Raw genomic sequence first — 144,179 nt, 5'->3', positions numbered from 1 at the left:
CTAGTTAATCATTTATTTCAAAGCATGTAAAATTAAGCATTTAGGAACAAATGACGTTGATTTTTTTTTTTTTTTTGAAAGAAAGACATGTAAACTAAATTTTTTAAACAATGTGCGGTGTGTTGAGCTATCCGCACAGTCAAAGCTTTGCACAAGCAAAGCTATGCACAAGTCTAGTAAATATTTTTAAGGTTTATTTCTTAGTATGGGTTAAGGAGCTAAGTAAGAGACTACTATTACTTTTACAAATTCCCACAATGGTAGTAACATTATTGAAACTATAACTTTAACGTTTTATTAATCTCATCAAATTAATAATATTTTTACTAGTTAATCATTTATTTCAAAGCATGTTTATTTGGATTATTTCTTAATGTGGGTTAGGGAGCTAAGTAAGAGACTACTATTACTTTTACAAATTTCCACAATGGTAGTAACATTATTGAAACTATAACTTTAACGTTTTATTAATCTCATTAAATTAATAATATTTTTACCAGTAATCATTTATTTCAAAGCATGTTTATTTGGATTGGTAGTTGATGTTGTGTTACCTATTTTTACTATTAAATTAGATTTTTGATTAAAGCTCTACACAAACAAAGCTCCGCACAAGTCTAGTAAATGTTTTTAAGGTTAATTTCTTGGCATGGGCTGCAGAGCTAAGTAAGAGACGACTATTACTTTTACAGATTTCCACATTGATAATGGCATTATTGAAATTATAGCTTTAACGTTTTATTAAATTCATGAAATTATATTTTTACTAGTTAGTCATTTATTTCAAAGCATATAAAATTAAGCATTTAGGAACACGTGACGTTGATTTTTTGTTGTTGTTGAAAGGAAGGCATGTAAACTAAAGTTTTTAAACAATATGTGGACCTTTGTATGTAAAGCAGTGTCATGCACAACTCTAGTAAATATTTTTAAGGTTTATTTCTTAGAGAGCTAAGTAAGATACGACTATTACCTTTACAAATTTCCACGTTGGTAATTGCATTATTGAAACCTTAGGTTTAACTTTTTATTAAATTCATGAAATTAATCATGGTTTTATCAATTAATCATTTATTTCAATGCATGTAAAAGTAATACAAATTTCCACATTAGTAATTGCATTATTGAAACCTTAGCTTTAATATTTTATTAAATTCATGAAATTAATCATATTTTTATGAGTTAATCATTTATTTCAATGCATATAAAAGAAAACATTTAGGAACACGTGGTGTTGATTTTTTTTTTTTTTAAGGAAGACAGGAAGACATGCAAACTTAAACATTTGTTAACACCTAATGTTTAGAGTTTTTAAACAATATGCCGAACTTTGCATGTAAAACAATATTTAGAGCTTTGTTTGCGAGAAGTTTTTTGCACAGTGAAAGCTCCACACAAGCAAAGCTCCGCACAAGTCTAGTAAATGTTTTTAAGCTCTATGTCTTAGCGTGAGCTGGGGAACTAAGTAAGAGATGCCACACAATGAAAGCACTTTCCTTCGCACTTCCGCACAATTAATTTTATAGACCAATTTCACGTATTCTAGTTGTTGTTTTATTCAATTGTAATGGTAAGTGTGTCATTTAAACTACTTGTTGAAGTTTATGCGGAAGCTTTCACTGTGCATAGAGATTTTTGCAGAGATATTTTATTGTGGAGAGAGCTTTGCTCGAAGAGATTTTGGCTTTTATTGTACGTAATTTTCTCTACACTTTGTACAATATTTAATCAATTAATTAGCGATAGCTGAAGAGGTAGGGACTATGTTGTGTTGCAGATATTAATCTTGTTAATATAAATGATTAATTAATTGAAGAAATAATATGAATGTTGTTACCTATTAATATAAATGTTAATTAGTTGAAGAGTTACTTAGTGGTTCCTTTTTTATAGGAATGATATTAATGCATAATTGTTGAAAATGACAAGTGAATGTGATTTTTTTATTAATATAAATAATTAATTAATTGAGTTTTTTTTTAATTAAAAAATTGGATTTGTTTAAGTAAAATACATTTCAATTATTTTTTATCTCAGACTTTTGTAATCCATAGTGATTTATAAGACGAATTTTCGGATTAATCACATAGAATGCTTTGTTGACATTTCAAATCTACTAATGAAGTTCATCTTCAAGACCAAGGTTCATTTCAATTAATCAATTGATTTCTTTTGTGTTTTTGTTTTTGTTTTTCTCTACTTTTCTAGGCTTATCACAATGAGCCAATATACCCATTTACAATAATTGAATTCTGGTGAAAGGGAGAACAAACTATGCTCCCAACCATATTAATTACAAAGTTAATATAAATATTGTCTTTTAAAAAAAAACCTTTAAATGCTTCCACTAATTTAGAAAATGACATTCATAGTAAATTCTATATTATTTAAAGTATAACTAGTGAATAATAAAGTTTAAAGCCATTAGGAAAATATATTTACTTGTTTTTAGTTTCACTTTATGAGACTCTCATTTATTTTATTTTAATATTAATTATTTTGAAGATGTTATTTATAAAAAATAATATATTGTTTTTTTTGTAAGTTTATAAGAGTTTGTGTAGCTCAATCCAGAATCATTTTCATCTGCAAGCTTCATTTTCCGTCGGAGGAAACCTTTGTAACAAATTGGTATCAGAGCTAGTAACTTCTCGTTCTCCGGGTAATTCTATGACTTCTTCTCAGTTAAAAATGGAAGCTAGAAGCAAATCTATTTATTTTTGTGAAGTTCAAGAGAATGGACAAAAAACAAAAAAATCTTGATATGCAAAGTCTGTTTCATAATGCATCGCCATCTATAATAAATTTAGCCGAGCTAGAGATTGTAGAAATCCACCCTTCATCATGCTGGAAGCTTCCTAATATCAACCCCTCGTAAGTGTACTCTAATCTCTTTGTATTTCATATCAAAGTTGTAACAAGAGTCTCTATTAAAGAATGTGTTAGTCAAATCCAGGAAAACCCAAAAGCCATCCAAACCATTCCCCTATTAGATCCCAAAGAACTTTAACGGGAAGCCCGCAAGCATAATACTTCATGTGTCCATCTTGGTTATATAAGAGTCGGGATCTCTGCTTTAACTCACAGAGGATTAAACACATTCGTCTTAGGAACTATAAGAGATCTCACTCATAACAAGTACACTGACTCCTTGCTTGGTGGGATTGTTGCTCCCCTGTCCAATGGGCTAGTATGGCTTGATTGTTATCCAAATTTTTAGGTCTATGTCTTTTATGAATGTATTAAAGACATTCTACAACTACAGATCAAAACCTTTGGATTTGATATGAAGAAAAAGAGAACAAATATTTCAATCCATACAAGGGGTCGTTTTCGGCATACAAATACCTTGTATCCTGTTGTGTTACATTCTCCTACCAAGATTCAAATTCAAGTGTTGTAGTCATTACAGATGCTCAAAATCAGAAGATTGAACACTAGGTCATAAAATGGGAAGAATTAAGTTTTCCAGAAAGTTGGGTAGTGGACATGCCCAGATCTCCAAAAATACAAAACATCACCTTTGCACAAATTCAAGAGAATCCCTCCTCTGCCATTCTGTCATTTCCAAGGAGATCCACCATCCCAACTCAAAAAATTGAAAGAGAATGCCAAGGATATAAATCTTCCCATCTTATTGCTTCTGAAGCATTTGCGTCACATCATCTATCCGCCTGTACAGACTGTTCCCACATTGAGTTATTTGAGCATGCACAAATTTTAAAATTTTCAGATTTAGTAATCAAGTGTTTTGCCTATTAGATTGTTGGGTCTAAAAAGCGGATGCAAATTAGAGTTTCATTTACTGTCAACCCGGGTAAGTAAAACTTCGAGGATCATCTAATATATGGACTCAGAGACAAACTAAACTAAGCTAGGTGAAGAAATATTAAAGCTCCCTTACACGAGACTGTCCATTAATATTTCTAATCAACTATTTAAACTAATGAAATTGAAGCTCTTAAACATAATTCTAATTGATTGCATGAAATATTAAAGCTCTCTTACAAGAGACTATTCGTTTATATCTCAAGCATATAAATCAAAAACTTAAACTAATGAAATCAAACATTAAATAACAAATTAGATTCATTGAAGGAAACATTAATACTTTCTTACGAAAGGTCATTTATTAATATTTCAAACATATGAACCTAATAATTTAATCTAATGAAATTCACAAACAAACATAAAATAAAAGCTTACCAAAACAAAAGTGTACTTGCTAGGCAATGGGGATCCTTCCAAGGATTCACAAGCACACCAAAAGAGAAGTCAAATGTAGAGGATCAAAGAAGCTCCATTTTATTCATCATAATTTTCAAAGTACAATGGCTATAAGCTCATATGATCCAAACCAAAACTATTCTAAATTCTATCTAGATTAACATTACTAGGTTACAATGAAGGACTAGGTTCTAAGATTCTAAAAATTAATATTACAAATGAAGATTAAGATCAAGATTAAGATTAAGATTACAAATGAAGGAGATAACGCTCCTATTTATACAAAAGCTATGATAACAAACTCATAAATATAGATCCACTATTTCCTCCTTTGATCCACATATTTCTCAACCAATGGTGACACATAACCCTATCCTCCATGATCTCCTCCATGAGGTCCATGATCTCCTCAAATTCGAATTTGAACATAGAGTGCCACATAAAGATGCCTTGGAAGCTTCCTTTGTACCTACACATGTCAACAAACTCATTCTAATTGTTAAACATAACTCTATGGATATTATTTTCTAAAGTTTAACCACAAATTCACTTAAAAATACTAAGAATTAACAATGTTTTGGAAAACAAAATGGTAACCCATTTAATGATGAAAGTGCAGCTGATGTGGTACATGGTGGTGGAATAGAGGTGACACATAACCCTATCCTCCATGATATCCTCCATGAGGTCCATGATCTTCTCCATGAGGTCCATGATCTCTTCAAATTCGAATTTGAACATAGGGTGCCACATAAAGATGCCTTGGAAGCTTCCTTTGTACCTACACATGTCAAATTTCTCATTCCAATTGTTAGGTATAAGTATAAGGATATTATTTTCTAAAGTTTAACCACAAATTCATTTAAAAATACTAAGAATTAATAATGTTTTGGAAAACACAAGGGTAACCCATATAATGATGAAAGTGAAGCTTGATGTGATGACATGGTGGTGAAATAGAGGTGAGAAAATGTGTGAATGGAGTGAAAGTGGATGTATTTTAAGGATAATTCTTAGGCCCAACACAGACATTAGTAAATATAAAGGCTCTTGTGCATATTACCTCCCATAGAAATCATAATCTCGGGATAGGAGAAGCTCCATATGCTCTGTTAAACAATTCTTATCCAAATCCAAAATTCAGTGACATCTCATTTCCACATGATACTGCCATGATGATACATGAACTTCCATCCCTCAAAACTGAAGATCCAATGCTAACAAAAGTGTTTAGCAAAATGAGGCTACCAGGTATGCCCATATATGGATTAGGGTATTTGGAACAAATGGACCATCTCATCCCATCAAGCTGATTTCATAACACTGTCCCAAGTGACTGCAAAAGGCCATCTAAGCCTGAGATGTTTAAGTTCTTCTCTCTCATGGAAGGTTGTCCTAAGTATAAAGTAAATTCAGACTGGATGAAAAGAATGATAAATTGGGATTTATTTACTCATCCAGATGCCAAGGAATTCAATTTGACTACATCCCTAGCAGAAAAAAACAAATCTTTCATTAAGATGGAAGGAATATATGGATTATACAGATTCATGGATTTCTTTTTATGAATGGAAGAAGCAAGAAGAAAACATGGATTTACAGATGTTATCAGTAGAATCTTCTTCTAAACACCATTGGACAACTTGTGATGGTAGTAAGATAGAATCCACCTCTACTTTTCCTCCATATAAAGGAATCGTCCTTGAAGAAACAAGAAAAGTGGTTAAAGCAATACCTTTAGTCCTCAAAGATGACTCAACCATAGGAATAGAGGGAAGAATACAAAGAGTCAGTGAACAAGTAAATTGGACCAATACTGCTTTGAAAGGTTTAGATATGCATGCATCAGCATCAAATGCACAAAAGAACAAGTAGAGTCTCTGCAAGTCTCTGTAAATAGTATAAATAAAAGTTTGAATGATTTCTAGTTTTCGGTTTCCACAACAGAAAGATTTGTACGAGAAGGTCATAGTGAAGCAAGAACATTGTCTACAAAAATAGATGGACATTTGAGGAAATTGAAAATGAAATCCATAAAGCCTTTGTGTTGACCCATACAGAGATTGAAGATCTTTCCTCACAATTGGGAAAACTGTCTTCTACGTCCAAACATAAAGACATTCCTTCTTCACTATTGTTTAGCCATCCCGTCCCTGTACATTCTATCTAGAAATCAGTAGGTAAATTTCCCAGTTTTTTTCCTAAAGAAAAATCAGAAACCTCATTTGACTCTCATCTACTGCTAGTTTATGATCCATTGCCCAACCCGTACTCAAGACATCCTGCTCCTGATTTGAGTGGTAAGAGTAAGCTTCCAGAATCTCAAACATTTTTCAATGATGCACATAAAGAATGGAACATTGACAATCTAAGTTCTGGTCAGACAAGGCAAATGACTGATCAAATTTTCACTGAATATAAGCTAATGTGCATGAGGGCTAAAACTAAAGTAGAAGCATATAAGGCACTAATCCAATGTTTTACTGGTACACTCAGAAGATGGCGGGAAACAAAATCCTCTCTAGCATTGGTAGATAAAATGGCATAAGAAATAGTTAAAGATGAAGCAAGGAATGTTGTACATAATGAAAACGGGGATCCCCAAAATAACATGATTGGAGCTTTGACATCATTCATCCTTGAACACTGGTGTGGTGCGGGATAAAAAATATCAGATAAACACTCTCTAATATTAATGAATCACAAATGTAAAAAAATGTCCCAGTGTGAAGACTTCCATAGGAATTGGATTCAAAGAATCTATGAAGTAAAAGATAGAAATAATATCTTATGGAAACAAGTGTATCTTGCAACTCTGCCTTCTAAATTTGTAGATTATTTGTAAATTCAAGAAGTATTCCAAAACCCCTATGAATCTTATACTTGGGGGGGAATATATAGTACCGTAATAGAAGCCTTGGTTGGACTATGCACAAATATGAAGGTGAATAAATCGATACAGAAATTGTCCAGGCTACAAGACAGTAGATCTATCTGCAACAAATATGGTATATCTATAGATGATCCCGTTGTACAAAAGAAAAGGGTGAAGAAGGCCCTCAAGAAATCTCAAAAAGAAAAATGAACCATTTTGCAAAACCCCGAAGAATAAGAAAAGCAAAAGGCTACTACAAAAGAATTCCAAATTCCCACTATTATGGTCCTCAAGATATTCATCTTAATACTCACAAACAAGAAGCCTGGAACAGGCTCACCTGTTGGTTATGTGGGAAAACAGGACATACTTCAAATAATTGTCCACAGGGGGAAGAATCAAAACTACACAGAGGGAAAAGGTCCCAAGAAAATGTTAGAAAATACCAACAGGATAGGCAAAAAAGAGAAGAAAGAAAACATTTAGTCCACATCCAGTGCTATAAATGTGGTTCCAAACTACATAAAACTGAAAATTGTCCCAATATTCATATCAAAGGAGAAATACATATTATGGGACAAAATTGTTGTGATTCTATAGAAACTTCCAGTTTCAGTGATTCTGACACAGAATATGAAGATGATCATGAAGCAATCTTTCTTGCTGACTGTTGTGACTGTAAAGATTCAGAAGAATGTCATTACAAAGGCTCAGAGTCAGAATCAGAATATAGCACTGAAGATGAATCTACCATACAACAAAAATTAAAAATATGCATGGCACATATTTCAGACGATGAAGAAGCTAAAGTCCTGGCAGGCATTAAGAAGCTTCCTGAAGGATAAATGAAAGAAAAGTTGATGGATACGTTTCTGCAGACTATGATAACAAATCAAGGGTCTACTTCAACTCCTTCAAGCAAAGGTACTATCACAAAGACCCTCTTTGTTGATGCTTCATATGAGAAAAACACTAAATCATTCCAAAGAAACCATCAACAAGATAAGCAGAGAATACTCAAATTAAATGAAGTTCGCCATGAATAAAAAATTTGAAGAAAAAGATTAGTAAACTTAGAACTCAGGTTTCCAAAATAAAAAAGGGGAAAGAGACGCAGGAAGATTGTATCTTAGAACAACAACCTCTTTTCAAAAAGAACACCAATGTGGAAATTTATGAGGTCAAGGCAGACGATTTCTCAAGATTAAGCAATATGAAAATCATGGCAGTACAACACCAACCATACCATGTCATGCTCAAATTCAAAATACAAGGGGAAGTCTTTATTCTAAAGGCTTTGTTAGACACATGAGCTAACCTAAATGTGTTAAATAAAACTTCAATTCCTGCAAAATACTGGGTTAAGGCAAAAAGATAAGTCATATGATTGGGAAAACAAGAATACAACTTCCAATATGAAGTCCCTAAAGCCACCCTCTACCTAGAAAATTACTACATAAACATCAAATTTGCAGTAGGGGGTATTCCAGTAGACTGCATCCTAGGAAACCCATTCCTTGCAGTTGTAGAACCCCATGGATCAACAAGACTAGATGATGGCAGATTTGGATATTTTATTTATGTTCCAGATCAACAAGGATATTTGCAAGCTATCACATTGCCTTGTGTATCAACACCAAGAATCTCAACCATGGTCCAAGCTATGCAGGAATTAGGACAAACAGAAAAATGTCTAGAAGAGCTCAAGGATCTAAAGTCCTACCTGAAGATTGAAGAAGGATTGAAGCAAGGTGTAGTCATCAGAAAAATAGAAGGATTAAAGGGACAGTTAGAGAAAGAATGTTGTGCAGAAGAACCAAATGCTTTATGGCACAGGAAACAATACTTTGTGGAACTACCCTACAAGGAAGATTATAAAGGAAAACCCTGTAAAAGTAGAGCCATCCCCATGAATGAAGAATATAGAAAGCTCTGCCAGAAAGAGATACAGGACCTTTTGAAGAGAAAATTGATAAGAGAATCAAACAATCCCTGGAATTGTTATGGCTTCTATGTAAATAAACTTTCTAAATAGATTAGAGGAGTACCTAGATTGGTGATAAATTATAGGCTGTTAAATAATGTTTTGGCTGATGATACTTATCCAATCCCCCATAAGGGAAATCTTATATAAAAAATTGCAAGGGCAAAAATATTTTCAAAATTTGATATGAAATCAGGCTTTTGGCAAGTATCAACCAAAGAAGAAGATCGGTTCAAGACAACATTCAGTGTCCCCTCTGGACATTATGAATGGAATGTTAAGTCATTCGGCCTCAAGCACGCCCCTTCCAAATTCCAAAAATTTATGGATTTGGTATTCGTGCCATATTTTGATTGGCTAATTCTATATATTGATGATGTTTTAGTATTTTCCAAATCATTAGATGAACACTTCGAGCATGTAAATAAATTAAAGCAGATAGTCAAAAGCAGTGGGTTAGTTTTGAGCAAGAAAAAGATGGAAGTCTTTCATACGAAGGTCAGATTCTTTGGACATACAATAGAAAATGGCCAAATTTCTCTCCAGCAACATGCAGTAGCATTTGTAGACAAATTCCCGGATGAGATTAAAGACAAAACCCAACTTCAACGATTCTTGGGTTGTCTCAACTATGTTTGCAATTTCTACAAAGATTGTGCACAAGATAGAAAGATGCTAAATTAGAGACTTCAAAAGAATCTAGAACCATGGACTGCAACACATACAACTGTTGTTAAAAAGATTAAAGAAAAGGTAAAAATGCTTCCCATTATGTACATCTTTGATGAAAGTTTCTATAAAATTTTTGAAACTAGTGCCAGTGACATAGGATGAGGAGGAGTCCTCAAGCTGATGAGCCCCGAATTGGGTAACTTATTGGGCTCATTTTGCCTAATTGTTCTTGATCAATCCACCATTTTTCATAGTTTATGCATGTTTTGAGTATGTTTATGTTAATTGAACGAATAAGGTTGGTCACTTTACCAAGATGGCTAATACGTGGTTGTTTCAGGTCTTTTGGACAAATTTTGGAACAAAGCCGAGCAATTATGAGCCAGGTGATAGCCAAGCATGAAGGAACAGGGGTGAGGATTCGTAGGGAGGTTGTCTCTTGCATTAAATAGCCCTTCCTCGAAATCTCCACCCTCAACTCGGAGCTCAGCAGGCCACCTAAACGAATCTTATAGGCAGCCGAGCAGCTTTATGGAGAGTGACTGTTTACTAGCAGTTGGAACAGCCGAGTCCCTTGAGTCAAGGAGGGCTGTTGAGGACCCTCGTAGGCATAAATAGGAAGGCCTTTAGCCTTCGTACTTTACTTTTTGAACTGTTGTTTTTGCACTATAGTGCTGTCATCTTCTTAACTCGTTTTTGTAGCTCCTGCTGTATAACTTTCTTGTGACATGATTATTTTTGGGTAATGAAAAGCAGTTCTATTTGGCATCAACTTTGAGTTCTTTATAGGAGCCTGTAGCTCTTGGGGTTGGGCCCAACCTAAGAGCCAAGGCCTCCTTATGTACTGTTATTTGCTTTTTATGTCTTTGCAAAATCATTTCTGCTAAATAGATTAAAGTCTTGCTGATTATATAGGTCACTGTTGATGATTAGAAAGACTTTTGATGATTCATATTGAGTTGATAGGTTATTAACAGGGAAAAGCTTCAGAAAAAGGCCAACAAGCACCTCTGATTTCACCTCTCCCTCAGTGGGATCAGGAGCTAGGATCAAGAGGACCTTGCTGCCCCAAAAACACTATCTTTGCTTTGCCATGCAATCATTAGTGTTCGATTTTTATCTGCAGAAGTTGGTTACATGTTCAGATTCTTGATTGCTTCATTGCATAGTTAGTATGCATGGTTTCATTACAAATAAACTTCAGATTCATTCTCTTTACTGTTAGCTAGATCAGATTAGGTTAACGTAACTAAGTTTCTGATTTTCCAAGTCTTCGTTGGTTCAGTTGGAGAAACAACTTGCAGAGCACCTGTGCCACTTCTCTATCCGCCCATAATCCATCAATCCCATCTGCTCCATCATCCACTTGGATTCCTGCCTCACTTTTTCCATTTTCACACTCTGTCCTAATTCCTATACTCTCACACAACATTGCTTCTCTTATCCTTGAACCAACCCACCTTAGCCACTCTTCAGCCTCATTCACCAAGTCCTGGACATCCTCACACCCCTATCTCACCTCCATACCTACTCAGTCATCTTTCTTCCTCCATCCATCCTCCAAAATCCCATTTCTGAACATCCTGTAGAACCCTTGCAGACTTCCTGTAGAAGCTCACGAATGAGGTTTCTTGATAGCCAAACTCTGTGAAATTCTATGGAAGGGTGTTAGGGACCTCTTAGGCCCTCTCTAAACCTTCCCGACCTCCTTCAAGGATTTCCTCACCATTTCCTGCCATCAATCAATCTCCGCACAATCAAACGAGTTAGGCACATGCATAATAATTTTCCAAAATTAATAAAAAATACAAAAAGATGGTTCTCCCAGATTCTACTGTAGAAATAGCTTGGACACATGCATCTCACATTCTTAGAAGTCAATGCCATTGCTTTCAATAGCTTTTGTCCTCTTTCTTGCATCAGTAGGACTAGCTGGTAACATTAGGGTTTACTAGGGTTTACATTTCCTCTCAGCTCTTCAGTTTCTTTCTGCAAGCAAGTTAGCCTCCTTTGAGTTAGCTTCCATCCATCAGTTAAAAAGCTTCTTCTCAAAGCTCATAGAAGATGGCTTAAGCTCCTAGCGGACTTGTGCTAGCTGACCAAGTGACAGCTGCGGCAAGAGCTAGTACTTGTGCATACAACACTGTCGCTTCCAAGTTTGCTACGAACTACCGGGTTGATAAGAGTAAAGAAGGGAGTCCCAGGAGTTGCAACATTATTGCTGCAATATTGGAACCCACCACAAGCAAATCAAAGAAGATCGAGGACCCAAATTATCCAATTTGCCTCAGGTGTGTGGAATCCTTCGGAGAAAAAGTACTCAACTATTGAGAAAGAAGTAAAAGCTGCCTGGAATTGCATTGATAAATTTGATATACACCTAAAAAACAAAAGATTTATTCTCAGAACTGATGCTTCAACCATGAAAAAGGTGCTAACCAAAGATATCAAGAAACCAGGAGAGTCAAAGTTTGCACGATGGAAAGCTCTCTTGGCAAACTTTGATTTTGAAATTGAACACATAAAGGGAAGTAAAAATTGTATTCTTGATTTTCTCAGCAGAGAAAATCTCCAAGAACAAGCCCATCTAATGGTTATAGTAAATGAATGGGATCCTGTTCTTAGTCATGAAACTCTTAGAGAAATTCCAAACTCTATGAAGTGGGAAGATTATATAAATTCTTGGAAACCAACTTGGCAGCTTTGAAACACTCCGGTCTTAGATGCAAATCTCCAACCTCATGGAGATTTACAACCTTTGGTCCCATAACGAAAGGTTTATCCAAATTCCAATAAATGGATCCATGATATGGTTTTTGACCATTATAGACATCAGGAAAATCTGGTAGAAGATGCCTTAAACCTTCATTTCAAATACCTGAGCATAATTTGGGGAGAGGAAAATAACAGATTGAATATTTCCACAAATATTATGTGATAAATAGAGCTAGAGATCTCGATTTCCATAGACTCCTGTGGCCTCAACACAATCCAAAACTTATTTTTCCTGATTCTATTTATGATTTCTCTGGATATAAAAAGTTATGGTGGAACCTACTTTGCAGAGACAAACCAGATGGTACCTAATATACTCTCTGAAAATTTGGATCACTATTGGTCACTCAGCTACTACTGTTGGAAATAATACTGAGAGGGGGGGGTGAATCAGTATTATCAGATCAATCAAACTTTTAAATTTCATACTCAGAAACATATACGCTACTTCAATTAAGTGAACCCGCGTGTACACGCTACTGTGTCTAATGAAACTCGCGTATATCCAGAGATCTTATAATTCAGTTAGCTTAATCTTCAGTAAATGCATCAGATCATTATTAAGCATATTAACAGTAAACAGGTGCAGAATAACAGAACAGAACATCACACAAGAGCCACACACATGAACACAAAGATATAAGGTGGAAACCCAATGTGGGTGAAAACCACCTGCTGCAAGTCATCTCAATCTTCTTCTTAATAAGAAAATCCTTTTACAATATTTGTACTGGTGCAGTCTTATACCAGTACGGGAGCTACAACCCCCTTTGCTCTTGTACTAGCCGATCCATTTACTAGTACGCAGGCTGCTACCTGCTACAATGCTCCAAAGATCTCCTTTAGCTTTTGTACTAGCTTAGATACTAGTACGTAGGTGCTTGCCTACAATCTTCTCACCTCCAGGTACCATGTTTCATCAATTTTCAGACTGGATACACTGAAGCACAACACATAATCTGCAAGGCCACTTTTCATCCAATTTTCATACTGGACCCATAACTATCATTGAAGCTCAAAACAATCATCAAACTCTGAATCACTGAAACCCTGTTAACAACAGTCACCAGAACACAGAGCAGACACAGAACTCTGTAATAACCATCAGATCCATCTGCAACTTCAAATATTAAGATTTACAATGTATACGCTACTTCGATGAATCAAACCCGCGTGTATACGCTCTTTTATCAAAGCCAACCCGCGTACAGATCTAAAAATAATTTCTCATAACTTGCAGCTGTATCAGACATCAGTCATACTCATAACACTTATAGAACAATACATGCGTCAGTATGTAGATCTAGAATAAGCATCATAAAGATAGTTCATTTCAAACCATTTGATCCCGATCTCTCCTTAGATCTAGTTCTCCATCAACCGGTGAGATCTCTCCTTAGCTCAGATCAAGCAATGCATCATCAACCCATAACCCTGCATACTGGATCTAATACTTCATCAGATATTCAAGACATTTCAGATGCACTTGCCTAATGATTTCCTTCTCCTTATATAGCCTTAGGCCTTGTTCAATACCAAGAGCCAAAACCATAGAAATCCAATGCCATCAACTTCAAAACTAGGGATCGACACGCCCGTCGAGACACAATGGTCCGAAACCATAGGCACAACTTCCAAGGACTAACCGCCATGGACCAAAATGAGTTTTCCACATACACGCGCTTTTAATGAAGCCAACCTGCGTGTACACGCGACTTGGGCTTAACGAACCTGCGTGTATGAACTTTCTCTTCTTCTTATAGTCTGATCATCAATTCCTTGCTGCTGACCTTCTGTACTATGATTTGTCATCAGTGAGGTTTGCCATCAAGGACAACACTTATCTCATAATGCCAACAATCTCCCCCTTTGGACTTGATGGCAAAGCTAACTTGTCACACTTAGAACTGTCATCTGATTCCTTTGAGCTGTCCTCCATCAGTCACATCTGATATCTCTTCTGAAGATTCATCATCTGATTCCTTTGAGCTATCCTCCATCAGTCACATCTGATATCTCGTCTGAAGATTCATCCAGTTATACATAAGTGAGATATTCTTCTATGAGAGGGTTGCCATCAAGTACAACACATGCATCATAATGCCAACAATCTCCCCCTTTGGACTTGATGGCAACAACACCAAATCACTCTCCCCCTTTGACATCAAGGGCAAAGGGTGGATCAAGATATTCTCTTCCTTTGCTGAATCATTCCACTGTCCATACTCCCCCTGAGTACCTGCTGAAATCTCTGAATAATCTCCCCCTTTGTATATGCCAAGGTGTACCAATCTGTCCATGCTCCCTCTGAGTACATGCTGAATCTCTGTTCTTGCTGAAGTGTGCTGATCATGCTCTCCCTCACTGTAAGCAAGGTCTACAAAAGATGTTCTTCAAGAAGAACATGACTCTATACATCATAAAGGACCTTCCTATCACTTAGGACTCATACATACATCCATCTCTCAACTAAGTGAGGATATACAAAAATTGACTCATCCACCCAACCAAGTCGGAATACATCAAAATTTTACATATGACAACCAATCACATTGCATCAATCATCCCAGGCATAGTGGGGAAACCAAAATAGGCCGTTACATGACCTTGACACCATAAAAGAGATATCACAAATGACATAGCGACAATAGATCTAGACCAAGGCTTATGAAAGTCACAAATAACTGATATCGCCAGCATCTTGTCAATCAGCATTCAGATCAGCAACCAAGAGATCCTTTTGTTCTTCCTCTAACTTTGATTCACCTGAAATCAACAACAACTTAGATCCAAAGGCTTCTAAGATAATGCCAACAATGCATCATTGGAAGATTATCTGCTCCCCCTGAACCTGTGCCAAATGATCTCTGTCAGACCTATATCAGACTTTCTGCAACCAACATCTGTCCCTGCTGATTTCCTTCAAATCTCCATATACGCGTCTGTATACACATAAACAAGCGTATATACGCAGATATCCCTTACGCAATACGCGTACACCATATACGCGACTATCCCTTGTAAAACGCGTATGCACGCGGATATCCTTTAAACAACACGCGTACACAAATTTCCATATCAGCAACCTGTAAATGTCCTGTAGAGAATAGGTCATCAACCTATAACAAGGTATGTCTGCATCAATTCATCCCTTTGAACAGAATTCAGAGTCATTCACATTGTATCATGTGTGAAACCACCATAGCCATTTCATCAAGCTCTACATGATCCAAGTATCATTACTTGGGAACATCTGCATCAATTAACATATGTAAGGATCAACCTATCATCATATAGATAAGAACTCATCAACATGTCTTCAATAAAGCAACTTTGAGTAGTCATCCATGTATCAGCACTATGTATCTTGAGCTCAAATTCTTTTGACAAAGATTCTTGATATCATCATCAGCAACAATCCTTATCCGCATGAGTGCCTGCATCATAACTGTATGATATTTATGCATATGACAACAGCAGTATATGAGTGACCCATCATCAAGTGAGGAAGATGTATATTCAAGCTTTGTACTTCTCCTTGTCCTTATGAAGATCACCATGTAAGCACCATATATGCATCATCAAAGAATCATCCATAAATCTGATCTGAACATCAACTATGTAACCCCAAGAATCATATGAGATTTTATCATAGACAACTCACATCCACATCATAGCAAGATATATCATTTAGCCATATAAGAATCATCACCAAGGATTATTAACCATAATGCCAACAATGAATTACTAAAGGCATATGCTCCCCCTCAACCAGTGCCATCTGTTAGATCTGATCATGTATATATCAGCAATAAGCATCAAAACATCATCATCCTCAAGTTAGGATCAAAAACACTTCTAGACATCATACAAGTAACAAAACATTTCCACACATCCTCAGCAGACTGTAACCAATAGAGCAAATAATAGACTGAATCATATCAGATCCTTTTTCTGATCCTGTCCCCACTGCTTTTCCTCAGACTGACATATACGCGACTTTGCAGTGTCTAACTCGCGTATACACGCGACTTCCATTTAAGGAACTTGCGTATGAGATTCAGAACACTGAAGTTTTACACCTTCAGCTCCCCCTGAGTCTGATATGTCTGTGCTGTGCTGTGTCTCAGTACATTGTGCTGACTGTACTTCCTTCTTCCTCCATATCTTCAAGTGTGATGAGGTTTTCTCCTTTTGGTGTGATGTCCATCCTTTGTTCCTGCATTCCTTTGCTATATGTCCAAGCTTGTTACATGTATAACATCTTACATGTTTCATATTCCTCCTGTAGCAATCAGCAGCTTTGTGACCATACATATTGCAAGCAAAGCAATATCCATTAAAGTACCTTGATTGAGATGACCTGTCCGCATAATGGTCTTGAACTCTTCTTCTTCTACATCTAGCTGCAACATGTCCAAGATTATGACATACATAACATTCAACATTATTCATAGGAGGAGTAAAAGATTTTCTTTGAGGAGTCTCTTTCCTTGATTGTTGATGGGGTTGACCTTTCATCTCCTTGTTGATCATCTTAGATTTCTCTTTAGAGTTCCTTGCCTCACCTTGTGAACTAGATTCACCTTCAACAGATTCATGAAAACCAAGACCAGTCTTGATAGCAGGAGACCTTTGACTACTAAGAATATCATCCAAGACTTTAGAACTATCTTGAAATCGTAAAAGCTTATCCTTTTCTTCTATTTTACCTTTCAAGATATTTACCTCAACTTGAAGTTGTTCCTCCTTTTCTAGACATTGCTTCTTCATGTCTTCTCCATCTTTCCTTCCTTCTTCCAACTGATGCCTTAGTTTGAGAATCTCCTTTTCTTGTTCTTCATTCAGATCCTGCTGCATTTGACGAACTCGGAAGGCACATTCTAGTTGAGATTTTAAGCTGGTGACTTCGTTTTCTTGTTTTGCAATAGCTTGGAGTAGATCTGTATTCTGCTTCTTTGATTCTTCAAGATCTCCTTTTAGTGAGGGGATTGTAGCTTCAAGATTTTCATAGTAGCTGGATCTATCTTTGAGTTTCTTGATGGTTGTGCTTCTTTCGTTGACTTCTTTTCTTAATGATGTCACTTCATGCTGCAATTTTTGACATTGGTCTTCCTTGTCCTTGAGTAGCTTTCTTACCTTGTTTCCTTCTTCTATTTGGGCCTTTAGTTTGGTAACTTCTTCTTTGAAAGCACATTCCCTTTTGTTCAATAGATCTTGTTGATCTTTAACTTTGTCTGCAAGCCTTCTAAACATTGCCTCTATTTGACACTTTTCTTGCTCACCCATAAAAGCATGTTCAGTAGTTTCACTATCACTTCCATCACTTTCACAAGGAAATATAGCAGGAACATCAGAGGATAACACATTCATACCTGATAATGATTCTGAATCTGAATCTGATTCTGAATCTGAAGAATTTCTTATACCTAATCCCCAATCGACTCTCCCACTGTCATAGTCCTTCTGAGATGTCTTCTTCTTCTTATGAGCTTTCTTCTTAAGCTTCTTTCCCATTGTTCCACGGATCTCCTTCAAGCGATCAAGCTTCTATCAAAGGACCTGCTCTGATACCAATTGTTGGAAATAATACTGAGAGGGGGGGGGTGAATCAGTATTATCAGATCAATCAAACTTTTAAATTTCATACTCAGAAACATATACGCTACTTCAATTAAGTGAACCCGCGTGTACACGCTACTGTGTCTAATGAAACTCGCGTATATCCAGAGATCTTATAATTCAGTTAGCTTAATCTTCAGTAAATGCATCAGATCATTATTAAGCATATTAACAGTAAACAGGTGCAGAATAACAGAACAGAACATCACACAAGAGCCACACACATGAACACAAAGATATAAGGTGGAAACCCAATGTGGGTGAAAACCACCTGCTGCAAGTCATCTCAATCTTCTTCTTAATAAGAAAATCCTTTTACAATATTTGTACTGGTGCAGTCTTATACCAGTACGGGAGCTACAACCCCCTTTGCTCTTGTACTAGCCGATCCATTTACTAGTACGCAGGCTGCTACCTGCTACAATGCTCCAAAGATCTCCTTTAGCTTTTGTACTAGCTTAGATACTAGTACGTAGGTGCTTGCCTACAATCTTCTCACCTCCAGGTACCACGTTTCATCAATTTTCAGACTGGATACACTGAAGCACAACACATAATCTGTAAGGCCACTTTTCATCCAATTTTCATACTGGACCCATAACTATCATTGAAGCTCAAAACAATCATCAAACTCTGAATCACTGAAACCCTGTTAACAACAGTCACCAGAACACAGAGCAGACACAGAACTCTGTAATAACCATCAGATCCATCTGCAACTTCAAATATTAAGATTTACAATGTATACGCTACTTCGATGAATCAAACCCGCGTGTATACGCGCTTTTATCAAAGCCAACCCGCGTACAGATCTAAAAATAATTTCTCATAACTTGCAGCTGTACCAGACATCAGTCATACTCATAACACTTATAGAACAATACATGCGTCAGTATGTAGATCTAGAATAAGCATCATAAAGATAGTTCATTTCAAACCATTTGATCCCGATCTCTCCTTAGATCTAGTTCTCCATCAACCGGTGAGATCTCTCCTTAGCTCAGATCAAGCAATGCATCATCAACCCATAACCCTGCATACTGGATCTAATGCTTCATCAGATATTCAAGACATTTCAGATGCACTTGCCTAATGATTTCCTTCTCCTTATATAGCCTTAGGCCTTGTTCAATACCAAGAGCCAAAACCATAGAAATCCAATACCATCAACTTCAAAACTAGGGATCGACACGCCCGTCGAGACACAATGGTCCGAAACCATAGGCACAACTTCCAAGGACTAACCGCCATGGACCAAAGGAGTTTTCCACATACACGCGCTTTTGCTGAAGCCAACCTGCGTGTACACGCGACTTGGGCTTAACGAACCTGCGTGTATGAACTTTCTCTTCTTCTTATAGTCTGATCATCAATTCCTTGCTGCTGACCTTCTGTACTATGATTTGTCATCAGTGAGGTTTGCCATCAAGGACAACACTTATCTCATAATGCCAACAATCTCCCCCTTTGGACTTGATGGCAAAGCTAACTTGTCACACTTAGAACTATCATCTGATTCCTTTGAGCTGTCCTCCATCAGTCACATCTGATATCTCTTCTGAAGATTCATCATCTGATTCCTTTGAGCTATCCTCCATCAGTCACATCTGATATCTCTTCTGAAGATTCATCCAGTTATACATAAGTGAGATATTCTTCTATGAGAGGGTTGCCATCAAGTACAACACATGCATCATAATGCCAACAATCTCCCCCTTTGGACTTGATGGCAACAACACCAAATCACTCTCCCCCTTTGACATCAAGGGCAAAGGGTGGACCAAGATATTCTCTTCCTTTGCTGAATCATTCCACTGTCCATACTCCCCCTGAGTACCTGCTGAAATCTCTGAATAATCTCCCCCTTTGTATATGCCAAGGTGTACCAATCTGTCCATGCTCCCTCTGAGTACATGCTGAATCTCTGTTCTTGCTGAAGTGTGCTGATCATGCTCTTCCTGACTGTAGGCAAGATCTGCAAAAGATGTTCTTCAAGAAGAACATGACTCTATACATCATAAAGGACCTTCCTATCACTTAGGACTCATACATACATCCATCTCTCAACTAAGTGAGGATATACAAAAATTGACTCATCCACCCAACCAAGTGGGAATACATCAAAATTTTACATATGACAACCAATCATATTGCATCAATCATCCCAGGCATAGTGGGGAAACCAAAATAGGCCGTTACATGACCTTGACACCATAAAAGAGATATCACAAATGACATAGCGACAATAGATCTAGACCAAGACTTATGAAAGTCACAAATAACTGATATCGCCAGCATCTTGTCAATCAGCATTCAGATCAGCAACCAAGAGATCCTTTTGTTCTTCCTCTAACTTTGTTCACCTGAAATCAACAACAACTTAGAACCAAAGGCTTTAAGATAATGCCAACAATGCATCATTGGAAGATTATCTGCTCCCCCTGAACCTGTGCCAGATGATCTCTGTCAGACCTATATCAGACTTTCTGCAACCAACATCTGTCCCTGCTGATTTCCTTCAAATCTCCATATACGCGTCTGTATACACATAAACAAGCGTATATACGCAGATATCCCTTACGCAATACGCGTACACCATATACGCGACTATCCCGTTGTAAAACGACGTATGCACGCGGATATCCTTTAAACAACACGCGTACACAAATTTCCATATCAGCAACCTGTAAATGTCCTGTAGAGAATAGGTCATCAACCTATAACAAGGTATGTCTGCATCAATTCATCCCTTTGAACAGAATTCAGAGTCATTCACATTGTATCATGTGTGAAACCACCATAGCCATTTCATCAAGCTCTACATGATCCAAGTATCATTACTTGGGAACATCTGCATCAATTAACATATGTAAGTATCAACCTATCATCATATAGATAAGAACTCATCACCATGTCTCCAATAAAGCAACTTTGAGTAGTCATCCATGTATCAGCACTATGTATCTTGAGCTCAAATTCTTTTGACAAAGATTCTTGATATCATCATCAGCAACAATCCTTATCCACAAGAGTGCCTGCATCATAACTGTATGATTTATATGACAACAGCAGTATATGAGTGACCCATCATCAAGTGAGGAAGATGTATATTCAAGCTTTGTACTTCTTCTTGTCCTTATGAAGATCACCATGTAAGCACCATATATGCATCATCAAAGAATCAACCATAAATCTGATCTGAACATCAACTATGTAACCCCAAGAATCATATGAGATTTTATCATAGACAACTCACAACCACATCATAGCAAGATATATCATTTAGCCATATAAGAATCATCACCAAGGATTATTAACCATAATGCCAACAATGAATTACTAAAGGCATATGCTCCCCCTCAACCAGTGCCATCTGTTAGATCTGATCATGCATATATCAGCAATAAGCATCAAAACATCATCATCCTCAAGTTAGGATCAAAAACACTTCTAGACATCATACAAGTAACAAAACATTTCCACACATCCTCAGCAGACTGTAACCAATAGAGCAAATAATAGACTGAATCATATCAGATCCTTTTTCTGATCCTGTCCCCACTGCTTTTCCTCAGACTGACATATACGCGACTTTGCAGTGTCTAACTCGCGTATATACGCGACTTCCCTTTAAGGAACTTGCGTATGAGATTCAGAACACTGAAGTTTTACACTTTCAGCTCCCCCTGAGTCTGATATGTCTGTGCTGTGCTGTGTCTCAGTACATTGTGCTGACTGTACTTCCTTCTTCCTCCATATCTTCAAGTGTGATGAGGTTTTCTCCTTTTGGTGTGATGTCCATCCTTTGTTCCTGCATTCCTTTGCTATATGTCCAAGCTTGTTACATGCATAACATCTTACATGTTTCATATTCCTCCTGTAGCAATCAGCAGCTTTGTGACCATACATATTGCAAGCAAAGCAATATCCATTAAAGTACCTTGATTGAGATGACCTGTCCGCATAATGGTCTTGAACTCTTCTTCTTCTACATCTAGCTGCAACATGTCCAAGATTATGACATACATAACATTCAACATTATTCATAGGAGGAGTAAAAGATTTTCTTTGAGGAGTCTCTTTCCTTGATTGTTGATGGGGTTGACCTTTCATCTCCTTGTTGATCATTTTAGATTTCTCTTTAGAGTTCCTTGCCTCACCTTGTGAACTAGATTCACCTTCAACAGATTCATGAAAACCAAGACCAGTCTTGATAGCAGGAGACCTTTGACTACTAAGAATATCATCCAAGACTTTAGAACTATCTTGAAATCGTAAAAGCTTATCCTTTTCTTCTATTTTACCTTTCAAGATATTTACCTCAACTTGAAGTTGTTCCTCCTTTTCTAGACATTGCTTCTTCATGTCTTCTCCATCTTTCCTTCCTTCTTCCAACTGATGCCTTAGTTTGAGAATCTCCTTTTCTTGTTCTTCATTCAGATCCTGCTGCATTTGACGAACTCGGAAGGCACATTCTAGTTGAGATTTTAAGCTGGTGACTTCGTTTTCTTGTTTTGCAATAGCTTGGAGTAGATCTGTATTCTGCTTCTTTGATTCTTCAAGATCTCCTTTTAGTGAGGGGATTGTAGCTTCAAGATTTTCATAGTAGCTGGATCTATCTTTGAGTTTCTTGATGGTTGTGCTTCTTTCGTTGACTTCTTTTCTTAATGATGTCACTTCATGCTGCAATTTTTGACATTGGTCTTCCTTGTCCTTGAGTAGCTTTCTTACCTTGTTTCCTTCTTCTAGTTGGGCCTTTAGTTTGGTAACTTCTTCTTTGAAAGCACATTCCCTTTTGTTCAATAGATCTTGTTGATCTTTAACTTTGTCTGCAAGCCTTCTAAACATTGCCTCTATTTGACACTTTTCTTGCTCACCCATAAAAGCATGTTCAGTAGTTTCACTATCACTTCCATCACTTTCACAAGGAAATATAGCAGGAACATCAGAGGATAACACATTCATACCTGATAATGATTCTGAATCTGAATCTGATTCTGAATCTGAAGAATTTCTTATACCTAATCCCCAATCGACTCTCCCACTGTCATAGTCCTTCTGAGATGTCTTCTTCTTCTTATGAGCTTTCTTCTTAAGCTTCTTTCCCATTGTTCCACGGATCTCCTTCAAGCGATCAAGCTTCTATCAAAGGACCTGCTCTGATACCAATTGTTGGAAATAATACTGAGAGGGGGGGGTGAATCAGTATTATCAGATCAATCAAACTTTTCAATTTCATACTCAGAAACATATACGCTACTTCAATTAAGTGAACCCGCGTGTACACGCTACTGTGTCTAATGAAACTCGCGTATATCCAGAGATCTTATAATTCAGTTAGCTTAATCTTCAGTAAATGCATCAGATCATTATTAAGCATATTAACAGTAAACAGGTGCAGAATAACAGAACAGAACATCACACAAGAGCCACACACATGAACACAAAGATATAAGGTGGAAACCCAATGTGGGTGAAAACCACCTGCTGCAAGTCATCTCAATCTTCTTCTTAATAAGAAAATCCTTTTACAATATTTGTACTGGTGCAGTCTTATACCAGTACGGGAGCTACAACCCCCTTTGCTCTTGTACTAGCCGATCCATTTACTAGTACGCAGGCTGCTACCTGCTACAATGCTCCAAAGATCTCCTTTAGCTTTTGTACTAGCTTAGATACTAGTACGTAGGTGCTTGCCTACAATCTTCTCACCTCCAGGTACCACGTTTCATCAATTTTCAGACTGGATACACTGAAGCACAACACATAATCTGTAAGGCCACTTTTCATCCAATTTTCATACTGGACCCATAACTATCATTGAAGCTCAAAACAATCATCAAACTCTGAATCACTGAAACCCTGTTAACAACAGTCACCAGAACACAGAGCAGACACAGAACTCTGTAATAACCATCAGATCCATCTGCAACTTCAAATATCAAGCTTTACAATGTATACGCTACTTCGATGAATCAAACCCGCGTGTATACGCGCTTTTATCAAAGCCAACCCGCGTACAGATCTAAAAATAATTTCTCATAACTTGCAGCTGTACCAGACATCAGTCATACTCATAACACTTATAGAACAATACATGCGTCAGTATGTAGATCTAGAATAAGCATCATAAAGATAGTTCATTTCAAACCATTTGATCCCGATCTCTCCTTAGATCTAGTTCTCCATCAACCGGTGAGATCTCTCCTTAGCTCAGATCAAGCAATGCATCATCAACCCATAACCCTGCATACTGGATCTAATGCTTCATCAGATATTCAAGACATTTCAGATGCACTTGCCTAATGATTTCCTTCTCCTTATATAGCCTTAGGCCTTGTTCAATACCAAGAGCCAAAACCATAGAAATCCAATACCATCAACTTCAAAACTAGGGATCGACACGCCCGTCGAGACACAATGGTCCGAAACCATAGGCACAACTTCCAAGGACTAACCGCCATGGACCAAAGGAGTTTTCCACATACACGCGCTTTTGCTGAAGCCAACCTGCGTGTACACGCGACTTGGGCTTAACGAACCTGCGTGTATGAACTTTCTCTTCTTCTTATAGTCTGATCATCAATTCCTTGCTGCTGACCTTCTGTACTATGATTTGTCATCAGTGAGGTTTGCCATCAAGGACAACACTTATCTCATAATGCCAACAATCTCCCCCTTTGGACTTGATGGCAAAGCTAACTTGTCACACTTAGAACTATCATCTGATTCCTTTGAGCTGTCCTCCATCAGTCACATCTGATATCTCTTCTGAAGATTCATCATCTGATTCCTTTGAGCTATCCTCCATCAGTCACATCTGATATCTCTTCTGAAGATTCATCCAGTTATACATAAGTGAGATATTCTTCTATGAGAGGGTTGCCATCAAGTACAACACATGCATCATAATGCCAACAATCTCCCCCTTTGGACTTGATGGCAACAACACCAAATCACTCTCCCCCTTTGACATCAAGGGCAAAGGGTGGACCAAGATATTCTCTTCCTTTGCTGAATCATTCCACTGTCCATACTCCCCCTGAGTACCTGCTGAAATCTCTGAATAATCTCCCCCTTTGTATATGCCAAGGTGTACCAATCTGTCCATGCTCCCTCTGAGTACATGCTGAATCTCTGTCTGCTGAAGTGTGCTGATCATGCTCTCCCTGACTGTAAGCAAGATCTACAAAAGATGTTCTTCAAGAAGAACATGACTCTATACATCATAAAAGACCTTCCTATCACCAAGGACTCATACATACATCCATCTCTCAACTAAGTGAGGATATACAAAAATTGACTCATCCACCCAACCAAGTGGGAATACATCAAAATTTTACATATGACAACCAATCACATTGCATCAATCATCCCAGGCATAGTGGGGAAACCAAAATAGGCCGTTACATGACCTTGACACCATGAAAGAGATACCACAAATGACATAGCGACAATAGATCTAGACCAAGACTTATGAAAGTCACAAATAACTGATATCGCCAGCATCTGTAATCACCATTCAGATCAGCAACCAAGAGATCCTTTTGTTCTCCTCGCTTTGTTCACCTGAAATCAACAACAACTTAGAACCAAAGGCTTTAAGATAATGCCAACAATGCATCATTGGAAGATTATCTGCTCCCCCTGAACCTGTGCCAGATGATCTCTGTCAGACCTATATCAGACTTTCTGCAACCAACATCTGTCCCTGCTGATTTCCTTCAAATCTCCATATACGCGTCTGTATACACATAAACAAGCGTATATACGCAGATATCCCTTACGCAACACGCGTACACCATATACGCGACTATCCCCTTGTAAAACGGCGTATGCACGCGGATATCCTTTAAACAACACGCGTACACAAATTTCCATATCAGCAACCTGTAAATGTCCTGTAGAGAATAGGTCATCAACCTATAACAAGGTATGTCTGCATCAATTCATCCCTTTGAACAGAATTCAGAGTCATTCACATTGTATCATGTGTGAAACCACCATAGCCATTTCATCAAGCTCTACATGATCCAAGTATCATTACTTGGGAACATCTGCATCAATTAACATATGTAAGTATCAACCTATCATCATATAGATAAGAACTCATCACCATGTCTTCAATAAAGCAACTTTGAGTAGTCATCCATGTATCAGCACTATGTATCTTGAGCTCAAACTCTTTTGACAAAGATTCTTGATATCATCATCAGCAACAATCCTTATCCACATGAGTGCCTGCATCATAACTGTATGATATTTATGCATATGACAACAGCAGTATATAAGTGACTCATCATCAAGTGAGGAAGATGTGTATTCAAGCTTTGTACTTCTTCTTGTCCTTATGAAGATCACCATGTAAGCACCATATATGCATCATCAAAGAATCATCCATAAATCTGATCTGAACATCAACTATGTAACCCCAAGAATCATATGAGATTTTATCATAGACAACTCACAACCACATCATAGCAAGATATATCATTTAGCCATATAAGAATCATCACCAAGGATTATTAACCATAATGCCAACAATGAATTACTAAAGGCATATGCTCCCCCTCAACCAGTGCCATCTGTTAGATCTGATCATGTATATATCAGCAATAAGCATCAAAACATCATCATCCTCAAGTTAGGATCAAAAACACTTCTAGACATCATACAAGTAACAAAACATTTCCACACATCCTCAGCAGACTGTAACCAATAGAGCAAATAATAGACTGAATCATATCAGATCCTTTTTCTGATCCTGTCCCCACTGCTTTTCCTCAGACTGACATATACGCGACTTTGCAGTGTCTAACTCGCGTATACACGCGACTTCCATTTAAGGAACTTGCGTATGAGATTCAGAACACTGAAGTTTTACACCTTCAGCTCCCCCTGAGTCTGATATGTCTGTGCTGTGCTGTGTCTCAGTACATTGTGCTGACTGTACTTCCTTCTTCCTCCATATCTTCAAGTGTGATGAGGTTTTCTCCTTTTGGTGTGATGTCCATCCTTTGTTCCTGCATTCCTTTGCTATATGTCCAGGCTTGTTACATGTATAACATCTTACATGTTTCATATTCCTCCTGTAGCAATCAGCAGCTTTGTGACCATACATATTGCAAGCAAAGCAATATCCATTAAAGTACCTTGATTGAGATGACCTGTCCGCATAATGGTCTTGAACTCTTCTTCTTCTACATCTAGCTGCAACATGTCCAAGATTATGACATACATAACATTCAACATTATTCATAGGAGGAGTAAAAGATTTTCTTTGAGGAGTCTCTTTCCTTGATTGTTGATGGGGTTGACCTTTCATCTCCTTGTTGATCATTTTAGATTTCTCTTTAGAGTTCCTTGCCTCACCTTGTGAACTAGATTCACCTTCAACAGATTCATGAAAACCAAGACCAGTCTTGATAGCAGGAGACCTTTGACTACTAAGAATATCATCCAAGACTTTAGAACTATCTTGAAATCGTAAAAGCTTATCCTTTTCTTCTATTTTACCTTTCAAGATATTTACCTCAACTTGAAGTTGTTCCTCCTTTTCTAGACATTGCTTCTTCATGTCTTCTCCATCTTTCCTTCCTTCTTCCAACTGATGCCTTAGTTTGAGAATCTCCTTTTCTTGTTCTTCATTCAGATCCTGCTGCATTTGACGAACTCGGAAGGCACATTCTAGTTGAGATTTTAAGCTGGTGACTTCGTTTTCTTGTTTTGCAATAGCTTGGAGTAGATCTGTATTCTGCTTCTTTGATTCTTCAAGATCTCCTTTTAGTGAGGGGATTGTAGCTTCAAGATTTTCATAGTAGCTGGATCTATCTTTGAGTTTCTTGATGGTTGTGCTTCTTTCGTTGACTTCTTTTCTTAATGATGTCACTTCATGCTGCAATTTTTGACATTGGTCTTCCTTGTCCTTGAGTAGCTTTCTTACCTTGTTTCCTTCTTCTATTTGGGCCTTTAGTTTGGTAACTTCTTCTTTGAAAGCACATTCCCTTTTGTTCAATAGATCTTGTTGATCTTTAACTTTGTCTGCAAGCCTTCTAAACATTGCCTCTATTTGACACTTTTCTTGCTCACCCATAAAAGCATGTTCAGTAGTTTCACTATCACTTCCATCACTTTCACAAGGAAATATAGCAGGAACATCAGAGGATAACACATTCATACCTGATAATGATTCTGAATCTGAATCTGATTCTGAATCTGAAGAATTTCTTATACCTAATCCCCAATCGACTCTCCCACTGTCATAGTCCTTCTGAGATGTCTTCTTCTTCTTATGAGCTTTCTTTTTAAGCTTCTTTCCCATTGTTCCACGGATCTCCTTCAAGCGATCAAGCTTCTATCAAAGGACCTGCTCTGATACCAATTGTTGGAAATAATACTGAGAGGGGGGGGTGAATCAGTATTATCAGATCAATCAAACTTTTAAATTTCATACTCAGAAACATATACGCTACTTCAATTAAGTGAACCCGCGTGTACACGCTACTGTGTCTAATGAAACTCGCGTATATCCAGAGATCTTATAATTCAGTTAGCTTAATCTTCAGTAAATGCATCAGATCATTATTAAGCATATTAACAGTAAACAGGTGCAGAATAACAGAACAGAACATCACACAAGAGCCACACACATGAACACAAAGATATAAGGTGGAAACCCAATGTGGGTGAAAACCACCTGCTGCAAGTCATCTCAATCTTCTTCTTAATAAGAAAATCCTTTTACAATATTTGTACTGGTGCAGTCTTATACCAGTACGGGAGCTACAACCCCCTTTGCTCTTGTACTAGCCGATCCATTTACTAGTACGCAGGCTGCTACCTGCTACAATGCTCCAAAGATCTCCTTTAGCTTTTGTACTAGCTTAGATACTAGTACGTAGGTGCTTGCCTACAATCTTCTCACCTCCAGGTACCATGTTTCATCAATTTTCAGACTGGATACACTGAAGCACAACACATAATCTGCAAGGCCACTTTTCATCCAATTTTCATACTGGACCCATAACTATCATTGAAGCTCAAAACAATCATCAAACTCTGAATCACTGAAACCCTGTTAACAACAGTCACCAGAACACAGAGCAGACACAGAACTCTGTAATAACCATCAGATCCATCTGCAACTTCAAATATTAAGATTTACAATGTATACGCTACTTCGATGAATCAAACCCGCGTGTATACGCTCTTTTATCAAAGCCAACCCGCGTACAGATCTAAAAATAATTTCTCATAACTTGCAGCTGTATCAGACATCAGTCATACTCATAACACTTATAGAACAATACATGCGTCAGTATGTAGATCTAGAATAAGCATCATAAAGATAGTTCATTTCAAACCATTTGATCCCGATCTCTCCTTAGATCTAGTTCTCCATCAACCGGTGAGATCTCTCCTTAGCTCAGATCAAGCAATGCATCATCAACCCATAACCCTGCATACTGGATCTAATACTTCATCAGATATTCAAGACATTTCAGATGCACTTGCCTAATGATTTCCTTCTCCTTATATAGCCTTAGGCCTTGTTCAATACCAAGAGCCAAAACCATAGAAATCCAATACCATCAACTTCAAAACTAGGGATCGACACGCCCGTCGAGACACAATGGTCCGAAACCATAGGCACAACTTCCAAGGACTAACCGCCATGGACCAAAATGAGTTTTCCACATACACGCGCTTTTAATGAAGCCAAACTGCGTGTACACGCGACTTGGGCTTAACGAACCTGCGTGTATGAACTTTCTCTTCTTCTTATAGTCTGATCATCAATTCCTTGCTGCTGACCTTCTGTACTATGATTTGTCATCAGTGAGGTTTGCCATCAAGGACAACACTTATCTCATAATGCCAACAATCTCCCCCTTTGGACTTGATGGCAAAGCTAACTTGTCACACTTAGAACTGTCATCTGATTCCTTTGAGCTGTCCTCCATCAGTCACATCTGATATCTCTTCTGAAGATTCATCATCTGATTCCTTTGAGCTATCCTCCATCAGTCACATCTGATATCTCGTCTGAAGATTCATCCAGTTATACATAAGTGAGATATTCTTCTATGAGAGGGTTGCCATCAAGTACAACACATGCATCATAATGCCAACAACTACATCGGCTCGACTGGTTAAAAGTATGGTGGACATGGTTCGACATCAACAAAACTGCTATGGACCCCATTTATTTCCAATCAGATTACAGACAAGCATGCGAAGAATGTATGGACTGCTTTCACCAGCCTTGTAAAACTGTAGCAGATTTAAACAGATTCACCGATGATGGGATTCTTTTGGATTTTATGGTTAAACATCACCAATGGGTAGTCATGACAAAAATAAAGCATCAAATAGTACTTGGGAAGCCCATGATAGTTCGACACATCTTTTCTAAAGCATGGGACACCAGTGGAAGATATTCCAAACAAAGATTCCCTAGCACAAATATGTTGGGAACATAACTATTGTACATATATTCATTTCTCGTGGGCTTTGCACGATAAAAACATCCACTGTGTGAAATAATGTAAAAGTCTAGCCACCTAACGACGAGTGTGACCGGTATCGTGGGATTCCGATAATATCTTCAATATGTAAATAAAGGTATCGATGGAGGCCTTACATCTCCACTTTGTATACTCCACAGGACGATTCCCCGTCCCAAAAAGTTATTATTACAAGACTTTATTGGATGATTATCTGAGACTTGGAGCACTTCTCTAATGATTGGTGCGGTTCGACCCATATCTCAGAGCATCTACGGAAAAGACACTAGTCAGTATCAATAGTCCCATAGGATTCCTTTTGTCCCCTCCCAAATTCTTATAAATAAGGGGGAAGAGAACCATTTGGGGCATCGGGGGTTTTGAGAGAGATTGAGAGAGCTCAGTGTGTAAGAGTCAAGGAGTCGAATGTTTGAAAAGCCTGTGCATCAGGACTTGTGAGCTTGATGAGAACCTAAAGTTGCTGAACTTTCATAGGTGAAGAGTCCTTTGGTTTAGACTACTCTGGTTCATAGACAGAGTCTGCAATAGGTTAGGAAGCCTTTAGTTCCTAGCTTATAATGAGCTAGTATAACTGGTAAATGCCTTTGCAGTCAATCTCTGGTTTGGCCTGAGATAGTTTTGTGTCTTGTTGATCTTTGGATCTACTTGTAATACTCATCAGCTGTAACATCCAGTTTCTTTAATAAAAAGAAGTTCTATTATGTACTATATCTCTGAGCATAAACTTCCTGTGATTGAGTGAAGTTCGTCTGAGGTTCATCTGAGGTTCGCTTAGGATCCTTGAGTGCAGTTTGCTTGTATAGGCAAGAGGCCGTTGAAAAAATACGTTTGCATTGGATCTGTCTGAAAGTTCGTGTAGCTCAATCCAAAATCATTTTCATCTACAAGCTGCATTTTCTATTAGAAGAAGCCTTTTTAACAAATTTTAGTTTAATATATTATTTATAGGAAGCCTTTTTAACAAATTTTAGTTTAATATATTATTTATAGGAAGCCTTTTTAACAAATTTTAGTTTAATATATTATTTATGAAAATTAAATTTAAATAGAGAAAATAATAATTATTTCCCTAAATATTCAAATCATCCCAAGTAACATGAACAATATTTTCTATTAACCTAACTAATTAATTAAAAATTAATATATTCCCTTGTTTGTGATCCCACGTATTGTCTTACAAATGTATTTTGCTTGAACAAATTTGTGATCCTCTTTTGTAAGATGACCCTTTTGTTTGCTTTAAGGTGGTTTTTGGTAAACTAGTGTAAAGGAGATACATTTGGAGCTTGGAATCAACTCGGCCGCATATTGGAATTAAATCTACCATCATTAATTATATTGCATACGTTTATATTCTTGCTGTCTCTTAACTACGCACAATGTGTATTTGGCGATAGCCGGATCTGTTTGTAGGGTTTAAAGTCCGCCTTGAAGCTGGATCCCGTAATGAGAACGGCAGAAGAAGTTTGGTGATAACCAGAAGCCAGCATGACAATTTTGTCCAAGCGGACGACTAGCCGGCCGTCGATCTAAACCCTCTTGTTCGGATCCAACCGGTTTTTCAATTGGCCAATTACCAGTGTTTGTTCACAGCATCGACATCGCATCACATCCCAAAAAATGGGCAGAGGCAGAAGAAACCCCCCACCAGCATGCGTGAAGCACTACGGTTTCCCCTTGTTCTGCGTATCGATATTCAAAGAAGGAGAAAGAGAGGAGGAACATAAGCAGCAGAAGAAGACAAGGCGGTATTTAATATTTGGAGGCGGGGGTGGAGAGGGTCGAACAGGCGTAAGTAGTGGTCTTGGATTGGCTCATCATGATTTCGACACAGACATTCTCTCTGAATCGGTAAGTGTTTTCATCTTCTCATTCGTTTTGATTTGAGCAATCAGATTGGCAAATCAACGGATCTGGGGAGCTAGGTAGATCGCTGGATCAAGTTGCGCAGGGTCACAGTCATCGTTATGGAGAATATAGTTTGAGAACCCCATGTCATGTCATCATTTCCTGCTTGCTATGGTTACCAGCTATTAGGTTGCTTATTTTTCGAATAAGGGCACTGAAACAATTTCGGTAATAGTTACCAGCTATGAGGTTACATGCTATAGTTACCAACTCTTCTTTTTGTTGGGCGTTTATTTACACTGGTTGTGAGGGCATTGAAACAATTTCGACTTCGATTTTATGGAAATATTTCCGAACAGAATATGAATTCCGTTCTAAATGTGTCTGTCAGACAATACTCATTGTAGGATAGAATTCGGTGCAAAAGCATGGATTTCAACTTATAGTAAGTGTTTGGGTTCTTTACCGAGGTCCGGGCAATCTCCACTTGCCATTTACGTGTTCAACAAGTTAAGTGGACCACTTTGGCTTTGTTCTTAGTTTAAAAGTGGGTTGGGTTGCCTGTGTGTGTGTTTGTGTTTGAGAGACAGAGAGAGCTTGGATCTATGGAGACCACGTATTGTCATGCCATTGGATTGTTGTGGTAATTTCTGTTCATTGTGATTTCAGATTCAGAGTTTTTGATTGCTTCTCCACAATACATAGTTTGAATCATGGGTGATAATCAAAAGTACATTTTGCAGGTACATTTTTATGATACCGATGATGATGCACCATACAGGATGGCTATACACCCACTCGACGATAGCATTATCTGCTCATTTTCAAATGGCTGCAGGTATTTTTTGAAATGCAGCTATGCAGATACACATATATAAAATTTTGGACCGCAAATAGTATTCTTAATAACCTTTCACATGTATGGTTTTTTGTAGGGAGGTTAATTCTAAACCCGAAAGACACGGCCTACAATGTGACATTTATCTTTTCCCACCCTCTTGATTGCTAAAATATACCTTTCTTGTGGAAAGCGATGACTTTCTTCATTTTTGTCAATCCTGCGAGACCAACCATCATAATCAAAGTACCAGTATAACTAGTCATGCAGTTGATCCAAGCTGGGAAAATAAGCTCTTTTGCTAATTTTTGTGGCTGATTTCAGAGATATGAGAAATTTGCATATCAAACCCAAAACCATTGCTGAGAGTAGTCAACCAATCAGGTTCTAAGCTTTGCTCTTTTTCTCCATAATTGTCAACAACAATCTCATTGAATATATGAACGTTGAGATGCATGTCATGAAAACCACAAGTTTCATGATCATCCTCTTCCTTTTCAGACATGAGTCAAAAGTTAAAACAGGAGGAATGTCCCTCACAACTTCCTCTTCGTCCTTATCATTGTCATTAGGGTCCGCCAAATAGTCTATGGAATCTTCATGGAAATCCCATAATGAATCAATACTACCTATACTACCTGCACAGGTAAATCCTTACACCCCAAGTTAGGGACATCATAAGAAACTGCATCAACACATCTTCATGTGCAACATTAAAATGGCCAACATATCTATCAAAAGCTCTATGGCATTGGCTAATTGAAATACCATTAAAACCTTGAAACTTTGGAAGGTAATCATGTCAGAGACTTCACTAGGGAGTGGATTTGGATAACTAGGTATCCTATGATGTCCAATGGCAAAACGCAATGCCACCATCCTACTTGATTGTGTTATTGGTCCAGGTGATCAGATCGCTCAAATTGCAGTCACTAGATGAGACTTAGAATCATATTTATCTGTGTGCCCTTTGCTGTCAAATGTCTCTCACCATACACCACATGCAGCAGGAACTGTTGTACTCAAAAGACAAGTCTTCTTTTCCAGGCAACGGCGATAAAAATTTTAACACTCATAATGTTCCATTGGAGAAATCAGTCCCAGGGGGGTTCTGAGAACATCTAGGGAAGGTGCAGCTGTCACCGAAATTGCTGCTGAGTTCATGCTTTTCTAACTCAAGGGGGTGTCTATATCAGATTCTTGAAATCTGTGAATAAGAATAGTAATATCTGCTTTGAAAGTCAAAATTCAAAGATAATAGATTCAAAATTTTATCTTGACCAGTGCCATTGTTATCTTGGGAGTTGTGGAGGAAGAAGGAAATTGTGAAAATATGAAGATATCAGTGGGGCAAGCCATATTTTGGATCCGACTAATTAAATAATCCCCGCTGAATCTAAAAACAAATGAGAGATTTCATAAGAATGAATTCTCAATCATCCAAACATTTATCATAAATCAAAGGAATGGGATAGTTACTGTCTTTCACTAAGTCAGAGCTGCTTGCTTTCATTAAATCAGAGCTGCTTAGTCAAGTACGTGGTTTGAAGAGCTTCATACTCCCATTATGCCCAACGGAAGGCCTAAAGGATGTTGGTGGAAGAGGAAGAAGACTAAAGAACAAATGATGCATTTCTAGCTTTGCTTGGAGCTCCTTTTATGATAAAAAGTTCTCCTTCCTGTAGGCTAAATCTGGAATCTTGCATGAATAAGAAAAACAACCTCTTCTCTCCAATCCAAACACTAAATAAGGCACACATGTTATATTGAGATTTGTAGTGATAACAAGAGAATAGAGTTGCACCAATACGAAGTCTGCAATGTGGAATGCTAGTGTTTCCTTCTAGCGCCATAAATGTTGACGGTGCTGGAGTTGCCAACATTCAGGGGATCTCTCTGATAAGAAGTCCCAACTAGACCTCAAACTGTTTGGAGTAGGAGTCCCAACAGTGGGTGGTAGTGTAATGCCTTGACCACGGTAGTGCGCAGAGGTAAGTAAGATAACTTTGGGTGAGAGCAAGTGTGTGACCATGCGGAGAGTCAAGTGCGATGCATGAAACTTCTGACACATGGAGGGGAAAAGGAAGTGTGCTCCTTAGAAGCCTATAATAGTACGTAGCTTGAAAGGAACACACAAGCAGAATGACATCACAAGCTAAAACGAGGAATAGTCCACAAATTAAAGTGATGGGTTAATCCAACGATACACATCCAATAAGATTCGTACAATTGCATACAAAGTAGTTCATAAGCAAATGCGTAAGTTAAATAACATACATTGCTAAAGTAACCCGAATAGTCCAATTACAATAACAACATATGCATGAAAGCATGCTGGCTTTGATATTATTATTATAAGTGAAAGTTCCATCTATTCATACACCATTGACGACCACTAGCCCCAATAGTGGAACATTATAGTCAAAAACACCTGCTCCTCCAAAGAAGTATACTCACTCTACGCTATGAAAAAGCAAAGGCTCGTCACAATACTCCTAAGCCTTTTCTAAGCTTAAGCCTAGACAAAAGCTTGGCTCCCCAAAAAGCTCGTTCTATGAGTTATGAGGTTCTATTTATAACAAAGGGTGGGGTGACCCTTGAAATTCCCCTTTGTGACTCTTTGACTTCCTCATGACTCTTCAACTTCTTTACATGTAACTCATTACACAACATAATGACTTTTCACGTTCCACTAATGACACTTGGAATTTCACTTACAACATATTTACAAGTAATATTACATTTTCCACATGTAATAGGCTAGAGACAGCCTAACAAGACAAAAAACACTGTCTCTGAAGTATGGGGAAAGACCAACTCGGCAACCTCCACTTGGTGCTTCTCTGTCACATATTGATGCCAAACTTGGTACTGCAATGTGGTGTCCCCAAACTGCTTGATGGTGTCTTTCTGAAAGTGGACTTTTGCCTCCATGGCATCCAGGTAGATGGTCTTGGAACCTTTATCCAACTCGTTTTGAAGCATGTGCAACATGGTGTTAACCTTGACAGGACCACCAATGTACTTCTGCATGTTGTGTGCGTTCAACTCCAAGTCTTCCCTGGTGGCCTCTCGTCTTAGTTGCTCCATGTACTCATCGATCTCAAGCCAGGCTTGGTTCTTGGGTTTAGCCTGAGTGGGGAAACTGCTTGATGGCATCTTGTGCTTTCTCACCATGACATCCAAACTGTTGTACAACCACACATATGAGGCCTGTATGCTGCTGATGAATGGGGCAAGCTGCTCATAGTTCTGGATCAACATTCAGACCTTTGCTTTCTCCATCTCTGCCTATGGCCTCATCTTCTTAACTAAGTCAAGCAGGGCCCCTTTGTACCACATTGTCCACTCTTGTACATGGGCGATGGCAGCTGTAGGTCATGTACACGAACAACTGCTTTATGCATGGTGACAAATCCGTCATAGAGCTTCCGCATGTTGTCTTCAAGTGTTGATTCTTCAGCGAGGATCACTTTCTCATCTCCCCCATTGCGAAAATTTCATTATGCGTTGATGCTCGGAGGTGCTCTGCCTCTTGCCTTGCAGCTTGCAAGTTCTTTGCTAGTTGTTCGTTCTCGGCTGTCAGGTACTTAACATTTGAGCTTGTCACTCCTGCATAGGCCAAGCTGGCTTTGGCAAGGGCAATTGGATGCTTCCTGGTGTCTGACACTATCACCCTTTCCTTGATGAATGCAGGTGATGTGTGATCATTCGGAAAGTGCTTCCTCCGCGCCTGTACAATCCTCCTCTGCGGCTCGTCAAATGATAGATTGTACACATTCATGACCAGATCATCATCAAGGAGAACAATATCTCCTTACTTGCTCGGAACAGGTTCTGACACTGGAGGTGGTGGAGACTTAGAGATGACCTCTGGTGCTCTTGGCATAATGTCAGTGTCTTCATTCTGTGGCTCTTGTTCCAACTCCATGTCTGTCACTTCGATCAGCTGCTCAATCTACTAAGCAAGTTTCCGATCCTGCATCTGTTCACTCTCCTCCTCTGCGACTGGCTGTTCCAACTCTTCGACCTGTATGGGATCTGTTTCCTCCGTCATCGAGCCTTGCCTTTGTTCTTCTTCTTGTTTCTGCTTCTCTTCCCGTTCTTTCCTCCTCAACTCCCGTTCTTCCTTTGGTTCTTATTCTGCTTGATGTGCTCTTAGTTTTGCTATTTTCAAGCTCTGTTTTTCTCTCTTCCTCTGCTTCCTTTTGCTTCTGCTGCCAAAGCTGCCTGCATGAAGATTGAATCTGCTTTCACTTTGCAGCTTTGTTCTCCTTGTATTATGTCGACCACTTCTTCTTTCCCTGATCTTGAACTGGATTGTTGCCTTCTGCTACTGCTGCTGGACTTGTTGCCATGTTAGTGTTGACTCCTTTTCTATGAATAGTAGAGTGTCCGCATATATTGGAAAGTTAACTGACGCTTGCTCAACTCCTTTCTTAGTACTTCTTTCCATGGTTTCTCTTGAAGCAACTCTCTTTGATGCCATGGTACAATGACGATTGGAGAGAAGTGCTTCACGAGTGTGGTACTTGTGGGACAAAAAGGACACTAATGGCAAACAAACATTAACTCTTGCAAATCTAACTTCATAGCATGATTAAGCAGCAATCAGGGCATCTGATGAGAGGGATTGCGCAATTTTGACTGACCTGGGGTGACTGATTGACTGTGGGAACTGTGCACTGCGCAGTCCTAGCAGTCAGTGTGGAAGCTTGATGACCGGAACTACGCAGTGCATAGTTCAGTCTGGGCCAGGGCCTGGAAGAGATTGCGCATTGCGCAGTCTCAGTGGCTAGGATGGGAGATTGGCTCCTGGAACTGCACAGTGCGTAGTTGGAGCCAGGCCAGGACAGGCTCTGCGCAATTCTAGAAGCTAAGGCAGAGGCCTTGAGTTCCCAGATTGCGCAGTGCATGCAGTGAAGTGTGAGATTAGGGCAAGGGGCGCCCAGATCTACCCATGGGGATGTGAAAATTCCTAAACTCAGAATCCTTATTGCAGCAACTGATATTACTTCTCCTACTTGTTAAACCATACAAGTTATTTACTGTGTTCTATGGTAAATATCAAAGTAAATACAATTGCAACATTCACTATTTAAAATTAATATGCCGAAAAAAGAAACTGAACAAGAAAAAGATACAACACAATGATACAATTATTTTTGGACAAATGTCCCCTGAAAAACCCAATGCGGGAAAACTGGTGCAGCAGATGAGTGTTTCTTTATTATTCTTCAGCAAAAATCTCATGTACAAGATACAACCAGCAGAATAGAAAAGGATTCTTTGTGAGAGTTTTTACAGACACTTCTCGATGAGTTTCTGATCCAGGAGAGGGCTTACTGCCCCCTCTACGTCTCATTACGTCAGCCCCTGCGTGATAACTGCACTATCCCAGCATCACACTGCCTCTACGCTGTCCTCTGCGTCACAGCCTCCGCGTTATCCTCCTTCTGCTCCTGACCTTCAGATTGATGCTGATACCCGCTCTCTCTCCTTCTCACCTGCAACTCTCCCTCAGATTCGATTTTCTCTTGTCGAACTTCGACTAGTGAGAAAATCGAATTTACTCGCGTAACTGAGTATCTGCCTCTGCTGTGTTTCCAAATGCCCCTCAATGTCCTTATAATCTTCCAGTTGAGAACCAACAACCCAGATTAGATTCTAATCAATGGCTCAGATCATTTAGACTCGATTTTCGTCTTCTTCTAGAAGTGACACCCACAATTTGGATTAATATCCATTAATTATTTTAATTTCCTAAGTTTAGACTTAGGGTCCCATTAAAAATAATTAATTATTTTAATAAAACTATCTTCGGGTGGAATTTCCCAAAACGATTTCTGGGTATTGTGGAATACATATGTCTAAGCCTCCCTGCAAAATTTGAGACTTAGAGCACATCCAATGCTACTAGAAATCAACACTCCCTCTTACCGAGGAATGTGCTCTTGCAATCCGACCTGCTGAAGCATCACCCTGTTCTGTAACATCTCCCTCTGCGCTGCTGATGTCTGACATCACTGCGCACCAACTATCGCATCTGTACTGTTGTTGACCCTTCCACTGCCAACACTGCATCTGTACAACAACTCTCTCTCATTCCCTGCCATTGTAACTGAGAAATTACCTATTTACTGAAACGAATTCTCTACCATATCCATTTGCTCTCTGAACTGAATGAACTTAGCTCTTCCTAGAGCCTTTGTGAGTACGTCTGCTACCTGATCTCCTGTGGGAACATACTGCAATTGTACTGTCCCACGCTGAACACAGTCTCTGATAAAGTGACATCTGATATCAATGTGTTTCGACTGACCATGAAATACTGGATTCTCAGAGAGTTTGATACAACTTTGATTATCACAGTAAATCCTGGTCGCTTTCATCCTTTTTTTTGAATAAACTCACAAGCAATTTTCTAAGCCATATAGCTTCGCACGTAGCTGTGCTGGTTGCCATATATTCAACTTCTGCTGAGCTCAGAGCTACCATATTTTGCTTTTTTTTGCACCAAGAGATCATTCCTGATCCAACACTGAAGCAGTACCCAGAGGTACTTTGTCGGTCTATTGAACAACTTGCCTAATCTGCATCTGTGAATCCATTCAATCTGACGTCATCCCCTTGGCAGTATTTCAACCCATATCTGACTGTTCCACGCACATACCTCAGAATGTGCATAGCTGTTGCACAATGCACCCTTTTCGGTTCCACCATGAACTGACTAAGGGTGTTGACAGCGTAACAAATGTCTGGCCTAGTGTTGACTAGATACATGAGCAACCCAATGAGCTATCTGAACAAGGTGGGGTCCACCTCCTTGTCTCCTAATGCATCATTTTCTTCCAGTTGGTGATCATGGGAGTAGCCATGAGCCGACAATCCTGCATTCTGAATCTCTTCGAAATTTCTGTAGCATATCTTTCTTGCCCAAGGAAGATCTCCCCATTCTTCTGCCAAACTTCCAACCTTAGAAAATAATGCATCAACCACATATCCTACATGTCAAATTCTGCTTCAAGATTCTTCTTGCAGTCCTGTATGAGCCTAGATGACCTTGTTAAAAACAAGTCATCCACATATAATACCATAATAAGTGGCTCATTCTCTACCATTAAATAATAGAGATTGCGATCAACATCACGCTTGACGAATCCCAACTGCTCCAAGTAACTATCAACCCGACCATACCATGCTCTGGGTGCCTGCTTGAGCCCATACATGGCTTTCTTTAATCTGCACACATGAGTTCTCTTTACATGCGTTTCAAAGCCTTCAGGTTGTTCTATATACACCTCTTCTTCTATCACCTTGTTCAGAAATGCTATCTTGACATCCATCTAGTGAATCTCCCAACCCATTTGAGCTGCTAGGGATATAATGGATCTGATAGAGGTATATTGGGCTACTGGGGTGAAGGACTCTTCATAGGGTGAAGGTCTCTTCATAGTCTATTCCTTCTTTATGTGCGTAGTCTTTTGCCACAAACCTAGCCTTGTACTTCTCTATGCTGCCATCTGCAACATACTTGATCTTGTAGATCCACCTTGATCCTACAACTGATCTATCCTCTGGTCTAGGTATTACTTCCCAGACATCATTTGTCACGATAGAACTATACTCTTCTACCATGGCATCCACCCACACTTGGTGTTGAACGACTCCCTGAAAGCTAGATGGTTCTTCAACCTGTGCTACCAAGGCTTGGTATCTGTCAGGCTGTCTACGCTGCCTCTTCTCGGTTCTAGGAGCTCCAACAAACTCCTTTGCGTCCCTTAGCATCTGCCATACTTCCCTGCTGGTTCTACCACTGGTGGTGGGAGGCTCAATCAACTCCTCCTCCTGGTCCTGTCGTTCCATCTGCTGAGAACTATCTGGATTTCCTTCTTCTGAGGAAATGCTGGTACTGGTCACTGTACTTGATCCAGGTGTCTGTCCTCCTGCCTGTCCTCCTTGCTACCCCTGCTACTGCTGGACTAATGGAACATCTACCAACTGACCTTCTGCTGGCATCTCTTGAGATTTCCTGAAAGCTCTATCCTCCATGAACTTCGCATCCCGTCTCACTACAATCTTCATGCTATTAGGAATGTATTTGTATGCCTTTGAGGTCTCACTATATCCTACGAGGTACCCCTTTTCTGCAGTTTGATTCATTTTATTGCGCTTTTCGTCTTGACTGTGACAATATGCCACGCTTCTGAATATCCTGAGATGACTTACTTGCGACTTCTTCTCAGTGAAGACACCTTCGGTCGTTCTCTTCCCCAACGCTTTGTGAGGAGTTCTATTCTGGATATATATGCTATGTTGCAAGCCTCTGCCCATAAGAATCTATCTAGGCAAGTCCTGATCATACAACATAGCTTTTGTTGCCCCAACAATAGTTCTATTTTTCCCCTCTGCTACTCCATTTTGCTCTGGATTATATGGAGTTGTCCATTCTCTTTTGATGCTCTCCTTTGTGCAAAAATCTGTCAAGTCTTTGTCCGCATATTCTCCACCATTATCTGAACGCAATGCCTTTATCTTCTTCCCTGTCATGTTTTCAACGAGAGCCTTAAACTCTCTGAATCGATCAAACACCTCATCCTTGGTCTTTAAGAAATAGATCCAAGTTGTTCTAAAGTGATCATCAATAAAGGTGACGAAGTATTCACCACCACTAAGAGCTCTTGTGGACATTGGACCATAAATATCTGAGTGTATCAATCCCAATGCACATTCTGCTCTATTGTTGCTTCTGGAAAAAGATGCTTTAGTGTACTTCCCTAGTACGCATCCTCTACATAAATCATCATGCTCAGTACTAAGGACTGGAACTCTTGTAACAGTCTCTCTGAGCATCCTTAGTGCTCCATGGTGTAAGTGTCCCATTCGCCCGTGCCATAATTCATTCAGTTCATTTTCACCATTATGAGTGCTGCCTATCAGTGCCATTGGAGACTCGAGCTACAACCTATATAGTCTGTTGCTTTGAGCTCCAATTTGGCTCTTACTTTCTTTCCAATGAAGTATACATCGCATCCCTTGTCCCGTAACTGGGACACTGAAATCAGATTCATTCCTAACCCAGGCACATGCAGAACATTGGTGGCTTGGATGCTGGTTCCTGCTTCCGTCTGAAATGCTATGGTGCCTCTCCCTACTAGAGTACACTTTGTTCTGTTTCCCATAGTAATTTGGAAGTCCATTTGTTCTTCTTGATAGCTCGAGAAATATTCTTGCACTCTAGTCATATGGGATGAAGCCCCGCTGTCAATGTACCAAACATATGCTGACGCTGAACTTGCTAAGCATGCAAATTCTTCTTCTAATCTGGAAGATAATTTAGAGACATCTAGAGTTTCCATCTTTGTGCTATTTTTCTAACGATCTCTGACGCTATCCTGCCCTAGCACTGCCTGTAGAAAACTGCATCCCACCAGACAACCCTCTTTACTGAAGCTTCTGCTGCGTTGCTGTTGTTGACAAACCTTGATCTGGCTATCTTACCTCTCTGTCGGCTCACTCAGAGAGAGATTTCCCTCGAAAATCTAGCCCTTCGGCCTGAACTGCGCAAACCCTCTAGGGATTTGAATTGTTGCCTCTGTAGGAATTTCGAATTCCCTTCTTCCTAGAGCGCTGGGTCTTCTGGCTTTGTTCTTCTTGCTTCACCTGTTGCTTTGATACCATGTGAAAATTCCTAAACCTAGAATCCTTACTGCAACAACTGATATTACTTCTCCTACTTGTTAAACCATACAAGTTATTTACTGTGTTCTACGGTAAATATCAAAGTAAATACAACTGCAACATTCACTATTTAAAATTAATATGCCGAAACAAGAAACTGAACAAGAAAAAGATACAACACAATGATAGTTATTTTTGGACAAATGTCCCCGGAAAAACTCAATGCGGGAAAACCAGTGCAGTAGATGAGGGTTTCTTTATTATTCTTCAACAAAAATCTCATGTACAAGATACAACCAACAGAATAGAAGAAGATTCTCTGTGAGAATTTTTACAGACACTTCTCGACGAGTTTCTAATCCAGGAGAGGACCTGCTGCCCCCTCTGCGTCTCACTGCGTCAGCCCCTGCATGAGAACTACACTATCCCAGCGTCACACTGCCTTTGTGCTGTCCTCCTTCTGCTCTGCGTCTTCTGCTCCTGACCTTCAGACTGATGCTGATAACCCCTCTCTCTCCTTCTCACTTGCAACTCTCCCTTTGATTCAATTTTCTCTTGCCGAACTTTGACCAGTGAGAAAATTGAATTTACTCGGGTAACTGAGTATCTGCCTCTGGTGTGTTTCCAAATGCCTCTCAATGTCCTTATAATCTTCCAGTTGAGAACCTACGACCCAGATTAGATTCTAATCAATGGCTCAGATCATTTGGACTCGATCTTCGTCTTCTTCCAGAAGTTACACCCACAGTTTAGATTAATACCCATTAATTATTTTAATTTCCTAAGTTTAGACTTAGGGTCCCTTAAAAATAATTAATTATTTTACTAAAACTGTCTCCGGGTGGAATTTCCCAAAACAATTTCTGGGTATTGTAGAATACATATGTCTAAGCCTCCCTGCAAAATTTGAGACTTAGAGCACATCCGATGCTACCAGAAATCAATAGGGGAGTGCGAAAATCAAGTAGATATGAAAGATGATGTGATGCTGGGTGCAAATCTGAGTAAGTGTTGATGCATGCATGTGAAATAAGTGCAACAGTTGATTAAATTGAAGGAAAACGAAGCGTGTGAATATAGTCGCCACAACAACGATCGTTGGTGCAAAAACAGGAAAACTCATGCGACATTTGGGAAAGACAATCTATAACTTGAAACAACACTTCTACAAGCTAAAACAAGTTGAAACAGTGACAGTCGTGCAAAGAAACAAGTGAAACAATACTCACCCAAGTTAAACAACAAAAAGCGACAAAAAGTGGCAAAAGACGATAAAAGCAAAACTCACTCGGAAAAGTGACAACAATGCTCCGAAGGATCCTTGATCTCCTCGGGAATGCTAGAGCTTGATGATCGAATGTACAAATGAGCTCTAGAGGCGTCCATTACATATAATTGAGCAAATTGGAATTTATGACACACATGTCTGAGATCAAGGACAAAAGTGACACTTGGCAAAAATTTCTAAGGATAGCAATGTGCCACCTTTGGGAAACTAATAATAGATCCCTACTTCCTAGGGATGCTTCTTGCCCTTTAGTTTTCTCTCTTTTCCGGGGGAACCCTGCCATGCATTGCCCGGAAAGATTGCACAGTTCTGGGAAGGGCTGGGCAACTCTCTGGCTCATGCACTGAGCAGTTTTTGAGCACAGAAAGGCTTTTGCGCAATTTCTGTGCTGAGTGGCCCTAGGCTACCTTTCATGCTCTGCGCAATTTCCCAGCTCAAGGTTGGTTGTCATCTGATGCTGTGCAACTCTTGAGCTTAAGGCTCATTGTCAGCTTGGACTGTGCAATTCCCGAGAGAAAGGCTGGGATCTCTCAAGGATTGTGCAATTCTCTAAGGCACTGTCGGGAAGAGGGGACTGTAATGTTCCATATGGATTAATTGCCCAAGGGAGGGATGAAGTAGCCAATCCAACCCTGTAAGCTATAGTCTTTGATAAGGAGGGAAACTCATTATCCAATGTTTTGGGGCAACAATGGGTAAATTTTGGGATAGCTGGGATCAAAAAGCCCAAATTGGAGGTTGCACATCAACCCCTCACATTAGATTATGGAAGAGAAACCCCCCATAAAGAATCTATAAATAAAGGAGAGATGGAATCATTTCTTCATCATCAATTTGGATTGGAATATATCTGTTTCTTTTGAGTTGCAGCTCTGTGTAGTGTTCTAGGGAGATTTTTGCCCTAGGGTTGCTATTCTTGACTAGGCTTACAATAGATCAACAAAATTATTCAACAACAGTATTCATTTATTCAACAAGACAAGATTGCAATAGCACAAGATTTCTCATTAAAAATACCACTGGGTAGCATATAATTCTTTCATAACAGTAGATTCTTTCAACCACTAAATTATCATCTTGATTTCAAGATCAATACGCAGTTCACCAACTACTTATACTGCGATTATACTAAGTGAACTAAGGTCTCACAGCAACGCAGTGCCTTTAATAATTCACTGTGGGTAAAATCAGAGATTAAAACTCGTGCGATACAAACCCTAACTAGATGCTCTATGGAAAATCATTGTCCAACCACACTAGAGGGTACCAAAATGCCTTGACGGCTGTCACAGTAAGCTTGCGTGGATGCCCTAGCCGAGATCGAGCGTTGACTGATTCTTGACCAGTTGCAGAGAGAGTCTGGATTGGGCTGAAATGCCTTGTGTGAATGCCCTAGTCGAGCTGACTGATGTTAACTTTCCTGCAGTGATATTGTTCCTTATGTTTGGTATAGAACCCATTATAGGCCACAACTGCCTTGAATTACACTACATGGCTCAGGTTCTTGTAATCGATTGGATTTGAAAATTTGTTTTGTGCCCCCTCAAGTGACTTGCAGCTTCACTAATTTACGATAACATTCTTTGATACGACTCATTGACTGGGACAGGGTTCAGAACTACCCTCGCCGCCGACCGCACTGTTCTGCCACCCAAAATCGATTACAAAAAACTCGCTTCTAGACTTGATTCTGCTGTTCCTGAATTGGGCCTGTTGACCAACAAAAACTCTAGAGGAACACTTGTTCAATGGGAAATGCTTGCCTTAGAGAACTCAGAGTATCAGCCCTAGAGAGTTACAATGCCACATGCCTCGGCCTGTGCTATAAGAGGGCTTGACTGTTTCAGGAGAAGAGTAGACTCTCTCAGGACTACGTTCTGTTCATAAACTTGCATCAGAAAGTCTTGTCTAGCCTTAGGTTTATCTTGCTGCCTCAGGACTTCAAACTGGTCATGAATTAACCTCAAGGATTTTGTCCAGCTTCAGCTGCTCCTTAGTTAGAGAAATCCTTGTGCTAGAACAAAGAAAGAAAAGAAAAAATTAGAACTAACTAGGGTGGAATCTTTCACCACTGAAATTAGTAGGGAAAAAGAGGTCTTAAAACCCTCAGTGCCTTAGGCTCAAAGAAAACATAGATAAGTAATCCAATCCAATGATGATCCAAATGAATTCAACCCTCTTGTATTTATAGATTTCTTTGAGGAGATCTTCCTCCTTAATTGATTGAGTGAGATTCACTCAAAACCCCCAACTTCGGGTTCCTTACCCCAGTTACCCCAAAACTTGTCCAAACATTGGGTATTTTGGGGTTTTCCCCTTTATCAAGGACTATAGCCTACGAGGATTGATAGGCTACTTCGTCTCTTACACAATTAATTTCTTGGGAACTTTACAGTCCCCCCTTCCCGACATTGCTTGTCCTCAAGCAATGACAAGTTCCGCTGCTGCCCCCTTTGTTTCCCCCCTTCAACTTGATGGTTATTTTCAACCTCATTGAGAATCGGAAACAAGTTCGTATTCATCTTCATAACCATCAAACTTAGAGTCATCACCATGGGTAATTTCTATAACAGCCTCTGTAGATTGTTTGTCCAATCCATGCTCAGTGCTTCCAGGAATTTCCTTGGTGGTGTTAATATCTTTCACATGAGCATCAATATCACCAATAGTCACGGCCTTGTAGGCAATATTGGGGACTATAGAGCTGCAAAACAATATGGTATCTGTTGTTTCTTTCGGAGTGAGATTTCTTGAAAGATACCCTCTTGGAGGATCAGACTTGATAGCTTGTTCTTGTGAAACAGGAGCGAGTTCATTCTTACAACTGTCTGGCTCAGGATGTTTTGTGCTTACATCTTCACTCTGAGTGTTCTCTTTTGATGTGGCCAACGTAGAAGGCTCTATCGGTATCTTTGAATTACTCTGATCAACAAGGGAGGGTGTAGCTTCAGTCTGACAGCTCCTGTCACCTTCTTGCAAGCCATCTGCCACCCCTTCTTGACTATTACTGTCATCGTTTGAGATAACAGTATCAAATGAGATCTGTAGAGAGCTGTCATTTCTAACCAACAACAAATCACAACCATTTTCTGCTTTTTCTTTATCCTGTTTAGGAGGCTGTGGAACTGCCTGCTTGGAATCTCTGAATGCATTCTCTCCTGCTTGTTCGGAAGAGGAATGTACAATCTGAGACAAATCACAATTTTCAGTACAAAAATGTCTCTAGTCGCGTGCTTCCAAGACTAAATTGACATCACATTGACAACATTTTTCTTTGCTCATAATTCCTGATACAAGCATATTGTCCACATTCTCATCCATTTCGGTAGATAGAGGGTTATCATGAAAAGATGAAACTGACTCCAGTGATAGACAAAATGGGATCTCTTCCTTTTAAGTTCTCTAAACCTGCACTTTGATTTACACATGTTTTATCTTCAGCTGCAGGTGTAGCAGGGTTTGAAGCACCAGATTGCATGACATTTGTACTTTCAAAAACAAACATCTACAAAGGAAGTAATGCCAACTTCTGGAGTAGAATCCTCATTATGAACTGGAGATTGGATTGTGTCACTCTACTTTTGTAGTTGGAGTAAAAATACCAATTGGCACTTTGAAATTAGAATTAATTACAGAGTTGTTTATATCCAGTCTCCTGCTTGACTGATGCAATACCCTGTTGGAAATAATACTGAGAGGGGGGGTGAATCAGTATTATTAAGTCAAATATTTCCTTTTTCAATTCCAGATGATATACGGTACATCAGTTAATAAAAACCGCGTATATACGCAACTACAGATAAAGAAACCGCGTATATACGCAACTACAGATAAAGAAACCCGCGTATACAAAGCAGACTTATAATTTGATTTATCTTTCAGATGTCAGTTATTAATCTGTGAATCAGAAGCAAATAAACAGTACCAGAACCAGTGAAACAGAGTAGAAGACAGTCACACACAAGAACACAAGATATAAGGAGGAAACCCAATGTGGGTGAAAACCCCCTGCTGCAATTCGTCTCTATCTTCTTTTTAATTAGAAACTTCTCTTTACAATGTTTTGTACTGGTGCAGTCTTTACCAGTACGCAGGCTGCAACCTGCAGAGAGCTACAACTCTCTCTCGTTCTCCAGCTTTCCTGGAAGGGAGCTCCAACCCCCTTAGTTCTTGTACTAGCTTGAGATACTAGTACGCAGGCTCCTACCTGCAGAAGGCTGCAACCTTCTCTTTGCTTTCAGGGACCTCGTTTCATTAATTTTCAGACTGGATCCACAAGTAACATCAATCAAACATCAAGAATTTCTGCATAACCCAAACTCCTTTTCACCAATCAAAAGCTGAAACAAATAAACACTTCTCTGACCGCTGTACCCAGAACACAGTAACTGTAATCAAACACCAATTCTGAACCCAGAACACTGCAGCAATAAAACAGAAGCAACTAGAACATAAATCAAGATATATACGCTACTTCACTGTTCAGAAACCTGCGAGTATACGCTTCTGTACTACAACCAACCTGCGTATACGCTTCTTTCATTCACAGAAAAAGCGTGTATACGCACCTGCAATTCACTGAACCTGCGTACAGATCTATAAAGGATAATTTATTCTTTTAAACATTCAGACATTAGATAACCCAGATTTATAGATCAAGAGTGCGCCACATATAACAGATCAAAATCATACAGAGATACCAATGTTCAAGCCTTGAGATTTTGATCCATCAATAGTCCTTATCCTTCTTGCGCTCAGGTTCTTCCTTCTTTCAGATCTAGATCTGCACCATAACCCAATCACCAGTATTCCAGATCTATCACAATATCAGATATTCAATAATTCAGATGATACTTTGCCACATGATCTCCTTCCTCTTTTATAGTTTTAGGCCTTCCACAATACCACGGTCCAAAACCATAATAAACCAATACCAAGGACCCAATACCAAGGGTCAACGCTTCTGACGAGATACCATGGTCCAAAACCATAGGTTCAAATACCAAGGACTAACTACCACGGACCAAAAATAAGTTCTCCAACATATACGTGCTTTTAATTGCATGAAAGTGCGTGTATACGTATACGCGCCTTTGACACGTCTAACCCGCGTGTATACGCGCCTTCGTCTAGATGAACCTGCGTATATGTCTTTTCCTTCATTCTAAAAACCTGAACTGAGATCTGTTACCAAAGAGAGTTGCCATCAAGGACAACACCTGTACCATAGTGCCACACCTGTGCCAAAATGCCAACATACCCTAGCCTCTGTCTGTTTTGTTAACCCTGCATCAGCAGACTGAGAAGTCAAGGCATTCTCTTCACACCTTAAATTCTTCAAATCATTTAAAGATCGTTTAAGTTGAGAACCAGCCTCTGGTGAATCAGCGGCATTGACAACTTTTGCATGCACAACCAGCCACTTGCAACTGTTTGCCCTGTTTAAAAGATTCACTGAAGATGTGGAGTCTGGACCCATGTGAGGGTACACTTGTGATATACCTAGTATCATCTCTACTCTGGAAATTCCTAGAACTCTCATTCCCCTTTAATTTAGACATATTGTCCTGCTGGTTAGCCTCTCTTGACTTGTGTACAGCAGTTTGTTTTCCAATCCCCACAGCAGATTCTGCGATGTTGCTGTCCTGCATACACCTTGATTCACACTCTACTAATCATTGTATTGGAACTGAACCACTTTCTGGTTGTTTTTCAGTAGATTTTAGTTGATCCACTGGAACTGAACCAGTTTGAATGTCTTGGTTTTCCATAGATTTAGACATAAACAAGTTTTGACTCGAGCTATAGTTGAGTTTCTGCTTATTTTCTGTTTCTAAGTCACTTTGCAGGGTAGCCTGAAGATATTCCCAGGTGCTATCACTATTCTTGTTGGGAGTGGGATTGTTTGCTGGCAAATTCTCATAAATATCCACAAAAGAGCTATCTGCTGAGTACTCATTGCCAATTATAGCAGCTTCTTTTCTTCAAAAATCTGAATCAGTTACCCTGACTTCAACCATGCCAGCCAAAGTATCGTTAAGTTGAGTATAGCTAACATCAGCATTTTGACAGTAGTCAGATATACTGTCATCCATAACAACAGCTATATTTTTTCCATTTATGTTTACAAGCATTTCATTTTCAACACCATTGCATTCAGGATCTTCATGTTGATTCCTGCCACAGCCTAAAGAATTAGCTTGACAATCTTCAACTTTTACCTCCACCTTATCAATGGCAAAAACATCCTCTTGAACTTGTGGAAACAAGCTTTTGTCACACTCCTTCCCTACATCATCTTGATCATGATCACTGCCTTCAGTATCAGTTGCAACACTTGCAGAACCCTCTTCATAGCTTGCATTACTGCTTGTTGTCACTGAAGAATTAATTGAGTATGTCATACGTTGTGGGCTATTTGCTTTGTTGGCATAAAATGATGTCGCTGGTGCACTCGACAGTAGGGCCCTGAACATGCCTCGAGAATTTTGAATATCCATTTGGCGCAAAGCTTGGTGAAATATTGGTTGTTGATGTTGATCTTGTGGGTTTCTTACCATTCTCAGCAGCAGGCTTGTCTTCAGGCTCAGCCATTGTGTTTTGAAGCAATCTCACCTACATCCTTCATATCTGTGCGTTGCTTTATACCTTCTTCAGGAATAGTTAACATCACCATCTCACTGGTAGCAAGAGTTAGTTGCTCCTTAATCCTCTTTTGAGCAATCTCAACAGAGGTGTCACTGCCATTGCACTCCATCATCATTATCATCAGCTTCCTCATTATGGCCTTCTTGGCTCGCTCGAGGAGATTGATCATCCTCATCAGGAGATTTCTTCTTTGAAAACTTTGAATTCATATCATGGCTTTTCTTCTTCTTAGGGGAATACAGCGACGTCCATGCTTTTGCCTTTGCCTTAGTTTCTCTTGTACTCGACTTGTTTTTCTTACAGCTAGCCAAAAAAATCGTCCATATACTTGCGTTCTGTTGTGCACTCTTAACATCAGGTTCAAGGGACTGATCCCCATCATTTTGCTTGGATGCTGCAGCCTTGTTGTTAAATTTTTCAAATTCTGTAAGAACCACTCTGTTCCAATATTGCAATTGTTTTATAGCTTCCGTTTGCTGCCCTTCCAGCTCTCTGCAAGACTCTGCATGCTCTTTGCAAAAAAATTTGTCCAGCTGCTCCATCTTCAAACACCATCCAGGCTGGCAGTATCTCTGCTTTGATATCACTGTAGTGTTTTAGGGAGATTTTTTCCCTAGGGTAGCTATTCTTGACTAGGGTTACAATAGATCAACAAAATTATTTGACAACAATATTCATTTATTCAACAAGACAACATTGCGATAGCACAAGATTTCTCAGTAATAAATACCACTGGCTACCATATAATTCTTTCAAACAGTAGGTTCTTTCAACCACTAAATTATTATCCTGATTTCAAGATCAGTACGCAGTTCACCAGATACTTCTGCTGTGATTATACTAAGTGAACTAATGCTGGCAGCAATGCAATGCCTGTACTAATTCACTGTGGGTACAATCAGAGATTAAAACTCGTGCTATACAAACCCTAACTAGATGCTGTAGGGAAAATCATTGTCCAGCCACATGAGAGGGTGCGGAAATGCCTTGACGGCTGTCACAGTAAGCTTGTGTGGATGCCCTAGCTGAGATTGCTGATTGAGCATTGAACGATTCTTGACCAGTCGCAGAGAGAGTCTGGATTGGGCTGAAATGCCTCGTGCAAATGCCCTAGTCGAGCTGAGTGATCATGACTTTTCCTGCAGTGATATCGTTCCTTGCGTTTGGTGTTGGACCCACTATAGGCCACAACTGCCTTGACTTAAACTATGTGGCTCAGGTTCTTGTAATCGATTGGATTTCAAATTTTGTTTCGTGCCCCCTCAAGTGACTCGCGGGTTCACTAATTTATGATAACATTATTTGATATGACTGGCTGATTGTGACAGGGTTCAGAACTACCCTCGCCGCCTACTAACCACTTCAGTTCAGATTTCTGTTGCAGTGCCGAACTGTTCTGCCACCCAAAATTGACTGCAGAAAACTCACTCATAGACTTGATTCCATTGTTCCTGAATAGGGCTTATTGACCAACGAAAACACCAGAGGAACACTTGCTCAAGGGCCTCAGAGAACTCGGATTACCAACTCTAAATGGTTATGGTGCCTCAAACCTCGGACTGTGCTATAAGGGGACTCGGTTGTTTCAGCCTTCAGGAGAAGAGTTGACTGTCTCAGGACTACGCTTTCTTCATAAACTTGCAGCAGAAAGTCTCATCTAGCCTTAGGTTTATCTTGCTGCCTCAGGGCTTCAAATTGGTCATGAATTAACCTCAAGGATTTCGTGCAACTTCAGCTGCTCCTAGGGAATTCCTTGTGCCAGAACAAAGAAAGAAAAGAAGAAAATAAAACTAACTAGGGTGGAATCTTTCACCACCGAAATTAGTAGGGTAAAAGGGTTCTTAAAACCCTCAGTGCCACAGGCTCAAAGAAAACAGAGATGAATGATCCAATCCAATGATGATCCAAATGAATTCAACCCTCTTGTATTTATAGATTTCTTCGAGGGGACCTTCCTCCTTAATTGATTGAGTGAGGTTCACACAAAACCCCCAACATTGGGTTCCTTAGTCCAGCTGCCCCAAAACTTGCCCAAACATTGGGTATTTTGGGGTTTTCCCCTTTATCAAGGATTATAGCCTATTGTGATCGATAGGTTACTTTGTCTCTTGGACAATTAATTTCTTGGGAACATTACACTTTGAGGGTTTTAAGACCCCTTTTTTTCTCTTGACTAGTTTCGTTGGAGGTGATCCCACCCTAAGGCCCCCTTTTCTCTCTGTCTTGTTACACCGTGTTTTCCAAGAGTACGTCAGATTTGTTTTGGCCAAGAGGAACCTCTCTGTGGTATTAATTTGGTCAACGAGATTTCTATGGTTAATCTGAGACAACAAAGGTTACATTGGTCACCTAATCCTGTTTTAGCGCGGCGAAGGAGCAACCCATCTTAGTTGAGGGAGCAAAGGGAATCTAGGGCTCACCTGCGGCCTGTTTACCTCCCTGAAGTCGTTTTGGATAGTGGAGCAGTGCTTTAAAATCCTTGAGGCAAGGAAACAAAACGTAACCATTCTTGCGGCTGTTTTAAGACAGTGAGGGTAGTTTTGAACTTCCTGAGGCCCTGTCCCAGTCAGGGAGACTTGTTGAAGGACGCTACCATGAATCAGTTGTAGCTGCGAGTCATTTGAGGAAGTACGAAACAATTTTTGAATCCCACTGGTTACAAAAAATTTGAGTCTGCATAGCACAAGTCAACACAACTGAGGTCTCTAGTGGATATTAGTACCAGACTTGAAGGGCGATATAACCACACATAAGGACAATGACCAGTTAGCAAGCTCGGGAAGGGCATTACTGTTAAACTTACACTGTTTGTAGTGAGGGATTGTCACTGTTGTGAAGGCTATATAACCAGGATTTTGGTGTAATAGCCCTAGAGCAAGCTGCTGAATTGGAATTAACTATGATTTATTGAAGTTTGCTAAAGTCTACTGCAGGCTATATGATTTATTCCCTTTATCTGTTTAACAATTGAAAGAAGGTTGTGTAAGCTAGTCAATTTATTTTGGGATTTTTTATAACCCTATGTTGAAAATAGTAGTGAGAAAGGTCCTTCTTTGAGTTGTGCCTTAGTCAAAGTGATCACAAGCAATCTTTCCTTAACATGCACAAGTTCCTAAAAGTTAGGACGAGTTTCTAAAAATTAGGACGAGTTCCTAAAATTCAGGACGAGTTCATGAAGCAGTTTTACTCATGCGAATAGTTGGAGGCTCAGTTATTTGTCTCCTAGTGCAAGTTAGCTTTGGAAAAAAATAAGTGACCAGTCTCAAAGGTTATTTATGTCTAGGACGAGTTGCATGAGTCAGTTAGACTCAGTTAACTAGTCAATCACATGTCGGAGTTCCAAAAATAAACTTGCCAAATCTTAGATGGGTCAAAAAGCTTATAAGGAGGATGAAGGCACATAATTAATAATTGTTTTGTGAGCAGGAGTTGGTGAGACAAAGCAATAGACAGCACAAGTTTTTGTGTGTGTGAGATTGTGAGAGGAAGAGCATGCAAGAGAAGGTTTTTGTGCAGCTTTGAGGAGGAATTTCCCTTGGGATTGGCGCAAGGATTTAGGTAGAATCCCCAAAATAATAGGAGCAACCTATGCACATAGAAATAAGGGGGCAGGATCAAGCTATTTGCAAGTGTTTCAAGCCTAGTTTAGGCAGGGAGAACCATTGTGTTTTCTGTTGAGACAATATTGTATTATAAGAGATCTATTGCTCATTCTTCTATCAATAAAATTCTCAAACAAGCAAAGGGTTTTCCCAGTTGGGTTCCCTAGAACTTTTTTTGTCTTGATTATTTAGTGACTGTGTTCATTTATGTTCCTATTTCGCTGCAAATAAGTAGAGAAAATCTGTGTCCCAATGAAAAGAACCTAGTTTTCAGATTGTTCATTAGAGCAGTTGTAGATTTTCGTAGATTTTCTATATGATATCAAAGCGTGAATAAACACATTCATCACAAGTGCAAATTCATCAAAGAGGAAGGATATCTGATTTGAAGTAGTTGTAGCCACTATAGGAGTCTTTTCAAGAGGAGGAGGACAAGTTATTTTGGGTTCTTTCTGTGCTTGAAGAAGGCTGAGTTTAGGGCAGTTGCAGGTACATGTTGGGGTCAAATCTGTGCATAGTCTTGGGTGCCAATTCTCTCAAGAATTAACCGTAGGTTCTGTGCAATTTTTTGGGAAGAGGTTGAGCTCTTGTATCCTAGTGTTGGAGGTCACGTAAGGGCTAACTAGGATATGGAACAGGGGCCAAGTAACTCTCAAGGTCAATGCATAAGTAGCGCTAGGTAGAAGAGAGGAATTTTAGTTTTTGTAGCATCGGATGGTGTTCTAGTCTCAAACTTTGTGGAGAGGCTAAAACATAGGAGTTCTCCAAAACCTAGAAATTGTTTTTGGAAATTCCACCTAGAGATGACTCAATTAAATTAATTGATCACAATTAAAATTTCAAGTCTAACTTAGGAAAAATGGTTAATTAATAGCAATTAATTGAGAAAGGTGAGAATTTTCTATAAACTCACACAGATCGACTTGGAGATTATTTCAACCATTGATTAAGTTCTAATCATGGCCGTTGGAGTCCCAACTGGAGATTATAAGAGGAGGTCAATGGGTAGATGGAGAACATACACACACTAGTTGCAGATACTCAATGATCTAGGCAGTTTGATTCTCCAGTGCAGGTGATTTAGCAGGACAGATCGAGTAGCAAGTGTTGGAGGGGCAGTTCAGCCTCGAGGATTGCGCGAATTTTCTCATTACAATTGCGCAGATCAGGCGAGTATAGAAAGATCAGCCATGAGGGCGCCGAAAGGTCTACGCAAGGGTTGGACGACTAGTTTTTCAGAGGGAGCCTGTAATTGAGATTTTGCCAATATTTCTCTTGTAGTGGATTGCCAGTTTTGGGCATTCAGTTGTACTCAAAATAAAATAAACCCTTAGCTGCTGCATCGATTTTCTTGCATTGGGTTTTTCCGGGGACTTTTGTCCAAAAATAACTGTGTCAAATTTTATGTGTGCGCTAGCATTTCTCAGTTTCCAGTATTTTTATTTCCGCTACATTTATTTATTTGGTGAAGAAATTGCAGTGTGATTAATTCGATATTAATCAAAAAAATTAATACACTGAATAATCAATGAAGATAATTAATTCTAGTTGCTGCATTTCAAGGAATTTTCATATGATATCAGATTTCAGAGTGACGGTTGCAGACTAGTTGTTAAAATTGGCAACTAGGGCCAAATTCCATATCGGTCATCTTATTTATGGCAGCTGATATTTTTCTTGGATCCCTTTCATCGAGAGGTGTAGGATTGATTTAAAGATCATCCGATTCTGATAAGTATTCATGGAGTTATGAATTTAATTGTGTTATAAGACAATTCGTCAAGGTCGGCCAGCAACCAAATAAACCCCACATGTGCTCAACGTTTTAGTATAAAAGGAGATGACTTGAGAGTCATTTCTCACACACACTTCTATCTTGATTTCTCTTCACTTGTCTTGGGTTTTAGTGGAAGAGAAATCTAGGAGTGGAAGCCCTAGACGTTGGAGGAAAAGAAGGTAGCCCTAATGCTACAAGGAGGACAGCCCTAGTATCTATGTAGTCAAGTGAGAAGCCTAGGACGCAGTCGAGTAAGAAGCCCTAGGATGCAGTTAAGTGAGAAGCCCTAAGATGCAGTCAAGTGAGAAGACCTAACGCAGTCAAGTTTATGGGTCGCAGTGAGGGTTTGCTGTAGGTGACAACGTGGTAAGTAAGGGCTGTTCCAAGTGCGTATTGATGGGCAGATTATGCCAAGGAACTGCTGTGTGGACAACGGAGTCTTAGCCGCTGTATAAAGGGTCAAAGGAACAACGTGGAGGCTGCACTATACAGCGTGAAGGGACTGTAGGGACAACGTGACCTTAGCCGCAATATGAAGGACCAGAAGGACAGCGTGGAGGCTGCCCTAGACAACGTGAAGGAGCTATAGGGACAGCGTGGCCTTAGCCGCAATTAAACAAGGCCTAAAGGAATAACGTAGGTATGGAGGATTATTCCCTTGGAGAACCGCAGTCTTTAGAAGGCTGCCTTGCTGATTTGTATGGAGGATAAGGGCTGTAGGATGATGCCCTATCTAGTGATGCAATGTAGTAGCGCAACATGGTGAAACAACACATGACAGCAAGGGTACATGGTGCTGCTCAGCAAGTAAGGCGACTAATACATCAGTGCTAAGGCTACATGGTGCGGCTAACTAGTGCAACAAAGTAAATAGGACAACAAGGTACATAGTGTTGTATAGATGCATAGGACAACAAGGTACATAGTGCTGTATAGATGCATGGGACAACAAGGTACATAGTGCTGTATAGATACATGGCACTGCTATGACATGGTAGCAAAGGCACATGGGACAACAGCAAGCATGGACAACATCAAGCATGGTGAGGCATGGACAGCATGGCAAGCATGATGCAGCATGGCAAGCATGGACAACATGGAAAGCATGGTGCAACATGGAAAGCACGAACAACATGGATAGCAGTGGCAAGCATGGTGCTGCAATCACATGAGACATGCTGTATGACAACATGGTTATGACACATGGGACAACAGTGCAGCATAAGGTGCAACTGTATGATGTGTACAACATGGTCATAAGGTCCAACATTGTGATGATGGGTGCAACATGGTGCAACACGGTGAGGTGCAACATGATGACGAGATGCAAACTATGATAGGTGAAGGAGTCACCTTGGAGAATCAGTTGAAGCAGCATGTCTTCAATTGATCTCATGTATCATCTTCTTAGAGATGATCTATCCTCTTATCTCGATAAGTCAAAGTGTTGACTTCTGTTGTAAATGTACTATCTCTCTCTCTCTCTGCTGAACTATTGAAGAACATATAAGAAGAATTGATCAAGGGTTTCCCCACATTGGGGTTTGTCCCTGGCTAGCGCCACATCTTGTGTCCTCTTGTCTTGGCTTGTCTTCTGCGATTTATGTTTATGTTCTATCTGCAATTTACTTTAATGCTGATGTGATTGCTAATCTAGAAAAGATATTGAGCTAACTGTGAAAATTGAAATAAATTGCTCTAAGCATAGAACATACCTAAAATTAACATGGTATCAGAGTTGAGGTGAAGACAAAGCCCAAGCAAGAGTGAAAGAGCAATCACCGAAGACAGTTGGGAAATGACAAAAGGATCAATGGATTCCTCATCCCTCTTTAAATTTACTGAGGGTGAAATCGAAGCAGAGAATATTATCAGAATGGCGCAGGGGAAGCTTCTGATGGCCTACCTAAAGATCACTTCAATGGGAAGTCTGGATCTAAGGGTGGAAGGAAAGGCAAATGCCTTGTTTGTAATAAGTTCAACCATTATGCAAAGGAGTGTCCGAATGGTAGGGACACATCACTTGATGATGATAACAATCATTCCAGGGACATCTTCAATGATCAGAGGAATGATAGGTAATGCAGGTCATCAAGGAAACGACTGACTCTTCAAGAAAGCAAGGAACCCTAGGTATGAAGAATCAAATGTTGTTTCTGATAAGATAAAGAAGTGTTATCTTGTATTTGCCCTCTCCTTCAGACTCTTTGGGAATTTGGCATATTGATTGTAGTGCTTCAAGGCACTTCATTGGATAGAAGGGTGCTCTCTCTAATATGGTAGAGATGGAAACAATCGTGGGATTATACTTGGAGTCGATGCCACCTATCCCGGAAATGGTGTAGGGAATGTTACCCCTCAATTGAATGAGGGTAACTCGATTCATTTACAGAATCTCTTTTATGTACCCGATCACAAGAAGAACCTGGTGTCCATTTCGACAATGGAAGTCAAAGGTTTCAGGGTGGCATTCATCGATGGAAAGGTACGTGTTTGAAAATAGAATTTTCAAAGATGCTTTTTCAAATGGGTTCAAGGTTGGCAATTTGTATCAAGTTGCAGGATGGTCCATTGGGGATCATGTCAATTGACATATCTCATCTATAACACCAGAGGTCTACTTATGGGGCCCTACCCGATGTGAGTTAGATGGTTACAGGGATGCCTGAATTCAAGAAGGGCATGAAGGTACATGTTTGAGATGTACCGAAGGAAAATCTTACAAGGGGACCATTCCCCTTATGTAGCAGGTCCACAGGTTTGGAACAACCCGAGGGGTTTGAGATTCATGATCGAGAATCTCATGTATACAGGTGCAGACCCTCTCATTTGCAGAAGTAAGAGGGAGTTGGATTCTGGATGTGGAATGGTAAACTGCAAGCTAGTGACTACCTCGAGGATCTTAACTTTCAGAAGTTATATGGTAGTGATGACGGACTAGATTTGGGAAATGCCTCTGAGTTTCATAAACTCATTCGCATTGATGTTCTTTGTGAACTTCCGTCAGGACATATGTTTTGCAGTTAGCATAATGAGCTCATAAATGGTTGAGCCTCACGGGATTGGTGCCAAGAATCATCTGAGATATCTTCGGGGCGCAATCTCTCATGAATTGAGATACACTGCCAGAAATGTGAAGCTGCATGATTATTCGAATGCTGACTGGGCAGGCAGTGTGGAGGATCGCAAGAGCACTTCCAAGTGCTAGTTCTCTTTTGGTTCTGTTCAATATCTTGGATGAGCAGGAAGCAGAAGTCGGTTGCTATAAGCACCGCTAAGATCGAATACATAGCTATGAGTATGATCTCGTGTGAAGCTGCCTGGTTGTGGAAGCTCTTCAGCGAGCCATTTGCACACATGATGAATACCATCGTGATCCTCTGTGACAACCAGGGGGGGATTCGATTGTTGAGGAATCTCGTATTCTATGATTGCTCTAGCAGATAGACATCAGATATTACCTTATCAGGGATATGGTACGTCGATGAGCGAGGAGGCTCCATCGCATTGAGACTGATGTACAGGTCGCAGGCATTTTGTCAAAGCCCCCGGGAAAGGTCAAATTTGTGACTTTCTCGAACGACTTGGAGTTGTTGAGAGACTTATGAGGGTCCTGCATATTGCATGCATTGAGCTCTGGGAGCTCCGGGGGGCTTGGGGTACTTATTGGAGCAACCGGCGACCATAGGGCGACTCACCCTCACATAATGGTGCGCTGTGCACAGGGTGAATGGCTCAGCCTTCCCCTGTGATACCCCGTGGTGACTTAGGGACATGATGAATGGTTCTCCTGTCGAGGCATCCTACCCATGCAGTCTGGGACTCATGGTAAGAACCTCTCATCTGGCCAATGAGTAGGGAAATGGGATTAGGGACCATAGTAGTACTATTGATGGACGCATCGTTGTATCTACCGTACTCCCTATGCTAGGATGACCTCCATTGATCTGGGATCAATATGAGTGGTTTGAGACACTCTCTTGTGATATTGATCTGGGATCAATGAAATTGACTTCAGGTCAGTAAGAATGGTATGACACACTCTCTTCATATGGAATTGGCTTCGGGTCAGTAGAGAATGGTATGAGACATTCTCGATCAATTCTTCTTCTTCATGGTTCAGCAGAGCATAGCAAAGCTCAGCAAAGCAGAGCAGAGCAGAGTAGAGAAGTGCAGGGCATTGATGACAGAGATAGTACAGTCGAACAGATGGATCAACGGATGGAGGTCTCCCTAGTTGAGAGGGAGTGTTAAAATTGGCTACTAGGGTCAAACTCCATATGGGTCATCTTATTTATGGCAGCTGATATTTTTCTTGGACCCCTCTCATCGAGAGGTGTAGGATTGATCTAAGGATCATCCGATTCCGATAAGTATTCATGGAGTTATGAATTTAATTGTGTTATAAGACAATTCGTCAAGGTCGGCCAACAACCCAATGTTGCACGAAGCGAGGATGAAACAGAGTCGTTTTTTGGAAGCGGGGACGTGGAAGCGTCATTTTCCTAAAATCTAGGGAGCGAAGCGTCTGCTATATATATATATTTATATTTTTTTGCATTTATACTCAAAACAAACATCCCAAATACCAAATTAGTTGTAGAAGACATGAAAACATGCATATTTTTGCATAAATCAAGATAGATATAGCATCCATTGTACATTAATGATTAATTATTTGAGCATCAACCATTTAGATGCATCAACCATCTAGAATCTAGATTCTTCTCCTCTTGTCTAGCCTTTGCCTCTACCTCGATTGTCTAGGGATATTAGTTAACATTGCCCAATTTTGATCAAACTACCTAATCCAAGACTTAAAATATGGTAGAAAAAGCTTAACATGCTTGATCGATGATTTTGACTTGATTGAAAGGTAATTTTTTGCTAACGGCGTGACAAAGTTGTTCAACAATTAACACCACCAACACTAGGGTACATATAGGGCTTGGTGTTCTTGATTAAATGCTAATCGCCTACTTTCATACTTGATATAATCTAATGAAATGCCACAATCCCATTGATCCTGAATTCCTGAAAATTGTTAAGTCTGCTCAATTTTGAATAGGATATGAAATTCTATTTTCTCCATATGAAGTCCAATGAGGCTGGAACCACTCTCAAACATCCTGAGTCATTTCATGGTAATGTTAAAAATTTAAGTAAAAGGATGAAAATGAAAAATAAAGGAGAATGTCACTTTTACTTTAAGAATTTAACATTACCATGAGGGAGCATTTGCTATATATATATATTTATTTATTTATTTTTTTCCCCGGAAGCTTGATGCTTCGTACGGCGAAGTGCCGTCTGAAACGCGGTTCGGAAAAAACTGAAACGCGTTTTAGGCAGACGCTTCTTGAAATTTCCAAGAAGCGCCGAAACGCGTTTCGGTTTTTCTGGAGCGCGTTTCGGGAGGCGCTTCCCCCATGCATCTGTACGGATAGCGTTTCGGGGGTTAGATCCATGGGTGGGACGTTTCTTGCAACATTGCAGCAACCAAATAAACCCCACATGTGCTCAACGTTTTAGTATAAAAGGAGATGACTTGAGAGCCATTTCTCACACAAACTTCTATCTTGATTTCTCTCCACTTGTCTTGAGTTTTAGTGGAAGAGAAATCTAGGAGTGGAAGCCCTAGACGTTGGAGGAAAAGAAGGCAGCCCTAACACTTCAAGGAGGACAACCCTAGGACGTAGTCAAGTGAGAAGCCCTAGGACGCAGTCAAGTAAGAAGCCCTAGGATGCAGTCAAGTGAAAAGCCCTAGGACGCAGTCAAGTAAGAAGCCCTAGGATGCAGTCAAGTGAGAAGCCCTAACGCAGTCAAGTTTATGGGCTGCAATGAGGGTTTGCTGTAGGTGATAACATGGTAAGTAAGGGTTGTTCCAAGTGCATATTGCTGGGTAGATTAAGCCAAGGAACAACTGTGTGGACAACGGAGTCTTAGCCGCTGTATAAAGGGTCAAAGGAACAACGTGGAGGATGCCCTAAACAACGTGAAGGGACTGTAGGGACAGTGTGACCTTAGCCGCAATATGAAGGACCAGAAGGACAGCGTGGAGGCTGTCCTAGACAACATGAAGGAGCTGTAGGGACAGCGTGGCCTTAGTCGCAGTTAAACAAGGCCTTAAGGAATAACGTAGGTATGGAGGGTTATTCCCTTGGAGAACCGCAGTCTTTAGAAGGCTGCCTTGCTGATTTGTATGGAGGATAAGGGCTGTAGGATGATGCCCTATCCAGTGATGCATTGTAGTAGTGCAGCGTGGTGAAACAACACATGGCAACAAGGGTACATGGTGCTGCTCAGCAAGTAAGGCGACTAGTACATCAGTGCTAAGGCTACATGCTACTGCTAACTAGTGCAACAAAGTAAATAGTACAACAAGGTACATAGCTGTATAGATGCATAGGACAACAAGGTACATAGTGCTGTATAGATGCATGGGACAGCAAGGTACATAGTGTTGTATAGATGCATAGGATAGCAAGGTACATAGTGCTGTATAGATGCATGGGACAACAAGGTACGTAGTGCTGTATAGATACATGGGACTGCTGTGACATGGCAACAAAGGCACATGGGACAACAATAAGCATGGCTAGCAGGAAGCATGGTGAAGCATGGATAACATGGCAAGCATGGTGAGGCATGGACAGCATGGCAAGCATGGTGCAGCATGGCAAGCATGGACACGACATGGCAAGCATGGTGTAGCATGAAAGCATGGACAACATGGATAGCAGTGGCAAGCATGGTGCTACAAGCACATGAGACATGTTGTATGACAACATGGTTATGACACATGGGACAACAGTGCAGCATAAGGTGCAACAGTATGATGTGTACAACATGGTCATAAGGTCCAGCATTGTTATGATGGGTGCAACATGGTGCAGCACAGTGAGGTGCAGCATGATGACGAGATGCAACACTATGATAGGTGAAGGAGTCGCCTTGGAGAATCAGTTGAAGCAACATGTCTTCAACTGATCTCATGTATCATCTTCTTAGAGACAATCTATCATCTTATCTAGATAAGTCAAAGTGTTGACTTCTGTTGTAAATGTACTCTCTCTCTCTCTCTCTGCTGAACTATTGAAGAACATATAAGAAGAATTGATCAAGGGTTTCCCCACATTGGGGTTTGTCCCTAGCTAGTGCCACATCTTGTGTCCTCTTGTCTTGGCTTGTCTTCTGTGATTTATGTTTATGTTATATTTGCAGTTTACTTTAATGCTGATGTGATTGCTAATCTGGGAAAGATATTGAGCTAACTGTGAAAATTGAAATAAATTGCTCTAAGCATAGAACATACCTAAAATTAACACTAGTAGTAGTTAGATGTAGCATTGGCAGCTGTACATGATGTACATTGTAGTGTCAGCAACAGCACAGGTGCAACAGTTTGGTTCAACTACAATAAGTGGTAGATGAATCAGAGTTAGCACAGTGGTTGTTGGACAATGGCAGGCAGCTACAATTGTCAGACATCAACAACGTGGTTGGAGGATGTTACAAAGACAAAGTTTGGAGAGAACACCTTCCTCGCAAAGAGGGAGTGTTAGTTTTTGTAGCATCGGATGGTGTTCTAGTCTCGAGACTATGTGGAGAGGCTAAAACATAGGAGTTCTCCAAAACCCAGAAATCGTTTCTGGAAGTTCCACCTAGAGATGGTTCAATTAAATTAATTGACCATAATCGAAAATTTTCTAAGTCTCAGGAAAAATGGTTAATGAATAGTAATTAATTGAGAAAGGTGAGAATTCTCTAGAAACTCACACAAATCGACTTGGAGACGATATCAACCATTGATTAAGTTTTAATCGTTGCTGTTGGAGTCTCAACTAGAGATTATAAGAATAGGTCGATGGGCAGATGGAGAACACACTAGTGTAGATGCTTAGTGATCTAGATAGTTCGATTCTCCAGTGCAAGTGATTTAGCAGGAGAGATCGAGCTAGAGATTGAGTAGCAAGTGTCAGAGGGGCGAAGACAGTGATCCAAAGGAAGATTTCCAGTTCCGGAGAGGCAGCAACAAGTGACAGAAATATTCCATAGTGAAGCTAGCCCAAGACAGCCGCAAAGGTCGCGTGCATTTTTCTGACGAGTCACAGATTAGGGTCACGCTGGTTTAACCAGTACAACCATGAGGATCGCGCGGGTTTCCCAGCACAGCAGCGTAGATTGATCAGAAGCAGCACAAAAAGGGCCTGCGCAAGGGTTGGACGACTAGTTTTCACAGGGAGACGGAGACCGACGTTTGCTTGTGGAGAGAGAATTTTGTCTCTGAATATTTTTGTCAGATTCTTGCTGATTGGATAGCCAATTGGGCTTCCAATGATTTTACTTAGAAATTCACTGCTGCATAATAATAAAACCCTCAGCTGTTGCATTGGTTTTTCCACGTTGGGTTTTTCCAGGGACTTTTGTCCAAAAATAACGATGTCACGATTTTTGTGTGTGCTAGCATTTCTCAGTTTCTAGTATTTTTATTTCCATAATGTTTATTTATTTGGTGAAGAAATTGCAGTGTGATCAATCCAATATTAATCATAAAAATTAATAAACTGAATAATCAGTTAGGAGAATTAATTCCAGTGGCTGAATTTCAAGGAATTTTCACAAGGACCGGGCAGTTCTGAAGGTGGATTGGAGGCTGAGTATGAGGGTTGAAGCAACTGCTATAGGTAGACTTAACTAGGGCCGTAATTCATAGAAGTTGCTGCACCGGACGAGGTGTTTCAGTGAGTAAAGAAGTCTTCTTTCAAGAGGTATGTATTTCCTTCCATGTTGATGGTTTGCTAGATTGATGGTGTTTAGTTTGGGACAAGTTTGGTGGCAGCTTAAGATCAGATTGGTGGGCTGCTAGAAGGTGTCTATTGAGCCCTAAGTTCAGTCCTTGTGAAGGGCTACAAGACTAATAGGAGAGGCCGAATTGTTGGAGTTGAACTTTGAAGGACTAAAGGGCAACCAAGAGGGCTAGCGAATCAACCCTAGTTCACAGGTGTTGGAGAGCTCTCTGGGAAGTAGGATGGTGTACCAAGGATTGAGGGTAGATCACTGTTTAGAGGGAGCATCGGACTTCGTTCCATGGAAAGGGAGGATCGCGATAGTTTTGGAGGATAATAGGATGGGGAAATTTGTGAAGTAGGCCATACCACCACCATAAGATCCCCAACAATTGACCCAAAATACTAAGAATGATATCAAGGCAAAGAGGATTATTCTAGAAGGGGTCAGAGATTATGAGACGTTCAAAACTATTTCAGAACTATATCAGAGTACCGGTGATATCAAGAAGCTTGCACTTAAGGAGAAGTTGAGGAGTATCTGAATGAGAGAGGATGAGCCCATCGTCACATATTTGTCAAGGTTCACTCAAGTACGAGATGAGCTGGGAGGTGTTGGTGTGATTGTATCTGAGCACGGCCTTGTGAGTTTTGCCTTACTTGGACTTCACAAGTCTTGGTATGATTTCTAGGATGCTGTCAACGATAGAGAAATTTTTCCCAATTGGGAAAGGTTTTGGACTAACTGCATTCAGGAAGAGATCCGGAGAGGGACTAGAGATGGTAGATTTGTTATGATAGTGGACGATGAGAATCTTGCTCTGACAGGCAAGGCCAAGGGCAAGAAGGGCCAAGAAGAGGTTGAGTCCATTCAGAAGGGTACAAAGAAGGATCTAAGCAATATCAAGTGCTTCCATTGACATGAGTTTGGACTCTATGCCACTAAGTGTCCTAAGTGGAAGGAGTCTAGTAAGGATCATGTAGCTGCATCAACAAAGGTAGATGAATTTTTTGCCCAGTACGAGAAAGATTTCTCATTGATTGCTTGAATGGCAAGCTTAGCAGATAACAATATATGGTATATTGATTCAGTAGCATCCTTCAACATGACCAGGAACAAGAAGAGTTTTAGCCACTTGAAGGAGAAGGACATGCAGTTTTAGATTGAGCTAGGAGATGATGGTCAATATGCAGCTAGAGGAGTTGGTTTTGTAAGTTTTCAAAGGGAGTTAGGTAATCCTCTTCATCTCAGAGATGTTCTCTATGTTCCAAGATTGATGCAATATCTTGTTTCGGTAGCTACCCTTGAGGACAACGGAGATGATATCATCCTCAATAGAGGTAAGGAATACCTCCAACACTTAGCTTCTGGATGTAAGAAGCAGATAGGTGTGAGGGCGAAGAGTCTACAAGTTGTAGGTAGAGACAAATGCAACATTGTTTAGTAAGGCAGGGAGAGTTCAGAGTAGAGAAGTGGTGGTTAAGCAAGAGTAGGATAGAGCTCTGAAGATGGAGCCTCAACTAGCATTGGTCGAAAAGCTTATAAGGAGGATTAAGGCACATAATTCATCATTTTTTTGTGGGCATGAGTTGGTGAGACAAAGCAATAGAGAGCACAAGTTTGTGTGTGTGAGCTTGTGAAAGGAAGAGTGTGCAAGAGAAGGTTGTGTGCAGATTTGAGGAGGAATTTCCCTTGGGATTTGTGCAAGGATTTAGGGAGAATTCCCTAAATAATCGGAGCAACCTATGCACATAGAAATAGGGAGGCATGATCAGACTACTTGCAGGTGTTTCAAGCCTAGTTCAGGCAGGGAGAACCATTGTGTTTTTTGTTGAGACAATATTGTATTGTAAGAGATCTATTGCTCATTCTTCTATTAATAAAATTCTCAAACAAGCAAAGGGTTTGCTCAGTTGGGTTTCCTAGCATTTTTTTGTCTTGATTATTGAGTGACTGTGTTTATTTCTGTTCCTATTTCGTTGCAAATAAGTAGAGAAAATATGTGTCCTAATGAAAAGAAACTAGCTTTCAGATTGTTGATTAGAGCAGTTGCAGATTTTCGTGGATTTTCTACACCATAAGGGCGAAAATTCCCTTGGGAGATTACCCAATGTTCCTCTAAGATCGAAACGGATTCCCCTGTTCCTACTGCTTCTGGATTCCTATTTGAAGTGCCATCAAAGAAAGAATATATGAATGCTGCTCGGATCTCCATTGCTGGAATTCACTTGCATCCATTTGAAGCTACAGGATTGATCTGGGAAAAGGATTTATTCCTTTTTTTATTAATTGAGTTGGACAAATTTGAAATCAATGGATCCATCTCTGTTCATCATACTCCCATCAAGTGTTTTCTATTTTTTTTTCGAATTTTTGAATTTATATAATTTGCTACCATCACAACCTAAAACGGTGGATTGAGCTCATGGCTGAAGATGGATCTGTTTCTTTCGAGCTATAATTTCTAGTAAATATACTTTGGAAGAGCTGTCTAAAGTCTTTTGAAAAGAGGTTTATTATTGAATGATCCTTTGTAATTTTTCACCCTCCTTGTGAACATGTCTTTCCAATTGATTGGCATATCCACTTTGGAAAGAATTTCCGCAAAAGATTCTTGCCATACAGTCTTTGCACATGCACATTCCAAAAAAAGATGTTAAATAGAGTTTGAGTGAGAAAACAAAAAAGACATGTGGTGGGACCTTGAATTCCTCGCTTGATAAAGTTATCTCCAGTAACTATTTTCCCATGAACCATTGCCCAACAAAAGATGTTTATCTTTGGTGGTTTCTTTGAATTCCAAATACAAAATTTAACATAAATCACTAAGTGCAAAAGCGCACATGATTAGAACATTAAACAAAGTTGGTCTTAAGCCACCTTGTAATGTTTAATATCCTTACATCCCCCCTTAAGAACAACTTGGGATAGGAAGAAGGATCTAAAACATTGTTGCACATATTGTGATCAGTGTTGCAAACAACCTAATTTTATCTCGATTTTATCCTGATTTCACGATTTTTTGGCCTAGCCGATGTTTGTCAATTTTTACCGATATTTTGGTGGTATCTTAATTTTGCCGATGTTTGCCGATTTTTACTGATATTTTTGCGATTTTTATGATCTTTTTGTTTTTCGAACCCTTGTCTATTTTATCCCGATGCTGATGTTTGCAACATTGATTGCGATAATATAGGAATTATCGCGATATTATTGATGAAAGAGCCTTTGCTGATATTATCACCAGAAAATATCGCGATAATATGCCTAGGTAAATTTTGAAATTATTGCGAGATTATGGGAAATTATCGGCCTGCTACAAAAAAAACGCAAATATAAGTTGCAGTTTGGGTTTTTCAAAGGTCATTTTTGTTTTTTCTTGTGCTAAGATTGAGCTTTGAGGGTTGTGTGAGTCTTGTGACCATTTTTCATCAAACAAACAAGGGAAAATCTATAGTTTTCTTTGCCATCAACTGAATATTTTTTGAGTGGAGATTTACTCCAATATACCATATCCATATTTATTATTTGCAGCTATGTAAAAAAAATAAATTGCCTTCCTTTTCTTTGTTTTCCAAGATTGGTATATACTATAAATTTAGAATCTGCCTCTTCTTACCCTCTTTTGAATTTCCACATTTGTTTTGTGTGGTAGGTCCAAAAATTGAAAATTTAATCGGATCTCTATAAAATGGCAAAGCCATTGGACCAAATATGGGAGTATGGTGAACCATGTGAGGATGATAATAGAGAAAAGATGAGGTGCAAGCTCTGTGGAATGGAAATGTTTGGTGAAATCACCCGCTTGAAATACCACCTTGCCAAAATCCTAGGTCATGATGTTCATATTTGCCCTAAAGCTACCCTAGACATTGTCCTTATTGCAAAGAACTCAATTCTTGATACTACTAGAAAGAGAGATTGGAGGGAGGAACTCAGGAATTTCATGGGAACCACAAGCTTCTCAAGGGAGAGGGAAACCTAATCCTTGGCCACACCTTCTTAGTGTTGTATTATTATCGGATTATTGTTATAGTATCTAGAATCTAGATGCCTCGTGATGGTCATCTCATGAGATACATTTATTTTTGTTTTAAGGTGATTTTGTATTAAGCTTTAACTATTATCTTGTCAAAACTTATGAGTCATGACTGAGGAGTCAAGACAAAATGACAAATATCATATTTTAGACTTCAGTATCTACATCTTATACATTTTATATTGTAGTTTTATGTTCTTATTTGTGTGACAATGTGTTTGTTTGATGTTGATGTTTGCTTTAAAAGAATAAAAATTTGAAAAAATGTTAGGACTTGAGTAAATATCATATTTCAGACTTTCAGTATCTACTATCAATGATTGATGTACCACTTGGCACATTATACATTTTATATTGTAGTTTTATTTTCATAGTTGTGTGACAATTTGTTTATGTGATGCTGATGTTGCTTTAAAATAATACAAATTTGGAAAAAAATGAATATTTTTGTATTTTTTCAAGTTTTTCTATAATTTCCAATATTTTCCTCGATATTTCCGATAATTTAAATTTTGGACCCCTGGTGATAAATTATTGCTGATAACAATAAATGTAACATTGATCTAAAAAGCAATAGAAGAAGAAGGAAGGAGGTGTTATGAACTTATTCCTATCCATCCTTAATGACAACTTCCTCTGTGCGTAACATTTACTGAAGATGTAAAAGGATGGAATGTCAAGGGCTTAGTGTGGAGTGTGTTGACTCTAAGCAAGTTGTAGAAGAACAATATCTAGAAGATGGAAATGTTGAAGTTGAAAGTGATTTCATAGTGGTCACAGGTGCTGAAGATGAAGAGTGATCCAACCAAACCTAAAAACCAATACTCCAAACAACACTTGTGCTAAGATGGCATCTCATCATAAAAGGCACACATTGAAAGGAAGAAAAAGAAACTTTTGTTATAACTAAAAGAGAATTGGAAGTGTTGAAGCAAAAAAGATCTAGCCAAATGCACGAAAAGGCAAATGTTTGTTGATGATCCACAAGAATACTTCAGGCAACCCAAGAATTCCATAGAAGATGAAAGTGATTTAATAAGGCATTAGCATGAAGGATCAACCAAAGTGCTTCAAGGAATCAAAGGGTGTTGATTTGCCTCTCGGGCAAAAGAATTAAAAAATTTACCAAGTGCTCCAAGTTACACATAAGCATGCATGTGTACCAAGAAGCAACATACTTGCCATCATTATAGTCTATAGTTGAAAGTTGAAATACTGAAGAGGATCCTTTATAGAGGCACAAATAAAACAAAACACCAACAATAATCAACATAAGTGCTCCAAATGGCAAAAGTGAGTGGCACCAGCTTACAATCTTGGAAGCAAAGTCTACAACTGTCAATATCATAAATGCGCTAAAGTTGAGGTAGGTATGAGTTGGAAGTCACATGAAAAGAGAATTTGTGAAAATCTGGTGACCCAAATCCCTATTGCAACAATCTGATGTTATTTCTCCTACTTGCTGATTCTCTTACAAGTTATTTATAGTATTACACAACAAACATCGAAATAAATACAACTGCAGCCTTCAAAACATAAATAATATGCGGAAACAAGAACTGAGCAAGAAGAAATAACACACACAATTGACACTGTTGTTTTTGGACAAATGTCCCCGAAAAAACCAAACTTGGGAAAACCGGTGCAACAATTGAGGATTTTATAATTATGCAGTAGTTTTTGAATACAATGTTTGGATGCCTTACTGGCTATCTGATACAGAGGATCTGATTGGCAGGGAAATTAGTGAGAAATACCTCACACTATCATTGGAGATTCAATACTGATCCAGGCTCTAGATGGCAAGCCCCACACTGCCTCTGCGCCAGCGTACGCAATTCAGCGTCACAGCGACTAGGCTCTGTGTCACCCTTCTTTCTGGCCGATTTGCCTTTGGAACTTCGACACTCTGTCCTTCCGGTCTCACACCCCGACTTTTGGCTCTAGAACTCGACTCTCCAGCAAATTTCAAATCTCCTCTCAGGCTTTGCACTGCCCCAGTGTGGCTCTACTCTGCCCAGTGTGGCTCTACGCTACCTCTTCTGGATCTCTCTCTGCCTCCTTTGCAATGTATCCCCGGATTAGAAAACTCTCCAACCGGAAAACTATCCCTGCCTCTCACTGCAAGAAATCTCTTTGATGACCTCTCCGACAACTACTGCGCTGCTCTCTTGAAAAAATCGATATCTGATCTCTCACTCGATGTGTTTTCCAAATGCCCATCTAGCCTCTTCTTATAATCCTCTCGTTGATTAATCAACGACCCAAATTAGATTCTAATCAATGGCTCAGATCATTTTGACTTGATCCTCGTCTTCTTCTAGAAGTTTCACTCCCAGTTTAATTAATACCCTTTAATTTTTTTAACTTCCTAAGTTTAGACTCAGGCATCCATTAAAAATAATTAATTATTTTAATAAAACTGTGTCCGGGTGGAATTTCCCAAAATGATTTCTCGGTATTCTGGAATACATGTGTCCTAACCTCCCTGCAAATTTTGACGCTTAGAGCACATCCGATGCTACCAGAAATCAACACTCCCTCTTAGCGAGGAATGTGCTCTAGTAATGCAACCTGCTGAAGCATCACTCTGACTCTGAACATATCCCTCTGCGCTGCTGATATCTAACATTACTACCCACCAACTACTGCACAAATGCTGCATCCGTGCCGCCGCTGACTCTGCATGCTGCTGCCAACTGCATCTGCACTGCAACTCTGTTCCAACTGCTGCTGCTGCCTTCTTCAACAACTGCAATGGAAAAACATCCAAAATACTGAACCAATGCTACCAGAAAATCAACAGAATTGAGCTTAGGGGTGATAAATTTCTTGAGGTGGGTCTGTTACAGTCGAGGCTTTTAGAAAAACAAAGGATTTTTGGTGTCATACTAATAAAAGCAAAGAAGTAATTTAGTGTCATTTGCTGAAATTTTCTCTTCTGTGTTAGGAAGCTAGAAAGTCTGATATTTTATTAATATGTTCAAACATATGGGAGAGTGATGGTGTAGCATGTCAGTGCTGTCTACTAGTTTCTCTTTTCCACAGCCTTTTGAGATTTTGTCTTCACAACTTCCAATAACTTTGGTAGGTGCATTTCCATATTTTAAATTTCCGCTCTTAGGTTTTAACATGCTTGTAGTGTTCTTATGCCTTGAGAACATAAAAAATAAATTCTTTTTTATATTCTTGTTTTTTTGGACCTTCATGGCATGTTCTAATTTCTTTTATACACATTTTACTTTTTTGGGTTGCTAAATAACCCAATGAAACAATTTTTTTTCCAGTAGAGGATATAGAGTGTTATGTCATAGATATCAGCGTGGATACCAGTAAGGTTCTGCAATCTATTACAAACTGATATTAGCTCACAGTTTTAGTATTCTCAAAATGTATCAGTGATCTTTCGACTACTGTTTCATAAAATAGTACAGCATCATGAAAATGGAGCTTCCTATAATTGGAATTTACGATATTGCTGATTTTATCATTGCTGCAGGAGATTTGAATTGACGAGCCAGGATGAATCAGAGGCTACAAAGATTGGTATCAAGCCTTCAGGAAAAGCATTGGATCAGTTAGAAAATGCGGGTCGACAGCAATGTTTAATCTTTAGCAATAATGGGCTCTTGCTTGCGGCAGGTGGTGAAGTAAGTGTTAGATTTACATTCACAAGTATGAATTAACCAAGAATCTGAAATTCCTTTTCTTGTTGGTAAAAAATGCTTCCTTTGATTACAAATATGTTTAAAATATATACATACAGGGCATTTTTACAAAAAAAGACCATGTGGGTGGCCACCACAGGAAAAATTATAATTGGTCTAAAAGCCATAGATCCTAGCAAAATGTCCCCATGTCATATGTAACATAAATTTAGTACCACCTGACCATACGACTTAGTTTAGTGTCCCCAAAAGGATTGCCATTAAGGCACAGAAAGGATAAAACATGACACATTAAGGAAATCAATGTGAGCCACCATTGGAAGGGTTTACAATAAATTTAGTACCACTTGACCATACAACATGTAAGTTTAGTGTGTCCCCAAAAGGATTGCTATTAAGGCAAAGAAAAGACAAAACATGACACATTAAAGAAATCAATGTAAGCCACCACTAAAATTAACCCACGTTGTGTGAAGGATCACTCTTGTCTTTCCTTTAGGGCCCCAAACCATCATTATGAGGCTCCATCTCATGTACAGCAATGTCTCAAACATCATCTTCAAGTTTATTTTTTTGAGAAATTGCTAGCTTGAGATGGCTAGGCTTCCTCACTCAATCGAGATATTGTGGATTGGGTAAAGGGGATTGGATAATCAAGGGGAGATTCCTTGCTCATGCTGCAAGGTGTGTTAGCTGTTGGGTTACTCCTAAGTATCTACACCTTATTTGGGGGTGCTTCATGGAATTTGGGGTACGTGGTGTACGTTCAGTCCTTGTATGGTTTGAGATGGATTAACACATGTGAGATAGTCTGATGGATTGGCACATTGGAGTTAGTTTGCTCAGTGGTTGCTTGACCTCAAGTGGATGCTTGCTTGGCATTCTTCCTTAGGCATTGGAGTTCTCTTGATAGCTTGGGGGACATCTTTCATGATGGTCACATGGAGGATTCTGCTTGCTTGGAGAATGCTCTATTTAGGAGGAGTGTTGTGCATTTTAAAGGGGAGCATCAGGCCCTGGATAGCATGGGCTAGCTTGGATTCCTGTGCTGAGGCTTGGAGTTGGTTTAGGGATGCCTAGTTAGTGATAGTGTTCATGTAGGGGGAGTGGACGTAGTGGAGCACATGGCTTAGGAAGAATGATGGAGTCTATGTGGGCTTGTGATAAATAAGTCTAGAGTCTGGACATACCTAATATAGCTACACATCTTGCAGTGTTTATTGTGTACAACATAACCTTGGAACTTGACATGTGTACCCTTGGAGTGGAGTGCTTCACTTGTGCGAGCCTACATGTGTTTATTGTAGGTTGCATGTAAGGGCATGGATGCACATTATGTCGTCATCATTGATCATAGCTCATTATGCTTATCACTTGGGTTAGAGATGTAATCAAGTGGAGTTCACTAGTTATCTTCTCTCCCTTAGATCTTCATTTGTACTTGGTCTCTTTCTCTCTTGGAGTCACTAGGGTTTCTTGATATTCTTGGAGCATATTGAAGTCTAGGGTCAGGGTTTAATCCCTTAGAGAATTGAGATTAGGTATTGAGATGGAACCCTAGGGTGTATTTGGTGAAGAAAGAGAATAGGAGATGCCTTTACTTGGAGAACTTGTTTGACTGATTCATTCATGTTCAAGCTCCTTGGTCGGACTAGTGTTCTCATTGTTTTGCTTAGCTTGGGTTTTGTAGAGCTAGTGGATTGTACTGGCTTTGTGACAAAGCTATGGTATGTACATGAACTTCATCTTATGCATATTAATTAAGTTTTCAACTGTCCAATACTTGTGTAAATTGCATATTTGTTTTTTATTTTGTTTTTTTGACTTAAATAAAGGGCAATTATGTTTAGTGATTTAACATGTAATTGTAGAAGATAAGGGTTGTTTTACTGCTGTAAATATGAGTTTTCAGATCTGGTTTATGTATGATAATACTGCCTTAGAGGGCTGAAACTTATCAGAACACTTTGGTATTTTTTCTCCTTGGATTGTCTAGAAGATGGGTTGTTAAGGATTGAAATATTGTCCACCTTTTCTGCTGTTTTCTTCTATGTTTCATAATAGCCTTATGGCTGAATTCACAGGGTTAAGATCTTGGAACCTCCAGTTTGAATTCTGAATTTTGAGAAATATCAATAAGGTGTCCCTTCCTAATATTTCTAGAGTTGTTGCATGTGCACCATGTCCAACTTTGCCTTTTGTGTTTGCTATGTAATCAATAGTGAAAGATTAACACAAATAAGTGTTCTCTAAACCAACGAAAAAATCTTATCCTCGTGTCTGATTAGTTGAGATTTCATTCCTTTTCTTCCAGATTAAAAAAAAAACCTTTAATTCTAACAAGCTGCCTCGCAGAACTCAACAACCTGTTAGGGTCCTATATTTCATAGGATGAGTTGTTTTTACCTGATGATTTATATTTGAAAAATGTAAATAATGTTTCCTATTTGAAATTTATTTCCATATATATATATAAATAAAAAGAAAAATAAAAATAAATTGTAAGGGACATAAAAAATAGAATAAAGAAAGAAATGAAAGAAAAGAAAAGAAAAGAAAAACAAAAAGAGAAAAAATAAATGAAAATGTCCCCCTAGGTGAGCAAGTCTAAATGCCACCAAGAAAATCAAAATTGCATGAAAGCATACTTCAGGAATGTTTGATTTTGTGTGCAGCTTGTTTCAATGCCACATTGTAAATAGGACAATTAGAAATAGTTAGTCTAATCACATTGTTTAAACGTGATTAGTCTGAAAATAAATTTAATTAGGTGAGTGAATAAATCAATCACACAGTGTAATCGTGATTGAGCTTGATTAGTGAATTTAATCACACCATTTAATTGTGGTTAACTGACAAAGAAAAAATAATAAAAACCTTAGAAAAATGAATAAAAAGGGCTTGCAAATCAAAATGCGCCTTTAGAATAGATTAATCATGCTTAGGATAAATTAATTAGGTTTAAAATAATTAATCGTTTCATTTAATCACGATTAATCGTTTGTAATAAGGCATCTGGCGCTAATGTTTGGTTTTATGATAAAACGACAAAATGGTATGTTGGCATGGGATTATCAACTGCGACGAATCAAAGGTTGAGATCTCCCCCGCCCGGATCAACGACGGGGGAGTGTTTTTGGGCCCGCTCGAGCTCCATCCCATTTTTCCCTCGGGGGGGGGGGTCCCGAAAAGTTTGTTACGTGTCACCCTCACAACGTTTCACACCCCCCCTTGCCTTTTCACTCATTGCGCGCCCCCTCCGAAAAGTCTTCCAGCATTGACCGCTCGCCCCTCCACCAGTCCCTATTCGCCACGACACCCTTCCCGACCCCACTCACCGTCCGCCAACTCTTCCTCACGAACCCCACTCCCACAACTTTCCCTTCTGTTTAACCTGTCACGAGAATTCGTCCCACTCCTAATCAGAGGTCGCCATCTGGCACTCCCCTGCCCATGTCAGCAAACCGTTACGCCAATTAATTTTTCCCTTTCCCAGTATTGGTAAAAACGAACTGTAACTTCAAAATTACCCTATTAAGCACTGTTAAACCACAAATTCCTTTCCTTCGCTGTTTTGCACGACCTGTACAAGATTTCCATCTTTCACGATGTCGCATTAGCCAGACAATTGCCCAACGACAGTGATCCAATCGCTATCAGAGGCTCCACTCTAGCTTTCTATAGTCAACTTCTTGTTCCAGGTAATCCTATTGTTGTCCTCCCTCTGTGTTTGCTTTTAAAAATAGACAATGCCTCCTGAAAGTAGAACTCCTAAAGACAAGGGAAAGAAATCAGAGGCAAATCCCATGTTACCCCCTCCTATTGACCCGGATCATCAACCCTTAGTCGATTTACAATACAAAATTGTTGAGAAAAACTGTGAATTCGACTTGTTCGAACTTCATAGTTGGTTGAAGCAGAAATTCTTAGATCAGAGTGATGAATTGAATCTATGGGAGTCTACCCTCCCTCAATTCATGTTCCCACAAACCCATCATTTCCCTGAGCTAGTCTCCTGGTGTCAATTAAGCTATGTACCCTCCCAAAGAGCAAGCTTAATTGATGGTGAAATTCTGATCACCATCACAGCCGAAGCCATATCTCAAATGCTCCAAGTAATCATTCCAGAGTCTTCCAAGCCACTGTCTGTAGACTCTCTCACAGAGCTCTACAAGAATTTAACCTTCCATCAGAGAGCGAAAATATTTGAAATCTTTCTTCCTGAAGATGTCCAATTACCTAAAACAAACCCTCCATAATCCTCTTCTATGTTCTCCGAGGTAACCAAACAAATAATCAACATCATTTCATATGTACTTGGTTATCACTCTGATCAGTGGGTTGATGAGGCCATTGTTGGCTTCTTGTCAATTTTTACCACTAGTGAGAAACCTGTTATCTTTAATTACAGTGAATTTATTGGAGATGCAATGCATGATCAATTCATAAAGTTTTCGACAGAGGGAGCTTTAAATATTCTGCTGTTTTAGTTTACATGTTTATTTATCATCGAGCAGACAGGTTTCCCTTTACTTTGCAGAAGATGGATGAGTAGGGTAGTGCTCAATTAATCATACATGAGACCTCTCTGGTTAGGAAAAACTCCACAGAGTTTACTTTCATAGACTATGTTGATCAGTTTTTGTATACAATTATTTCTCTGTTGCATAGTGATTTGGAGCCTAGCATAGGAGCATATATTTTTTTTTTTTTGCATCTTAGTGACCAGGTGACTGGTATTTATACCAGAACTACACCGAGATCAGAGTCTATGGGTGTGAATTTCCACCCTATAAGCTACAAAAATTTGTTCCCATGACACTGTTCTCATTAGAATACAATAGACAAATGATACATTTGGATGACTTACATTTTGTGGCGGCTATAACAAGAAGGCACAATTTAAAATTAAAGCACAGGTAGGACCTTTTGTGTGCAATACCAGAATAGCTGGTAAAAAAACTGATTTGCTGTTGAAGCAATTAAATTTCAAATTGAGCTTCACTTGGTCTTATGAGCCTTTTGGTATGATTTCAAATATGAGGGTGGAGCAAAAGACTACTCCCTACACAGATACTCCTTAGCCAGAGATCGTGCAATACATGAACCAATACTAGTGGGAGGAGAATACTCTGCAAGAGGCCGAGGAACAAGTCATATCAACAACAACCTCTCAGACTCCTACACCTCAATAAAGGCATGATAAAAGGCCCAAAGAAGACGAGTCTTCTCTAGTAACAGAAATTGAAGCCAAGCAGTTTTTAATATATACCAAGAAGTCTAAAAAGAATCCACCACCAGTTTTTATGCAGGGGGATGATTAGCAGGCTGCTACAGTCATGACAGGTAAAACTGTTTCAACCACATTAGAAGATATTTTTGTAGGTATTGAACAGGAAAGGTCTACCAAGACTAATTGGTAGGGAAGATAAACTCATGAGCTTGACAGAGTACCAAAAGAAACTATGTACTATTGCCCAAGACAATTCGCATTCCTGGAGGCCTTAGATTTCGACTTGTTCATTAGTCATGAGCTTGAACATTTGTTCATCATCAAACCAACTTTCCAGAATTACACAGATGTGGATGAGGCTTATAGAAAATTAGTTAAATTTTCTATCCCCAGTGAAGACAGATGGGACAAGCTGTGTGAATTACTTGAGTAATTTTTTTATCTTCGACAGCAAGGCAAACAACGCAGCAAATTTGTAGGCTCAGCGATCAATAGTCATCCTCAACAATAGGGCCAGTAGTTCCAACAGTTCGAAAATTCCTAAATTTTTGTACTAATTTTATAATCAATTTTTAGATATTTTTAGGATCCTATCTTTATCTTTAGAATCAAGATATTTTGTAATATTTTCTATAAATACTTCATAATTCGAAGTATGAAGGGTTGAGACTTGTTTGAAGAAAAGGACTTGTATTGTAAAGCAGCCCACAGAGCCACCATTGATCAGATTTTCAGTAAGACAGTGCAATCATTACAGGATTCTTGTGTCATTTTTATTGGTGAATTGCATCTCTCTTTGTCAATTTGTTTTCTTTTTATTCTCATATGTGATTCTAAAATCTAAATTATTCTAAGAAGATAAAAAACAAAATTTGTTTGAATGTACACTCTGTCTCTGGTTTATGAATAATTCCTATGTTTTCCACTAAAAGTTAAAATCAAAATTCTTAATTGGTCTGTTTTTAATTAGATCTCTAAATCCTTTCCTCTCCCTCACAACGTAGATCTTAAAGTATCCAATGAATTTGCCTAACCTGCCCAGTAAGTTTAGCCTGTAAACTCTGTATTTGATCATACTAAACTTGTGACTCCATTTGCCCTATGGCCTTTCTTCCTAGTTTCAACCCAACAACACAAAAAACCCAAACCTGAACTTAATAGCTAGCCTAATACCTTCATTCAAACAGAGCTAAATCATAAAGAGAGATCCCTCTCTGAAACTGGAAGGGCTAGATTCCCAGTTTCAAAAGTGGTTCTGTGGTTACCTCTGTGATTTTTTCCACAACCTCAAAAATTACGGAGTGATAACACAACCCATGGTAATTTGTTCCTTAAAAGGGAGAATATTCATAAGAGGAGAGTAGGGAGAAACTAGCTAGAAAAGGCTTAGACCCATCTCAAGGCAGAGTTGGTAAAACAACAAAATTGGAAGAGATGTTTGAGGGTCTTATGCTGACCATAGAAAGAGTAGGAGGCTCGAGAATTCCAAGATGCTAAAGTGTATGGCCTACATGAAGACTGTCCACAATAAGTGACCAATTAAAGAAAGCCCTTTTTGGCTCCAAAAAGGGTTTTCATACACTTAAAAGATGAAAGAGTCACATGAATTGCTTAGATTTAATCCCCCATAATAGGTTTATGACCTATGTTGCTTCGGGATGTGTCCACTAGTTTATAGAAGGTGTCCTCGAGACAACGATGCCTTTCTTGTACTAGAGATAGGTATGAAAACATCCCCAGTTGTTAGGAACATCCCTTTGCCTATCATGAAGTAATGACTTATACTTGTTATCTTTGATATATACTTGGCAATATGTAATGTATTAGACTATGCATAAAAGTCTATGTATGAAACAATGACAAGGGAAAAAGAGCAAAGTTAGGGATGAATATTAATAAAGAGATTATGGGAGATGACTATGGAGATGGTTAAATTGGATGTCTAAATCATAATGTCTTTTAGTTAATGCCATACAAAGGGTGCTTTTGTACATTGGAATATACACATTGGTAGTGGAATGATTGATTAGAGTTTAATTCCCCATTATCAAGTTACATGTGTCCCTTGCTTTGATGTGTGTTTGAATGTATTTGCTGGTCATATTTAATCACAACATTTGGTGTGAAAGCAATAGGAATGGGTATACATCATTGCAAGTAGAAGTTAGAACAAGGCATTGATGAGAGCCGGAACATGAGAGGAGAAAATTCCTTGACTACAGAACAAGGCATTGATGAGATCTGAGCCATTGTTGGTTTTGTCAAAAAGAATAAGGAGACAAACATCAAAGGGTGTGGGCAAGTTGCACAACAAAAGAGACAGTGCGGGTAAGTTACATCTCAAGCTACACATCACAAGAGATAGTGATGGTAAGTTACATCGCAAGCTACACATCACAACAAAGACAATTACCAATGAAGAGAGCAAGGCTATTTTAAAATTTTCCATCACAAACAAACCAACCAATGAGTTTTTTAGTGTTTCCTTGTTGAGACTTGAACTTGCTAAACATTGTGTAGATATGGATCATTTGGGAAAGAGAGTTGCATAGTGATTTGCTCTAGATCGCTTTGTAAAGAGAGTTGCATAATGATTTGCTCTAGATCGCTTGGTAAAGAGAGTTGCACAACAATTTCCAGTAGATCTACTTTTTCCTTAGCAAGATTTCTACATAATTTGTACCTAGATTTCGTGATGGTAAGATCATTGACATAGACCACTAAGATCGCTATGTCATCATCACTATTTTTGACATAGAGAGTGGGTTTAGAATAATTTTTTGTGAACCCAAAATCTCTAAGGTAGTGATAAAGTTGGAAATAGTAGGGTTGAGGAGTCTGCTTGAGTTCATACAAGAACTTTAACCACTGACAAACTAGATGTTTTTTTAGTAACCTGAAGCCTTTGCAGTTGCACAACTCCATCATGTAGACCTTCTCATCCAAGTCTCCATTCAAGAAGGCACTTTAACATCCATCTGATATACCTTTCATCCAAAATGAACAGCAAGGGAGATAACTCGCTGAAAGGTTACTATATTTATAGTAGGGGCAAAGGCTTCTTCATAATATTTTTTCTTATGTGGTTCACGAACCCCGGAGATCAATGACCACTAAGTCCATGAAATAAATGTACTAGGGAAATCCACCCGAAGGGATCATTTCCTGTCAGCTGAATCATAGAGCTTGACCTCAAGAGTGTTGAGAGAATTGAACTCGTGACCTCTCAATAGCAAAGGTTCTTTAACAGTGGGGAGTTGAACAATTTGTTGATTTTTCTAGGGCAAACAACTAGGACAAATTTTCGTCACCATATATCTACTTCCAATGATTATTTAGCGTTAATTACACATAAGATCCATTTAATATCATTAAGCAGTTACACAGAAGAAAATATCAACCAATAAACACAAAATAACAGTAAACTTATCATAAGACAATGAGACAAAAGACGCAGAGATTTAGGCCTGAGGCTAGGGCAAAACCCACAAGGGGAAAACCAACATCAAGAGAATAACCAAACCAAAAACCAAGATCAAGTGCCAAGCCCTCCTTCTCCTTCAGATTTCGGCCCCCTTCTTCCTTCCTTTTGCGTTAGAACATAGATCATAATGAGAGAAATCGATGTGTCAAAATGAGGAGAGGTGATCTCCTTTATATAGTCTTTCAAGGGGGTCAAATGGGTGCCTCTTACAGACCTAGCTGACTTGAACAAATAGGAGGCCGACTTGAATTATTGGAGGCAAAAATCGAAATTCAAAAATTTATATTTTTCCACATGATGAAAATATCGACCTTGGCAACCATATTTTCAACACTCCCTCTTAGCCAGGGAGATACTTTTCATTCTCTCTCAAGATCAATCTCTTCAACCAATCTTTAGGTCTCCGGCGTCACAACCTAAGGGATAAGCATGTGGCCCTCTCTTTATCAAGATCAATCTCCCCTACCAATGCATATGTCTCTTGGTCCACAACCTAAGGGATAGATCATCAATGTCATCATAAGGAAAGATACATAGCATCCAACACATCCCAAGGAAAGATATATAGCATCCAACACGTCACACGAGCCACAACCCTGTGGCATACATGTTAGTGCCCTACTGACTAGTGGGATCAATCAACGAGGCCAAACAATCATATCCACAGGGTACATCTCCCCGACCACAACAAGGTCTCCTGACCCACAACCTAAGGGAGGAATCCCTATCTCAATCATATACATAGGGTACATCTCCCCGACCATAAGGTCTCCCGGCCCACAGTGTAAGGGAGGAATCCCTATCTCAATCCCTGACCATAAATAAGGTCTTGTGACCCACAACCTAAGGGAGAGATCACAAACTCAGTGCCTTAGAACCAAGCTCCTCGTCCAGACTCACTGGTCTCTTGGCCCACAACCTAAGGGAGTGACAATCTTCCCAAGCAATACATAGGTCTCATGGCTCACAACCTAAGGAAGATTCATGATGCTATATAATTAATGCTTCCTCTCCAACGAGATTCTTAGCCATTCACACAATCATCAACAACCCTCTCAATAACAAAAAAGTAGCCATGGTAGTTTTCAACACTTTATCAAATGTTTCAGCAGAAAACAACATCCAACTATTTATTCAACTTCAGCTGGGGCTTCTCATAAAAGCAAACATCAACAATCCATAGATAACAAGTGGCTTCTCATAGAAGCAAATATCAACACTTTGCTCATCAACGGAAAAGTGTGCCATAGTCGAAGACTTGAACCCGTCAAACAATAAGTGGCTTGTGACAGAAGCATGCATCAACAATAATATGAACAACAATGGTTGAATCCAACAAATAACAAGTGGCTTCTCATAGAGGCAAGCATCATCAACAATGGTCAAAATCAACAGAGAACAAGTGGCTTCTCACAGAAGCAGGGAACCTGCACATCGACAAACATGTATACCATAATTGATTTCAGCACAAGATCTAATAGATAAAAAAACAACTTCTGAAGCCAATCCACTTCACAAATCAACTGCATTTCCAACTTTAATTGTGCTACATGCAGTAGGAACATTCAAGATATTCATACCAACACAACTCGCAGAATATATCCAGTCCAGATAGAGTCAGCAATTTCATGCATCAAGTGGTTCAACGAGCCAATCAGAGGGATTCATTAAATCAACAACAAATTTTCATAGCTTCTTCAAATTTTCCTCAAGCAAGTGTCTATGCCACAACCTCAACAAGGATTTCATCAGGTTCGTGCCATACTTTCAATCTTACAATCCTTCAATCAACTCCCTCTTATATAGGACGAAGAGGACCTTAGTCCTCATCAATACATAGCTAGAAAAAAAATCACGGGCTCATCTTCAGCAGATTTGGATCAGCATCAATCTTCAAGACCTCAAGCCGTACATCATGGATCAAAACATGCTTCAATCAAGTTGATCTTGTCTGCTCCCTCTGAGTCCAAAGCCAATCCAATCACGAGTCTTCTTGTCACTTTGTTCTTCCATCTTTACAACGATTGTCACAACCTTGACATACATCATGTACATGCAATCCGCACTAGGAGGCCATGGAAGAACAAATACAACCAAGCAAGACATACAAAGACAAGAGACTCATAATGAAACAATAATAGAAATAATCAAGAAAGTACTCTCTTGAGAGTGTGTCAACACCCTCTCGATTTTAACTTTTTTAGATTTGTTGATTTGGGGTAGCATTGGATGTGCTCTAGCCATGAAAATTGGTGGAGAGGCCAAAGCACATGAGATCTCTAAGACCCAGAAATGGTTTGGGGAAATTCTGCTCGGTGAAGGAAGATATTAAAATAATTAATATTTTTAATGGGTTCCTAAGTCTAAACTTAGGAAAATAAAAATATTAATGGGTATTAATATAAAACTAGGTTAGAAGGTTCTAAATGACATGGATCAAGCCAAATCTAATCTTAGCCGTTGATTAGAGATGTAATCTCGGCTGTTGAAGACTCAACAAAAAAAGTCTAAGAGGAGGCTTGAGGGTCAGTTGGAGACACACCAGAGTGATCAGTGAGTTCGATTTTCTAGAGCGGGGTTTGCTAAGAGAAATCGAACCAGTGATTATTATTGCAGCGAGGGGCAGTGAGTACGAGGCAGAGAGGCAGAGATAGTGCGGAAGATTAGTGCAGAGGCAGAGGGAGCCAGACAGAGGTCAGCAGTGACTACGCAGAGGCCAGAAGGGCTAGCGTGCTTGACAGAGAGGTTGCAAAAGTGACGCAGAGGGCCAGAGAGGCTACGCAGAGCCTCAGAGGGCTGACTCAGAGGGTTTTAGGTTGACGCAGAGGCCAGGGGGGCTGACGCCGTGCTTCAGATTGTGCTGGAGAGGGTTTTATGGGGCAGACTTTTAGAATATCTGCTTTCGAAGAGAGGTAATACTGCTAGATTTTTTATCTCTATTGGGTGAGCCATTGTGGCACCCAGTGTACTCAAGAAAAGCTGCTTAATAATAAAACCCTTAGAACTACTGCACCGGTTTTCCCAAGTTGGGTTTTTCTGGGGACGATTGTCCAAAAATAACGGTGTCCCTTGTGTGTTTGTTCATTTCTTTCAGTTGCTGATCTGTAGATGGTTGAGACTGTATTATGTTTATTTCAGGATTTATATGGTTAAATAACTTGTTAGTAATTAAACAAGTAGGTGGAATAAACCAAAGAATATAGATAAAATTTCTAATGGGTAGTACTTAGAAATTTCAACATGGTATCAAAGCATTGCAGATCACAGTAGGGCTGAAGGCACCAGCTGAATTAGAGAATTTGCAGTAGAAACAACTGTCCCGAGTGACAGAAGCTGTTCCTAGCAGAAAGCAGCAGAGAAGGGTTGACGCAGAGGGCCTGCGTCATCAGTTCAAGCCAAAGAAGGGGCCAGCGCAAAAGCAGTGAGAGGTAGAAGAGGCTCACGAAGAGCCATGTCATCCTGCTCAGCCAAGTAAGAGTGACGCAGTTGGCTAGTGGAGCAATTCAGCCAGTGTTGGGATTGCGTAGAGCCTAGAGGCTTAGTTCTTTAGTTGCTGGGGCATAGGAAGCTATGGGCAGATTGCAGAGAGTGAAGCTGATGGGGTGTTGTTGCTGTCGAGGCAGAACAGTACCTAACGAGACAGAACCAAGGTAGAGGGAGTCGCTACCTAGGCGGATTTATAGCCAAGAAATCCAGATCAGTGTTGCAGGAGCATAGGAGATTAGAGGTGCGATTCAACTATTGGCAGGGGAACTTCCAGAAGGGAAGTAGAGACTCAGAGGGAGTCGAAGAGAGAACTTCTTGGAGGGAAGTAGAGGCTCGGAGGAGTCGAAAAGAAGAGCATAGAGATGGCCATGAATGGACTGAGGGATCAGGATAGGTTGGAAAGGGCGTCCAACTTTGTCATCTGGAAGGCAAGGATCTTGTCTGTTCTAGATAGACATCACATCAAGGCCTTCACCTTGAGAATCGTGGTTGTTCCAGTCAACCCAGCTGATAACGAAAAGTATGAGGATGCGATGGCCAAGGTGAAATGCATAATCCTTGATGGGGTCAAGGATCATGTGGTCCAGCATATTGCCGAGAAGGACACGACAAAGGAAATGTGGGACACCTTGACCAAGTTGTATCAAGGCACTTTCGTGCAGAGGAAGATGCTACTGGAGAATCAGCTGCGGTCGTGCCAGAGGCAAAAGGGGGAGCAGATAGATCACTTCCTTAGCAGATTGCAGGAGATTCAGGACCAGTTGACTCCTATAGGGGCCACGCCGGATCAAGAGTTAATGGTGAGGACCGCCCTAAATGTAGTCTCCGAGGAGTGGGAGACATTTGTTCAAAGTATTTTGGGCAAAGCGATTCTTCCAGGATGGGAAGAATTGTGGGCAGCTTTTCGCCAAGAAGAGATCAGACGACTGACGAAGGCGGGAAGCAGCAGCAAAGGAGCTCGGGTCAAGAAAGAGGAGGAAGAGGATGCAACTCTAGCGTCTGCGGGGCAGCAGGGGAATATGAAGAAAAATGACCTCTCTAAGATAAAGTGCTTCAATTGTGGGGAACTAGGCCATTATGCAACCCAATGTCCTAGGAAGAGGAATAAGGGAGAGGCATCTGACTCCAAGGTAGCGCCAACAAAGGCAGAAAAGGAGGTAGAGAACGATGACGATTGTGCCATGAGTGCTCATGTACCTCTAGAGAAGGGGTGGGGAGACATCGAGCTGTAGTCAGGGGGACTACAGGAGATGACGGGCAAGATCCCTGGGTACCCAAACTCTTGGATCATATCCGGCTACGAGAGCCCCGAAGTGATAGTAGCAGGATGGCGAATGTTGAGAGCAGCAGTGTTTGGCAGCGCAGAGAGGGTTGCAGCAGTGTGAGAGGCACAAAGGAGGTTGCAGCAGTGCAAGAAGGCACAAAGGTGTTCGTAGCAGTGCGAGAGGCATAGAGGTGTTGCAGTAGCGCAGAGGCAACAGAGGGAGCACAGGGTAGCGATAGAGAGAGCTTCAACATCAGGAGGGTTTCTAGCCTGACAAGGATGTCAGTGGTTGGGTAGATAAGTTACCATCGTCTCAGTAACTGAGTTGCAGTGTAGCAATATCAGTGGTAGTGCTATGGGCAGCACGATGCAACATGATGAGAGAGGGCTGCAGTGCAGATGCAGTGTTGGGAGGAAGGACCAACAACAACATGGATGCAGAGGGAGTTGTCGTACAGATATAGTAGTGGTAGTGGTAGAGACATGGACAAAAGTGCAGAGGATGTTGGGCAGGAAGGCCAAGCATCAACACAGGTACCAGTGCCGGATGATCAGGGTGATGCTCAGTGGTGGAGTATTAATAGAGCACATTCCTCGCTAAGAGGGAGTGTTGATTTGGGGTAGCATCGGATGTGCTCTAGCCATGAAAATTGGTGGAGAGGCCAAAGCACATGAGATCTCCAAGACCTAGAAATAGTTTGGGGAAATTCTGCTCGGTGAAGGAGATATTGAAATAATTAATATTTTTAATGGGTCCCTAAGTCTAAACTTAGGAAAATAAAAATATTAATGGGTATTAATATAAAACTGGGTTAGAAGGTTCTAAATGACATGGATCAAGCCAAATCTAATCTTAGCCGTTGATTAGAGATGTAATCTCAGCGGTTGAAGACTCAACAGAAAAATTATAAGAGGAGGCTTGAGGGTCAGTTGGAGACACACCAGAGTGATCAGTTAGTTCGATTTTCTATGGCGAGGTTTACTAAGAGAAATCGAACCAGTGATCTGTATTGCAGCGAGGGGCAGTGAGTACGAGGCAAAGAGGCAGAGATAGTGCCAGAAGACCAGCGCAGAGGCAGAGAGGCAGACGCAGAGCCAGAGGGAGCCACACAGAGTCCAGCAGTGACTGTGCAGAGGCTGCAGAAGTGACGCAGAGGGCCAGAGAGGCTGCGCAAAGCCTTAGAGGGTTTTAGGCTAACGTAGAGGCTAGGAGGGTTGACATAGTTCTTCAAATTGTTTTTGAAGAGGGTTTCGTGGGGTAGACATTCAAAATATCTTCTTCCCAAGAGAGGTATTACTGCCAGATTTTTTATCTCTGTTGGGTGAGCCAATTTGGCACCCAGTGTACTCAAGAAAAGCTGCTTAATAATAAAACCCTTCGAATTGTTGCACTTGTTTTCCCAAGTTGGGTTTTTTCGGGGACGATTGTCCAAAAATAACGGTGGTCCTTTATGTGTTTGTTCATTTCTTTCAGTTGCTGATCTATAGATGGTTGAGACTGTATTGTGTTTATTTCAGGATTTATATGGTTAAATAACTTGTTAGTAATTAAACAAGTAGGCGGAATAAACCAGAGAATACAGATAAAATTTCTAACGGGTAACACTTAGAAATTTCAACAAGATTCAGTCAACTTCGTCCACATCATCAAGGACTTAACTTCATTCACTTCGTCAACAAGGAGTCCATTTCGTTCACATCATCAATAAGGAGTCCATTTCGTTCACATCATCAATAAGGAGTCCATTTTGTTCACATCATCAACACGGTGTCCACATCATCATCAAGGAGTGTACATCATCAAGGAGTCTATATCATCATCAAAGAGTTGACCTTGTCCACATCATCATCATCAAGGATTCCACATCATAAGAAGTTCACATCAACAAGGAGTTCATTATCATCATTAAGAAGTTCACATCGTCAACATCAAAGTGTCCACATCATCAAGGAATCCATCTCATCATCATGAAATCCACATCATCAAGAATTCAAGAAATCCACATCATCAAAAGTTTGACCTTGTCTACATCATCATCAAGGGTTACATATTATTAGTGATGATAAAAGGAATACAAGAAATGTAAGATACTTATCTTTTGAGAACATGACAACTCCCTCTTAATCATTAGCCTTCGTGCATTCAACCTGCAAATCAACCTCATCATCAAGATGTCAAAACTTCTAGGTGCTAGGGTTTTCTTCTTTCAAATCAGTTCTTAAGCCCAAGACTTTCTCAACCCTTTTCATTTAGATAAGATTAGCAACTGATTGGCTAGGGTTAGCAATTTGTATATCTAGGACTTCAAATTCTAATAATTTTCGAGTTCAATCTAGGGTTTACAAACCCTTGATGAGTAAATCTAATCTTCATCGTCAACATCTTGCATTCCTTTATCTTTTTCACCATCAACAAATCTAGGGTTTCACAAACCCTAGAGCTTTCCTTACTAGAGTTAAGATATTTCAAGAATCTAGTCAGATATTCAAACTTTCAAACCTTAGATTCTTCAAAGGCAATAGAATCTTCAAAATTTATCCATTAATTAATTAACTCAATAATCAAATTAATCCATCAATTTATTCATAGAGATTCTTTTGTAACAATTTCTCGAAACAATCAACAATAATAGGCAAGCAGACTTGGATTGCTTTCATCATTAATTCAGATCAAAAGGACAAGGTATCTCAGCAACTCACACATCTTCAGTGACTTGCATAGAAGGTGGCTTCATAATTTTTGCCAATGCCAACATATCGAGAATTTTAGAATTCAGACTTACTTCCATGCCACAGGAAATTTAGATCACATAGAGTTGGATATCATAGAAACTTGGTTTTAATTTTATAGATCCATAGTGATATTCCTCAACACGATATGCTCCAGAATTCATGCTTATTGCATAGATTCCATAGGGAATAAAAAAATTAGGTTCGCACTAGATTTCACTGAGATTTATTGAACTCACAGAATCTTCCTTGTTACAGAAATCACATATCTTTATGATTCACATTCTCGACTCAAGTTCGCATATCGGATCACAATCTGTTAATTTTAGATAACAATGGTATGTTCTATGCTCAGAGCAATTTTACTTCAATTTCTTTATTAGCCCAATATCAATATCCAGTGTAGCAATCACATTATCATGATAGTAAAATGAAGATAGAACATAAACAATAACAGTAGAATACAAGTCAAGGCAAGAGGACACAAGATATAGCACCAGCTATGGACAAACCCCAATGTGGGGAAACCCTTGATCAATTCTTCTTATAATTCTTCAAAAGTCCAACAAAGAGAGAGAGAGTGCAATATACAATTTTTCACTTGCCCAATCACAGTGAAATCTGATCAGTCAAACAACAGAAACAGAAAGCCCTAACCAGAAAGTCAACGCTAGTCAATAGGGAAGATTTTGACCTGCAAAACAGCTCGGTCAAACTCGGTCAACTCGACCTCCAACAGCTAGTCAAATCAGTGCAAAAACAGTCCAAAAAAGACCAGTCAAATCTGGTAAACAAAATTCAATGCAACATCAAGCCCTTATAGAGTCAACGTTAGTCAAACAATGGTCAAACAACCTTGGTTTTTGTGCGCAGAACTGTGGCCTACCCAAACAGAGATACCCCACACAAAACTGCAGTCAAAACTGGTCAATGCTGGTCAAAACAACCTTCTGCAATTTTCGGTCAACGCAGGGACATAAATAGTACAGTCCTTTCTTCACACGCGTGGAGAGAGAGAAGCCTTAGAAATGCGTACCCAATCAAGGAGAGAGAGATGTGTGAGTGAGTGAAGTGCCAAAATGAGGAGGCCTCTTGAATTTATATGCAACGTTGAGGTGTAAATTAGATGATTGGCCGACCTTGACAATTTGTCCATAATCAAAATAAATTCATAACTCCATTTGTACATGTCAGAATGGGATGATTTTTAGATCAATCTTACACCTCTCGGAGAGAGGAATCCAATAAAAATATCAGTTGCCTCATATGAGCTGTCTGAGGTGAAGTTTGGCCCTAGTTGCCAAATTTAACACTCCCTCTCAACTAGGGAGAACTTCACCTGCTAAACTGTCTGACAATCTGTACCATCCCTGTCTCTGCTTTGCTGAACCATGAAGAAAGAAGAAATGATCGAGAATGTATCATACCATTCTCCACTGACCCGAAGTCAGTTTCCAATAATAGAGAGTGTGTCATACTATTAACTGACCCGAAGTCAGTTTCCATTGATCCCAGATCAATATCAACATCCTAGCATAGGGAATACAGTAGTACACGATGCGTCCATCGGTAGTACTATAGTCCCTACCCTCATTTCCCTACTCATTGGCCAAATGAGAGGTACTTCCCATGAGTCCCAGACTGCATGGGTAGGATGTGCCGACAGGAGAAGGTGAACCACTCATCCTGCTCATATGTGTTAATTTCAGGTATGTTCTATGCTTAGAGCAATTTATTTCAATTTTCACAGTTAGCTCAATATCTCTTCCAGATTAGCAATCACATCAGCATTAAAGTAAACTGCAGATAGAACATAAACATAAATCATAGAAGACAAGCCAAGACAAGAGGACACAGGATGTGGCGCTAGCCAGGGACAAACCCCAATGTGGGGAAACCCTTGATCAATTCTTCTTATATGTTCTTCAATAGTTCAGCAGAGAGAGAGAGAGATAGTACATATACATCAGAAGTCAACACTTTGACTTGACAAGATAAGAACATAGATCTTCTCTAAGAAGATGTCTCATGAGGTAACTGATATGGACTCATGTGATTCCATCACCCTATCACAGTGCTGCACCATGCTGCGCCATCATACCATGTCTCATCACAGAGCTGCACCATGCGGCATCATTGCTGTGCTGTACCTCATCATGCTATACCCATCTTGCTGCTTTTCATCTTCATGCTGCACACATCGTGTAACACCATTCTGCACATGCTTGCTGTCCCATTGTGCCACTGCTGCACAATGTCATGGCTGTCCCGTTGTGCCACTGCTGCACAATGTTATGGCTGTCCCGTTGTGCCACTGCTGCACTATGTCATGGTTGTCCGATTGTGCCATTGCTGCACAATGTCATGGCTGTCCCGTTGTGCCACTGCTGCACTATGTACTTGTTGTCCTATGTATCCACCATGAAACATTGCAGCACTATGTTTGCTGTCCTATGTATCCACCATGAAACATTGCAAAAACATTGCAGCACTATGTTTGCTGTCCTATGTATCTACCATGCTGGTCTTTAGGACAATGGACATGATCTGCACCTAAAACACAATGACATCTCTTTCTTACAACAGATAGGAGGTGTAGAAGATTGCGTTTGCTGCTATTCCTTACTGTGACTGGTTAGGGCACCCATGTGCTACATCAACCCTCAAACAGTCACCTAAAACATCCCTCAAAACCTGCAGCCTTGTCAAGAGAGGGTCTCCTCCATTTGTGTCACTGTTTTGGGTACTTTTCAGCCCAAGAAGCCTCCATGCTATCCCTATTTTAGTTAGGCAAGGCCTGCGGCCTACCACAGGGATTGTTGTCACCTATTAGCCAAACAAACAGTGTCACCCTTACCTTAAAGCTGCCCACAAACAGTCCGCAATTCTCCTTACCTAACTCGGCCTCTTTGTAGCATGGAACAACACTCCACGCAGTCACCAAGAGGTTCTAACAGCCCTAAAACACCCATGTTGTCCCTACCTTCTTTGCTGGTTAGGGCAGCGAGTTAGAGAGCCTCTTTGCTGCCTCTTTTCCAACGTCTAAGGGTCATCTCAAACAGCGTATAGATTAGGGCATCTAGGGTATGATAAGACTACGTTTAGGGTCAGCTGTTAGGCCTCCTTCACTGTGCCAGATCTCCCTTTGAACTGCAGCCAAACCTTCACAAGACCTGCGGCTAGGGCATCCTTCTTTTACAACGAATAGGGTCTCATTCTAGACCTGCATTTAGGGCTTCCTCCTCTTAGACTTCTCTTCCACTAAAACCCAAGACAAGTGGAGAGAAATCAAGAGTGAAGTGTGTGTGCAAATGACAATCAAGTCATCTCTTTTTATACTAAAACCTTGAGCACACGTGGGGTTTATTTGGTTGTTGGCCGACCTTGACGAATTGTCTTATAACACAAATAAATTCATAACTCTATGAATACTTAATGGAATCAGATAATCTTGAGATCAATCCTACACCTCTCGATGAGAGGGATCCAAGAAAAATATCAGCTGCCATAAATAAGATGACCCACATGGAGTTTGGCCCCAGTTGCCAATTTTAACAATATGCCATAGGAGAAGGTGAACCACTCAACCTGTGGATATGTCACCATGGGGTATCACAGGGGAAGGTGAACCACTCACCCTATAGATCATGCACCATTAGGGGAAGGTGAACCACTCACCCAATGGTCGCTCATCGCTCCAAGAAGTACCCCAAGTGTTACCAGATATCAATATGCTTTGAGCGGTCATGAAACACGAGATTCTTTGAAAGACGAATCCCACTCTGGTTGTCGCAGAAGACCACGGTGGTATCCAACACATGTCCAAACAACTCACTAGATAGCTTCCTCAACCAAACAACTTCACGGGAGGCCATAGCAAAGAAGTCCGGGACAGAAGTCTGAGAAGGTATAGAGATCTGAAAATCTTGCAGAATGAGTCCCCACACCTCTTTGGTGAAGAGGCACTCCAAAAATAGGTGCTGGGCAGTTTCAAGATTATTTCTGCATAGCACACATCTATGAGGCCCTTCGATCTTCCTCTTTACGAGATTGTCTCCTGTTAAAAGTTTGTTGTGCGCCAAAGTCTAGAAGAAAAAATTTATTTTTGGAAGAGTTAGAGGCTCCCAGACCTGTTTCCAAAATGTGGGCGGATGATTACTGTTCTTCGATCCTTGGAGCGCTCTATAGCCCTCAGTTGAAGTGTAAATACCTGTCCGCCCCCAGCCCCACCTGTCTCTCATGTTTCTGTTGACCGGCGTAGCTTCTTCGAGCAGATCCTCAAGATGATTCTGTTGGTCAGTTAAATGCGCAGGGGCTCCGTGAAGATTCCAACCTGCCCATTCACCGCGTCTATCCCAAATTGACAAGTCATAAACTTCCAACGCCGTTCAACTTTCTCAACCTAGGATTGAAACTTCCAATGCCGTTCAACTTTCTCAACCTAGGATTGAAACTTCCAACGCCGTAGAGAACCTATTACCAGTGTGAATGATGGGGGTCTGTGGCTATTACCCTTTTTCTTCGTGCCGCCATCTCTGGACTCTGCATTTGTCTCATAAATTCCTCAAAAAATGAACATTTCTCTAACTTTCCCTAAGCAAGTTGTATATCTTTGGTTCTTTTCTGAACTTTCGCATCAAATTCTGTTTGAACTCGTGTGGCTATTCCTGGGTGCTGAATGTGTTCATTAAACACTCTATAATGTTGGAAACACTTTCTGTAAGGGAGCTGTAATATTTTTATAATGTTCCGAACTTTTAATATATCCATAATCTCTTGAAATTTTAATATATCGATAATCTCCTGAGCTTTTCCAGTCATTTCTGCATCAGAAGCACTCACTGTAATAACTTCTAATTTATCGATAAGCTTGTGAACTTTTCCATTGATTTTTGTATTAGAGACCCTCTCCATGATTACCAATCCAAACTTCTTAGCATGTGAGAATGAAAAATTGTGTACTTCCAAAACCTTTTAAAAATTTGATAGAGAACTCTTAATATCTCCCCGCCTCATTTGAATTTTTGTGGCTGAAGACTGACTACAAACTAATGACATCACCGATTCTGTTCTCTCAATAAGAACAAATTTATCTTTTGATTCCATGACAGAGGAATTCATTTGCTTCCCAAGCGAATAGTCCTTATTAGCCAAATATAAGTTTTCAGTGATATGTGGGTAATACTCTTCCTCACATGATGAATAGAATGAATCATTTTGCAATTTTTGGTTCCTCCACTGAGAATCATCATTTTTCATTGGTAGAGGTATCACGGAATGATACTAAATTGCAATTTGGATTGGATATTTCCTGGAGACACTCCATTGGTCCATCAATACAATTAATGTGTTTGCTCTTATTGTCTAAAATCTCTGATGATGTTACTAACCGTGAACTTGCCAGAGCAGCATCTTCTTGCTTTCCCGGTGAGGACCTATCTTCTGAATGACCTTCAATGTCACCATCTGAGCCATCAGTAGGAGAAGAGGTGTTGTTTAACATGGGAAAATCTTCCTCACTCTCACTATCAATTTCAGATTCTTTGTTTACCTGCAACTCAACAATTTTGATATCTTTCCCTTCACCATAATTGGCATTGATTCCTCCACTTTTACTATGTGAATTCATATTTTTCTCTCCATTATCAGAATTAGCCTTTTTCACTTTACTTTTATCATCAAAATCAGAATCACTAATCATCACATCTTCAAAAACCTGCTTTTTCTCAATAGCCACCAATGGCAGATATTCATTGACATCTTCTTCCAACGAGGATAAATCTAATATCCTTTCATTTCCAATATCTACAACAGCCTGCTCTTGCTCTGGGGTCATGGATGATAGTTTTTCATTGACAACATCTTCTTCATTGTTATGATATTGTACATCTCCTTGTTTCTCAAGATAATCCTCATCTTGATTTATATTAGCTTCATCGGAATCGTCATTTTGATCATCTTTTGCAACATCTTCATCTTCAACATTATAATAATCGAATGCTTCATATTCTTTTCCTGCTTCACCTTGTTTCGTCTCTTCACTATCGCTATCATCTCCCTTACTATTGATTTCCTTTCGACATGCTTTAACTTCTGCACATGAGTTTTCTAATCGCTGAAATACTTCTTGAATTTTATTAAACTGCTCAACACAATCAGGACGTGAACGTAATGGCACATTGTGCGGCGAACAACATTCAAAGACCCGCATGATTATATTGTGTGCCATGGCTCTGATACCACTGAAGCATAAAAACTGATAGCTTGTAGGCTTGAATTTAAAAATACACAAAGATATTTGAATTAATAATTTATTAATATATAAAAGTTGTACAAGTGATGAGTGTTACAATGAGGACCCGCATATATATACTTAAGCAGGTGTCCTTTCGTGACTGGGCATGTCTTTTAGACATGCCTTTTCACTTAACTTAATGACTATTTAACATAATCAATATTTAATTATTTAATATTTACATCTATTTTATTTATTTACTTGTTATGAATTATATTCATAACATATACCAAATGTATGGTCCATAGAAGCATAGGTAGATGTGTGCCCTACTCAAAATAAGTCAATGTCCTCATGATCTAGTGGAACAAAGGTCCCAAAATGAGGTGCCCTCATGACAAGCTCCATGAAGTGAGGGTCTACCAAGTCGGAGTAAAGAATAATCAACTAAAAATGAAGTTTGCCCTTGTAGGAGGCATGTGTGATCCAAAATGAGGTGCCTCATGAAATGCGCATGGTCCACGAGGCAACAACCACCTCAACCACTTGTAACCACATGTAACTAATTGGTCTATGCTCTGTTATCAGATCTATGAGGCCTTGATGCTAGATCCACGAATCCATATTTTGGATATGGATATAGATATAGATATAGATCCACCTACATCCTTGTAGGATCCACAACGTAAATGGATCCTTCAAACTCGAAAATGGATCACATGCTGTTGAAATAGATCCTATGCCAACTAGCCCTCACACCTTGGATCCTAGGCAAATAACATTAGAGTTTTAGTTTTTTTTTTTTGAATTTTTCTTAAAGGATATTTGCCTCTTAAACAATAAATATTCTATTTAGACTTTTAGTTGGATTACTCATTATTAATATGTAGGCTATATAGTTGTATAAATAAGTTATTAATTACTTGTAACTTGTTGGCTGTATAACACATGATAATGTGAGCATAAAAGGTTTGAGAGATTAAAATTCTAATTTGTAATTTTTGATAACGCTAGTGAGAATGCTCTGGGAAGGCTTTGAGACAATATAGAGATAATAATATATTGTATCTATTTAGTTTTCAATTTTCTTTGTGTACAAAGGATGGTTGTGTCATTAATAATTTGATTAGATCAATCCCATCCAACTCTAGGTGAAGATTTCTTTTAGAACAAAGTTATACATAGACTATAACATGTTCTCAAATAGTGTATGATTTTCATTTACCATTGTAACTAGCTGGGAATTTTTAGATTTTAAGGCAGATTTCAAGGAAGATGAAAGGTTGATCATGATGTAGAGTTGAAATATTCAAATGAGGAGGATGTAGACGCATTTTTGGTTATGTAATTAGACCTACTCTACATCATATCAATAGGGTGATCATCAATGAGACTCAATTTTGTGTATAATTATCCTATTGTATAAGGTATGATGAATCATGATTTTAGTCTTTTATAAATTATCTAATGATTTCAATTCCAATGTTGTGATTCATGAATGATTTTGATTTTTAACTTTAAAAAAGTTTCTTAAAATTAAAGAAATATTATTATATTTTTTGTATGTGGCATTTCCCCGTCATACTCGTATATTGTCTTTTCAAAAATTTGTTGGATCCATATATGGATCCGAATTTATATCCATATTTGTGTTTGTTTCTTAGTAACTTAGGGTCCATGTCAACTACCTTAACAACCTCCAACATGTGGTCCATGAGAGATAATGAGGCACACATGTGGGAAACATTATCCAACTAAGCTGGGGCACCCTCATGGAGTAGTCGATGTGGCATCCTTGTCATCACCTAATGCACTGGCATAGATCCAAAGCCAAATGATATTTATCCCAACTAAGTACATAGATCCTTGTCACCCCCCCAAAATGGGTAACCCACAGGAGAAAATTTTCTCCTTATTTGATAGCCAACCAATGAGCAACCCCATTATGGTCAACACATAACATTATGCTGGAGTTATCCACCCAATGCTTTGGTCAGGTTTCTCTCTCCCATTTGCATTCTTCTTGAAGGTGGTTAATCTCTTGATAGGTACTCTAACCATTCTTGCAATCGTGTGCTTTCATTTAATGCTATGGGCATATTGCTATGGATCACAGGGCAAATTGGATGATTAACCGATCTTGATTGTATCCTTGTTCCCACACTTACATGGGAGGTTAGTATTTGATTCTAGTCTAGTCAAATCTCTTTAGAGGATTTAGGGTTTAGGAAGGGCACGACTGGGGAGGTACCAATCGCTATAGCATTTCCAAGGTAATCCATACTTTTTCCATTTCTCCCGATCATCCATCTCCATTCTTTGAGTCAATAATCATTAGTTGTTGGGATTGGCATCCTGCAATGTAGCCCCTACTATCCCTAGCTCCTACCAAGGGTAGGAGGTAGTTACTTTGATGACCCAACCTCCAAAGTCCAGTTATGGAAATGGTGTCTAAATATTTTGATCTTTTTCAGCTACCTCAGAGGTTGAAACAAATAACATCATTGCGTTTGTCTCGTCGAGACCTTTCCAACGAGATAAAATTTGCCCCTATCCAACTCCCAGATCAAAAGATATAACCATTTAAAGTCCCACCTATCTAGTCTCGCCATGTCATCTAATCTGCCATGTTGCACCCATGTGGTACCCACGTGGCTACCCAAGTCACATGCCATGTGACCGCCACGTGGCAGTTGTTGACTCGTGCATGACTTCCCCTTTACTCATAGGATCCAATTCATATATAGTTGTATTACAAAGCCGCGACGTTTGTTACATCGGAATTGGGCCCGCAATGCCACCTCACCCCTGAAGCTAAATCCCAAGAATTCCCAATGCAGTTCCCCGTCTAATCTGTTGGTAAGGAATTGTCGGGGGTATGTGGGATTGCCACTTGCCATACCACCACAACAGTCGACCGAGAAAAACACTCAAACAATTGCATGGGGCCATACCTCCTTCGTGGACCTCTCCTACTCACATTACATCGCTTTTATTCACAGTCTTGCATGTGGGCCCCACCTTAGCCACACCACCTCGGGGATAAAATCCCGACGAGATTTCCCTGGTCTCCCATTGCAATCTCTGGGGTAAAACCCCTTAGACATGTGGACGGTGCTAATGCTTCCTTGGCATATAACAATTTTGACTCCCTTGCCCACGTGCCCTTAACCACAACTCCTAGCCATATGGCTCGATAGGGAGTTTAACTTCTAGCCCCTGGTAAATGAATTTCGACCCTTGCGGGCATACGTGCATTTACATTTGGGCCCTCGACCTCAATGCCCGGTTATGACACTTTGTAACTCATGGGCCTATGAAGACTCGAGGGTCAGACCCTAAAACGCCTTAAGGGCTCAGCCCTGCGCAATTATATATATACATATATATCTATATATATACATATATATCTATATATATACATATATATATGTATATATACATGTATATATATACATATATATATATATATGTATATATACATGTATATATATACATATATATATGTATATATATTGCGAAGCTCATTAGAGCTGTCTCCCTTGAGCTTACAATGTATATGCCTATATGGCGTACACACTATCCTTCCTGTGCTTTTAGTGGCTTCAACCCCGCCTGTATATCCATATATATATATATAACTCACATACATGTAAACACTATCCTTCCTGAGCTTGAAATAAAACAAGGCTTATAGCCAGTTATTTCAACCACATAATAAACGAGACAAAGATCTGTCCATTCATTTACTCTGAAGCCCATTGGACAAATCTCAAGCTCATAACATATTAGAAATTTACAAGCTTCTGAGACTGATATTAAACCTAAAAACCAGACCATGAACACATGCAAAGAGTCATTAATTTACTTAGGAATTACAAAAGAATGCAACATTCCTCAAGTATGTAGAAAAGCACATTCCATGTCATATTGCAAACATTTAACCAATATATTAAATCGATACCAAAACAGGATTTAAACTACAGACTAAACATATGCTTAGCAAGTAATGTACAAAGGCTTGAGTATACTTATCTTATTGAAATGTTTTCAACACTTCAACTCTCCTCCCAACCTTAGACACACTGCAACCAAGCCTTTCTTGCAGGAGTCACCCTCGAGCCACATTCCAGAGCTTGAGGAGTACTTAGGGGTAAAATTAATACCACAATTGAAATAGGGTCTCCAAAGGTTCAACCTCCTTTACCCACCAACGAATCAGAAGTCAAGTACAAAAGATAAGAATCCACTTCCTTGGACTTTCTCAACGGTTCTCGGTTGTTACAACATAGAGGTTGCTGTCTGGGTCCACTTTAATTCTGTAATTCTTTCTAGCAAACAAACTTATAGCTCAATACCAAGAGGAGAGTTCTTTCTAATTTTGGGAAGGTTCATTAGCAAACAAGCTACCATGAGAGCATGGAGATCACCCATCTAGGTTGTTCATCAGAGAGTACAATAACCAACCTAATTTAGGGCCACACTTGGTGGTTCATCAACCTCTCAAGTACTCGGGCATCTCTAACTCTTGGCTAGTAGGTTCATCAATTTGCAAGCTTCCTAGTGGGTTCATCAACACTTGAGCAAGCCACTCAAAGTGGGTTCATCAACTTCAAGGCAAGCCACTACTCTAGAGTTTTTCTTAGCCATCAAGCCACACACAGTGGTGTCATGAGCTACACTGCTATAATGTGAACTCTCTCTCGCTCAGAATGAAGTTTTCCTCCAGTCTCCACTGAGCCACCTCTAGAAAATAAGGAACCCTTAAATAACTCTCTTCTCGTCCTTCTCAATTCTGATGTCTGCCTCCTCCATATGCATAGAGTCCTGGCTTCTTCTCCTCTTTCGATGCTTGCCTCTTCTGGATGCACAAAGTTGTGGCTTTTCTCCCTATCAATGCTTGCCTCTTCCAAATGCACAGAGTCGTGGCTTTTCTCCCATTAAATGTTGCAGTTGCTAACTCTGGTTGCACGGACATACCCTCTTCGTCGCCCCTGTCAGTCTGGCAGCACAACTAGATTTATTTAGTTTCAATTCTCTCTCTATAGATATTAGTATGGTTCCCAATCATTCCTTTTTCAGTTGAATTCATTATGCAACCAATTCATTAAAGCACATGATTCGCCATTAAAATCAACCAGGTCCCCTCAAGCAAATCTCCTTCGCTAAATTCTAGAATCTGCGTCGCAATTTCTTAGTGATTTTAACTTGACAAAATAGAGATAATATTTACAATAAGAGTGAATCGCTAGGGCTATAACAACCGCACCCTTGCCCCCCCCCCCCCATGGGGAACACCGTCCTCAGTGTTCTATAACTGAACACAAAAAATAACAAGCCTTTAAGCCAAGCACACAAATTTATTTGGAGCTATATATACGTAACTCTGTATAATTCATTTACAATTTTATTTGCATTTGCCTCATTCAACAGACAAAAAGGGATATGTTGCTCGCATTTGGTCAGCCATTTCCCATGTGGCTTCCTTGGGTCCAAAGTGCCTCCACTGCACCTTGATTTACTCTATTACTCGATTTCAGAGCGTGAGCTATCTCCGGTCTAGAATTCATTGAGGTTTCGGTTGGAACTCTCCCTCTGGTTCTATCTGTAGCACAAACCAGTGAATTACATGATTAGTATTCATCACATATCTTTTAAGCAATGAAATATGGAAAACATCATAAAATTTTACTGATGGAAGCAAGGCCAGCCTATAGGCTATTGGACCTATTCTTTCAAGCACTTCAAATGGCCCACAAAAAGGTCACGTGCCAGCTTGGCACATGACCCAATTTTGAAGGAGCTTTTCTTGGGTCTAACTCGCAAGTATACATCCTCTCCAACTTTGAACTCTTTGTGTGTCCTATGATGGTCTGCGTAACACTTCTCTCTGTCTTGTGCCATTTTTAAATTCCTTCTAGTAGTTTCCATTTCTTGCTCCATTTCTTTAAACATATTATGCCCAATGAGGACCTATTCATTGGATCACTCCAGGTGATAAGAGTGTTACAACTTCCATAGTGTGCTTCAAATGGGCTCATTTTTAGTGATTCTTGATACCCATTGTTGTATGCAAACTCCATAAGTGGAAGATGTTCATCCCACTTCCTTAGTTGATGCATTACATACATTCTCAGCATGTCCTCAAGGATTTTATTCGTCCTCTTTGTTTTCCCATCTGTTTGTGGATGGTAAGTCGTGCTTTATGCCAATTTTGTCCCCAAGCCTACAAATAATTCCTTCCAAAACTTTGAAGTGACCTTTGTTGAAACTTGACAGCTGAGGGTGCAATTCCCTCCTTGGAGAAGCCTAACAAACCCTAAGGAGACCCCTCTTGCACTTGGAAAAACTGATTTTTGCACATGGACAAATATTATTTTTAATGTGGGTCCCAGTCAACTCAAAAAGTACAAGTCATCCTAAACGATAAGTTGACCCTCCAAGACCACATATAAATACACGTAGCTTGGTATCACTTGGAGGCATCACATCACTCATCACATCTTCCTCATTGGTTCGTACAATTTAGAAATTGTAGGGGCCAAGTTCACACGTGTGAAGGACAGTTTATGATTTGACAGTGTTGACATGTTTTTTGCATATTTGAGCAACATTGACTTTGGGATATTTGACTTGGTTTGATCGAAAATTTGATCTGTTTTGGAAGGCTAAATTCAGGGAGACTTTGACCGATTTGATGTAGGCATTTTGACCATCTTTGACTGTAGATCTAAAGCTAGGGTTTTTGCAAGTTGACTTTGACTTTGACCAGAATTTGTAGGCAGATTTCTTGGACTGTTTTGACTAGGTTTGACCAAGCAAGGAGGGCCTAATTTATTGCTGCCTTGACCGAAATTTTCTGAGCACTTTGGAGCGTTTACTTTGATTGGTTAGGGCTGCATTGACTATTACTGATTTTGACTTTGATAGGGCCAAAATTGCAGGACTGATACTTCCACCAAATTTGACTTTTATGCTCATCTTTGATTGGATATTGGATTGTTGACTTAGATAGTCAAGGCATTGACCTTTGACTTCTTGTTGATGTACTTGGACTATGTATCTCCACTGAACATTTGATGAACATCTAATAGAAGAAGAATTTGGTTGGGTTTTCCTCCTTGTGGGGTTTTTCCATGGTCTTTGACCTAAATGTCTGTGTCTCATTGATCTTGGTTATCTTCCATTGTGCATATTGTTTATTTTTCTATCTACAATTGATCACTGTCATTGGGTGATTGAAATTTAATTGGAAAAGTGATTGCTACTATTAGAAGAAACTGTTAAAGTGATTGTTACAACATAGAACATTGGAAATTTAACAACCTTGGCATCTCTATCTGAGATAATCTTCTTGGGAACAACATGCAATCTTACGAATTCTCTATAAACACTTGAGCCACATCACTTGCTGAATTGGTAGATTTAATTGCCACAAAGTGAGCCACCTTGTTCAACTTGTCAACCACGACCATGATTGCATCATGCTGTTTCGAAGTCCATGGCAACCCTATAAATAAAGTTCATGGAAATCACCTCCCATTTCCATTCTGGAATGGGAATAGGCTATAGTAGACTAGTTGGGTGCTTGCATTTGACTTTCTCTTGTTGGCATTGTATGCATTTGGAAATAAAATGAGCCACCTCTTTTTTCATATCAGGCTGATAATAATTTTTTTTGGAGTTGTCTTTAGTGTGACTTTTTGGAAGCTTTTATGGTGGGGTTTCTAGTCAAATTTCTCTAAAATCCGAAGGAATTTATTGAAATCACAAACTTGATGGGTAATCCTGTGCAATCGAAGTGCCCTAGGGGTTTTCGAGGGTGTTGAATCCATATATACAGTAAAAAAACTAGTTTAAATAACACAAATCAAGATTTCACCTCAATTTTTTCCACCGGATTGCGACACCGCAAAGTCCAAAAAGTCGCACTAAAGACAACTCCATTTTTTTTTATGGCTGTTAGAGTCTTTTGGTACGCTGTGTGGCTAGAATATGGCTTTGCATGGAATTCTTTTGATATGAATTTATTCAAGTCGTCATCCTTTGGTACATAGATTCTATTCATGAATCTAATTAATCCATTTTCTCAGACAATATTCCTTTTACTTTTCACTTTTTGACTCTTACTATAGTTTTTCCTTTATTTGCTATAATATTTTTCATCACGATGTTCTACATTTTTAATCCTTTCTTCAAGGTTAGTTCCATAAGAGCTTACGGTCGCTATATGGAACATATGTACTCTCCTGCTAAGTGCATCAACAACTCAACTTTCTTTGCCCTTCATGTACTTGATTTTAAAATCAAACTCGATGACTGTGGCCAACAATCTCGCTTTCTGGGCATTTAATTTAGTCTGATCAAACAAATACTTCAGTGTTCCGTGATTAGTCATTAAAATGAATCCCTTGCCAAGGAGATAATGCCTCCACATTTTTAATGCGTGAATGACGAGAACCAACTCTAGATCGTGGGTTACATAGTTCTGCTCATGCTCATTTAACTTCCGTAATTCATAACAAACCACTTGGACTCCCTGCATCAAGACCCCACGAAGTCCCTCTTTGCAGGCATCTGTGCAAACCATGAAATCCTTGTCTGGATCTGCTATTCTTAGCACTGATGCATTGGTGAGAAATTGCTTAAGCTGGTCGAAGCTTGCAGCAGATTCAACTATCCATTCAAACTTCCCCTTTCTTTTGCAAGGGAATGATTGGATAACCAATCTTGGAGAAGTTCTTGATGAATCTTCTGTAGTAGCCTGCCAATCCCATGAAGGATCTAATCTCGATCACGTTCTTCAGCATTGGCCATTCCATGATTTCCTTGATCTTTTCCTGATCAACCACTACTCCCTCCTTTGAGACAATGTGTCCCAAATAATGGATTTGCAACTGGAAGAAGTCACATTTGCTAAGATTTGGATAAAGCTTATGTTCTCTTAACAACTGTAGTACCGCAGCTAGATGCTCTTCATGCTCCTCCTTTGTCCTTGAATAGAAAAAAATGTCATCGACAAAAACTATTACGAACTTGTCCAAGTAAGGGAGCAACACATTGTTCATAAGGCACATAAAAGTTCTAAGTGCATTAGTAAGCCCAAAGAGCACTAACACAAACTCACAATGCCCATACCTAGTCTGAAATGACATATTATGAATGTCTTCATCTTTAATGTGCACATGATGGTACCCAAATCTTAAATCAATCTTGGAGAAGATTGTTGCTCCCCTTAGTTGATCAAATAAGTCATCGATTCGTGGTAGGGGTTATTCGTTCTTAATGGTTACCTTATTCAACTGCCTATAATCGATGCACAACTTGAGTGTGCCATCTTTTTTCTTCACAAATAAGACCGATGCTCCCCATGGAGTCACACATGGCCTTATGTAGCCTTTGTCCAACTTTTCTTTATGCTATAGCTTTAGCTCAATTAGTTATAGAGTGCTCATTCTATATGGAACCTTGGATGCTGGGGTTGCCCTTGGCATTAATTCAATGGAGAAATCCATTTCTTTGTGAGGAGGCACCCTAGGAATTTCTTCGGGAATACATCTTGAAATTGGTTTAAAATGGTATGCTTCATTAGAATTCCTGGCCATCACCTTCAACACTATCTGTGAGCTTCGATGTAGTTAATTTGACCAGTAAATATGATACACCCTTTCCTGTGACTTCTTTTGGCTTGCATGGCTGTAATTAACCTCACGGGTGTGGGTTTTAAGTTCCCTTGCAATATTCTTCTCTCCCCAGACTCATCTAAGCATTCTATGGCTTCCTTAAAGCAATCTAACTTTGTGCGATGCATATACAACTGATCCATTCCTAGTAGTGTGTTGTACGCTTCCTGTGGTAATACATTTTAATTGGCAATAGTTGGCATGCCATTTAGCTCCAATAGGCACGGTCTCACCCAATGCTCCACTCTTTTCTTTGCTCCTGTGGCCAATTGGACCTGCCATGATTCCTCATGTGATTTCTTGGCCAATTGGCATTGCTCTACGATTTTTGGGTTAACATAACTATAGTTAGATCCTGGATCAATTAAAATAGAGATAGTTTGGTCGCAAATCTACCTTCCATCTCAATTATGGATGCTTGATGGTCAGCGTGTCTGCTGTCGAACACTGAGTAGATCCTAGGTACGCTCTAGGCCACTTCTTGAATTGTTTCGGCCTCCCGGATGTTGTATAGCTTTGGTTCATTAGTTTTATGCCGTGGGCAATCCTTCCTTAGGCGATTTTCCCTGCAAGTCCAACATTTATGTGGTCCTCTACCAAAATTATTGATCTCTTCTCTCGTGAGCTGAATAATTTGACCTCTGTTCTTTGAATTAAATTTTTGTTGGGGTCGGTTTTGATTCGCTAGAATCAAACCTTCCCTTTTGTTCGTAGCTTGCGGCCTCCACTCCTTCTTATACCCTTTTCCTTTGTATCTCAGACCACTTCTCGCCTTCCAATCGCTCCTTAATTCTGCTTTGCGTTTTGACTGTTCATAACAGTGCTTGAATTTTCGGATTACATATTCAAATGTTCGTGGCTCATTGAATTTGATTTTGTATTTGAAGCACTGTGTTAGTCCACTGATGAATCTTTGAACCTTTACCTTTTCCTCCTTGAGGTAAGGCACATATAGTAGTAGCTCCAAGAATTTAGTAATATACTCCTCATCAGACATCTGTCCCATTATAAGCTCATAGAAATCCTTGTCTTTGCTATCATAATACCTTTCAGATAGATATTTGCTCTTGAAATGCCCCTCAAACTCACCCCATGACATTTTTCTTCTTCTCTTATGCTTTTTACATCCTTCAAGTCTTCTCACTAGGTGTTAGCTTTGCCTCTCAAGCCAAAGGTAGCCACCTTTGCTTTCATATTCCCAGAGTAGTTATGAACTCTGAAGAACTTCTTCATCCCAAGCAGCGATGCTTAAACATCTTTTGCTTTGGATGCTTTGGAGGTTTGGCCTTCTTAAATTCTTCGGGTACATACTTCTTTCCCTTTCCCTTGTCATGATGATTATGATGATGATGATGGTGTCTATGAACATCACTGGGTCGTTGCCTCTGGTGGTTTGTCCTCTGTTCTGGGGTATTTAATTGAGTACCCCCTCTTACAGTGCCCTCACTTGACAACCTATGCCTTTTCTTAGATCCGCTCTCATCTGCTCCATTAGTCTTTTCTCCCTGTTCTGTGGAACTCCATTTGCCTCTCTGGTTAGCTCCCAACTCCTGCTACTTTTACCTCTGTAGGTTTAAGAGGCTCTGCAATATAATTGCATTGACTTTTGCTATCACATGCTGTAAGGCCTCATTTGATCTCCAGAGGTCTAGTGTTGAACCTGGAAGCTCTGATACCACTCTGTAACATACCCTTACTATGCCTAGCCCCTATTAGGGCTAGAAGGACGCAGTTACTTTGATGATCCGACCTCCAAAGTCCAGTTATTGAAATGGGGTCTAAATTTTTCGATCTTTTTCAAGTACCTTAGAACTTAAAACTGTGTTTGCCCCGTCAAGACCTTTCCAACGAGGTGAAATTTGCCCCTATCCGACTCCCGGATCAAAAGATATTGCCATTTAAAATCCGACATATCTGGTCTCACCGCGTCATCTAATCTTCCACGCGGCACCAACGTGGCTACCCAAGTCATAGGTCATGCCACCCCCACATGGTAGCTGCTAAATCACACATGACTTCCTCTTTACTCATGGGACCCAATGCATATATTGTTGTATTACAATGCATATATTGCTGTATTACTGAAGAACCAGATGCAAGAGAAGTTCTCTTCATAACCCAAGAAAATCAAGATAATGATCATGATGACGAAGAGGTCAATGATTCAGATGATGAAGAACCAAATACGAGAATAGATTCTTTCTAGGGACTTGTAAAGATTCAGAGACCGAACATGAAGATGAAGATCTTCAAGAAAAATTGAAGAATAATGAAAAGGAAAATAGCAAGCTCAGAAACAAAAATAGAGAATTGAAAAGCTTACTTGAAAAACACCATGAAGAAATTATCTCCTTAAAGGTCCAACTTGAAGAAGCAAATAGAGTTGAGAAAGTAACAAAGACTCAAATGATGAAGAAAGAAGATTATAAGTTGGAAGAGGAAATTGTGATACTGAGGGCTAAAGTTGATAAATTCAAAAGGAATTTGAACAACACGATAATATGGGATACCATCCTCAATTATCAAAGATCACGAACAAAACAGGGCTTGGCTATATAGGTCCATCTTCAAGCAATGAAGGCAAAATCTCTAGGGAAGAAACTAAAAGAAGTCATGCTAATGATTCCAAGAACACCCATCACAATGATCAACAATGGATTGAACCTCCTCTAAGGCAAAACGATTTTAGAAGATCATCCTACTCTCCGAGGTATGAAAATATCTTTCTTGGTCATTGTTACTCTGGTGGAAATTTTGGGCATAAAGCAATTCATTGTAAAATAAATACAAGATCCAATTATGCAAGGGGCGTGAATGATTGTGGATTTAGATCTAGAAATGTCCATGGATCCAACAATAGAAACTACAATCCATTTGAACCACTAATGAATCAAAACATTGTATACTACAAGTGCAATAATCTTGGTCACAAGGCACATGATTGCATGTGTTAAAATTGGCAACCAGGGCAAAACTTCATGTGGGTCATCTTATTCATGGCTGATAATATTTTTATTAGATTATAATATTTTTATTAGATTCCTCTCGTCGAGAGGTGTAGGATTGATATAAAGATCATCCGATTCTGATAAGTATTCATGGAGATATGAATTTATTTTGATTATGGAATTATTATCAAGCCGACCTACAACTCATGTAGGCTCAGAAGCCCAACAGTCGCATCTATTCACCCACCAACGTTGTGTATAAATATAAGAGGACTTTTCCTCATTTGGACTCACTCATCTCATCACATCTCTCTCTCTCTCTCTCTACTGCGCAGAAATGAGTCTCTTCTCTACTGCGCTGAAATGGGTCTCTCTCTCACACATGTGAAGCCGGAAGCTGTTGAATTTGAAGCTGCAACTGCAGAAGTAAAGATTGACTTGCATGGCCTAGAAGATCTCCTCTTTGGAACTGCGCTATAGGTTCATCTGAACCTCCTCTGCAAGCCGCAACTTTTGGTGGTGGAATGAAGTCAATCCGATGAACGGTTTGCAAGATATCGACTGCCCTAGTTTGAAGCCGGAAACTGCTGAAACTGAAGCTGCAATTGCAGAAGTAAAAATTGACCTGCGTGGCCTAGAAGATCTCCTCATTTGAACTACGCTGTAGGTTCATCTGAACCTCCTCTGGAAGCCGAAACTTTTGGTGGTGGAATGAAGTCAATCCGACGGTCAGTTTGTGAAATATCGTCTGCCCTAGTTTGATAATGAAGTCGCTAATGCTGATGCTGCTGATCTAGGATTTGCTACTGCTGATATGAATCAGATTTATTGTACTATTTCTCTTTGCTGAATTATTGAAGATAAAAGAAGATTTGATCAAAGGGTTTCCCCACACATTGTGGGGTTTGTCTCTGGCTAGCCGCCACATCTTGTGTCTCTTGTCTTAGCTTGTTTTCTGTCGATCGTTTAATGTTCTATCTGCACTTTACTTTATGTTCATGTGATTGCTAATCTGTGGAATATAATAAGAAAAAGAAGCAAACTGTTATAAGCATAGAACATACCATAACTTAACATGGTATCAGAGCTGAGGTGAAGACAAAGCCCAAGCAAGAGCAAGAGCAATCATCGAAGAGAAGATTGGCAAGGCTATCCTAAAAGAACTATGGGGTCCTCAACACTCTTACCTGCCGAAGACAAGCTCCGTGAGAAAGTTGACTATCTCAGATGGAAGATGTCTATCGATTTAACCCTTGAGAATCAAGGAGTGTTGGATCATGTGAGAGGCAATATTGTTGAGCCTCCATTAAATGCATTCGTTGCTGCCTGGAACAAATGGAAAAATGGAGAAGTCAAAACAATAGAAGATCATCCGGGACTCTATCGACAAGCACTTGGTGGCCTACATCTCTGAACTGGACATCTCCAAGGAAATCTACAATAGACTGGGAAATGGCACTCACGACTCTTGGAGGATTACCATCCGAATGGTATGTGTTTAGGACTACTCTTCTGAACTATAATGTAATTCCTGGTTTCGAGGAATTAATGGCTAGATGCATTCAAGAAGAAACAAGGGAAGAAGAGCAAGAAATGCCCATGCCTAAAGATCCTCCTGCTGCCTTTTCTTCTCATGCTAAGAAAAGAAATAATTCCAGTACTAAATCAAAAGGAAAGGTTGAACCTAAGGGTGGAAGAAAAGGACGATGTTACATCTGCGATAAAGCAGGTCACTATTCAAGGGAGTGCCCTGATAGAAAGGACTCACACTGGGACGATGATCAAAATCCCTCTGATGGCAATCAAAGGAATGACAAATTCAATAGCAAAGATAAGAGGAGAGCTGGGAATCAAGGAAGAGGACAAGCATTCAAGAAGGCTAGAAATTCCAGGATGTATTAAATGCACCTGACCTCAAAAAGAACCTAGTGTCCATCTCGGCAACGGAAGACAAAGGCTACAAGGTAACCTTCAACGATGGCAAGGTACGTATATGGAAAAATAATGTTAAAGATGCCTTTACTCTTGGGTTTAGTGTTGATTCATTATATTAGGTCGATGGAAGTCTGCTAGGTGTCATGTCTTATGACACATCTCTTCAGTCCAAACTTTGGCATTAGAGGTTTGCCCCCCTTCATTATAAAGCTATACTCGGTGTAAGACAAATGGTGACAGGGATGCCCGAATTCTGAGTAGAGAAAGAAGGTGTATCTCCAAGATGTGCCAAAGGAAAGCTCAAAAGGGGACCATTCCCCTCAAGCCAAAGCAAGACCTTCGATATATTACAATTGGTTCACTCAGGCATACCTGAGGTTGGCATTAAGAGGGAGACTACTACACCACATGCTCCTGAGCAGAATGGTGTGGTGGGAAGGAAGAACTGCACGATGATGGAAGCTGTCCGGGCCATGCTACATGATCAAAGACTTCCGAAGTTTCTATGGGCTGAAACTACAAACACTGCCGTATATGTACAAAATCGATGCCCTCATTAAGCATTGGGTTCCAAGACTCCTGAAGAAAAGTTCATCGGTAAGAAACCTGATGTTTCTCATTTTAGAATTTTTGGAAGCTTTGTATATTTTCATGTGCCGAAAGAGAAAGAAATAAATTGGGTGCATCTGGAAAGAAAGGAATTTTTGTGGGCTATGGTGAAAATACGAAAGGCTATAGAATCTATGTAGCCGGTCAAAGGGAAGTCCTAATTAGTCATGATGTCACCTTTGATGAAGATATGGCTCTCAGCAAGGTGGACAATTTGCTGACTTTGAGTAGCTCTCCAGAAGTCGACACCAGGGAACCGAAAGAAAAGGATGATGAATCAATGCCTGATGTAGAAGAACCCATGGATCCGATTGATCCTCATCCACATGAGCCGTCCTCTTCTAGGAAGAGGCCTTCATGGCTTAGGGGGATACTTGATGATGCTAAAGGACATGCTGCACCCTGAGGAACCTTCCATCAAAGTAAGAAACTTAACAAGTATCAGGGATACCTGACCATCATGAGCACGATCATACAAAATGAGCCTTCATCATTCTCAGATATCGTCAAGCATTAACTATGGAAGGATGCTATGACCATAGAATATGAGTCTATTATGGAGAATGATGTCTGGGAAGTAGTTCCCAGACCCTGGACAAGACAATTGTTACTTCAAAATGGCTTTACAAGATAAAGCATGCAGCAAATGGAAGTATGGAAAAGTATAAGGTTCATTTTGTTGCTCGGTGTTTATCCTAGAAGGAAGGTATAGACTATGATATTTGCACCTGCTGCCAGATATACGACCATCTGCTTGATCATATCCCTTGTTGCTTCACAAGGATGGAACCTACATCAGATGGATGTCAAGACCGCGTTCTTGCATGGTTCTATCAAAGAAGAGGTCTATGTGGAGCAACCTGAAGGATTTGAGATTTATGATTGAAAATCTCATGTATGCAGGTTGAAGAAGGCTCTCTATGGGCTGAAGCAAGCACCCCGAGCATGGTATGAGAGGATCGATAGCTACTTGATGAAGCTGGGATTCACTAAGAGTGAAGCCGATCCTAACCTTTACATTAGGGTTGAAGATGACAAGCCTCTCATACTGGTGCTGTATGTGGATGACCTCTTTCTAACAGGTGCAAACCCTCTCATTCACAAATGTAAGAGGGAGATGGCTTCTGAATTTGAAATGAAGGACCAAGGACTTGAAGTGTGGCAGAAGCCAAGGGAAATTTTCCTATCTCAAGGAAAATATGTGGTAAAGATATTGGAAAGATTCGGTATGATGGACTGCAAGCCTGTGACTACCTCGAGGATCTTAACTTTTAGAAGTTATATGGTAGTGATGTCGGACCAGACTTGGGAAATGCCTCTGAGTTTCAAAAAAACTCATTCGCATTGATGTTCTTGGTGAACCTCCATCCGAACATATGTTTTGCAGTTAGCACTGTGAGCTCATATTTGGTTGAGCCTCACTTCATTGATGCCAGGAATCTTCTGAGATGTCTTCAGGACACAATATCTCATGGATTAAGATACACTGTTGGAGATGTGAGACTACTTGGATATATTGATGTTGATTGGGCAGGCAGTGTGGTGGACCGTAAGAGCACTTCCGGGTGCTGTTTCACCTTGGGATCTGCTTCGATATCCTGGATGAGCAGGAAGCAGAAGTCGGTGGCTTTGAGCACCGCCGAAGCAGGATATATTGTTGCTAGCATGACCTCGTGTGAGGCAGTCTGGTTGCGAAAGCTCTTCAGTGAGCTGTTTGGATTTACATTGGATACCACTGTGATTCTCTAGAACAACCAGAGGTGGGATTCGATTATTGTGGAATCCCGTATTCGTTGATTGCTCCAGTAGATAGACATCATCTGGGATATGGTAAGTTGATGAGCAAGGAGGCTCCATCGCATTAAGATGATGTACAGGTTGATACACCTTGTCAAAGCCCCGAGGAAAGATCTAATCTGTGATTTTCCCAAACGACTTGGAGTCGGCAAGAAACCCTTGTACAAGGGTCCTGCATGTTGCATACATTGAGCTCTGGGAGCTCTGAGGGCTTGCGGTTCCTACTGGAGCAACATATTACCACAGGGTGACTCACCCTCCCCTGGTGGTGCACACTGGAACAAGATGATTCGCTCTCTTGTGGGACAAGATGATTCGCTCTCTTGTGGAACAGGATGATTCGCTTTCCTGTGTAGCAGGATGATTAGTTCTCCTGTGAGGCTTGGATTGATGTGTTCTCCATGGCGGCCTGGATTGATGTGTTCTCCATGGCGATTGTAGCAGGATTGATGTGTTCTCTTGTGAGGACTGGATTGATTAGTTCTCCTGTTGAGGCTTCCTACCCATGCAGTCTGGGACTCATGGGAAGTACCTCTCATCTGATCAATGAGCAGGGAAATGAAGTTAGGGACCATAGTAGTACCGATGGACGCATCGTTGTATCTACCGTACTCCCTACGCTAGGATGACCTCCATTGATCTGGGATCAATGATACTGGTCTGGGACCAGTGGTAGGAGTTGTACCATACTATGACGCTGACTTTGGGTCGGTTGAGACTGGTCTGGGACCAGTGGTACATACTCCGAGACTGACTTCGTGTCAGTGCAGCACTGGTCTGGGACCAGTGAGAGTGGTACATACTATGACGCTGACTTCGGGTCGGTTGAGACTAGTCTGGGACCAGTGGTACACTCTCTGAGACTGCGATACTGGTCTGGGACTAGTGGTAGGAGTTGTACCATACTATGACGCTGACTTCGGGTGGGTTGAGACTGGTCTGGGACCAGTGGTACATACTCCAAGACTGACTTCGTGTCGGTGCTACTGGTCTGGGACCAGTGAGAGTGGTACATACTATGACGCTGACTTCGGGTCGGTTGATACTGGTCTGGGACCAGTGGTACACTCTCTGAGACTGCGATACTGGTCTGGGACCAGTGGTAGGAGTTGTACCATACTATGACGCTGACTTCGGGTCGGTTGAGACTGGTCTGGGACCGGTGGTACATACTCCGAGACTGACTTCGTGTCAGTGTAGTACTGGTCTGGGACCAGTGAGAGTGGTACATACTATGACGCTGACTTCGAGTCGGTTGAGACTGGTCTGGGACCAGTGGTACACTCTTTGAGACTGCGATACTGGTCTGGGACCAGTGGTAGGAGTGGTACTTACTATGAAGCTGACTTCGGGTCTGCTGAGACTGGTCTGGGACCAGTGGTACGCACTCTGAGACTGACTTTGAGTCAGTGGAGGATGATACTGGTTTAGGACCAGTGGAATTGTACTCACTATGACGCTGACTTCGGGTTGGTTGAGACTGGTCTGGGACCAGTGGTACATACTCTGAGACTGACTTTGAGTCAGTATGATACATCCTCGATCATTTCTTCTTCTTCATAATTCGGACAAAAGCAGAGCAGAACAAAACAATGCAAGAACAGAGCAAAATAGAGCAAAACAGTACTGATCAGTGCAGGGCAGAACAAGACAAAGCAGAACAGGCAGAATAAAGCAGAGCAGGGCAAGGGTCAGGCTGTACAAGGCAGTGCATTTGATGGATGAATAGTAACGACCGATAGACAAATTGCAGATGAAGTTGTCCCTAGTTGAGAGGGAGTGTTAAAATTGGCAACCAGGGCAAAACTTCATGTGGGTCATCTTATTCATGGCTGATAATATTTTTATTAGATTCCTCTCGTCGAGAGGTGTAGGATTGATATAAAGATCATCCGATCCCGATAAGTATTCATGAAGATATGAATTTATTTTGATTATGGAATTATTATCAAGCCGACCTACAACTCATGTAGGCTCAGAAGCCCAACAGTCGCATCTATTCGCCCACCAACGTTGTGTATAAGACGACTTTTCCTCATTTGGACTCACTCATCTCATCACATCTCTCTCTCTCTACTGCGCAGAAATGAGTCTCTTCTCTACTGCGCTGAAATGGGTCTCTCTCTCACACATGTGAAGCCGGAAGCTGTTGAATTTGAAGCTGCAACTGCAGAAGTAAAGATTGACTTGCGTGGCCTAGAAGATCTCCTCTTTGGAACTGCGCTATAGGTTCATCTGAACCTCCTCTGCAAGCCGCAACTTTTGGTGGTGGAATGAAGTCAATCCGATGAACGGTTTGCAAGATATCGACTGCCCTAGTTTGAAGTCGGAAATTGCTGAAACTGAAGCTGCAACTGCAGAAGTAAAAATTGACCTGCGTGGCTTAGAAGATCTCCTCATTTGAACTACGCTGTAGGTTCATCTGAACCTCCTCTGGAAGCCGAAACTTTTGGTGGTGGAATGAAGTCAATCCGACGGTCAGTTTGTGAGATATCGTCTGCCCTAGTTTGATAATGAAGCCGCTAATGCTGATGCTGCTGATCTAGGGTTTGCTACTGCTGATATGAATCAGATTTATTGTACTATTTCTCTTTGCTGAATTATTGAAGATAAAAGAAGATTTGATCAAAGGGTTTCCCCACACATTGTGGGGTTTGTCCCTGACTAGCCGCCACATCTTGTGTCTCTTGTCTTGGCTTGTTTTCTGTCGATCGTTTAATGTTCTATCTGCACTTTACTTTATGTTCATGTGATTGCTAATCTGTGGAATATAATAAGAAAAAGAAGTAAACTGTTATAAGCATAGAACATACCATAACTTAACAGTATGCTTGTGAAAGAGAATGCTCCAATCATGCAGATAGAGAAGTCAACTATATGACATGGGAGAAGAGGAAGAAGGAGAATTGCAATCTAGCTTTAATCGTTGGAGATAAAGAAGATGAATGGTACATAAACAATGGATGCTCAACACATATGACTAGAGATCAAAACAAATTTGTCAGCCTAAGAGAAAAAAGCAGTGGTGTTGCGTTTGGAGATAACTCTTCTATCAAGATACTTGGAAAAGGTATAAAATCTTGGAAATGAACGTATGAAAGCACAAAATGTTTTATTAGTTAAGGATTTGAAGCACAATCTTCGAAGTGTTGGCAAGATGTGTGAGTAAGGGTATAATCTCTTGTTTGATTCCTGGAAGTGCGAAATCAGAGAAGAAGACTCAAGAAGATTGGTTGCAACAACCACAAGAAGACCAAACAACATATACATTCTAGATCAAGCAGAGTGAAAGAAAATTGCAGCCAAGCAAAGGCGCCGATAACACAACAAAGAAGGAAAGGATGAGAAGACAAAAGTAGTGTTTGTTGAAATTTTGATGTTCAGTGCTGTTACAATCACTTAAATCCAAAACTTTATGCTGCAAAATAAGTTAAGTAATTGTAGATAGAACATAAACCATATGCACAATGGAAGACAACCAAGAAATCATTGAGACATAGAGAAGTTAGGTCAATGACCAAGGCAAAAGCCACAAGGGGAAAACCCAACCAGATTCTTCTTCTATTAGAAATCAATTGTTCAACAGTGATACAAAGTACAATGAGAGAATGAAGAAGTTCACCCAAATCTGAAGAAGGTCTCTCATAACAGTAGCTGATGCAAACACTAAATCACTTTGGCTCTCCAAGATCTTCTCTTGCTCTTCGTACAATGAGAGAATGAAGAAGTTCACCCAAATCTGAAGGTGGTCTCTGATAACAGTAGCTGATGCAAACACTGAATCACTTTGGCTCTCCAAGATCTTCTCTTGCTCTTCAAGACTCTTTCTCTCTTTCTCAATCTTCCTCTAGACTCTCCAATTCTCTCTTTCTCAAGTTCGAATTCTCCTTTCACAAGCACAAGTAAGTGTGTCAAGTGAGGATGACAGGCACAAATATATAGGAATAGAAAGGAGGTCGAATTCATGAGGGAGTGATTCTTACTCCTTGAGGAGGAGTTGCATATGCCAAAATAGGAGTGTAACCTATGCCATAAAGGAGAGCAGTGTAACTTATGCATTTAGGAGAGAAGTGTAACTTATGCATTAACGAGGTGTAAGAGGAATCTTTTTATGACGAGTCATTAAAGTGTGTAAGAGAGTGTAGGAGGTGCGTAAAGCATTAAAGAGAGAGAGGAATGAATCCATTAAGAGAGAGAGAGAGTAATATATGCATTAATTGAGGGGACTTACATATGACATGATTGAGTCTCATGATTGAGAGACTTGAATTTATTTTTGATAATAATATAATAATATCATAGAAGATAATAGTAATAATAATAATAATATTGATGATTAAGTTAAAAATTAAACAATTGAGATTGATTAAGGACAAGTTAAGTGAATTTCCATCATGTATATATGATTACAAATTGATGGAAGTTGATTTACTATTTTTGGAAAGTCATGGTTGCAAAGATAGACATGACTTTCTATTTTTAGAAAGTCACTTTAGAAAGGTCAGAAATGAAATTCTATTCAAGGAAATTCATCCCATAGTTATCAATTTTCAGCGACGTCATTTAGTGATGCGGAGGAATTGCTCGGACGACCAAAAGTGGTGGGAATCCGGGCAATTTTTTTTAACAAATCTTGCTGTAGCAGTGTTGGAATCATGTTTTTGATGGTGGAAATGGATTTAGCACCATCAAAAACCTCTAGGGCACTTGAAATATTAAAGTTTGACAGTTATAACCTGGATTTACAAAAATCCTTGCCAGATTTTATCAAAATATTGCCAGGATTTCCATGATTTTCAGGGCAAAAAAACAGTCTAGACTCTAGATAGGCTACGACAGTTTCAACACTCCCTTTCAGCTAGGGAGGAATTTCTTTCGGATACAAGGATCTTTTCTATTTCTGCTTTGGAACAATGATGATACAATCTAATGAAGAAGAATTATCATAGGGGAGATACATCCATCACCCTATACACACTTGGGGGGATCCACTTGTCAACACATGACAAGGATCTCACACATGCAAGGCTCATCACTACTTGGGGGGATCCACTTGTCAACACATGACAAGGATCTCGCACATCCAAGGCTTATCATCCATGACCACCCTCTCGAGGAAGGGTCACATCTGTTAGTCCAAACTGCTCTCTAAAAACCAAGAACTTTACTTTCGGCAAAGGCTTGGTAAGAATGTTGGCAATCTGGTCATCGATCACTATATGATGAAGTCTTAGTGCTCCTCTTTGCACCATATCTCGGATATAGTGATATTTGATCTCAATGTGTTTGGACTTGTCATAGAACACGGGATTTTCAGCGAGTCGAATCCCACTCTTATTGTCACAGTAAATTATTGTAGCATCCAATACTTGCTCAAATAGCTCTCCAAAGAGCTTCCTTAGCCATACTGCCTCACAACTAGCCATGCTAGTAACAATGTATTTTGCTTCAGCTGTGCTACTGCTAAGGGCAACATACTTTTGCTTTCTGCTCATCCATGATATCATGGCAAATCCTAAGCTGAAGCAACACCTTGATGTGCTCTTTTTGTCTGTAGAGTTACCAACATCAATTTATCCATGTAGCCTTACATCTTCGATAGTATATCTCAATTCAAGATTAATGGTCCCATCCAGGTACCTCAACACATGCTTTGCAGAAACCTAGTGTGCATGACCAGGCTTAATCATGTATTGACTCAAAGTATTGACCGCAAAGCATATATCTGGTCTAGTGTTCACTAAGAACATCAATGCCCCAATTAGTTGACAGTACTCAAAAGGATTAGCCAAATTAGGTCCTGTAGCTTTACCACAAAGCTTCTTGAAATTCATTTCCATTGGAGTATTCATGGATTTACACTCAATCATGCCAAAACTTTCTAGTAGTTTGACAACATATTTTCCTCAAGAAAGGAAAATATCACCAGATTTCTGCCGTACCTCCAGGGCCAGAAAGTAGTGCATCAAACCAAGATCTTTCATTTCAAATTCAGAAGCTAACTCCCTCTTACACTAGAGAATAAGAGGTTCACTACCAGTCATAAATAAATCATCAACGTACAATACCAAAATCAAAGGCAAACCTTGGACTGTCTTAAAGTAAAGATTTGGATCTGCATTGCTTCTGGTAAAACCAAGCTTCATCAAGAAGCTATCTATGTGAGCATACCAAGCTCTTGGAGCTTGCTTCAAACCATAGAGGGCTTTCTTCAGCCTACACACGCGTTTTTGGATCATGCACTTCATAGCCTTGTGGTTGCTCCACAAATACTTCTTTTTTAAGTAAGCCATGCAAAAAATCAGTCTTCACATCCATTTGGTGAAGATACCATCCTTGGCTAGCAACTAGAGCTACAATAGATCGGATGGTGGTGTAATGGGCAACAAGTGCAAAAATTTCATCATAGTCTATTCCCTCTTTCTGAGAGAAACCTCTAGCCACAAATCTAGCTTTATATTTTTCAATACTGCCACCAACACCATGTTTAATTTTATACAACCATTTAGAAGATACAACAATTTGCCTTAGGGTCTTGGAACCACTTCCCATACATCGTTATGAATGATGGATTCATATTCTTCAGCGATTGCATATTTCCACACTTGGGCCTTTACAACTTCTTCAAAAGTGCACGGTTCAACTTGAATAATGTTGCTCATGGCTACAACATATCCTTGGAACCGGCAAGGTTTCTTGCTTTCTTTGAAAGTTCCTCTAGTGGCAGCATGTTTATCAACATCTTGAAGTGTGTCATGAAGCCATAAAGGTCTCCTTTTAGAAGGAGGATCACATGGAGGAGGATCCAAAGGATCCATGGCTCCATGGGTTCATCAACAAGATCAGTTTTAGCTTCAAGATCTTCTTGTATTTCAAATACATCATCTTGACTATCAACATTAGCATGAGAAAGAGGAGTGTCTCATGCTTTTCCAAGAGCTGCATCTTCATCAAATGTTACATCCCTACTAAATTCTACATTTCTTTGACTAGGTACGTATATTATGTAAGCTTTAGAATTCTCACAATAACCAACAAATATACCTTTCTTACTTGAAGCTTCCAACTTGTTCCTTTTCTCTTTTGGGACATGGAAGTAGATAGGACAACCAAAGATCCTCAGGTGCCCAACTTCGGGCTTCTCGCCAGTGAATACTTTTTCAGGAGTCTTGTTGTTTAGGGCACGATGAGGAGATCTATTTTGAACATAGACAACTGTGTTCGCAACTTCTCCCCATAGAAACATTGGCAATTTCTGATCATGCAACATAGCTTTGATTGCTTCCATGATAGTTCTCTCTAATGCCTTGCGGGAGGAGCCAAGGTGAAAAGTCCTCTGCTCATACAATGAGGGTGTATATATAACCAATGGGGAGGTGATGCTTCACCTTCCTTGTGACTCTTTGACTACACTCATGACTGTTCGACTTCCTATGACTTTTCGACTTTAATGACTCTTCATCTTCTGTACATGCCCTTTGGACTTCCACTTTACAATATATTTTCGAATAAGAAATTACATGATCCATAATAATGATGTGGCATATGACAACTCATGACATGACATGACATGACATTGCTGACATGGACTACTTGATGACATGGCAATGTCAAGCCACTTCTGCTGCTACTTGCTGCATGTCTTCTTGAGAAGATGCTGCATGTTCTTCTCCTTCCTCCTCCTTATGACATGAAGATAAGGAGTCTTGAATGTAGTCTTGATCTTCCATCTTCTGTTATAGTCCATTGTTCCTTCGTCTTCTTGCTTGATGACCATCTTATCTCCTTAACTCCTTAGATGTTCTCCTTCTCCATCTACTTCATCATCTTGCCGTAGCATGATAAAATACCTGCATCTGCAATCCACTCATGACTTAATGACATCAGTTAGATAAATCCCTAGTCTAAGCTGCTGCATGATGAACCACTGACTAAGCTGGAATCGGGTGGCAGGCTGAGGGAGAGACTAAATGATCGTGCAATTGCGCAGTTCAGGCAGTCACGAATCAGGCTTGAGCTATGAGACTGCACAATGCGTAGATTAGGCTGGACTGAGTAGGGAAATTGCACAGTTTTGGGACTTAGTGAGTCAGGCTAAGGGGTTTTGCATTGATTCAACCAACTGTGTAGTTTTAGAAGGCAAAGCAGACTTGGTGATTACGTAATGATACAGTTAAGGAGTTCAAAGGTTGGGCTTGAGCTCAGAGACTGCGCAATGTGCAGTTGGGGCCAGGCTGGGGGCTAAATTGTGCAATTTTGGAGGCGAAGGTCCGGGCTTGAGCACTGAAACTGTGCGGTCCGGGGAGGTAGGAACTGCATATTGCGCAGTGTCAAGGGGCAGGGTTGCAGCTTGAGGGCTGGAACTACGTAATGCGCAGTTGAGGAGGGCCAGATGTAGCTAAATTGCTGGGAAATTTATGGAATTTGGCTAAGTGTGGGATCAATGAAACTGATGTGAACAATGATATGACTTCACTGTGATCATACACTTAGAACACTTGACGATACAACAACATAGATCATCCAGGATACGTGAACACCATACTTCCCTCAGTGCGACAACTTTGCAACGAGTTACGACAAGTGCGACACTAAAGATACACTTTGTGACGACCGTGACAACACTTGTGCGACAGTGCTTAAAACTTTGGGAATGAGTGCAATGAATGTTTACATGGATGGATCAACTCATTTACACAATGGTAACCCCTTGAAACCACCAAAGCAAGCTTATACACTTTATGCAACAGCTAACATGCGAAAAGACAACATTTACTATATGAAGAGAAAAGGAGAAACGACACTTGTGATATGCGGATGAGAGTGAAAGCGACACATGCCTTAACGAAGATAACATGAAAACGACAATAATTAAAGTGAAAGCAAGCAAAAGTGACAGTTGAAAACATCGTGATTTGGGCCAAAACTGTGATGGAGGTACGACATGTGATAGATGAGGATGATAGTGCTCGACAATACGATTCCAACTCATCGAGAATTGTTCGAATCCGAGTTGTCGTTAGAGAGAAATGGATTTTTGAAGTTGACAAAGTAATTATTGGTTACCAAGTCATGTAGGCTTGGTGTAAAAGCAATCCAACAGATGGGTCTCCTCATCAATTCGTTGAGCCCTTGTATGTGTATAAAAGTGTTTTAGAGCATCCATCTTTTGGCAATACATCTCGAAGAGAGATTTGAAATTTGGAGAGACCTACCCGCAGTAGAAGAGGACTTGGGACAGCGTGTAAGGAGGCCAAGGAACAACGTGAAGGGCCTGTGTTTGAGGCCGAGTTTTTGGGCAGGAGTTCAGACTCTTTGCAGGATTGTTTTATGGGCTAAAGTAGATCCGAAAGGGCTGTTTCAAGTGTGGTCTAGTGCAGAAAGGCTGGGTAGTGAAGGTCGCAGGGCTAAAAGACAAAACATAGTTGTGTTAAGGGTTATTTGGGGTGATTTGAGGGAGGCCGTTGGCCTAAAGCAGCTGCTGTGCTAGGCCGTAGGCCATAGCCAACAACTAAGTTGTTTCTACGCGCAGTGTTGAAGGGTTAAGCCTAGATTTGGGGCAACATAGGTATGGAGAGTCTCTCCTTGGAAGATCACAACCTTAATAGACTTATATTGCTCACTGTGTGTGGGTGGAGGGCAACATTGTGTGCCCTAACCAGTGGTACAGTGACAACAAGTGCAAGAAGAGGACAACATCGTTTTGGAGAGGTGTATTGGGTCAAGTTTGTGACCAGATTGGATTAGTTTGTTGAGCAGCCTGTTGATGCCATGTGTATGACATTCTGAGGCAGTGAAGTGTCATACTAGGAGCATTATTGACAGTGATTGATTGGGTGCCTTAGAGCTGATTGGAGGGCAGCGTGTTGGATACCCAAAGTAGCCCTAGAGCAGTAGACAAGAAGGACGTTGTTGGTGAGTGATTGGGTGTAGTATTGCAACCTTATGTGTAGCTCTTTGATGGACGAAAGAGGCTACTAGAAGGCAGATTGGAGCTCGAGTATTGGCGAACCTAGAGAGTAGTTTGATGAGCCTGTGTTCATTGTAGTAGACGTGACTTGCGGTAGTGATAAGAGGCAATCCTCTTGGAGTCTCGATGTGTAGATGCCTTGATGGACTAAGGCACTACTAGTGAGCAGAACGAGAGGGAAGGACCGACAGGACAAGATACGACATAGAAGTTGCAACGACGTTTGTCATTGTATCTTGTATACCATAGACTATTGTATTATTCAGAATTTGGTTTAATATAATGAAGATTGGTGGTTGTACATTATTGTACAATCTTGTTTAAAACTGTGTATATTGTGCATATTAGATTTACTACTTTATATTTCTATTGTGCAAAGTAGTTTATGGTTGAGATTCTTGATTTGGTAGCGTCAGTGATTTTAAGGCTCTAACCTAGACCCAAGGTCATGGAAATTAAACAAGTGGCTGCTTCCACTCGCCCTGCGCTATGCTCCTCTTCATCCTGCTGGTCAGTGCAACTGCCAATTAGCTTAGACTCAAACTGAGATACTGACTGAGGCTGCATCTTGAGAGGTCTATCCTACTCTCAATCAACCACCACATCTCTACTCTGAGAACTCCTCGCCTTGCTTCTCAATGCTGCATCTGTCTCTACCTACAACTTGTAGAGATTCTTCATCCTCACACCTATCTGCGTCTTGCATCCAGAAGCTAAGTGCTGGAGGTATGCCTTAACTCTGCTGAAGACGATGTCATATTCCTTGTCCTCAAGGGTAGCTACCGAAACAAGATTCTGCCTCAATCTTGGAACATAGAGAACTTCTTTGAGATGAAGAGGATTACCTAACTCCCTCTAAAAATTGACAGTTTCAACTCCTCTAGCTGCATACTAACCATCATCTCCTAGTTCAATTTGAAACTGCATGTCCTTCTCTTTCAGGTGGCTGAAACTCTTCTTGTTCCTGGTCATGTGGAAGGATGCTCCTAAATCAATATACCATATACTGCTATCTGCTGAGCTTTCCATGCAAGCAATCATAGAGAAATCGTTCTCGAACTAGGCAGAAAATGCATGTATCTTTGCTGATGCAGCTACAAGATCTTTACTGGACTCCTTCCACTAAGGACACTTAGTGGCATAATGTCTGAACTCTTGGCAATGTAAGCACTTTATCTTCTTTAGATCCTTCTTCTTGCCCTTCTGACTGGAGTCGACCTCTCCTTGGCCCTTCTTGCTCTTAGCCTTTCTTGCTAGGGCAAGGTTCTCCTTATCCACTGTTGTAACTGATCTACCATCTCTAGTCCCTCTACGGATCTCTTCTTGAATGTAGTCAGTCCAAAACCTTTCCCAATTGGGAAAATTCTCTCTCTCACTAACAACATCCTGGAAGGCCTGCCAAGACTTGTGAACTCCAAGTAAGGCAAAACTCACAAGGTCATGATTAGATACAATCACGCCCACACCAACTAGTTCATCTTGTACTTGAGTGAACCTTGACAAACATGTGACAATGTGCTCATCCTTGCTCATGTGGATACCCCACAACCTTCCTGGTATCACTGGTACTTTGATATAGTTTTAAGATGGCATTGAACATCTCACATGCTGTCTTCTTCTCAGGGATATGAGCTACTATATGATCTCTGACCCCTTCTAGAATAAGCCTTCTTGCCTTGATATCATTCTTATTATGTTGGGCCAATTGCTGGGGATATTGAAGTGGCGCTATCGCCTGCTTGATGAACTCTCCCACCCCATTATCTTCCAACACTATCATGATCCTCCCTTTCCATGGAACAAAGTTTGATGCTGTTATGTAAAAAATTAGTTAATTTTAGGGTTATTATTTAATTTTAATTTTAATTAGACGAAAGGGTACGATCATAAGATCATGCCCTTTCCCAAAGGGTGTCCGTGGCGGTATATAAGCCAGGAACCCCATTGTAATCAATCATCATCTGTAATTCATCTTATTAATAAATATTTCTATATATATTACTGTCTATCCAGAAGTTTTATGCTTCATTGGTATCAGAGCGGATTCGATCCTCTGGACAAATTCTCGTTGCATAGGTCACCACCTTGCACGCAGCCACCGTTCTCCCATCCGCACCACTGTTCCAATCCTTCTGCCCGGCAGCGCTCCAGCCAACCATAGTTGGCAGCTCGTTACTCCTTTTTATTACTCCTGTCTGCTAGCATGCATCCCACCTGCGTCAACTCCTGGCGTCCACCTCACGCTGTCGCAAAAAACTCAACTTCCGTCTGCAGTCTTTGACATAACCGTCCCCATCCGTCCGCTGTCCAGACTTATCCCGTCCATTTCCGCCTTCTGCCAGTCACCTGTTCACACCCACCATCGACCCATAGCATCCGTTAAAAGATTGCGGTGATAAACTGCGCGATGTTTTTTTTGAACGGTCAAAAGGTTCTATCAGTGAACGTGACTCTTCGGGTAGAAATATATAATATATATTTATATCGGCAAATTATATATAACGGTTAACATATATATATATATATATATATATATATATATATATATATATATATATATAGAAAGTTAATTTAATTAATTAAAATTATTTTAATTAATTAAAAGTTAGTTATATATATATATAAGTTAATTTAATTAATTAAATTTATTTTAATTAATTAAAATTTATATGTATAAAATTTATTTTAGCTAATTAAAAAAAAAATAGGGAGGAAAAATATTTTAGCTGGCAAATAAATACATGCCCCCGCAAACCCGCTCAATGTCGACAATGACAATGGCGGATTTCCAAAAAAATAAATAGCAAGCTGATGAAATAAAAAATCTTCACGATACGACAAATCGAATAGAAATAAAGATGGAAAATTACCATGTTCAGACAAAAGCAGACATCAGAGAGGTCTTAACAATGCTGAAAATTCTGTGTAAAAGGTCGAATTGTACACCCGAACAACTACTAAAAGAAGGTGAAGAGAATCAAGAACACATCTCGTCAGATTCAACAAAGTCAACAGACTCTCATGAAAAAGTTGAATCCCCAAAAAAATCAGCGACACCCCACCAAGAAGCGAGTAACACAGCCTTTACAAACAAGCAACTCTGGGATAACTTTACCAATCAACACCCTTTTTTCGCTCAACCATTAGCAACATACCAGCGAAAGGCAAAATTCGAGATGCCTAAATTCGATGGAAACGAAAAAAACAATGTTGCATGGATAAATAAAGCAGAAGAATACTTTGAGATATATGACATCAATGACGATGACGAAAAGCTCAGGCATGCATCCATGAAAATGGAAGGAGAAGCATATAACTGGTATATGTGGTGGAAAAAAACAACACACGTCATTAGCTGGAGAAAATTTAAAGATGCATTCTTTAAAAGATTCCAAGGTGTAAGAGAAGAAGAGTTCTTTTCAAAACTCATCAAGTTACGACAAAAAGGAAGTGTGGACGAATACACTCAAGAATGGGAGACCTTAGTAACACGAGTACCTGGGTTATCAGAATCTCGTCTAATTCCGTCATACATCTCGGGACTCAAAACGCATTTATAAGCAGAACTTGAGATGCATGACATTACATCTATAGAAGTAGCAAGACAAAAAGCAAAAACAGCCGAAAAGAAATCCAAACCAATATTTTGGTCAAAAGCGGAAAAAACTTATGCAAGACAAAGGATACCCCAGTATGTGGACTCAAATAATACAAGATATGTTCCACCACATCGTCGTGAAGATGAAAAATCTAATGTGGAAATACAAAGGATAAAAGAGGGTAAATGTAAACGCTGTGGTGAGAAATGGGACCCCAAACATAGATGTGCTAAAGGAAAAGAACCAAAGAACCTATATAATTGTGAAGCAACCAATGATTCAAACAGTGAAGATTATGACATAGAAGACATAGAAGACGCCCCAGAATTCTCACCAGAATTAGATGACGGAAGTATTCCGCAAGTGTCATTATTAGCTATGACAGGTATATCACAACCTCAGACTTTAAAGTTAAAAGGACACATAAAGAAGAACAACGTAGTGGTTCTCATCGACTCGGGTAGCACACACAATTTTTTAGATGCAACCGTGGCAAGGAGACTCAATATTTTTTCATTTCCCTTACCAAACATGAAAGTGATGGTAGCTAATGGTAAGAAGATTGAAAAGGTAGGGAAATGCCATAAGGTCAATTTGCAGATTCAAGACTTTAATCTAGAGTCTCCATTCTTCACGGTACCGTTAGGAGGAGTAGATGTAGTCTTAGGTATCCAATGGCTACGAACTTTAGGTACTTATGCCGCCAACCATCAAGTACAATTTATAAAATTCAAATGGGGAGGTCAGAAGTACAAACTACACGGATTCCAAGCACCCGAAAATCAAGTTGTATCATCATCTCAGATGATGAAGCTGAGTCGAAGAAGAGCACCTGCTTATGCAGTACAATGTCACCAGTTAGAAATGTTATCTGCAAATATGACCAGGGAAGAGTCACTAGAGATACAAGATATGATTCAGAAGCATGAAAAAGTATTTCAAGACCTACCTATGAAGATGCCGCCTAATAGGGAAATTGAGCATACAATAGAAGTCAAGGCAGGGTCAGACCCCATCAACATCAAGCCATACCGATATCCACATCTCCAAAAAACGGAAATTGAGAGATTAATCCAAGACCTTTTAAAGTGTGGGACCTTGATCATCTTGGAATATATAATCAAGTGGAAGGACTTGCTGAAGAAGACGTTTCTTGGGAGAATGAATCATTCTTCAACAACATCCGTCGTTACTTATGCTTTGAGGACAAAGCATTCTTTCGAGAGGAAGGCAATGTTATGTAAAAAATTAGTTAATTTTAGGGTTATTATTTAATTTGAATTTTAATTAGACGAAAGGGCACGATCATAAGATCATGCCCTTTCCCAAAGGGTGTCCGTGGCGGTATATAAGCCAGGAACCCCATTGTAATCAATCATCATTTGTAATTCATCTTATTAATAAATATTTCTATATATATTACTGTCTATCCAAAAGTTTTATGCTTCAGATGCTCCCTCTAAACAGTGATCTGCTCTCAATCCTTGGTACGCCATCCTTCTTCCCTAGAGATCTCCAACACCTGTCCACTAACAACCTTGTAATCCTTCACAAGAAGCTGTACTTAGGGCTCAAATAATTTTGCCTCTCCTATCAGTCTTGTAGTCCTTCACAAAAACTGAACTTAGGGCTCTTCTTGTAGCCCTCTAACAGTCCTCCAACTTGTACATGAGCTGCCCACTTCTATCCAAACAAGACCTCTACCAACCTAGCAAAACATCAACATGAAGGAACAAAGCATACCTTTAAGGAATGACCAGTTTCTGTCCTTAAGTGCTTCACGGTTCTGTAGCATGTACTGAAGTTTTTCGGTTTGGTTAGAGCTTCTTGTATAGCTGTACATTAGCCGTTTGTTTGCCTCCAAACATCTGCGTAGACCTCACTTAAAGCCACCCTTCCTCTTAGCTATAACTCCTGGTATCTCAGCCTCCTTTTATAGCTTCAGAATAGGTATAACATACGTACTGCCCAACACTCTTCAAGCCTCAAGGGACTCAGCCTTGCTCCAGACCTTAGAGGAAACTCGACTTAAACACAAAGATTATTGCCATGAACTCATGCCCAAAATAACCACTAAAACTCGGCCAACACTCTGCCTAGTCTCGACCATCCAATCACAGAAAATATAACACTGATTCGTCCTTTCTTCCTTTGGAAAGACTCCTCTAGGCTGTGGCTCCCTTATCTGTCCTTCGCCTTACTATATTTGCACTTGTGAATTGTGCTGGTCTTTATTCCATTCCTTGCTCTGATACCATGTAGAAAATCCACGAAAATCTACAATTGCTCTAATGAACAATCTGAAAGCTAGTTTCTTTTCATTAGGACACAAATTATCTCTACTTATTTGTAGCGAAATAGGAACATAAATAAACAATGTCACTCAATAATCAAGACAAAAAATTCTAGGGAACCCAATTGGGAAAACCCTTTGCTTGTTTGAGAAATTTATTGATAGAAGCATGAACAATAGATCTCTTATAATACAATATTTATCTCTCCCAACTTGAGTCTCCTTTCCTCTCCCTTTGGTCGATCCTGCTTGTGCATCCTCTTCCTATTCAAGGATTAGTTCCACAGGTTCGTGGTGATTAGTTGGGTTGGTATCTTAGTAACTGTAGCGTTATGGAACTTTTGGATATTATATGAACAAAAAACACAATGGTTCTCCCTGCTTGAACTAGGCTTGAAACACTTGCAAGTAGCCTAATCTTGCCTCCCTATTTCGATGTGCATAGGTTGCTCCTATTATTTAGGGAATTCTCCCAAAATGCTGGCTCAAATCCCAAGGGAAATTCCTCCTCAAATCTATGTGCAAGCTTCTCTTGCACACTCTTCCTCTCACAAGCTCACACACACAAACTTGTTCTCTCTATTGCTTTGTCTCACCAACTCGTGCTCACAAAACAATGATGTACAATGGTGCCTTCGTCCTTCTTATAAGCAAATCACATAGGCTAAATCTGGCAAGTTGTATTTTAGGAAGTCGATTTGTGATTGATGAGTTAACTAAGTGCAACTAACTCATGTAACTCTTCTCGTCTCAATTTAGAACTTGATACTCAATCACTCGTCCTTCTCCCAAATCTAACTCGCACTAGAAGACAACAAACTGAGCCTCCCACTCCTGCATATCAGTCAAACTGCTTCATGAACTGTCCTAACTTATAGGAACTCACCCTAATTTTTAGGAACTTGTCCATCCTAAGGAAAACTGCTTCTTGGTCTCTTTGACTAAGACACAAGTTAAAGAAGGACATTTCTCGCTACTATTTTCAACAATAATTACTTCTAATGATATACAATCTTACTTTAACATATTTCAGAACACCATTAAGCAATTATACTCAAAAAATTCAACAATAGATGCAACGAAATAGTAAAGATCACAATAGAAAGGCCATGCATAATAGACACCAAAATTTTCACTTGGGAAACCCAAACTCGAGAGAAAACCAACAATCTTTTCTAGGAGAAATAGTTTAGTTCAACAAAAGTACAATATGATTTTATAGTCAAACTTGATCAAACTGATCACGTAATTCAAACAGGTTAAACTTGGTCAAATTGGCCTAAATTCGACCTCCCGCAGCTGCCCACAAATTTGGTCAACCCTAAGTCCATAGGTCGAATTTTGACCTCTTGCTGCTGTCTAGAAGTTCATTCAAACTGGCCAAAGACTGTCAAACTACACAGTCAAACTGTGTTCAAAGCTACCCATAGTATTACTTGGTCAACAAATCAAAATCTCGGTCAAACTGCAGTCAAACAAGTTGCCCAAAACTTGGTCAAACAACCTTAGAATTTCGGTCAATAGAGCCTCGAAAATTTGGTCAAACGGCCTCATAATTTTGGTTAATAGAGCCTCAGAAATTCGGTTAAACAACCTCATAATTTCGGTCAATAGAGTCTCAAAAATTCGGTCAAACAGTGGTCAACATACTCTCAAATAAGCTCAGTCAAACTTTTGTCTTCCTTCCCTTCTCCTTTGCAGGTGTGAACATTAAACAAATGTATATTTTATGATCCGAATTGGTTGCCAAATGAGGAGGTTGAATGTGTATAAATAGTGGTCAAAGGAGGTGGGTTTGACCAAGGGTCACACCCATTCGTATGGTGGGGCCAATCTGTCTTACTGGAGCCTACATGAACTCAAGATTAATAATTTTCGTTTCTTTAATTTTGGCTAACTTGAATATTGACCCTAGTCACGAAAAATCAACACTCCCTCTTGGCTAGGGAGGTATTCAACTTTGACTTTCTCAGATGTCCTCTTTGCTGAACAATTTCTCCATCCAAAGAAAAGATTGAATGAGCTAGCTATGTTAATGTATCCATCCACTTCATGTTCTTATCTAGAACCATGTGGGAAGCATCCTGCATTAGCATCATGCAAAGGATCTAGTCACCTACTAGTCAAATCCCCTTTGCAAATGGATCTAGTCACCCACTAGCCAAAAACCTTTTGGCGATATGGTCAGAATGTTCTGACTAGGGTCAACAAGACTAGTCCTGGGTCACTAGCTCAACAAGTCGTGACTTGGAGCAAGGTCAATACCTTTGACCAAAAATGGTGAAACCTTGGGCCAATTACCATTCCTACATGCCAATTGAATGGTAAAACACTTGCCTGATGCTAAAGGCACTCACTCTACCCACTAGCCAAGTACCTCTTAGCAATATCGTTAGAACCTTCTGACTAGGGGAGCACTCCGGGCCTTGATTCCCTCCGGGCCATTCTCCCTAGCCACATTTCATGGCTTTTGGTCAATGCCCTTGACGTGTCAATGTCCTAAGCTAAGGAGAATGTCTGCCCTTGATGCTACAACATCAACACTCCCTCTAACTGAGGGAATCATTCTCAACCACTCCAAGCTTGTCCCTGACCTATACAAACTTTACCCTAGGATAGAGGCTTTGTGAGAATGTTAGCATCCTACTCGTCTGTAGGAATTTACTGGAGCCATACTGCTCCCTTCTGTACCATGCCTCGGTACTTGATCTCAATGTGCTTCAATTTGTCATCACGATCATCTCTAGCACGTGGTCAACCAATCCTACAAGCAACTTTTGAAGCCACACTACTTCACAACTCGCCAAACTAGGTGCAATATACTCAGCGTCCACAATGCTGAGTGTGATAGATGTTTGCTTCCTGCAGAACCCAAACTAAAACAACATCTTGATGTGCTCTTCTTGTCTTCTGCCCTCTCTGCTTAATCTGAATCTGTATATCCCTGCAACTGTACTTCATCAATTGAGACATATCTCAATCCATATCTAACTGTGACATGCTAGTAACTCAACACATGTTGTGCTGCATGTCTCAGCTCAACTATAGACTGACCGTCTTCCTTCACTGGATCCATCACCACAACTGCTTTCTGGTCACCCAGACTGGAGTACCCTTTGAAACAGATCCCGCTGTGGCAAACCTGGTTGTTCTCTCTGCCATTGCTGCTTCCTAGTCAATAAAGCATATTTACTGTTTGGCATGGTCCACTCATAGAAGGCATACTGCTCTTAGAGACTTCCCATCTCTGAACATCTGGTTTGACTTTCTCAATCCTATGTCATCCTCTTAGACAGTTGGTCCTTTGCTCAAATCTGAATGAGAGTCTCTCAACTTCTTCAGATTTGTCACCATGGGAGTGTCCATGGACTTGCAGTCCATCATCCCAAATCTTTTTGAAGGATCTCAATAGTATGCTTCCCTTGACCAAGGAAGTAATATATCAAACCTAGATCCTTCATCTCAAACTTGGAGGTCAACTCCCTTTGACATTGAAGCACGGCTTGACTGCTTCCTTTGTCACAAAAGCAAATCCTTTTGCCACTGCTGCTCCCTCTATCATGTGAGTCCTTTTGCTCCCGTTAGAAACAAGTCATATAATAACAAGATCAACCAAGACTCGTTAGATATCCATCAATCTGAGAATACAATGCCCAAGGTCCGTACAAAGCTTTATTCAATTTGCAAACATGAGATTCCTTCTCATGTACCTCAAAGCCATGAGGTAGTTTTATCTACACTTCATCTTCCTCAACTACTGCATTGAGGAAAGCGGTCTTTACATCCATTTGATGTTATCTTCAATCCATAACTAGCCCTTCTTCACCAAAGCTTTGATACCATGTTGATTTTCTAATGCTAATTTAGACAAGCACAATTGTCCGCCACTGATATTTACTTATAGTTATAATGATATAGAGTCTTACTTCAGCGTGTTTCAGAACATCATTAAGCAATTATACACAGAAAATTCAACAGTAAATATAATGGAAACAGAAAAGATCATAGTAGAAAGACCAAGCATAGTAGACACCAAAATTTTCTCCTGGGAAACCCAAACTCAGGAGAAAATGTAGCAATTGTTTCTAGAAGAAATAGTTCAGTTCAGCAAAAGTTCAATCTGATTTTCTAGTCAAACTTGGTCAAACTGACTGCAGAATCCACACAGTTCAAACCTGGTCAAACTGGGCTAAATTCAGTCTCCTGCAGCTGCCCACAAGTTCAGTCAACCCTGAGTCAACAGGCTGAATTTCAGCTTCCTGCTGTCCAGAAGTTTGGTCAAACTGCCAAAAGACTCGGTCAAACTGCAGTCAAAGCTGCCCAGACTTTTAGTCGGTCAACAAATCAGAATCTTAGTCAAACTGCAGTCAACCAGACTGCCCAGAACTTGGTCAAACTTTCCCAGAAAATCTTGGTCAAACAGCCTCAGAATTTTGGTCAACAGAGCCTCAGAAACTTGTTCAAACAGTGGTCAACAGACTCTCAAATGAGCTCAATCAAACTTCGGTCTTCCTTCCCTTCTCCTTTGCACGTGTGAACAGAAAACAGATGTATATTTTATGATCCGAATTGGTTGCCAAACGAGGAGGCCAAATGTGTATAAATAGTGGTCAAAGGAGGTGGGTTTGACCAAGGGTCACACCCATTCGTATGGTGGGGCTGTCTTTCGGGAGCCTACATGAACTCAAAAATAATAATTTTCTTTTCTTTAATTTTGACTGACTTGAATATCGACCTTAGTACAATCTTTCTTCTTCAAATTTGGCCTTGATAAATGCATGCTCCAAAGGAGGGGCCTTGGCTTTTTTGTTATTGCGTACTACTTGAGTCCACATATAAATTAAACCCCTTTTTGTTTATCAAATTTTGACTACTGTGGCTTTGTTGATCTCCTTATTTGATTACATCGTATTATTCCAGTTTCTAGCTTGTCTTCTTTTAAATATTCATTAGATAAATAATGCTGAAATTTCGACTACTGTGGCTTTGTTGATCTCCTTATTTGATTACATCATTTTATTCCAGTTTCTAGCTTGTCTTCTTTTAAATATTCATTAGGTAAATAATGCCATAGCACTGCTATCATTCAAAGTGCAGAGTGTAACAACTGGTATTATTTGTATGTGAGACTAATGCTCTGAATCTTTTACCAGGTTTTCAAAACTTGTTTATTCAAGAACCATAAAGTCTTCTTAGAAATGACAAGGCATTAGAATACATAAGCACACAACAAACAACCAACAAACATGATTTTTGAGCATTCTGAATTTCAATAAATTTATATCTAATATATTGTGTTGTTTGGTCCTTTCAGATGGTATTAATTGCTAAGATGCAAACCTCGTTACATTAATCAGCCTTTTTTTTGTTGCCCAAGAATGTTGACTCTCAACATTTCCTCCATAAGATTTCACAATACTATTTCAAAGCTAAATAATTCGTGAATGAGTCTCTATGTAACATGACAAAATTGAAGAAATTAAAAAGTTTTACACAAGTAGAGTTGGTTCAAGCTTTTGGCTTGACAGAAATACATTATTACAAGTGAATGTGCAAACAAGAAGATTATTTAATTATTACTAAATATATCTGGCAATTGTAACAAAGGTGGCATCAATCATTGAAAAAAGGTAGTATTTTACAAAACTGCTAACTGGCAAATTCCTTTTTTAAAAGCTGGTCAATAGCTAGCTAATCACGATAATAGCCCATAAAATACCCTCTAGTGCAAATCAAGGGTATATTTGAGACCTTCTAATGCCTGGAAATCATATATCATGTTTTGAGGCAGTGAAAGCAATTAGTTGTCAACACCTGGACTAAATCTTAAGAGAAGGTGTATGCTTGCACTTATCATTGGTCATGGAGTAGAACGTTATAAAAGGTTTGAACATGCTTTAAAAGTTACAAATACATGTGCTATGTTAAGCTACATGGCTAGGTGATGAGTTTTTTTCCTTGGAAATAAATCCCCAGGAAATTCCCGGGCACTTCTTCTTGTTCCAATTATGATACCCAGTGTAAAGTGGGCAACGTAGACTCCGTGTACCTGACTCTGTGGGAATCGAACCAGAGACCTGCACAATGCACCAGATTACCGAAAATGTCCTAGCAACAGTGGCACCAATTGGTTGAGCTAACACTCTAGGCTTAAGGTAGGTGATGAAATTTGTGGTTATGTATCTCAGATAATGGAGAGTAACTATTACCTGTCAAAGTGAAAGAGAAGCACATTTTGCCTATAATACAGAAATGTCATCAGAACTTGTAGCTTCTTTGCTTGAAAGTGCAACGTGTCTGTTTTATTTGCAAGTTAGCTCCAGAGTGTAAATTTGGAATGATCATTTTTTATAGGAGTGTTTGTCTACTTATGGTGGTGCCCTATATGGTATGATTCATTGCTTAGATTGTTGACCTTATACTTGTAAAAAATAAACACTTCTCTCTTGTCAATGTGATAAATCAAATTGAGTATGGGATCTCCACAGAATGAATTATATGAAATGGTTGCCTCATCTAATTATTTTGGCATTGATGTGATGCAGGATGGACACTTGAGAGTTTTTGAATGGCCAAGTCTGAAAATTGTCCTTGATCAACCTGATGCTCATAAATCAATTAAAGATATGGACTTCAGGTAAACACGAATCCTCAGATTTACTATTGACAGAACTTTTTCATAAAGAAGGAACATTATTTTGTTGTATTTCAAATCAATTATTTTCAGGTATACTATCAACTACTAATTTTCTTATTCGCAGTGCCAGCTTTGTAGAAAGATTAATGGACACAAAAGTTGACGAATGGAACTGATTTTCTATTTGCAGCTTGGATGGCACTTTTCTTGCATCACTAGGAGACAGTGGTCCTTGCAGAATATGGAATCTTTCAACTTCAGCTCCAGCAGCTTCCTTATCAGTGGACAAGGTGAACAAGTTATTTGCAAAATATGATTGCATTGATTTTCTTCTTTGAACTGACACGACATGCAATTATCTTGTGCATGCATGATAACATGTCTTCTTCTGTTCATTTGTCCAGGGCGAAGGACTTGGATCCTGTCGGTTTTCTCGAGATGGTGTAAGACCATTACTTTTTATCACTGTGAAACAAGGTGGGATTCAGATAATTGTAATTACTATACAACAAGAAAAATATATTTCCGAGGCATTTGTTTTTGAGCTATTTCATATTAAGTTGGAGCATTTGTTTGCAGGTGAGAAGGGCCTCATTGCATATTGGGATACAGATACTTGGAAAAAAGTTGGGGCACAAGTAATTGAGAAAAATCCAATTTCTGCCTTCAGTATTTCATCTGATGGAAAATTTCTTGCAACGTAAGTACCAAAACAACTTGAGGCAAATATTTTTTGAAATGCATCTGATATTTCATTACTAAACAACAAAAATATACACCAAGAATGATATGCCATTGGAGCCAAGACCAGTAACACAGTTTTCCCTCTCTTTACATAATCAAGGAGGGCGAGCGCTTTGGTCTCTCAAGATTATCTACATCCTTCCAAAAATGCACATTCAGAAGGAAAAGCTAGTTGTTCTCCCAAATCGTTTCCATAAGAAGGAAAAACTTGTTTATCTGATCACATCCCACACACTGTCTTGCCTCTCAGTCTATCATATCAGCCATTAATTAATTAAAAGGATCCCTTACCAATGAAGAGAGGCAATAAAGAAAGCACTGCATTAAGAAACTATCCATTCTCAAAACACAGATAAACATGTAGTTCCACTTAACATGCTTAATCATTTTCAATTTTGGCAAACCATAAAACATCCATGGGTAAAGGTACTGTGATTTGTTGATCCTTAATTGTTAAAATGCTATGAAGAACCATCCAATCAAGTATTGTAGACTTACGAGAGGATATCTTGACACTGCCTAATCCATCTTCTATTGTGATCTTTGAAAGTCCACTTATGATTATGATGATTGACATTGGGATATTGTGGATGAATCTTAAAATAAAGTTGCCGTGGTTTTGTAATTCATAAATGATCTCCCACAAGGCCATTTCAAATCTTTCTAGGGATTGTCCATTATGCAGTATTTATCCTATATTATTTGAGTTTCATGTCTCCATCTATCCTTATTTTTGAAGCTTATGATATCGTCTGTCAAATTTACATTATTCATATGTCATGACATTGCCATTTCTGCCTTAACATTTGAGGGATATCAGTTGTTGCCAGTCAAAGGTTATTGTGGTATGAAAGTTCTTTTGTATGGACAGATCTAACAAATGTTGCATAATCATACTTTGTTAGATTCTTTCACTAGACATAATAATGATTTGTAAAGTTTAAACGAGAGAATTGAAATCCCGTAAAAAGGATCAACAGGACAGGAGGAACATGGACTACGTGAAATTAGTAAGCTGAGGGAAAATTAAGAATGGATTATTTCTTAAATCCTGAGGAAAAAGTTTGGAATTTACATATTAGATTTATTGTATCTAATTAATATCAATTAGACTAATAACTGTCAACAGTGGCTTGCTGGGCCAGTGGAAGCAGGGTTGCCCTCACTGAGGTTCAAGTCTCTCCAGTGACAGGTTCTCCACTTGTGTTGATGCTTGTTTTGTTCATGAAAGTGGTGGTTCAGGTCAGCAGCAAGTCCCGAGCGACTTCGGCAGAATAAGTACCCCCCACTTGTGGCTTCTTAGGTGAAGGAGCTTGACTAGTTGAATGTTACAAAATGGCTTCGCTTCAGTGATTTTTTTTTTTTCATATCGGGAAGGTGGACGCTTGCCACAGTGAATTACAAGCATTTCTCGAAAAAGAATTATACTAAAATTTGTTATGTAGGGTGTCATCTATTAGCGTAGCGGTCTCCTGGATACCATACATATGTCAAGACTTCTTGACTGCCTATCAATCATTCATTGAATCTTATTAATTATTATTTCTGTCCTTGTGGACAATATGGGCTTGTCCCTTTTCTTATGAATGCCTAGGGAATTCCATAACTATTGAAGGTATGTCACATTAAACAACTAAGAAAGCACGCAAAGTTGTAAATTTGCAGGGATCAAATTAAAGTTATTACATCACAGTTGGAAAATGGTGCATGGTTTGTTCTTTATTTATTCAATTTTATATTTAGGGGGTTGAATTATAAGTTTAGTCTAATATGGTAGTGATTTCACAGTGGAACAAGTGAAGGTGATATTTCTATAATCGAAGTGGGCAAAATGCGTCCATATCAAAAAGTTAAAGGAGCTCATATGTTCTTTGTTACTTCAATGGAGTTTTCACGTGATTCAAGGTGAGTTCATGGAGCTGTAGCTTTAAGTTTGAATTTTGAAGCATCTTCATTTTTACTTTATCATGGACAGTGAATGGAGATCAAATGATATTGCAGGCTATCCATCTAAAGCCAATTTCCGTGGTTGTTGACCATTATGTGATTTATTTCCCTATGCTATATTTAATCAGTTTTATTTGGACAATGCATGATGTTTATTATTAGAGTCTGACAAGTCACAAACGATCTGAGATTCCATGGATTTATGCACAGAGCATTGGTTTCTGCTTCTGGAGACTCAAGTTTGAAGGTGACAGAACTTGAAGAACAAAGACACGAAGGTGGGGTTGTTTTTGTTGTGTCAATATCTTCCCCTTTGTGAGGACTTGCTCTTTTCTTTTAAAGGTACTTTGTAAAGTGGAGTTCTGTTTTTGGCGGCAATACGAGCTAATTAGTTATTTCTGTTTTGCAGCTGGAAATCTCCTGTTCAAAATTTTCATTATTTTTCTAGCCATATTGCTGTTTTACTTGGTGAAGAACAAAGGATTTTAGAGATGAAGTCCTCAGCATTCTCATTGAATGTTTTTGGAGTTTGGGGTTTCATCCTGTAAACTCACCACCAACTGCTGCTAGATTTGGCATGAAAATGCTATGTTCTCTCTTGTGACCAGGGGAAATATATTGATTTATGAGGTGCTTGTCATGAGCTATCAAATAAGAAATTCTAAGATTTGATTAAACAGGGGTGTTGTAAAACTTCGTTGGTTATAATTAATGAAAATGTATTATGAATATTTATGAGCAGAAATCAAAGCGGCAACCTAGTCTTTGTATAGTGGACTTTTGTTTAATATTCATATTCTCATTTGAGAGTTTCTAGCTCTTGTATTTTTTTTGGAAATAGGCATGACTTGTGGCATTCTACAATGCCATATAAGAGCCCTGTACACTACTTGCGGCTACATTTTTCTCCTCTTTTTATGGGGAAGTGTAATTTTGAGGGAAGTACAACAAGAATAAATAGAAGTATAATATGCGTAAATAAAGTATAAACATTTATAAATAAATTCTAGTCATAATAATATGAGTTACTAAGGTATAAATAGGATTATTATAAATAAGTAACTGATAACAGTATTAATAAAGATATATGAACTTTGATAAAATGATATGATGACACTGAGAAAACATATTCATTTGTTGTTACAATCACGTTTTATATCCTTCATTTTATTAGTTTTATTAAAAAACATCATTTTGGCATTAAGACAAAAATATTACATGTGCCTCTCAAAGGCATGTGGGAACACAAAATGCCCATCAACACACTTGAAGATTGAAGATGTACATCTTTATTTCTTAATTTTCCTAAACAAACATTGAGCCTTCAGAATAAGAACATAGGAATTACTGAACTAAATGCATTTTTCTTTTTAGAAGACATGGTCACTAAGAGGAACTAATGCTTTATGGACAAACATAGCGGCTGTAACATAAATGTTTTTGGCTGTTGTCCGTGTCTCCATAAATACTGCAGCAATGGTTCATTCTTTATTTAGTCCTAAAAATGTACCTAATATAAACATCACTTTCTTCAAGTTAACTTGCAAGTCTATTGTTTTCCCTGAATATCACTTTAACACAGTAGACATTGACCTACAAACACATTCACCAACTCAACAAACAATGCAACTCATGAAAAAGGTAACTTGAAACCCTAAAGGCAAATAAATCACCAAACTCACGAGGATATTCACATTTGCAAGGACAAACAAGCAGCTCTGAAAGAATGAGCCAATCTCATATAGACAGATCTAGCAGGTGCATGGATGAAAATATATGAAAAACATTAAGCATGAAGACAGTCATATGACAAACTTCTCAATGTAGATAAGTTGAGGAACAAAGAATTGTGGAAGTGAATAACAGTAAATTCCAAGGCGTGATATTGATGGATACTGTTATAAATTTGAAGCACAAATGAACATAGCTCAATATATGGTATAACACACAACTTGATTGCATTTGATATATTGATCCATAGGATCATCTACATACAACTCAAAGCATAACTGACTTATATAAAATAAGGAAGACATGTCAACTTTGATCACTTCAAGTGTCTACATGTTTCTAACATTTTTACCTCAATTTGTACACTAGTGGACTTGGTGGGGACCAACTTTAATAAGTCCAGTTCCCTGATCGACAAATTATTGGACTTGTAGTGGATCTTCAACAATCAATAATTTTGCACCCATGGTCTCCCGAAGATCCAAGAATGTGATGTACCTACAATGTCAACACCCTCCTACTAGTGTAACTATTTGGATATTTAAGAGGTGGATATTTGGATATTTGTTGTGAGCAATAGGGTCAATGATGACTTGCATTACAATTTGAATGCCACAATACATTATAGTCAATTATTGAAAAGGAAATTTTGAGCTCACCGATTAGTTCATCAATTTACATTGCCTCTATACTAGTGTCAATTGCACTTGATATTCAATTTTTGTTGTTAAAAGGTAGACCACCTTTTGGTTTTTAGAAGACTAGACTATGAGCCTGGATCCAAGGTGAAACACAAAATTAAGAGTTGATTTCTTGTGATCTACATCTCTAGCTGAATTCAAGTTGGTATAGTCAATTACACGGTTCCCATTCTTATTACGATGTTTTATACCAAGTTGATATGTAACCTTGATATAGTAGAAATTCTTCTTTGTGACCTTCAAGTGGCTCTCATTTAGATCCTACATGAACCTAGTAATCACATTAATAACAAACAATATATGAGGTTGATTGTAAATTAAATCAATTATATTGCTAACACATTCCCTGTCAGAGTGGCATTGCCTTAAGACGATTGCACTCCATAGTCAATGTCATCACTGATTAATATGGTGTACCACATGATTGATAGTCTTCCATCTTGAACCTATGTCATAGTGCCATAACATATTTGTCTCGAGACAAAAATATACCATCATCAATTTGGAAGACTTGGATGCCTAGAAAGATATGTCATAGATCAAGGTTTGTGATTTCAAATACATCTATTATTTTTTTTCTTTCTAAACCCACAAATAAGTCAATGCTACCTCCAATACTGACTAAATCATGAACATAGAGTACAACTATCAAAGTATCATCATTCATGCGTAAAACATAGGCATTGTGATATGATTTACAAAGAATGAAACCAAAGTCAAGAAATACATTATGGATCTTCTCATACCACATCCTCGGGGCTTGTTTCAAACCATATAATAATTCTTCAGTTAACACACAATAGTCCCATCCTTACCTTGCAGCAACTTCATAAAGATAATAGATAATATTTTTAGTAAGACACTAAACTTGAGAAAGCTTCATAAAGAAAGGCAACAAGATTTTTGCAAATAACAAATTTTATTGATATCTAGAATGTACATATATGAGTATGAGGTTTGGTACTGTTACAAACTTCTAAAGATAGATTCCTATAGTTGCAACCACTTTAGGTTCTCACAGAGGTAAAATGTCTTTGTGTACAATGTTCTCAGAACAATCTTTCGTATCAAACTCATTATTTGCTCTTGCTATATTTGTTGATGCACCAAATGAGAGATGAAAGTTATTATTCATAACATTCTTTCCAATTAGTTTTAACTAAGAAACATGTATCTATTAGTAACTAAAGTAGTATCAATGATTTGTGAGGGTATCTTGCAGACAATATGATATTTTGTCATCCCTTAAAGGTCCTTAGGACATGAGGGAACTTCATTGAATAGTTGTACTGGACTATAATACAAAGTGGAGAAAATGGCCCACAACGCTTCTTAACTATTATTTACACAATAGAGCATACGTGGCCTGGGACACTTTTACAAAATCTAGTAAGTGCTGGGAGCATCACATAGATAACCTCCCGGGGATCAAATCCTTCATCACTGACAATAGAATTCCATTTCCTCAATAAAGATGTATCAAGGAGCCATGACAAGTAATAATTTAAATGTAATGTCATCATCCCCATAGGAAGCTTATGACGGAGTCCGCTAAGCTAAAGTGGTTCCTGTAGGCTAAAACGGTGAAATACTTAATAAGGGGACTTAAATTTGCCTAAGAAGGCTTTATTAAAAAAGGAGAAAGGATGATATTTCCTAAGCAAGTTGGATGTCACTTTAACTTTATAAAGTGGAGTATCATAAAGTGACTTTATACAAGTGAATTTAATAAAAAAGAAAAAGAAAATAATAAATAGAGAAAAAGGAAAGTGAATTTATAAAGTGGAATATCAGAAAGTGACTTTATAAAAGTGAATTTAATAAAAAGAAAGAAAATAATAAAGAGAGAAAAGGGAAGGTGAAGATGAAAAGACAAAAGGGAAGGCTTAGATGAAAATTGAGGGGACTCTAATTGATTAGGGCGTTGTGTGAGTTTAAAGAGAGCTCTTGGAGAGAGTTGGAAGAGGAAGCTGAGGGCTTTGGAGCCTTAGCTTCCATAACAGACTTCAATGTTAGATTCCATAACAGACTTTAATGTTAGAACAAGACCCCTAGTTTGGCCAGCGGAGTGAAGTCGCTTGGATTTCACCAGAGAGCTTTAATGGAGAACGATATTTTTGAGAAATGTTGAGGTATTCGAGATTTATCAATCGTTTTTATATCTTTATATGATATTTTCCATTTCTTTTCATTGGTTGGAGATTTTCATGGAGAATGGAACATCGAAAGCAAATATGAGCCAATAGAGAGATTGTGTACCAGAGAAATAATTTCTCCATCTTCTTGGGGCCCACGAATTATCTGAAGGAGCCTGCATATTTTATGAAAGCAGAGAGCCTCGCGTGACTGGATTTTCAAGGAAGTTATGGGAACGAGTTTCTATACACCAACGACACAATTTTCACCCTCTTAGTGAGTTGAGTTATTTCAATTTTATTATTGGGCAGCGTCCATACCAAGCACGAGTTTTTCTGAAGAGAAAGGGGATGAGTTATCTAATATATTGCTGCTGGTTGGTCTGTTGGTATTCTGGGACAATTTTGCCATACTAGAAAGAGTTTGTCTTAGTTTAGATGCCATTATAGAGGTTAAGTGTGGCTATATATTCTTTTCACTAGGTTGAGTATTTGAGTCTATTTGTTGATTGTGGTAAGTGTGACTTACTGCTGGTGTGATATCAGTCAAGGGGATTGTTGATAAAGGGACGTGTACTTGTCCTGTAGCGAATCATGAACTAGCTGAAGCGTGGCACCTCTAGCAGCAACTTCCACCACTACAAATATATTCATGCAATTATCCCATGTTTTCTCTCTCTGTATGTCCTGTAAAATTCAAGTTATTTGAGACACAAGGGTGAACTGTTGTTACATATTTGCAATTTCTGGGTTTGCTATTTGATGGTTTTGTTCTCTATACAATGAACAACCTCCCTTTTGATAATATATACCATGGCTAGTGCTTATTTTTGAATTTAAAATGAAATACCAGTCCTGGTGATAGGCTGGTTTCTCTATAGGTGCATGTCACTGTGTATATTTTTGGCACCTGTAAATATTTCTCACCTACAGAGGTGTAGGTTAAACTGTTTGAAGAAAGAGATCACTGAAAATTTTAATTATAAACCCATAATTTTATTAGAAGTTTGAGGAAGTCCTAATTGGGAATTTTACATTAAAACACACATTGAAAGAAGAATCTTGCATTGCAGGAGGGACACCATTATTACAAAAAAGAATTACATCAAAAGAGAAATACGAGGATGTAGGATAAAATGTCCTTCAACTGATGGTCTGACATCCATTTCAGATTCTTACCTACCATTCTATTTGATTTCAAAGCTTAGCCATGCACGGGTCATTCCTCCTATAGCCATATCCTATAAAACATCTATTATTATGGCATACTTGTCATTTGGTGTGTAATGTTGAGCTCTTGGGATTAGTTTTTTCATAACAAATTTTACACATGCAGACCAAGCCCAAGGACCTATGTATGCACATTCACATGTGAATGTAATCTTTTGATAATCTTGGAAATATTCTTGTAATCTTCCCACGATGACCATGAATCAAAAGCACACATATTGATTTCTTCCTTCTGGGGATGATATTTTGTGTGAATTTAGGATTTTCTACAAAATGATGGAACACATCATTTTCTATGAAGTTATTTATAATCCTAGAAGTATGATTTCTTGACATTCCTGAGCTTTGATTATTGTAGTGTTGTAGTGGCTATAACCACCTTCCAAAATTTTGGCTCGCATGCAAATTTTAGAGCCTATCGTGGATCCTATGATTGATCATTCCTTGGTCACTTATTGGTAAGCTAATAATCTCGAGCCCCCTCCTCGATCTTAAGAGTTGTTCACGTTCTCGTCTTTATGCAACATGTGTCATCCTTTGGCATGTGGATTATCGTTTGTCATGCAAAGGGAAGTTTGTTCTGCTTCAAGGGGAAATCTTTGTGCATATGGGTCATTCTCATCACATAGATATGTTTCCCACTCACTTCACACACTCTTGTCATGAAGGTTGTTGCATCAAGCAAAGTATGTTTTATATGTTCTAGATGGTCTATGTTGTATCACTAAGTGTTCAAGTGTGTGATCACAGTCAAAGTTCTATCACTGTTAAATCAGTTTTATCACTCCCACACTTAGCAAGTTTCCCGAGCAACCTAGCCTCATCCAACTTTCCGGAACTGCACACTTCGCTTCTGCAACCGTCAAGCTTTTTCCCTTGCCTTCTTGAACTGCGCAATGCACAGGAACCCCAACCTCCCTTGGCATC

At 39.5% G+C, this 144,179-nt stretch overlaps 1 protein-coding gene across 1 annotated transcript; it reads left to right on the top strand.

Annotated features, from left to right (window-relative positions):
• Positions 1 to 32,031: 32,031 nt before the first annotated feature.
• LOC149224355 (SEC12-like protein 2) lies at positions 32,032 to 138,024 on the top strand. Its single transcript, XM_089386099.1, has 10 exons — positions 32,032 to 32,533; positions 33,274 to 33,368; positions 72,693 to 72,843; positions 134,673 to 134,764; positions 134,955 to 135,054; positions 135,169 to 135,241; positions 135,344 to 135,464; positions 137,297 to 137,413; positions 137,666 to 137,733; positions 137,865 to 138,024. The coding sequence occupies exons 1-10, from the start codon at positions 32,303 to 32,305 to the stop codon at positions 137,942 to 137,944; spliced, it is 1,128 nt and encodes a 375-aa protein (XP_089242225.1). The 5' UTR covers positions 32,032 to 32,302; the 3' UTR covers positions 137,945 to 138,024.
• Positions 138,025 to 144,179: the final 6,155 nt, after the last annotated feature.

The sequence above is a fragment of the Pinus tabuliformis genome, chromosome Q (assembly GCF_031772625.1).
Source record: "Pinus tabuliformis cultivar Carrire ecotype Pingquan chromosome Q, CPIR1, whole genome shotgun sequence".
NCBI classification, from domain to species: domain Eukaryota; kingdom Viridiplantae; phylum Streptophyta; class Pinopsida; order Pinales; family Pinaceae; genus Pinus; species Pinus tabuliformis.
The sequence above is the reverse complement of the archived record's forward strand: the minus strand, read 5'-3'. Positions and strand labels throughout refer to the sequence as shown.

Bases quoted from the DNA above. Each gene is read 5' to 3' on its own strand.
- LOC149224355 (XM_089386099.1), top strand. From the start codon at position 32,303: ATGGGCAGAGGCAGAAGAAACCCCCCACCAGCATGCGTGAAGCACTAC. The intron at 72,844-134,672 runs GTAAGTGTTAGA...GATGTGATGCAG, and splicing joins TGCTTGCGGCAGGTGGTGAA to GATGGACACTTGAGAGTTTT. The intron at 135,465-137,296 runs GTAAGTACCAAA...GTGATTTCACAG, and splicing joins GATGGAAAATTTCTTGCAAC to TGGAACAAGTGAAGGTGATA.